Source organism: Podarcis pityusensis (assembly GCF_964106645.2).
Source record: "Podarcis pityusensis genome assembly, chromosome: 6".
NCBI lineage: Eukaryota > Metazoa > Chordata > Lepidosauria > Squamata > Lacertidae > Podarcis > Podarcis pityusensis.
The window spans coordinates 44,758,674-44,901,583 of record NC_138030.1 but is presented as its reverse complement, the minus strand read 5'-3'; the positions used below and the strand labels follow the sequence as shown (position 1 = coordinate 44,901,583).

General features: G+C 41.7%; 3 protein-coding genes across 5 annotated transcripts; 2 read left to right on the top strand and 1 right to left on the bottom strand.

Moving 5' to 3' along the window:
* Positions 1-43,435: 43,435 nt before the first annotated feature.
* On the bottom strand, positions 43,436-76,585 carry ILRUN (inflammation and lipid regulator with UBA-like and NBR1-like domains). Of its 2 annotated transcripts, XM_081010155.1 has the most exons (5): positions 76,281-76,579; positions 61,590-61,744; positions 55,036-55,233; positions 53,455-53,783; positions 43,436-47,578 (listed from the first exon to the last, which is right to left on the bottom strand). In XM_081010155.1, the coding sequence occupies exons 1-5, from the start codon at positions 76,436-76,438 to the stop codon at positions 47,543-47,545; spliced, it is 876 nt and encodes a 291-aa protein (XP_080866281.1). In that variant the 5' UTR covers positions 76,439-76,579; the 3' UTR covers positions 43,436-47,542. The 2 variants fall into 2 exon arrangements, with proteins under 2 accessions (XP_080866281.1, XP_080866280.1); XM_081010154.1 differs by lacking the exon at positions 43,436-47,578 and having other exon boundaries at positions 51,390-53,783; positions 76,281-76,585.
* A 3,523-nt stretch (positions 76,586-80,108) lies between these two features.
* On the top strand, positions 80,109-88,179 carry SNRPC (small nuclear ribonucleoprotein polypeptide C). Its single transcript, XM_081010177.1, has 6 exons — positions 80,109-80,223; positions 81,801-81,843; positions 82,882-82,990; positions 84,357-84,446; positions 85,439-85,543; positions 87,826-88,179. Exons 1-6 carry the CDS (start codon positions 80,216-80,218, stop codon positions 87,948-87,950), a joined length of 480 nt encoding a protein of 159 aa, XP_080866303.1. The 5' UTR covers positions 80,109-80,215; the 3' UTR covers positions 87,951-88,179.
* A 3,179-nt stretch (positions 88,180-91,358) lies between these two features.
* Positions 91,359-141,492, top strand: LOC308479363 (bridge-like lipid transfer protein family member 3A). Of its 2 annotated transcripts, XM_081009957.1 has the most exons (21): positions 91,361-91,575; positions 109,966-110,128; positions 112,336-112,374; positions 115,449-115,540; positions 117,360-117,549; positions 118,406-118,546; positions 119,705-119,875; positions 120,769-120,940; positions 123,475-123,561; positions 124,291-124,461; positions 125,916-126,070; positions 126,614-126,755; positions 129,468-129,661; positions 130,178-131,709; positions 132,754-132,950; positions 133,943-134,094; positions 134,204-134,354; positions 135,831-136,096; positions 137,898-138,006; positions 138,325-138,428; positions 141,000-141,492. In XM_081009957.1, the coding sequence occupies exons 1-21, from the start codon at positions 91,532-91,534 to the stop codon at positions 141,123-141,125; spliced, it is 4,398 nt and encodes a 1,465-aa protein (XP_080866083.1). In that variant the 5' UTR covers positions 91,361-91,531; the 3' UTR covers positions 141,126-141,492. The 2 variants fall into 2 exon arrangements, with proteins under 2 accessions (XP_080866084.1, XP_080866083.1); XM_081009958.1 differs by lacking the exons at positions 137,898-138,006; positions 138,325-138,428; positions 141,000-141,492 and adding an exon at positions 136,691-136,731 and having other exon boundaries at positions 91,359-91,575; positions 135,831-136,187.
* Positions 141,493-142,910: the final 1,418 nt, after the last annotated feature.

Genomic DNA, 142,910 nt, shown 5'->3' with positions numbered 1-142,910 from the left:
CTATGGCTATTGGGCAAGTTCAACTATAGTACAAAATCCCTCAAGCTGTAAAAGGGATGCAGTTGTTTGACCTGTGTGTGGATATATATGAACACTATCAAAACTAAAAGGAAACAAAGCAACAAATTTCTACATATAACTTTGTGCATGAAGGCTAGGGGCAAATATGGACATCAGTGTAAATAAGGGATGAACAACACTGTAATCCCCCTGTATATACATGCACACATAATCATATATTTTGCAATTATTATACATGCATAGTTCTACTCTCCTTAGATGAACTTTTTTGGGGGTATCAAGATTAATATCCTGTCTTCTTCCCAAAGCCTTAGGGTAGCTAACAACATCAGTAAAAGTGGGGAGGAGAAACAATAACTAAAAATAGCAGGGAACAAAACATCTGTTTTCAGAGGAACAGTGCAGACTCTGTCAAGCACCTGCCAGATAATGAAGAAACAAAAACAACAACAATGGGAGCGTCTGGTCAGCTTAACTGAGAAGGGAGTTCCCTTGTTGGGCACCACTACAGAAAAGGCCTTGTAGCCTCAGACAGAGGCAGCAGCTCTAGTATATATATATTTGTACACATTAGTTGGCTGGAGAACAGCATTGCAAAATTCAGAAACACAAACTGCCTGAGTATTCGTTCACATACTGTTTCGGATAGAGTGGATCTTGTAGGTTCAGTTATAAATGTGAACTAAATCAAATTTATTCCCCATTCCTAGTTGAGAATGGTTTTCTGGCAATTCTTCAGCTTCTCTAGAGTATCAGGGGTTCAACATCCATTTGAGCAGAAGCAAATGAATAGAGGTCAGGGAAATAGATAGCTTCTGATACCAAAAGGGGGAAAAAAGGATTAAATAGTTGGGTTTGTTTAGCCAGGAGGGGAAATGGCTGCAAGGGGATGAAGTGACAGAGGTTTATAAAACAATGAGTGACATGGAGAAAGTATGAAAATAAATGATTCATTCTCAAAATGGAACTCTCTGTGTCTCCAGCGCTGAGTTTTTAATCTGTGTTTAATCGGTGGAGGAGGTATAAAGGGAGCAAAGACGAGCCAGCCAGACAAACACAGGGAGAAAGAAGCTTCTTCTTCCCACCCCTCCACCCCCTCCAATGCCCAGGCAGTCCCAAGACAAATAAGAAGGCAAACAAGAAAAAGTGGAAAGGTGGGGGACAATAACTGTCCAGAAGTCCTCAGGTGGTTGTGGTCTCCTCTCAGCGTCTGAAAAAAGCTCATATTTGCCGCTTCCCAGCCTGCCCTCTCCTCAAGCGCTGTGCCTCATGGCAGCCGCCATCTTAGTGCAGCAGCTGTTTCATACATGGGCTGGAGCAGCGCCAACAGCACCACCTGCAGGAAGGCAGGTCTGCTGCACTTTTAATTTGAGCACTGCAGGAAGAAATCCAGCAGGTGAAGCTGTCGTGACTAGGACTTGCAAATAAAAATGTTTGTGAGGGTATTTGGTGGGGGAGTTTGAGGGGGAAGCCTGGAGTGCTGTCACAGTGTACATAGGACCAAGAGACATGGACAGTGAGCGAGCTGCTGCAGTGACGTGCAACATCTGTGCTATGTTTTTCTTCCTGCCTGAGATCATGCAAAACTACACCTGCACCAAGGGGAAGCTGGTTGCCTTCCTGAAAGAGAAGGTACAGCGACTTGAGGCCTGCCGATCCACACTTCGAGCTATTGGACAATATGAGGAAATTCTCACTAGAGTGGATTGTCCTGGAACGGAGACGCAGGCAGGGTGTCCCTAGGCAGAAGAAAGATCACTAAATGCAGGAAGTGAACACCTGAAGGAACGTGACACAAAAAAAGGAGGACTGTCAGGAGCCCTGCTGTATCTCTCGAGCTCAGAGGTTGGGTGGTCATCTGTCATGTATGCTTTAGGTGAGATTCCTGCATTGCAGGGAGTTGTACTAGATGACCCCCGGGGCCCTTCCATCTCTACAATTCTATTTATATGTTATGGTGTTGTTGTTTAGTCGTGTCCGACTCTTCATGACCCCATGGACCAGAGCACGCCAGGCACTCCTGTCTTCCACTGCCTCCCGCAATTTGGTCAAACTCATGCTGGTAGCTTCGAGAACACTGTCCAACCATCTCGTCCTCTGTTGTCCCCTTCTCCTTGTGCCCTCAGTCTTACCCAGCATGAGGGTCTTTTCCAGTGAGTCTTCTCTTCTCATGAGGTGGCCAAAGTATTGGAGCCTCAGCTTCACGATCTGTCCTTCCAGTGAGCACTCAGGGATGATTTCTATGTTATACATTAACATTAAGACAAAATGGAAAGCTAGACAGTAGGATCAACATGAAGAGTGATATGTGTTCCAACACTTAGCCCTGTGACTTAATCATTATAGGGTATTGAGGTGACTTCTAGCATAAAGGTTTTGTTTTAAAGAACTAGGTACAAAGACAGATGAGATGAACTTTATTGATGGCCAATACCTATGTTCTTTAGGACCACCCTTTCCACACTCAAAGACAGCAGACCTCTGATCATAAGATGCTGAGATCAAACAACAGAAACTGGATACAGTGGTACCTCGGGTTACATATGCTTCAGGTTACATACACTTCAGGTTACAGACTCCGCTAACTCAGAAATAGTGCTTCAGGTTAAGAACTTTGCTTCAGGGTGAGAACAGAAATCATGCAGTGGCGGCGCAGCGGCAGCAGGAGGCCCCATTAGCTAAAGTGGTGCTTCAGGTTAAGAACAGTTTCAGGTTAAGTACGAACCTCCGGAATGAATTAAGTACTTAACCTGAGATACCACTGTATCACCATCTGTGATAGACAGGCCCTGGATCTGCCTCCTGGTGACCCAACAACAAATGGTAGCTGGAAAGTTGGTCAGTCAGGAGAAAGAGGAATTTAAGTTAGATGCTGACATCTAAGTTTATGCACTTGGCTGGCCTCAGTTGAAAGGCAGAATGTGAAGCTGGGTGGACAATTGATTCAACTCAATATGAAAATCCTTATAAATTATAACCAATTCCATTCCATTCAAAATAGACCCTTTGAAGTTGATGGAAATAAGTTAGTTGTGTCCATTGGATATGACACTATGCTTTTGCTTTTATTTCCTCCGTTAACTGCATTCCTTGATTTCTCATTTTCTACAGCCCCTCTACACAGATGGTAGAGTCCAAGTGCAGACAGGTAAAACCAGATCCTGCTTTGTCACTAAGAAATGATTTCTTGAACTGTCAGGCAAGATCATCCTTTTTGTTTTCTGGTAACATGGCAGATCCTCTCTGTTCCTCAAGAAGAGTAGAATCTGCGGATTCCATTTTTTAAAAAAACAGTGTAGTACTAAGTAAATGCTGCTTTGTTATCAGAGAGGAAATGGCAATCTCTTGTTTGCTTTAGAATGTTAAAGTGCCACTTAGCAGTCCAAGACATTACAGAAAAACTCCTTTGCCATCAGTAGTTCAGGCTGTGGTTGATCCAGAGGGGAAAGGTCCCCATTTCCTTCACTAGTTTCTTTGCAATGGAAAGCCACAAGACAGATAAGCGCACAATCAAAACACTGTTTTGCTTCTAAAATTAAAGGATGCCTACACATTAAAGTTTCACAAGCACTGGCATAAGCACTCCATGTACATTCCCATGCTATCAATAACTTAGAGGGGTTTAAGTCTCTCTTTTGAAATACTGTATATCAAAGTTATCTTATCGTGGTGGAACAGTTTTCTCTAGATTGCCTCCTTTGTCACTGCGGGTGGCTTTTTTCTTTTCTCATTTTGAGGAGTACTTTATAATCCAAGTCAGGTTTTACACACGTGGCAGGAGGTAGGGATGGGACTCTGGTGTGCTAGAGCCAAGTAACTTTTCATTAACAAGCAATGTTCAGTGGAAAACAAGTGCCCCACATCCATTCCAACTGGCTTCCCCTCTTGTCCTTGTACGAACTGGCAGCACCTGATCCTTCATGGCAGACTCACAAACTGCAAGACAGAGTTGCACTTTCACTGGTCCCATTTGCCTGTGTAAGAACCTAAACAGCTTTCCTCGGCCCAGCAAGGAATCACATTGTGCAGCTCACCTTCCCACTAGGAAAGGTGAACAATGGGATATATTTCAGGATTAACTTAGTTCATAGAAATACTCATCCTCTAAACCAGGGATGGGGAACCTGTTGGCCTCCAGATATTGTTGGTCTACAACTCACATTATCCTTGGCAATTGGTCATGGTGACTGGAGCGGATGTGAGTTGGAGTCCAATAACCTCTGGAGGGGCACAGGTTCCCCATCCTTGCTCCAAACAAACCACACTGGGATCTTTTTGATGAAGGCTGGTATACAAATTACATAAACAAACAAAGAGTATACAGTGGTACCTCAGGTTAAGAACTTTAGCTAATGGGGCCTCCTGCTGCTGCCATGCCGCTGCTGTGCGATTTCTGTTCTCATCCTGAAGCAAAGTTCTTAATTTGAGGTACTATTTCTGGGTTAGCAGAGTCTGTAACCTGAAGTGTCTGTAATCTGAAGCGTTTGTAACCTGAGGTACCACTGTATCATATTTTGGTTTTCTCAGCATGTTACATATCTAGGTGTTATGTTTGAGACTTCTTTTTTGGCTTACATTTGTGCACTGCTTAAAGTTTGGGTCTCTCTATGTAATAAAAACTGGATTAAAAAAATAATAATCTACTGACTACTAAAAATCTTATTCTAGTGCTTATTCTATCATGTTCTGATTATTGCCTTGTTTTGCTCATTGGTCTTCAAGTCTCTCAGTGTAAATTATTATCTCGATTCTCAACTCTTCTTGCTCATCTTTTTCTTTCTAGCCATGATGACTATGTTCTATCACTGTATGCCTCTGAATAGCAAGTACTGGAAGTTACACATCACAGAGAATTTCTGTGGCACTCATGTCCTGCTTATGGACTTCTTATAGTCATCTAGTTGGCCACTGTGAGAATAGGTTGCTGCACTGGATGGGCATGGGCCAGTGACATGTTCAGCAGAGTCATGTTATATGTTTTTCGAGCTGTTTGAAGCAACTGGTGGTTGCTACTTCACATATGGCAGAGGGAAGCATACTTCTGTTCTTTGTGATGTTCCTGTTTTGCCATTCTCGGTGCTTCCTTTTTCCATCAAAGGCATGCCCTTATGTCCTCTCAACCCTACATAGTAGAAAGATGCTGACTTCCTTTTAAGAGGAGTCCCATGCCTTTCAGCCCTTAAAGACCAGCCACTCACATGTATCAAAGCGCTTTTTTTTCCAGCAAAAGAGAAAAAAGGACCATTAATCAAGTAAGTTGATTTCAACCCATCTAATTCAGCAAAATGGCAATGCTGCAAAGGTCCGTGCAAAGCTACCAGAAGAGATAGATCAAAAGCCACCTACATGCAGAGGTAATCAGCAGAAAGAAAATTGCTGGGAGGCTACTACCATCTCTAGTATTCTCAACTGGAGTTAATTTTATGTAAGAACTTGGAAGCAGCACTCTGAGCATGTCTCGGCTCCTCCACTTGTACCCTGTCTAAGCAAAGATAACTTTATCATAGTTTATGAATAGAAATGCAGGAGTGTCTTTAAATGTGGAAACTTAAGATATGGCACAATGGGAGAAATCTACCACATAAAATAAACAACCTGACAGCCTTCATTAATTGCTGTTCGAAGGTTTCCTGTAGTTGCTAACATAAAGCAGCTTGGAAACAAAGATGAGGTAGCAGGAGAAACGCCTGTGCTGGAGGAGGTTGCCTGGCATGAAAGCCACTGGGATCTACAGAGTTAGGGCCCCTGCAGACTGGTGGGTGTACTCTGCAACATAAGAAGAAGAGGAGGAGTTTGGATTTGATATCCCGCCTTTCACTCCCTTTAAGGAGTCTCAAAGCAGCTAACATTCTCCTTTCCCTTCCTCCCCCACAACAAACACTCTGTGAGGTGAGTGGGGCTGAGAGACTTCAGAGAAGTGTGACTGGCCCAAGGTCACCCAGCAGCTGCATGTGGAGGAGCGGAGACGCAAACCCGGTTCCCCAGATTACGAGACTACCGCTCTTAACCACTATACCACACTGGCTCTGTCACTGGCACAAAAATAGTGCACTAATCGTGGATCAATACTGCATCACCCACTCAGCATTTTGCTTTGTTAGGTGTTAGGTGCTATTAGGGGCTGGGGTATTGGTTGAGGTTTCTCGTTGGAGGAGTTGTTGCTGTTGTTATATTGTAGTTATGCATTTTTTCATTTTGAAGCCACCTTGAGCATGGTTGGAACAGTGGAATGCAAACAAAGTTATGTGTATATGTATGCATTTTATTATATTATTTATTGCACTTATTAGTGCACTTTTTATATACAGTGGTACCTCTGGTTGCGAACGGGATCCGTTCCAGAGGCCCAGTCGCAACCTGAAAAGAACGCAACCCGCGCCTGCGATTCGCCGCTTCTGCTCATGCGTGTGACGTCATTTTGCGCATTTGCACATGCGCGAGCGGCGAAACCCAGAAGTAACCCTTTCTGGTACCTCCGGGTTGCAGCGAGATGCAACCTGAAAATGCCCAACCTGAAGCAAACGTAACATGAGGTATGACTGTATATACAAAAAGTAACTCAAATCAACTTTCAAAAAAAGTAGCACAGAAATCAAAGCCAACATAAAACTAAAACAGAGTGAAACCTTAAAACGCAACATTGTTCAGCAATGTTTCCCATGGTTACTGCATTAGTGCAATCTGGAGAGTCACTCTTGTGCTATAGCACAACAAAAGTAGGAAAACACCCTTACCCTCACCCCCTGGAACATTTGTGGTATAAAAAGTTACAGAATTTTGGCAGGAAACTGCAGGACACACACCAATTTGAAACAAAGCAGAATGTCTGCCACTCCACCTGAAACCTTTGCTGAGGGAAAGTGGGATTGAAAGTGGGATATCATGTAATTGTCTCTACGCCATCATGAGCACAAATTATTATAAATGCACAATAAAAAGGACATCTAGAGGGGCCCTCAGTGTTTTCCTAAAAGTTATCTAGCAAAGGGAAACACATGCTGAGCTGCTTTTAGCCCTTGTATCAATGGAAGCAATTATACTATTCCTTTTCAGTAGTGTTTCAGTGTCTGCAAATTGTCAAACACATCTTCTCTACTATATTCTCTATCCAAAAGTGCCCAGCATCTTCAAAAACACCCTTTTACACTGAAGTAGAAGCCCATTTCTCAATCAAGTATCTTGAACACCTACACCCAATTCATGCAGCTGGGCTTTAAAAATGGATTTGTATTTATTTGTTGGATGTCTTCCTCTTCCAGCAAGGAGCACAGAAAGTAAAGGACAAAACAAGAACTGAAAGAATATAATAACAAGATTCTCAATTGAAACACAATATACTATAGCAGCAACATTCAGAAACTTAAAATATCAACATATCAAAACCAATAAAAGTCTTTAAAATTTGTTTTTTTGCACAATCCATCGAAAGTTAAAAACTTACATTGATTTCAGTTAATTAATTTCATTGACATTAATGGGATCCCAAAGTGCTTATCTTTGGATACAAACACCCTACAGCACTGCTAGTCTCCTAAAATTGTGCAGGAAGTAAAAAGAGATCAGCCACAATTTGGATTCCATTGCAAGCAAGAGAAGTGCTACTCTCCAGCTCTTGTTCATTTGGCGAAAACTGTGGACACCCTAACTAGAATGTGCTCAAGCTTAGAGCTCCAATGGAACACAGTAGCACTGGCAGAGACCATCTTAGGAAAGATGAATCTGACAGAGAGCATTCCAAACTGCCCTGTCTTCCCCATGAAAGCATTCCTTCTGCAAACACCCCTGACCTAATAGGAGACAGAGCAGAAGAATCTTTGTGTGTGAAAAGTACACAAAGCAAATGCTTATTACAATAAGGGTCCAGGGCCAGGTTGTGTTTCCAGGGTTTAAAAATATTCAGTTCCACTGCAATTTAATTAATCCCAGGAGACTGTTTACTTTCTCTTTGTGCCTGAAGGGGAACTGTAGCAAAAGGGTTTACAGCGCATCAATTCAAATGCTGCTTTGGGAGTCTGCCAACCTACTGTAGCCTCACAGTGAGACCAGAAAGGCCGAATTTGTGCTAACTCTGGGAGTAGAGTATAAGACACACTGCAGTTGGTTTCCCTCTAAGAATTATTTTTGGAATGCTACAGTTAATTGGGTGTGATGTAGCTAGGGCCCTTTGGAGAGCCCTTACCCAGCCACCTCTGGGGATCATACAATTCAATCTGGTTGTCTCAGCTTTACCACTAGGCCTAGATGCACCCTACAATTACACACTAATCAAAATCTGCCACACCTACTGAGTTAGACCAGTATGGTATTTTTGAGGGGGGAAATCTAACTGGGGTATCAAGTCGCCAGATTCCAACATCTGTGCACATAACTTCCGTAGAGGGTCATCATCACACACTTTCCCCATCACTCAATTAAGAGGTCCAAAGCAGTAGCACAGGCTGAGATTAGGTACGTTAGAATCTCACCCAGTCAGAACACACCAGTTGTCAATTACCAAAGAGCAAATACATATTGGTTCTAATAACACTGGTCAACAACAAATTTGTTGTCTGCGTTTTTTCAGCTGATTTAGGACGAATCTGATGCACTGAATCCAAAAATCACATTGGTTTTGCTCAATCAGGTCAAATTTTTGAGCTATGGCCACATGTCTTTTTTGCATTTTTGTTCACATGTACACTTGTGTGGGGCATTTTAGAAGAAGTTGGTGGGGGTAAAATGCCATGTCGAATAATTGTTTTGATTGGAAATGATTATTTTAATGACAAGAAGTATTCAGGTCCGATAGTTCTGGGTGATTATGTCGAAAAGGGATCGGTTTGAAGTCATAAAACCTCGAAATCTTCCATAAATTGGTGCGGCAAAACATAAAGTTATTTTGGTATTAAACTTGGTGACCAGGATAAAGCTTGGGCGCCACACATGGTGTGCAAGGCATGCACCGAGACTCTACGTGGGTGGACCAATGGCAAGAGGAGTCTGAACTTTGGAATTCCCATGGTTTGGAGGGAGCTGACAAACCATGTCACTGACTGCTACTTCTGCGCTGTTGATGTGACTGGGATCAACAGAAAGAACCGGAGCAGCCTCAAGTATCCTGATCTTCAATCAGCATGTCGTCCTGTAGCTCATTGTGATGAAATTCCAGTGCCTATCTTCAGAGAACTTCCTGACATTAGTGACGAAGATGCCTCCAGTGGTTCTTGAAGATGATGCTCCACATCCATTTTCCCAAAAGGAGTTGAATGATCTAGTTCGCGACCTCAGCTTGTCAAAGGACTCTGCCGAACTGTTGGCATCCAGATTGAAAGAAAAAAACCTCCTCTCTGACAGTGCTCGCATCAGCTTCTTCCGCAACAGGCATCAAGAGTACCTCCGTTTTTTCTCGGAAGAAAAGGACTTGGTGTACTGTGCAGATATTGTGCAGCTTCTGCTCAAGCTTGGAGTGCCACAGTACGAACCCAAAGATTGGAGACTGTTCATTGACAGCAGCAAGCGATCACTGAAATGTGTTCTGCTACACAACGGCAACCAGTTTGCCTCTATACCCCTGGCTCACTCAAGTACACTGAAGGAGAACTATGAAGCGGTGAAGTATGTGCTGGAGAAAATTGGTTATGATCAGCATAAGTGGTTTATTTGTGTTGACCTGAAGATGGTGAACTTTTTGTTGGGACAACAGTCTGGCTTCACCAAGTACCCATGTTTTCTGTGCATGTGGGATAGTAGGGACCGTGCACAGCATTACACAAAGAAGGACTGGCCTGTGCAGGAGGAATTGGTGCCTTGCAGAAAAAGGAACGTCATCAACGACCCTCTGGTGGACAGAGACAGAATACTCTTCCCACCGCTGCACATCAAGCTCGGCTTAATCAAGCAGTTCACCAAGGCTCTGGACAAGGATGGTGACTGCTTCACTTACTTGTGCCAGGCTTTTCCAGGATTGACCATGGAGAAGTTGAAAGCTGGCATCTTTGACGGTCCTCAGATCCATCAGCTCATCAGAGATCCAGAGTTCGGAAACTCAATGAACGAAGTGGAACTGGAAGCGTGGAAGGCATTTGTTCTGGTAGTGAAGAACTTTCTTGGCAACAATAAGGCCAGAAACTACACAGAACTTGTCAACAACATGCTGACTGCTTTCAGAAACCTAGGCTGCAACATGAGCGTCAAGATGCACTACCTATTTTCACATATGGACCGGTTTCCTGAGAACCTGGGTTCAATGAGTGACAAGCAGGGGGAGAGATTCAATCAGGACATGAAAGAGATGGAGACCAGGTATCAGGGTCGCTGGGACGCAGTCATGATGGCTGACTACTGTTGGACTCTGAAGAGAGACCTCCCTGCCGCTGAGCATTCCAGGAGTTCCAAGAAATGGAAGTTCAAGCCCTGAAGTTTGAAAAATAGTGAAGCAACATGCAATTTATGTGTACTTACCTTTATCAATGCCCACCATTCAGTTTACAGTAATCGATGTTTCTATCAGGTAATCAATATATGTTGTTGGAAAAACATTTTTTCTCTCTTAAAAACATATTTAGGATGATATGTGTTGACAAAAATCAGCTGATAATGCCACAAAAATATAATTGATTTTGTCACAAGATCTGATTTTTTTCAAATCAACATAACACAAAAACCTGACCTGATGGAGAGAAACGGCTGCCATTTCCTGATTCAGCAGTGCAAAAATACCCTAAATCAGGTGTAGAAATCTAGACAACATTCAAAAAGTAAAAAATTGTTGCCCAGTGTAATTCATAATACTTGCCTAGCATGTATAAGAGGCAGATAGATCATACCATGTGTGCTACAAAGGAGGCAACAGCTGAATCAGGAATGAAAAGTACCTATTGGCCTTCCTGACAGAGGATGTAGCCTGGAGCTCCAGCTGAAGACCAGAAGCAATCAGCAGATGATTAAACCTTCTTTTAGTCTTTCCCCACACATGAAGAACACAACTCAGAATGAATTAGGTTATGTCTTTCTAGAACCTTCCCTAATGTTTCTATATATTGGGTAGTGGGGAATCAAGTCAGCCCATGGCTACAACATCCACTTTTCCTCTCAAAAAAGGAAGGATGAAGAAAGGTTGCAATCTGGCTGCAAAACAAGATCATAACTGACCTAAAAAGTATATATCTTTCCTACAGTTTAACCCATTTTATCCAAACCCTTAGTGGCCACTTGGGTAACACCATAGTTCTATGGGTCAGTTTTATTTTGACCTGATAAATATCTGTTGATATAGTTCTAGGCCAGGGTTAGGGAACCTCAGCTCCAGGAGCCAAGTGAATCCCCTGAATTTTCTCTAATCCTCTCTGCTTCAGAGCTTTTGTTTCTGTTGCCAGGTGGAATACTGTCCGTGTGTGGTAGCCAACGACTGCTGGAACCTGTTAATGGAGTTCGTGCAAAGCTTCATGAGAAGACACGCTCTTGAAATCCCTTCTGTGTTTGGCAAGAAGCATGACAACATCTGCAGATCGGCTGGCACAATGGTCCAGTATGTGGAACTCTTCAACAAGATTCGCAAGTAGCAGCAGGTGCCTGTTGCAGGATTCAGATGAGGAAAGCCTTGTAAGGCCTTACTTAATGGGAGCAGTCACTTTGCTGAATAGTCAGTTAAAATTGCAGTTCCATCCCAGTAGTCCAGATTGCAATTGTTTCCCATTAGAGTGAACTGTGTGTCATGCACATCTCTGTCCCCAACAGCTTGCCATCACAATTATCCTGCATTGCAGGGAGTTGGACTAGATTACCCTCGGGGGTCACTTCTAACTCTACAATTCTATGATTCTATTATTCTACTGTACTCTGTGATACCCCAGCACCTGCCACCTGAGGCAGCTTTCCCACTAAAATGCTGTAAACATATAGATTTTACCAGGGTAAGGAGGGACAAGTTGAAAATTGCTTGTTGTTCTTTGTGCCAGGGAGAAAACCACCTAGTACAAACATGACTTAAAGGGATAATAGATGGATCACAAGAGTGTTAATGCATTACACCAGGGATGGCCAATCTGTGAACCTCCAGATATTGATGAACTGATGATCATCCCACACACTTGGCCATGCAGGCTAAGGCAGGATGAGAGTCGTAGTTCAGCCACAGGTTAGCAGCAACACATGGATTAAGTGAAATTGCCATGTTTGAGCCTCTTGGATTTCCTTTGCATTTTCAGGTTCTTCTGCTCCAAACAGCAGGTGACATAACAGGCTCTCTCACATACGCAACCTAATGAATGAGAAAGCCCAGCATTTCGCAACCACAGATATTCCACAACTGCCATTCAAACCAGATCTTGTTACATAGGCAAAACAGTGGAATTCAAAGAACAGGGCACAGCACCAGAAAAGAAAAGAAAAAAAACACTACAAGCAATAAAAGGGAAAATAAACAAAGGATTGTGTTTCTTTTTTCTTTTTCCCTCTTGTCCTTTCTGGAAACTGATTTGGTTGGGTTCACTGGCTCTTCCCACAAGATCATGGCAGCAGAGGGCAAGAAAATAAATGACTTGGTCTGAAGGAATCTCCCTGCCTTTCCAGCTCACCTCAGGTTCACCACAAGGACAATAGACATGTACCTTATGGTAGCCTGTAATAAAACCATTGAGGGTTATGGATATCATCAAATAAACCACAGGCACGTAATCCTTGACTGTCTTGTCTCTAACATCAGGTGGAATTTCCTGGACTTAATCATGCTTTGTGAGTCACAGAAAGGTAAAGTAATACTCTTCAGCAGAAATGACACTGAAGCCTAGAACTTCCGCAGCAAAGGCCACCTGTCTGGACTACATTTATATCCAAATTTTTCTACACATGTCAGATGTGTATGGAACTTTTATTTATGTGCGTCAAATGACCCCCTTACAATGTAAACAACAACACAACATGCTTCTTTGTTTTAATTCAGTTTACTCCTTATTCCCAGGATGGCTGTGGATAAACACTTGCCAGATCTGGGCCACCTTGTTTAAACACACTGTGCTCAGCACTGCATGTGCAAAGGTATACAGGTAAGGAGTGTTTCTGACAACAGTGCAAAAGATAAGATGCCCCTGTGGCTGCAGACTCCTCTTTCAGTGACACATTTCCCTTCATTGCATTGGAGCAAAACTTTTTCATGCTTTATTTAAAAGGTAAGAACTTTATTTAACAAGCTAAGCATTGGACATGCTCACTTATAGTTTGGACACACCCACTTTGTTCTCGGAGGGTTGGCCAGATAAGAGTCTGACCCTCAGACTGAGAAAGATTCCCCAACCCTGTTCATTACACAAGTGGAATCAAGATTTGCAACACTCATACTAATGCTGCTTGGATGTTACGTGCTCATCTAAAGCTTCCCAAGCAAGTGAAATCTCCATTAGCACAACTAGTAGCTTTAACTAACTTTAAGGCAACTTCATGAGGCATTTCCCCCACGCCATAGGAAAAACATGGGCATTCTTACTTCTGCAGTATGGCGTGCTTGTTTCTGTAAGTGTTTTTACAACTTGGATTCCATATGAAGCAGTCCTGAAGCAGCAAAGCCAATCACTGGCCAGTTCCACAAATGGCAGCCATTTAGAGAAACCTGAGCACAAAGCTGCACAGATCTGCTCTTGATCACATTGGTCAGTGTGCTCACTAAGCTCCATCTGCACAAGAACTTCCACACTCATAACAAACAACAGGGAAGTTCATATGCAGGTGGAACTCAGCACACTGGGTGCACACATATAAGAAACACAATGAGCATCTTGGAGAACTCTATGCATGCACTAAGCATGCAAGCACCATGGAAAAGAGATGAAGCCCCAACACGTTTGGATTGCAAAAGTGCCCCCACTTTCAGTACAACTTATTTCCATGCTGTATTGTTAGTATCAAGGCTTTAGTTCGAACAACCACTTCAAGCAGCAGGACTTTGAAACACTGAACAAATCCTTGTTTTCTAGGACTCCCCAGGAAATCTTGAAATAAATCTGTAACCAACAAAATTGCAATGGATAAATCCCACAAAGAAGGACTGGGAAAATGTGTTTACTACTCAGAGCTTGAAGAGTGATAGCCAGCCCAGCACCTTAACTATCACTCACTTTGTGAACCTAGACAGGTTATGTTTCGTTAGATGGGCTTGACTGACAATTGTGTATATTGATGGGTCTTGATAGCACTTTGTTGGAGACGGATGTTTTTCTTAGTGCACACAAAATGCACTGACTTGCATGAGAGAAAACTACTACTAGAGAAGGGCAAAGCTTTATAAACAGAGTTATACAAATCCAGTGCTCCATAGCTGCCAGAGATTAGAGTTCTATAGGTATCACTTCCGCACTGTTGCAATTTGTAAATGTCACATGGCCTGCTCTTTTTGTTTCCTTGGTTCTTTGGCAAGTCACTGAGCATTAGGGATGTAAAGTCATCAAGGTTTGCAATGCTTTTGCAATGGTCTAGCCACAAGAGCTGATTATGTTTCCAAACTGGCACAGGTAGCAGGAAAATCAGGTCCTGAGTTTCCTCTACCTGAGCACTTATTGCATGACATTCACTTGCCTCGGAATTATTAGAGCTTTTGTAACATCCAATAAGGGCAGTCTTCTCCAGGAGGTGGAAATAGTATTACAGCATCAACACATTATGACGCAGCAGTAAATGAGGAGCTGATCTCATTACCGCCTGGTTGCACTGCGTCAGCCTAGCTCCCTGTGGCCTAATGTCCAACTTTTAAGTAGCACCTAAAGCATCATCTGTATAACCCCCTACATTTGTTAATGAAAGATGCAAAGAAATAAGCATACCCAACAGTATATAATTTATTATGATCAGCTCTGGCCATGGCTGTCTAACAACAGGGAGAATGCTGCTCCAAGCAGGGCCTGAGAATAGGAACACAAGGATACAGGAAGCTGGCTTGTACCAAGTCAGGCCACTGGCCCATCTAGCTTGTGTGGTCTCGTATAGTTACTAGCAGCCACTCTCCAGTGTTTCAGACAGGGGACATTCCTAGTCCAACTGGGAGATGTTGGGGATTGAACCTGGGACCTTCTGCATGCAAAACTGTTGCTCTTCCACTAAGCTATGACCCTTCCCCAATTTTTAGGCCCCTTTGGTGGAACACATTAATGCAAACCAAAGGCTCATCCACACTTCGGCTTATCATGTACCTAGACAGCACAGGTCCAAGCAGTTCTGTGTTTGCCCCACAGCTTTCCCCTGAAAAGCACATTGTTTACCACTGAATTGGAACAAAAGGCAATTGTGAAAAACCTGATTGTCGTTTGGTCTGATTTAACAGTAAGCCATGAGTTTCCCCTGGGGAAAAGCAGGCAGGCAAATGGAGGTGTTGATGAGCCCCAAGTTGCTTGGGAAAGCTAGGGAGGGATGTCATTTTTTGTTTTATGGTTTTCTGAGAAATCTACCTTTGGGCCACACATAGACTTCAGGCAAAGTTGGGAACTAAACTTTGATCTTCTAAATTATGGTCCACAGATGTCTTCCTCCTTCTCCTCTTTCATCCCTTCCAGCTGTTCTTATCTACCAGGAGCAGTCCTTATCCATGTGTCTTGTCCATGTGTCCAATAAATCCCTATGTCTGCTTTGCTTTGTGTCATCTGCATGGTGCCATCCCTCAGACATGGTACATGAAAAGTAGATGCAACACTTCCAGTTTCAATACATATGCACGACTGCTAAGGCACCATGCAATGCACAGCCCTCCATGGCACATACTGTAGATACAGATTTATATTTTGAAGAGATTGCTAGTCAAATCTGTTTATAATAATCTTTAACCCAAAGAGCAAACCACCCTACTGGCTTTTAAACTGGTGGAAGACTGGCAATTGGAGAGTAAATGAATGTAGCAGACTGAAGGTGGAAGAGACTCTTCTGAAGTATGTAAAAGAATAGTGATCCTTGGTATGAGAAATAAGGTGTTACATGTATGTCTCTGTTTTTGCTTGTGAAATGTTGGGAGCTTATATGAAAGCCATTGATCTGTTTTAATCTGCTCCAACAGCAAATGCAGGACAATTTAGTGAGTCAATCTCCCATAAGCATATGTTATTAATAGATTCTACTTCTGCAGCTTCTCAGTCCAACAATCCACAGATTACTTTATAATTTAGTGCCCTTAAAGTCAGAGGTGCAATATCCAAGGAGACTGAAATGTTCTCCTAATTACTTGATGTTTACATTTTTATGTCTACTTTATGTTCATTCATTCCCTAATGCTCAAATCATCCTGTTTGGCTTATATAACATGAAGATAGGCACTGTTGGCAGCATATATATAGCAGGCGACTAATAGTGTTGCAGATGTTATTCGATCCAGTAATATTATTGCTAGAGTAGTTGAAGAGAGAGATCTGGCACTAGGGTTTGCTTTGCTAGCTCATGTGCATGTTGTGTAGTCTGTGTGGTCACTGCTAAACTATCCGGCCTAAATCTTCATTTGAAGGCTTTCATTATTTCCCAGAACTGGTTGCAAATCAGAACAGTTTACATTAAAAGAAAAAGGTTTCAATGACTGTGTCATATAAGATTTTGCCAAAGCAAAGTCTCAGAAAATGTTTTCTTCCTCTCAGATCCATGGTGGAAATTGCAATAGCTAGAGTAGGGTCCATTTCCATTTATTACCACTGGCTGCTCTCTCCCCCATAGATCTGTGGTGTTGATGCACCTGTGGCTTCTAAATGCTGTTGATCTCCAACTCCCAGCATGGCCAATGACCAGGGATTGTGATATAGTATCCTATATGTACAGCCTTCTCCAACTTAGAGCCCTCCAGATGTCTTGGACTACAACTCCCATCATCCCTGACCATTGACTATGTTAGCTGGGGCTGATGGGCATTAGGAGTCCAACAACACACGGAGGGCTCCAGGATGAGGAGGGCTGTGGTATAGCTTAGTATAGTATAGCATATTATGTAGTATAGTATGCTTGGTTGGAGCTGCAGCAAAAGTTCCCCATCTCTACATTATGGGAAATAATGTGACTGGATGCACAACAGAAAATGAAAAATTAAAGGAATCACAATTCAAGCATTGAAGAGACAATTGTCTCTCCATCTGAAGCATTATCACAATCTGCAGGCCTTGCTCAACATGCAGGTCAGTCCGATCCATGTTTACTTGTAAATAAGTCCCGCAGTTTTCAGTAGGGCTTACTCCTAGGTAAAGATGCCTTGGACTGCAACCTCTGCGATACAGAAGAGTTGGGGGAAATGTCCTAAGAATAGTTTGTTGATTTTAAAGACAAGTCCAACTATTACCATATCTAATTTGACTCACTTAATTACACAAACTTGAAATGTCACCCAATTCCACCTGGCTCTATAACCGATAATGACAGATCCATTTGGGATTTTGCCAGATTGAGGACAAGGCGAGTCCCAATAAATGCTTTCCTCATCTCAGCTTCCTGTTCGAAATGGAAAAAGATAGATTAGAAGCGCCTCCCATTTATTATCATCTGATGTTCCATCTGCCATATGCTGTCATAAAAGCTGTTTATAGGGGGGTTTATGTATGCCAGAAGTTGTGAGGGGCAACAGCCTAGTAGTAGGACCATGCTGATATGTTACTATGGGTTCTCCCTTGTATATACAAAGATGTGCCTTTCTTAGCTAAGAACTTTTAAACCAGCTTCAATATTTACGTGCCATAATGAAACTGCTTCCTAACTTTTGCCATGTGCTCTTACAAAGCTCATTCATTGTCTCTCCCTCTCTCTATCATAATGAAGGTTAAAGAGCAACATGGAATAGTCATGTTGAAGCCCTTGCAGATGCCTTCTGCAAGGTGAGTAACCTAAGCACATAGGAACTTGTCCAGCTGGGGGGGGGGGGGGGGCAGAACCTTAGTTAGTTAAGTATTTTATTGATTTTTTTAAATTTTGGGGGCAGCTGCCCACCTGTGTGTCCCCCCCCCCGGCTATGCCCATGGCTCACATGTTGACTTGCTGTGTCAAAAAGTCAGCCACTCACAAGACCAGCAACTCCTCTGTACAGTGGTACCTCGGGTTAAGTACTTAATTCATTCCGGAGGTCCGTTCTGAACGTGAAACTGTTCTTAACCTGAAGCACCACTTTAAGCTAATGGGGCCTCCTGCTGCCGCCGCGCCGCCGCTGCACGATTTCTGTTCTCATCCTGAAGCAAAGTTCTTAACCCAAGGTAATATTTCTGGGTTAGCAGAGTCTGTAACCTGAAGCGTATGTAACCTGAAGCATACATAACCCGAGGTACCACTGTAATGGAGATACATCTTGTTTTACTTCAGTACAATTCTCTTATTAAATCTCCACATTGTAGCAGTGGTCTAAGAAAAGCAAGACAGCTTGACTGTTGGAAAAATGACTAAGGTGACGCACATTAGAATTTATTCATGTTAGGGCTACGTATTTTCAATATCACAACTTTGAAAAAGCAGCCAAAAATTAATCTATGGAAATAAATCTGGATCTAGAAGCAGCCTCATGCTCCAAACCTGCCTTTTATGGGGTGGCATACAACCGCATCCAGAACAACTTGATCACCCTTATCTAGTAAAACATCTTTCCAAAGTATTTTTGTCTTGTCTAGTTTGACCTTCCATTTATCAGCCCTCATTTTGCCCATTATTGACCCTAGGCACTTGTTCAAGCATATTCATTCCTATTGATGAGGAAGAAATTCTATTCAGTTTGAATTTAAAGATGAACCTGCTTCAGTCATAATTTCCAAAACAAGACATGAACTGAAACATAATCATCCTTCAAAATTTGCAGTTTCTCTGAATCTTGTGATGTAGTTCTCCAGCTAAGTAATGTGTACAGAAATGTTGACACCAAGTGAAAGTCTGCATGAAAATGCATGTATTAGTGAAATTAACATACACAAATGCATTATTTTAGGCAAAATTGTTTCGTAATAGATGTATATATCAGACATGATTGCATACTAGGAGAAATTCAAACTTAAATGTTGAAGAATGTTCATGAGGGCTTTTTAAAAAATGCAACCTGATGCAGAGAACTGAGAGAAACCAAATCGGACTCATTTGCCCATCCCTATCCACTGCTCTTACCTGACTCTAGTGATGGAAGTTAAATTCATTTTGGGTAGCATTTTAATGTGAACCTACCTAATTTCACAACAATATGCAAACTGAAACAAGAAATTTGCACTTCTCTACATTTTGTGATTCGGTTCTCCAACAGAGAATGTGTATAGAAATGTATATATTATAAAAGTGTGCATAAAGTATCAGTGACAATAACATATAAAGTGCATTACATTAGAGAAAACTGCTTACAAGCAATGTGCATATAAGGAGAATTTTTTACTTAAAAGGTGGTAATTTTTTATGAGGACTTTAAAAAATAAAAATAAAAAACTGATGTAGAAATGTGGAGAATTAAAAGTTTGGGGAAATGAGAAATCAAAACAAAAATTGGTGGATTCATGCATCCCTGGCCCCAAACCGTTCAGGGCATAAAATACAGTTACAGATAGGTAGCCGTGTTGGTCTGCCATAGTCAAAATAAAAAAAATCCTTCCAGTAGCACCTTTAAGACCAACTAAGTTAGTTCTTGGTATGAGCTTTCGTGTGCAAGCACACTTCTTCAGATACACAGATCTGAAGAAGTGTGCTTGCACACGAAAGCTCATACCAAGAACTAACTTAGTTGGTCTTAAAGGTGCTACTGGAAGGATTTTTTTTTTTTTGACGAGGGCATAAAATGTTAGTACTCAAGCATTCCCTCATACACTCCTCACAGCAGTCTCTTAAAGACCAACACATGTGTTGTGGCACAAGCTTAGTCTCTGAGGTGCCAAAAGACTCTTCCTGCCCCATTATTCATTTTTATTCTTTTGCAAAAGGATACCACAGCTGCCCCTGTGGAATCTGTATAGGAAGCTGCCCAGGCTGAGGGTGCGGTTCGTTCAGGTAATCCCTTAATTCACAATCGAAGGGATAAACACCTTCCCCGCCCACAAGTTAAAGAGGGATATTCTTGAGAAGGCTTCCCACAGCAGGAAGGCAAAAAGAGAGAGAAGGTACTTGTGGAGAGAAGTCAGCTAAGTTCCCACGTGCTGCGATGCAACTGCAATATTTCATGTGGTTTTTCATAGCAGCTATCTAGTCATGGGGAACTAATTTCAATAAATGAGAAGAAAGGTTGTTCACACAGGTAAACAGGTGAGAAAAACGCAAGAAACCTACTCTTTCTGAGCACACCAGTTTCTCACATACGGTCAACACCCCTCCCCCAATTCCTTGTTTGGAGTCCTAGCTATAAAGGTGTCAGGGACTAGGCAGAGGAGGAGTGGTGGAGACCCCATCCAGTGGTGCCTCCCCATCCTGATGAAGAGGAAGACAGTATAGATTTACAACAGTGGTTTGCAGGTCACAGCTCAGAGGCAGATGAGGGGGAAAGTCGTGGCTGACACGGTGTCTTTAGAAAGCATTCCAGACCCATCTCCCAGAACCCAGCGAGCTGTAAAAGTAGGAGAGCAAAGTGCTCAAAGACAGAGGTCACGTAGCAGCACCCATAGAAGGGACGAATGAGGAAGTGGGAGAGACAGGGGGTGGAGATTCACTCGGGTTCTATAGCCTCTCTCTGTAATAATGAAATGAAAAAGGACAGTAAGAAACTTTTTCTTGTCTTTATACTTTCCTGGGCAACCAGCTGGGAGCCGCTGACAGCATCCTGACAAAAGGTAAACACATGATGTTGTAATGATCATCCACAGAGGATTTTTTAAATTGCAGGGTAGTCCTATGCAAAGGCTGACACATGTATAAGTGCTGGGGACATCAGCCCTACACCACCTCAACAGCGACAATCAAGCTGTTGTGTGATAATTGCACAATTATCAGGTGAGTAACTAGGACTCACTTACGGTCCAGGTGGAGACAATATAGCTCCTGCATTTTGAGTGGGTTTTCCTCGCCAAAGAAAAGGGCCACCAATTTCTACCGCACATGCACATTGCAAGAACCTGTCTGGGCACACATGCAGAGGAGAGTGGGCATGTAAATAATATTTATTCTTTGCCTGGGGAAGCCATTTTTAGTGCAGCATGAACTGTCAAAAGCTGCCATAGTTAATACTCATGTGTAAGTTAGACAACTTAAAAGGATTCCTACCCTAAATCAAGAAGAGGAACGATCTGTGGTAAGGTTAGGTAACCCTGGACTTCATGAAGTTAAATGGGAGGGAGGGAGCTTTAAATGGCAATGGATAGTTCTGCACTTCCGTCAAAATGTTGTATGTCAGCCTGCTGTGTTTGGGGACCCTCCTACTCATTCTGCTGCATGGGGCCCTGGATTTCCATCCCAGAGTCCTGCCACGATGGAAATGCTTCCTAACTTTTGCCATGTGTCAGGCTGTGCTGTGGTTCCTGTACAATCGTGTGAAATACGCACAGCAGTGAGAACTGCCACACTCAATCAAAACACATTGTTGTGGGACTTCAATCTCTCTGGCCTTGCCTTTCCAACTCCCATCAGAAGAGGGTCATATATGGGGCAGCCTGCCCTTGTCCATCCCACACCCCTCAGCCATAGGTTATTCTCCTCCAGTTGTTCCCAGGCATACACACCCAGCCAGGTGAAACCAACAGTGACACTTGCCAAAGGAGGGCATGTTGTCTTTTCACACAGCAGCCAGTGTGGAGTCCCACACCGCAGCAGAGCCTGACTCACTGCTCCTGCAGTTCCCACACTACTTGCCTTGGAGAAATGCAAATTTGGTTCTGCATGCAAATGATCCTCTGGCAAGACAATTTTTTTTTGTCAGTCTGTGTGTGTGAGAGAGGGAGGGGGGGTGAGTGCATGTGTGTCAGAGAATGGGGACAGGGAAGTGTTAGAGGGTTACCTAGGGGTCTTGAGCACCAGACCTTTTGCACTGAGCCCTGGATCTCCTGCCTGTTTTTCCATTAAAAATAAAATAAAATAAAATAAAATAAAATAAATGTATTACTTTGTGTGCAGGGCTGCTGGGCATGCTGCAAAGCACAGCATTGATAAGGTCCTATTCACACACCATCTTAATTTGCTCAGAGACCTCAAGTTGCATCTATAAATATAGATTAACACATGCAGTTTTTATGGAAATTTGCATCATGGTCCTGTTGCCTGAGTGATTTAATGTGATATCCATCCAGCAAAATGAGTTATTTGTTCTAATACCACTTTGAACTACTCTTGCTTTTCTGTACCAATATCATCATTAGCTTCTATTTACACTTTACCTCATTCACTGCCTAAAAATAATGTCCAGCCTTGCTAAAAACAAGTTTTTAGCAAGGCTGGACATTATTTTTAGGCAGTGAATTAGTGCTGGAGACAAAACTGAATAACTACTAGACACAACCTGAAAAGTGTTTGGAACAAGGTTCATCACAAGAATGACATGACCAGGTTTTTCTGCAAACCCCTCCCCACACTTTTGCTCAACATCTAGTTGATGAAGAGTTCTGAAGAACTCAAAAGATTTGGTGCCATATATTATGATTCCATGTGGGTATTTGCATTTTTCAGAACACCATAACTTTCTAGAAGGATGGGGTTAGTCCTCAGTTTTCAGTAACAGTTCTAGATAGTTTGCAGATATTGCCCAATGTCATCTGCAGCTGATGTGGGTAACCCATGAACCTCCAGATGACGTTCAACTACAACTCCCATCACACCTGACCATTGGGCAAATGTCAACTGGGGCTGGTGGGAACTGAGGTCCAGCAACATTCAAGAGGGCCACAGTTTTCCCATTCCTGCTCTGTAGGGAGCTGCTAGGTCACTGCTGCAATCATTTCCAAGGAAATAGAACATCCTCTTATTTACACACCGCTACACTCCTGAAGCATTTGACAACAGATACTACCAGCATGGCAAAATGGGGGGGGGGGGGGATAGAATACAAACCATGTAGCATTTGTCATATTAGGCCAGAAGGTAAATAAGGAAAATATGAGGGGCTGAATGTTACCACAGATGAGTGATGGATGAGTCAGACACCTATGTGTTCTCTCCCCAATTTGGCTCAGGGCCCTATTTGTTATCCAAGGTAGCAAAAATCCCTCCCCGCCTCTCTCTCACACACAGAATGTTTCCCTGCTGCTATTTCTTACCCTAAATTACATTGGGGAGTTTTTGCAATACATTGTTCTGAGCTACTCACAAGCAAGTTGGATAGGAGACCCTGCAACAAAAATAAATAGTAGCAGTTTTAAAAATGAAACCTGTTTTTAAAATAATGGAGAAATGTGTCACATGCCTATAGTTGTACGGTTAGCAGTGAGCTTTTGTTTTATTGTATTTCATTTTTACCTTGGCTCTTCTTCCAAGGAGCAGGGTACATGGTTCTTTGCTCCCTGCATCTTTGCTTTTATCCTCACAACAAGACTGTGAGGATTGTTAGGCGAGATAGTGGCCTTCTCAGGATGACCTGGAAAGTTTTGTGGTTGAGCAGAGAAGAGTTCAGCCCAGCTCTCTCTGATGTAAATTCAGGACTCTAGTTCCTATATCACATTGGCTCTCTCCCTTGCTTCCCAATAGGCTTCCCCCAACCAAACCGAGCCAGTTCCCACTGCGTCAGTTTATAAGTGCTAGAATTTAAGTAAGGTTTGGGGTGTCAAAAGCTAGTCTCCTATGTGAGGTGATAGCTAGACCCATGTGTGTATTTGACCTGTGTATTTCTGAGCCATCAGAAGTTAGCATGTGTTAATGGCTAATTAAGGCAAACTGGTGCTTCCTGTGATATGGTAAAAACTAATTAAGTCAGACTAATCCCTCTGGTAGGGACGCAGGTGGCACTGTGGGTTAAACCACAGAGCCTAGGACTTGCCAATCAGAAGGTCGGCAGTTCGAATCCCTGCGACAGGGTGAGCTCCCATTGCTCGGTCCCTGCTCCTGCCCACCTAGCAGTTCGAAAGCACGTCAAAGTGCAAGCAGATAAATAGGTACCACTCCGGCAGGAAGGTAAACGGTGTTTCCATGTGCTGCTCTGGTTCTCCAGAAGCGGCTTAGTCATGCTGGCCACATGACCCAGAAGCTGTACGCCAGCTCCCTCGGCCAATAAAGCAAGATGAGCGCTGCAACCCCAGAGTCGGCCACGACTGGACCTAGTGGTCAGGGGTCCCTTTACCTTTACCTTAATCCCTCTGGAAGTGGTAGCCTGGGGGTAATGGGCCATTAACACAGCACAGGATCAAAGGACGGGGGCCTCTCCCCAGGTTAGAAAAAGGGCAGCGTTTGGGTTAGCAAAGTTAGGGGCAAGCTGTGATCTAAGAAGACAAGCTGCAGAGCAAGGATGATGCTGTGCAGAAGAAGCAGGAAAAACCCCTTCATGGTAGGCTCAGGTTGTATATATGTGTAAATAAACCATATATCATAAAGACACCACAGTCTCTACTGTGTTTCATTGTCCAAAAGTAAACACAGACCTGGTGTAAAGTATGGCTGGAACTCCCTGGAATCTCAAACTGCTCAGAGATTGGGGATGCTGTGTAACAGTATATTGTCAGCATTATTTGTGCCAAGGTGCATTAAGGTTGTCTGCTTATTACAGCAAAATCTTATCTGCCACCCACTTTAGGAAAGGGGCGTGGTCATGTGTCCTACTTCACGGAGGACTACTTGAAGGCATAACTGGTCGAATCCAGTTGAAAGATTTTAAAAAATCATAGGAAGGGAGATGGAAGAGTAGGGGCCTTGGAGGTTACCCAGGAACAGGGAGCAGCGGCTAGCAGACTGAGCGGGCACCTGGTTACAGTCTTCCCCACGATGGAGAGATATTTTGTGTTTCTATTCAAATTATAGTAATTGCATCTAAATTTGCACTTGTGCATATAAATTAGCATATGTACATTTGTGCAAATGTTTGTGTGTGTGTTTGCATGTGGTGATGCACTTCCTTTTTTTCTGGTGATGCCTAAACAGCCACCCAACTGGGAAGATACTCCAAACTAACAACCTGGATCTGGTTTCCAGGGCCTTCTGTCTACATCTTCTGATGGCTCAGAACTGCACTCCACTTTAGCCTCTCTGGCTTCTACCATCTAATTCTGCCAGGTGTGTAGGTGAGGCCAAACGGAGATGTGCAGGTATCTTGCAAATTCCAGCTCCCACCCTACTTGCTGCAATACCAGCAAACACATTCGCTTCCTCTCCGACTCTTTGGCTTGTTCAGTTTTTCAGTTAACGTTGGAAGGGCAAAGGCTCCGTAAGGTTTTAAACTTTCATTTCTACTGGTGGATTCCAGGGCAGTAAAATGTTTGCTCTGTCAACACAAACCTAATCCCAAGACTACAAACTCTATTAAAATTGAATGAAAGATGGGATTGCCCTTTAAACACAGCTAAGAATCTTGTTATAAAGAGCTCCCTTCAGTACAACAGCTTGATCTTGTAAGTTTTGCGCAGTGCTTCAAAGTCATGTGAAATTGATACAGTTTATAGGCTCCTTGAGCACTACCTGGATAAAAGTATACGTTCAGAGTCTGGATTTTTAAAATCGCACAAAGAACATAAAGTAAAGAAATATATGTGGGTGGTAAGCAACAGCCACCAGAGGAAAGACTCAGAGGAATTAGAACAATCATTTTCCACATATATATAAGAAAATCTGGGACAACCTTTCTTCTTTTGAGAAATGCTAGTGAGCTCTCCATAGAAACGCAGAAATACTGGGGAATTAATATCAAAGCATTAAAGAATTCTCTTCTATGAAGTATGAAATATGCAGAAAAGCACTCCACAACAGCATTATTATTATTTACATTCCACCTTTCCTGTAATTTGGCAGTACGTAGTTTTCCTCCTTTCCATGTTATCCTCATAACAGCTCGATGAAGTAGGTTATGTCATTGAGGAAGCCTCTTTACAAGAAATGCTATGGGACCCTTTGTTCAAAAGCTGTTTGAGGAAACACATCAAACTAGCATTTCTTTAAGAGGATGGGGACAGTACTACTGATGTCACTAAGACGTCCCTGTGCAATTTGCTGCCTGCCATTTACTTATGCACTAGAATCGAGTGACTGGAAGCTGCCTTTCAAATGCAAATAGTATCAGCAAGCATGAACATTTGCGTTAATAGCAGAACATATGTTGCTTAGTTACATTTGCAGCAAATCCATTACAGTACCTAGAAACAGCATTATAAAAAAATAAATAAATAAAATCAGTGCCAGTTTGTAAAGACTCTAATCAGACTAAAAACACACACACACACACTGTCAGTATGAGCTAAAAATAGTGATTTTCAAAAAGAAGTGTTCAAGAGAAGCTCAACAAGCTATTCACTGGAGAGAGACCACACTTAGGGAGTCTTCCCTTCAAATTCAAGTATTCTCCATGGGGACAGAAACTAAGAAGTAAATTCAACAAATGAAGATGCAAGTGTTGCATTTACTAATGCTAAGGGTTGGTCAGCATTCTGGAATGGGTGTGTCATGGAACCTCTCCTGCCCTCTTGCAATCTGTATCTGATTTCTCCAGCATCTTTCAGGTTCCAAGTGCATTATGGTTTTTTGTAAACCACTTTGAAGCTTTTTTCTGCAATCAAGTGGTGTATAAATTTTATGAAACAAATAAAGAGACATTGCAGGGTGGGTGGAATCATGGTGACAAGCTCTGCTCCCTGCCATATGCGCATTATTCACCACACATCTCACTTTGCTTTTTACAGAGTTCTCAACTGCTTGCAGAGTTGGTGCATGTGTGCAAACAAAATACACATATGACATGGGGCAGGGTTTGCAACCATGATCCTGCTACCTTCCATGCATAACCATGGATAACCAGCCTCATATAAGCAACATGCACATAGGGGTTAATACCATAGAGTAAGCTCTCCTGCCAGGCTTAGCTAGGTCACCCCCTCACCTTGAGAGGAAAATAAACGTATTGTTGTGCCTTGCTCTACCTGAGAAGCTCAGTGTGCAAAGAGGTCTGAGCTGGTTGCTCCAAATTCAGATTGCATGGCTTTAATAAGCCTCTCTTGAGTTCCTATACCAATAATTTAGGAACTTTCACCACTGTAAACTAAGCAAAGTTTTACCGCTTGTTTTTTTCTGACTGTTGTATAGAAAAGCACATGAACCTGACCTTTGGAGTTTGTAAGCAAACCATTTTTAAGTTACCCAATGTGTGGTCTCTTTATCAAAAAGCTAGGTAATCTCCACATGCTCCCTTTTGTGGCTAGTGTAATTATTTTCTCTCTCTTAAATAAATGAAGAGATTTCATTATGCTATTTAACAAATTTTGGACAAATGTGGGGACTATCTACCATTTTAAAAAGCCTTCTACACCAAAAGCATTTTAGAAAGAGAGAAAGTGTTAAGCTGCTAATTGAGCACTCCTGTCTCCCGAAAGTCTTCTATATGCACTTCAAAACGAGTTGCTGTTGTAATGAACCCGCAAATTAATGAAGATGCCTGGAGAAGAAAACTGAGCTCTCCTAGAAATGGAGCACCAAGAGGGAAGGATGAGGAACAGATGAAAACTTAGCCAACTCCTCCATGAAAAATCTGACTCCTCTTCTCTGCCTCCTATTTGGCTCACGTCAGCCACCCCATTTAATAATCTGTGAAGCCTGAAGACTAGAAAGAAGTGAGTACTGAAACTTACATTATGTCTAGATTGAAACCATTGCAATTAGTAATTCTGTGGATTTCTTTTTAAAAGTAAATTGCACGTGCAATGAAAATACCCTATCGGGATTCCGATAACAGTGCGCTCGTGGAGTTAAAGATTCCAGGCCAGTGCCCCACACCCAATTGCGCATGCAATTTCCTTTCTAAAAAGCCATTCACACCACTGCTACTTTTGTGAATAGTGTCAGGTGTAGTTTGCCCATCATTTTACAGTAATTGCTAATCCAGGCCAGTCATTCCATTCAGTGCAGTCAATGAGATACCAAGCTCCCCATGCCCAGGACAACCCCTATTCACCCCTTCCTTGTGTAGTCTGTTTTTTACTGCTTTTCCTGCGGTTGTACAAACAAGGTTACTGAACTTGCCCTTTAGCAAGAAAAGAGTTAGTTCATAAACAAAGTTATAAAATGCCATCATCACATCAATTCACTCTGTCTCACAGGCAAACTCTGCTCTACATGCGTATTGTTGGGAGCAGCAATTGCTTGCTTCCGTGGTTGTGCTTCAAAATAAACTTCACACCTGCCTATTTGTTCAGCTCCGCATGTGAACTTTGTGGTGATGAAAGGTGCTGGATTGACAGCCCTGGGGAAGGGAAGCCATCTTGACACACAAAGAAAAACAGCTCAAGGAGGCTTTTCTCTACTACAGTGGTACCTCGGGTTACATACGCTTCAGGTTACATACGCTTCAGGTTACAGACTCTGCTAACCCAGAAATAGTGCTTCAGGTTAAGAACTTTGCTTCAGGATAAGAACAGAAATTGTGCTCTGGCGGCGCAGCGGCAGCAGGAGGCCCCATTAGTTAAAGTGGTGCTTCAGGTTAAGAACAGTTTCAGGTTAAGAACGGACCTCTGGAACGAATTAAGTACTTAACCCGAGGTACCACTGTATACAGCTTGTTAGAATTTGGCCTAAAGCAGAGGAGCAGGCCTGTTCTCTCGTTAGATCACCAATATGTTGACTACTAATCAAATCAGGATTCTTAAAATACAAAACAAGAGATATGGAGAAAAACGATGGAGCATATTAACAGCAGCAGTTCTACAATGCTCTAAATAGTGCGGTGAAATTCTAGAATATCAGTAATAAACAATTCCCATTCCGTATAGAAATCCCATTCCAATTATCTTCAGTGAAAGAGAAATGAGTAATATTCCTTCCAGCAATTCAGTTTTCACTCCTCAGGGCACAAGGATGAAGACTGATTATTTGAAGACTCATTTGTGAACTCCAGGGTATATACATGTTTCAAGTAGCTCATGGGTAAGGTGAACAAATGGAGGTGAACTGGATGTGAGGAATGAGAGTTTAAGATCACAAGGGCTAGGGTAATTTGCCTGTCAAGAGAATTATTCATTATTGCCACAGAGGCAGCTTACAAACACACCTGACAAGGATAACAACATTACTTTTGTTAGTTTCAATGCAATAGTGATACTTGGTTATACTGGGTTTATTTTAATTAAAGGTAAAGGTAAAGGACCCCTGACAGTTAAGTCCAGTCGCAAACAACTCTCGCTTTATTGGCCGAGGGAGCCGGCGTACAGCTTCCAGGTCATGTGGCCAGCATGACTAAGCCGCTTCTGGCGAACCAGAGCAGTGCACGGAAACACTGTTTACCTTCCTGCCGGAGCGGTACCTATTTATCTTCTTGCACTTTGACATGCTTTCGAACTGCTAGGTGATACTTGGTTATACTGGGTTTATTTTAATTACCATAGCCCAATTTCCTTTGATTTGACAATATTATTTCAGTAGCCCAACTTGATACAATACTAAGGGTGCAATCCAATGCACACTTATTTGGGAGTAAGGCCCATTAAACTCAATGGACCTTAATTCTGAGTAGACAGTTACAGAATTGTGCTGCAAATGCCAGGCTGGGGGTCTAAGTTTGTTGAGAGAGAGATTTCCGTAAATGAATAAATACAGCCAAGAGCGCTCATGTCTTGAGATGTCCATTCTGTGTCTAATCCAGAAATCATCAATTCACTGCAGATATATCAAGCTACTGAAATGCATGATTTTAGTTCAGGACGTACAATGCTCCCAGCCCCTATTGATCAAACAAGCGGTTACAGGTCACATTAACTATGAAAGATGCAAAAAACATGTTCAGTTAACTGTGGTGTGTAAACAAGGCTGCAACTGAAAGAAAAGTCAGTGTGACACATGCTTGGAGTCAATCAGTAGAACACTAATTACCTTGACAAACAGAAAGGAACTAATTGTGACAATGATTATGGGGCATTACCGTATATCTAATTTGGAACCAGGGATCTACCAAAAAAAAGTAATATTTGAGCACTTTTGTGTCTTCTTTTTCATAATTTTGCATGATCCATCTATCTTCTTAGCCAACATTAGTTTTTTACTTGTTCCCTTTCATCAGGTTTACTTAGTCATCTCACTTAGGGCCTATGGAGGAGAAACTCAGAACTGTGACGTCTAGGAGAAAGGGGTCCAATGCGTTCAACAGGGGAAAGTCAGCGGCGTATGAAGGGGGGCAGAGAGGGCGGACCGCCCCGGGCACCACTTGGGGGGGGGTGACAAGATGGTCCACTGACCCCCCTAGTTGTAGACCGGTTGAGGATGCACATGCAGTTAGTATGGGTGCCGCTTGCGTGGCATCTGTACAGGCTGCCTCTTGCACGGCGACCGTACAGGATGCCGCATGTGCACAGTCCGTACAGACATTGCACATGCACCGCCGGGCGGTTCGCCCCGCCCCTTGGCATCCCGCCCCGGGTGCCAGAGAGGGTTCCTCCGCCACTGGGTGAAGTTAACCAAAGTTGGGCCACATCCATACCATACATTTAAAGCATTATTATTCCACTTTAAGAGTCATGACTCCCTCCCCCAAAGAATCCTGGGAACTATAGTTTGTGAAGGGTCTTCTAACAACTCTCAGCTTCTTAACAAACCACAGTCCTCAGGGTTTTTTGGGGTAGGGTGGTGGTGGTGGAGAAGCCATGACAAAGTAGAATAAATGTGTGGTGTGCCTTGGACCTTGCGTATCTTGGTGACATAAATAAATACAGTGGTACCTTGGTTTAAGAACAGCTTAGTTTATGAACAAATTGGATTAAGAACGCTGCAAACCCGGAAGTAGGTGTTTTGGTTTGTGAACTTTGCCTTGGAAACAGAACATGTTTCGCTTCCTGTTGAGTGTGTTCCATTTGTAAATTGAGTCCCTTGCTGCTATGGGAAAGCACGCCTTGGTTTAAGAATGCTTTGGTTTAGAAACAGACTTCTGGAATGGATTAAGTTCGTAAACCAAGTACCACTGTACAAAGAATGGTTGATTGCAAGGAACTTATCTAAAAGTCCAGGTTTTCCCAAGCAGAGAAGGGGGATATATGGATGCTTTTGATGTGAACCCAAGAGTTCAACAAAGACCTGCTTCTGTCTAAAGACATTTTCTTGGTTTGTGGTTGGTTTGGTATCCAAAGTACCTCAGTTTCAGGAACACTATGCATGTGCTGTCTTAAGAACTATTTCCCCCCCCCCAAAAAAAAAATCTGAAACAGGTTATTTTACATATGGATTAAGTTTATAACAAACAAGCTGATTAATTTTCACTGGAAAACTTTTTGAACTTAATCATTTTAAGCTTGACGTCACAGCCCAGCCTGCAGCTGTCAGGATTATTGAGGAAACCAGGCCATGGTAAACAGAGTAAAGAAGGGAAATAAGGCAGATTAGATAACAAGGAAATGTTTTATTGTTGTGCTCGGAGACACACCACACCTGCAGGTCTTCCAGGCACTATAGGAAAAGTGTTGTGATACTTTTGAGAAAGATCTTGTTTTTCGTTGCAGCCATTTGGTGAAACTACTGGCGGCAAATTTTCATGCTTTATTCCAACCAGGCAAATGGCTTTTGTGACAGGCTCAGGGCTGGAGAAGCTCCATCTCTCTTCACTCAAATCTAGAACCCAGGAGTCACTGGCTGCTTACAAGAGAGTACAAACAGGTATAGCAAGACTGCAGTGATCCTAGTATGGGATATTTTGCCTTAGCAGCAACTTCTAAGAAAACTTGGAATGAGTGGATTGATGCATCCATTCCAAGGATGTCAACCTAGGTTTTAAGATCTTCGGGAAAGACTCTTTCCTATGTCCTGCTAGCATCTATATCCTGCTCGTGGGAGAGATGAGAGAGGGCCTTCTTGGTGATTGTACCTTTGCAACTCTCCCCAGAGCAGTGCCGACTTAACTTTCTCTCTGAGCCTCCTTCCATCAGCACATGAAAACCTTCCTGTTTAGACAAGCTTTTTGCCCATGGCAGTAATTTGTTGGTGCTGCTAACTTTTAGCCTTTTAGCTGGCTGATATTTTAATGTGTTACCATAGGTTTTATCAGCTCATGTTTTCAATGAGTAGTTGTGACCCATGTTTCTTTTACATTTTGTTTTTTATATATACAGTTTTTCGCTTCTAATTGCATGTTAGTCACCTTGGGTGATTAGTTGTAGAAAGGCAGTAAGCAAATTTAATAAAGATATGAACAGCTTGTTCTTCTCTTTTGAACTGGGTAGACTTGCTGCACACAAGGCAATCTTATTTCTTTAGAGACACGTAGCTGCACTCCTCCACAACGCTTCTGTTTTGCAGATCTTCTCCTCCAGCCAACACACTCAGCATGTGGTTTTCTATCATGCTGATATTTTTCACGCCATAAGTCGCACCTAGTTTTTAGAGGAGGAAAACAAGAAAAAAAATATTCTGAACGAAACAGTGGATGTATGCTTTTAGTGGTTCATGCTGTGGCCACAGACATGATATATGATTTGACGGTGAGTTTGGGGTAGCCCAATGCAAAAATCCTGAGAATCCATGTGGATCTGTGTTTTGTAACTATGTTTTTGCACCATTGCAGCCCCACGAAACAGTGGGTGCGTGGGTTTTTTGGTGTAAGCTGTAGCCATGGACATGCTATGTGATCTGATGGTGAATTTGGAGTGACCCAATGCAAAAATTCTGAGGATCCATGTGCTTTTACCTCCCCCTCCCAGGCAGCCTCCTTTATCTCTAGAGTCCCTTATCTCCCTCCCATCGCTTGCCAATCAGCTGCTCAGCGGCTTTGTTTCAACACCCCTTTCCCTCTTTATAAAAAAGAAAAAGCACAATCTGCCTTTTACCCCTGGGCAATTCGGCTCCAGGGACCACGCATTCGCTCCATAAGACGCACAGACATTTCCCCTTACTTTTTAGGAGGAAAAAAGTGTGTCTTATGGAGCGAAAAATATGGTAGGTATGCTGCACCAATTCCAAATTTATTAGAGTTTCATGTCTTTTGCTTTAGTGAGTTTTAGTGGCTTCTGTATGAGAGCCCTGTTTTGTTTAAACAGTCAAGTGGACCCTGGCAGCTCTTAGTTCTTCCAGTGCCTGTAATAGATAACATGAATGGGAAATGGGATTGCTGGCAACTGCTGCTAACTGGCAATTAACAGTCTTGGTTGCTTAACTGGCTGATCAACAGAAAACCTGGCTTGGCAAGTTGATGGGAAACATAGGGTAATGTGGGACTTACTCTTTTTAGTGAGCCATCCTCTGTTCACAAATTTTTAGAGATTCGTGCAGCTTAAAAGGAGGAAAGGGTGGACCTAAGCAAAGGTATCCCAGAAGCAAAGTAATCTGGATAGAGACATGTCCTGGCCAATGCCACAACATCTAATTCTACAAACAGATGAAGCCATAGACCAGGGATCAGCACTTTTTCAGCAGGGGGCCGATCCACTGTCCCTCAGACCTTGTGGTGGGCCCGACTATATTTTGAAAAAGAAAAAAAATTAACGAATTCCTATGCCCCACAAATAACCCAGAGATGCATTTTAAATAAAAGGACACATTCTACTCATGTAAAAACACGCTGATTCCCAGACCTTCTGTGGGCCAGATTTAGAAGGCAATTGGGCCGGATCAGGCCCCCGGGCCCTAGGTTGCCTACCAATGCCATAGACCCACAGTGTTTCCATGCTATTCAACAAAAAAAAGGGGGGGAGGAGTAGCTGGATTTAATAGAATATATAATGGTTTGATATTTTTCTGTAACTTTCCAAACCTACAATGTTCGTAAATTTCTTCCATTGCTTCTCTGAGTAGGAAATATCCTGCAGTTCTTTCTTTTCATATGCAGTATACCACCCTAAGAACCAATATAACATTTCAGTGTTTACCAATACAGAAATCCATTGCTTTTTTCTGGGGGTATGCAAACCCCTAAACATTTTGTGAATCTAAGTTTGGCCTCAGTGAGGGGCAGTATTTCAATATGAGTAGGAAAATGAGAGTACCTCTAAACATTTTTTTAAGGAAAAAAAGCATTGCAGAAATCCTACTATACGTCCCAGTAAAGCTCTTTCATACTAACAGCATTCAGCTTCCAAAAGACAATCTGCAAATGTATCCAACTCCCTCTGGTGGTTCTTTAAATACCTGCCGATATATAAATTCTTTCGTACACTGTTCAGTGGTTAAAAAAATCTTTCTCTTGCTTCGCATCAGGAAACACAAACTGCTTTGTCCACCAGCCACATTAAAAATGGCATACCAGATTAGAGCTACAGTACATATTTTTTTGGAGGGGCAGATGTCATCACCATGTTGATTTGTCTCAGGAGACAATGGAGGAGTGAATTCAAACTAGTGAATTCAAACTTTGGGGGTGAAGTCGAACTGTTGGAAGTTTACAGCGCCTGCTGAGGCTGTAGAGACCAGTACAAGAGAGCCATGTTTTGTTGCAGCTGAAGTAAATGAAGCTTGTGCTGCTGCAAATGCACCATGGCATTTCTTCTCTCTGCGCTCTTCTCCTGCTTCTCTTCTGGTCACTGCTTTGGATACATGACCTGATTGTCTGTCTCCAGGCCCTGTGGTCATCTGCAAGGGATTCCCATGCAATGGGGTTGATGTTGCCAGCTTTCATGTCACATTTGCAGACATACAGTGATACAACGGTTTTCAAACATCTCCGTTGATGAACATTTCGGTTTTTGAATGCCGTAAACCCGGAAGTAAATGCTTCGGTTTTCAAACTCGCCTTGGAAGTCGAACATGTCACGCGGCTTGCATACTGAGTTTTCTGTATTGAGCCTTCCATACTGAGTTTTCGGTTTTCAAATGTTTCAGAACTTGAATGGTCTTTGGGAACAGATTACGTTTGAAAACCGAGGTACCACTATATTTGTAATGCAGAGTTGGTCTGCCAGTGGGCCTGCTGCCTGAAGCCTGTAGAGCACATTCTTGGAGATCCTACCAGCTTCCTTCTGTGGACATGACCAATGCAATGTAGATGTCGCTGAGACAGGAGTATCAGCATGCTGGGAATGTGAACTTGGGAGAACACATCTTTGTTTGAGACTCTGTATTGCCATGTGAGGCCCAAAATCATCACCAGCAAGAAGATGCCACACAACACTTAAGAACAATCGGATAATTAGATGACCATTAAGTCACAATGAATACATCATTTGTGGGTGAGGGGGAACCTAACTGGAGTCAACATTCTGCAAAAATACAAACTGGTAATAAAGCTACATACTCAACATAGTATATTTTTCCAATTCAGATGTTATCTCTTTATGCATTTTCTTGCTATTTTTCATTTGGTTAATGCAAATAGGTGTAATACAAACTTTGTTTTCAGCTAACATCAAAATATTCTGTTCAACATATTGTAAGATGTAATGTCTTGCTTGCTGTTTAAGAAGCTTTATCAAACACATTGTAGTTCAAAAACAGAGATGCTGTCTTCCCAGCTACAAACTTTACATGTTGCTGTTTTTAAGTATAGCCTCAATTCCACTGCAGTTTTCATGAACTTTAAAATTAACAGTGGGATTTGAGACAACAGCTTGAATTTGCATGCCTTTATGTCTGATGGAGTCAAGGCCACACAATCTACTTCTGGAGCGGCAGTGATTAAAGGTATCAGATCTGTCTGTGTGCCATTTGCCCCTCCAAGATGACATTTTTAAAAAGCATAAACAAATTAATGCAATGTTTCAATCCAAGCATAACAAATTTATTGTGGTCCTCAAGTAAAGAATTATGCTGGCCACTGCAGTGACAGGACAGGGACTAGGGCTGTTTGCTCAGGTTGACCTTGCAAATAAAGACCATGCTAAAGTTAACAGTTTTTTAAAAAATGAAATAGGGTGTTGAGCAGAGAGAGAGAGAGAGATGGGGAAAAGGCATTACAGAGAGCAGGAAGACCTACAGTGGTGCCCTGCAAGACGAATGCCTCGCAAGACGAAAAAATCGCTAGATGAAAGAGTTTTCCGTTTTTTGAGTCGTTCCGCAAGACGAATTTCCCTATGGGCTTGCTTCGCAAGACGAAACGTCTTGCGAGTTCTTGCGAGTTTGTTTCCTTTTTATTAAAGCCGCTAAGCCGTTAATAGCCGCTAAGCCGCTAAGCCGTTAATAGCCGCTAAGCCGCTAATAGCCGTGCTTCGCAAGACGAAAAAACCGCAAGACGAAGAGACTCGCGGAATGGATTAATTTCGTCTTGCGAGGCACCACTGTACACATAAAGAAACAGATAGCACAGAGGGGCAGATAAACTGCTCATCTGAGGTTACTTGCAATATGTTGTTCCAATTGGAAGCAATAATATTCTGTGAATAAACAGTGTCTTAGAGCCATATGTATGCCATTGGACTTGTGGGCACTTCTGGATGGGCAAGTTTCAGGCATAACACATCATTAGGAAGTATAGGAACTGAAGATGGTGCAGTGACCACAGGACCTCATGAAGTACATTTCTCACTGTGCGTCAATGGGTGGAGTGACTTGGTCTTTCATAAATAAAACAAACTGGGATCCCAGCAATGTAAATATTTATTGTTGCCTGGAGCACGTAAATGACCTACAGCGCAATCCTCCTAGCCAGGTCTATTCAGAAGCAAGGCCTATTGAATTCAATGGGGCTTCCTCCCAGGTAAGTGGAGCTAGGGTTGCAGCCTTAGCACAGCAATGGTTTTGTTTTTTTGTAGGCAAGCCAAGCTTACTTTCAGAGTCATAAATAAACACAGTAATAGATATTTATGGATGAGGCAATTGTCTTTCCCTTGGGCCCAGTTCCCTTCATCTCTTGGAATGCTCCTTTTTCTATCTTAATTCACTGTATCATTCATCTTACAATCTTACAAATGCAATAAGGGTATGTTTAGAGTTTAATAAGTAAATTATTTAACTGGATTCCTTTCAGCGCCTTGCTTCATTCATGAAGTATGCATGAATCAGATCAGACACAGTAAGCAGCCATGGAGGAAAAAGCATATATAATAACCGTCAACTTTCAGTGCATGGCCCAGAAACAGCTACATCACTGGATTTTATCAGTGATTTGAATTTGTTTTGTTCCCTCTCTGTGGCACTTCACATACTTAAAGGGCAATGGTCTGAGTTAATTTTTTCAGGGATGAATTTCAAAAGAACCTTCATCAGAGTATTGGATCTCATTAACATACATAATTCCTCCATTTGGGAGAAGGGCACAAGCAGCTGCTTCTTACCTTGCTTGCAGTCTTACCACAGGAGGATGAATGCAGTCACATAGGAATCTGCCCTATCAAGCCATGCCACCACTATCTTACATTTCTTAGTAGTTTCAGATGCATAGTAAAAACCACTTCACTACGTGGCAAAACACTGTATACCATATACCTGATTGTACCTCCAGTAAGATTATAAACAGCTCCCAGGTGGTAAGCTGTCACCTGAATGTGGGAATGTTCAGGGAGGCAGGAGAGGATATATTGTTTAATAGTATCCTTCCCAACTTGCATTAGCAAGTCCCTTTACTTAGCAGAGTGCATTCCCCTTTTAAATACACAGCGGTTTGCTTTTTGCAAGCTTGTCTGAGCCTCTCAATGTAAGATTCCTGGTAAGATCCCTTCTAGTCCCTCTTAAAAAAGAATAGAAACAACAGATTTTAAAGTCAATATAGAAGTAGTTTACTCACAATCATTCAGTTCACAGGTGGATCCCTGAAGGCAGACTTAGGTTACAAAACTATATACACATGTGGAACTATCCCAGAAGGGAGTTAGTTCCTAAGTGACTGTGAATAGGCAGTCACTTCTCCTCATACACAGAAAAACAAAATGGAGAACAGCCAAAGGAAGGAGCTGTGCTAACTTGCCCAGTTTGTCACAGCTCAAGAGGAAACAGGAAGTTAGACTCCTGGCTGGTACAAAGCATCCACTAGCATGTCCACTCTAGGAATGTTGTAGTTGACTGCTATGTGTTTCACATCCCACACTGAAGCTACCCAAAATTACTCTAGAACATGAACAGGGAATCCTCCCAAGTGTTGGATTACAACTCCCACCTTCCCTTAGTGTTGTTGGTTACAGCTGACAAAAGTTTGATGCACAAAATTTCTGGACTCACAGGTTCCACATCCCCTACCTTAGAATATACGCCATTAGATTACTATCTTTGTGGAGAAAGACGGCAAAATTGCTAAGTCTTGGTGTAAGATAATTATTTGTTTATTGTAATATAATAAGCTGTACTATTGTGGGACATCACTATAGCCAATATGAATGTAAAATAAAAGGTTGTCCAAGTTACACTGAGCCTGCAAAATCAGAGATTATTAAACTGGTGGTATTTAACCCTCATGTATAGAGGAGGGGTGTTGATGTAGAATGGAACAGAACTTCAACCATGGAATCTGGGCTTTGGAACTGACCCAGCCTTGACCGTGCTGGTTGACGACCTTTGTCAGTCAGGAAAGAGACAGATGGAGTGCAACCCTGCTCATTTTCCTTGACCTCTCACCAGATTTCGATACTTTTCGGACTGACTCCAAGGCTTGGGGATTAGAAGCACAATTTGGTAATGGTACCACTCATACTTATGGAAAGTGAGTCTAGGGAGAGACCATGAGGTGCCAACTGCTTAATGGCATGGAAACTGACCTGTGGCATCCTGCAGGGTTTGGGGTGTTTTTTTGTCACCCACGTTGTTCAACGTATATATATGTACAAAGCTTCTGGACAGGTGCATGATGCGGTTTATCATATTGATGAGAGCCAGTCAACAGAAACTGAATCTAGGCAAGACCAAGGTGTTGTGTGCATTAGGTGACTGAGTACAAGAAGTGGCAAGATGTGTGTCCTGAATAAGGTTGCAGCCCCTGTAAAGAGCAGGTCCATAGTTTGAGGGTGCTACTTGATCCAATACTCTCATTTAAGGTCCAGGTGTCCTCAGTGGCTAGGGGTACTTAACTTCCAGCTTTGACTGGTGTACCAGCTACAGCCCTTCCTGAGATGAGGTGCCCTAGGAACAGTGAGTCATGCTCTGGTAACCTCCAGATTGAATTATTGCAAGGTACTCTCCATGGGACTTGAAGACATCTTGGATGCTGGAACTAGTGCAAAATGTAGTAGCTAGACTAACCACCACAACTGGTGGGTCTCATATTACACCAGTTCTGCTAGAATTGCTCTGGTTGCCTATTTGCTTCTGAGTCAGTCCAAGACAAACGTTTGTTTTTGACACATAAAGCTCTAAACAGCTTAGGTCCCAGTTACCTGAAAGATTCTCTCCTTTATGAAGAGATTCAGGACTAAAAACCACAAGGAAAAGACTTCTTTGGTGATTCCACCACCCTCAGACATCCAGTGGCACATGAGACAGCCTTTTCTGTGGTGCCCCCTGCCCTGAAATTCCCCATTGCCTGGTGATTTTCAGAAAACATGCAGATTCATCTTTTTACCCAGGCTTTTGGGATATGCAGTTATTGTCTACTCTCTACTTATGATTTTATCAGTTGGTTATCTTCATCACTTATTATCTGTTGTATTCTATTCTTTTATCATTTTGTAACCTGCCCCGAGACCTTTGTTGAAGGGCAGGTAGTAAAGCAAACAAACATAGGCTTTTCTATCAACTCTTGACAAGACTGACCAAAATAGCTTTTCAATTTACTTAGGTTGGAGAAAGCACACTTAAATTGTGCCTAGCTTGTTGATTTAGTGGCAGAATTAGTGCCTTGGGTGCAGAGGGATCCTGAGTTCAACTCCCAGATGAGCCCCTGAGGTGGAAGAAAGGAAGGTCATACCTTTAGAAATTTGAGAAATGCTAAAAGCTCTGTGGTAAGGCAAGTGTTTTTTTATGCAAAGGGTCCCAGATTCAATCCTTGGCATTTTTGGAAGGGCTGCAAAAGGCTTCTGTCTTGAAACCCTGATGAGCTGCTACCAGACAGTGAGCAGAGACAATAGTGAGCAAGACACACCACTGGTGTGCAACCTGCAGACCCAGAGGCACGATTGGGTGGGGAACAAGGGTACTACCAACATTTTCAAGGATGGGGCCAGCCCCCACTCAATATTCTGCTGTGACATGCAATATATTGCAGTGCTTTCACGCAGCCCCATGCTGCACTTCTAAGCCCTAAGTTTCAAGGTATGGTGTCACCTTACATCACTATGATGTCATGTGACTGGCAGATTGGTGACCTCACCTCCCTGTCAAATTCTTCTGTCTAGAGGTGGGAAAAGGAGGATCTGGTCTGCCAAAAAGAAAAGACTGCCTGCCCCAGATGCAGATGAGGTTAAAAACCTTCCTTGGTCATGAAGTTTAGTGAGTGACCTTAGTGCCTTGCCTATTATCTCAGTCTAGTCTACTTGTCAGAGTAGAAAGGGCACACATAGTAAACCATGTTGCCTGTAGAGAAGTTCCCTAAAGTGTACTACTACTTGCAGTAGCCACTATGATGCACTTCTTGTGGGTCAGCTAGAGGAGGATCAAAGGACCCTGTGGGCTTGTTTGTTGTGGAAATCTGTTCCATTCCGACATTTCAGGGAGTATATGGAGTTTAAATATGCTAACCCTTGCTCTACTCAACAATGTTCCTAACAATGATTCTTGTAGAACTCACCTTTACCCAGAAGACTTTTGAGTCTAGGAAAAGCATCCTGATTACTTAAGAACAGCAGGGACCACAGCAATTCAACCAGCACCATTCTACCTAGACTGGGCCAGGTCATTTGATCCTCCTCTAGCTAACCCACAAGAAGGGGTGAAGTTGCTTTTGAATGCTCTTCTATAAGGCTTTTGAATGCTCTTCTATAAGGTTTCATTCACATGAAGAACCAGGACATTAGGACAAGAGGCACTAGCCTGATTTCCACTCTGACTCAACAAATTTCCATATGCATTTTCCATATGTTTTATATTCCATATGTATTATGTATGTGTTCCATATGTCCAAGTGGTACAATCCTGGGAACAATGTACCACATGCTCTCTGAATACTTAAAAGTGGTTTTTGAAAATAAGCAACAAATGCACAAGATACTTCAATATTTAAAACGCCTTCTATCTCGACCCGCAGAAATAGGGCTCCTCTACAATAGCTACTGGGAGTGTATTCTGTTCAGTTATCCAAGCTGCACAGTCCAGTTTGGGTGGAAAAAGGAACGTTGCTTTTGAACGGTTCTTATCTGTAATTACCATCTAAAGCAAGCCTCAATTTTATAGATCAGTGTTTTTTAAAAAATCTTATTGAAGTTGTAGGATGCATAAGCTTTGCTTATTGATCAATGTTCTGGATTTTGGCACAGGTAACTCTAGGAACAGATATACAGGCCAGCTACATTAAATTTCTTCCTCTCCATGGGTGGCATCAATCATTAAGTTGCTTGAAGCGGAAAACTGAATGAACCATATTTTGATATTTAAATTTTCTCAGGTGTTTGCAAAAGTTCTTACATTGTTCAGCTCTACAACTATTTGACTTGGCTTCTGACTGCTGCACCACACCCATGGCATATACCACGTAAAAAGTCATGGCACATTGCTTCATTTATAATGAGTGCATCATAATGATGGCACAATTTATTTGCTTGCTTCAAAGATAGCATTATAATGAAGGTGTGAGCAGATTGCCTTGCCTTGATGAGCTCCTGACAGGTCTCAGCCCCAATGGCAAACAACCTCAAAAGTAAACAACAAGTAGATGTGAAGGGAGGAAGAGAAAGCAGAAATCTCAAATAATCCAACCACCACACATTTAAAATACATTTGGGAGGGATATCAATTCCCTGATAAAATAGCCAAATTTAGGCAACTGTAAAAAAATTACTTTTTATAATAGGAAAGTAGGCTGACTGATGTTGCTGAGTTATCCATCTCAGTACTGTCTACATCATGTTCCCAGGCTTCTCTCTCAGCAGACCACTTGAAAATGGCTAAGGGTCTTGGCAGACCTCTTAAAGATATTTCTGTATGTTGTAGTAATTCTAATTCCATAGAATTCACATTGCAATACAATAAAATACAATATATGAAATGAAAGCAATAAAACACAATTAAAAATCAGTATGAATACTCAGTCTGAGGAGTACAAATCCACACACCACGTGAAGAAAGCTCATGGACCACTGGTAGTTCATTGGCAACAGTTTGGGAAACCTATTCTGCAGTGATTGCCATTGTCTCTCTGGGGCTTCAGGCAAGGGTCTATCTCTCACCTCTACCTGGAGATGCTGGGGATCAGGCATTAGATCTGAAAGGTTACAGCCCTTCCCCAATGATCACATTATGTATACTAGTATCACACGCTCTAAGGGAGCAGCTATTTTGAAAAGTTAAGTACAGTAGCTGTGCAAGGGAGTCATGCCTGGCCCAAGTCTCCTGTAAATTACATGTGGAAATGTGTGACACAGTCATTGAACAAGGACGTGCCTCATTCCATTCAAGGTGGTTCTTGAAGGATTCGCTAAAAATTCAACACCTTCTCCAGAAACTTAATTTCTAATCCAAAAGGTTAATTTATGCTGAAATCAGTTTCAACACAGATTTTTTAAATACAAGTGCTTCATGGCACTTGTATGTATTGCAATCTTTTTTGGGGGGTGGAGAGAAAGGCTGTATGTATGTATACAAAGAAATGGTGAGAACCATGTGCTATGTTGGCAGTGGGGAACCTCCAGCACATGGGCCAAATTAATCCTGTGAAGATGTTTTCCCCAAATCATACCCCATCCCTGACATCATATGCAGTGTCAAATGTTGAGCAGGTAAAGAACGTGGCTACAAAGGAACAATTTGAGCACTAAGTATGCCCTTTGCTGTCAGTGCCAACTTGACAAGCCCGACTTGGATCTTCAAGTCAGAACAAGCTGGAATGTGTGCAGAAGAAGGGGACCAAGATGTTAAAGGGTCTGGAAACCAAGCCTTATGAGGAACGGTTGTCACAGTTGGGTATGTTAAGCCTAGATGACAGAAGCCTGAGAGGTGATATGCTAGATATCTACAAATATCTCAAGGGCTGTCATATGGAGGACGGGGCAAACTTATTTGATGCTGCTCCAGAGCATAGGACCTGAAAAAATAGTTTCAATTTAAAAAAAAAGAAGATTCTGACTAAACATTAGGAAGAACTTTATGAAGGTAAGAGCTGTTCGACAGTGGAATGGACTACCTTGGAAGGTGGCAGATGCATCTTCATTGGAGGTTTTTAAGCATATTGGATGGCAATCTGTCAGTGATTCTTTAGCTGTGATTCCTGCACTGTAGGGGATGGGCTAGATGTCCTTGGGATCCCTTCCAACTCCAGTTCTATGATTCTATGAAGGCACAAGACAGCACCCTAACCACAATTCATTTTATTTCATTTATTAAGCACAGAGTTTTCAGCTCAGTCCTGGCTTGCATGATACTCCCCAACAAATGGGAAAGAAGGAAAGTAAAGTGGGAACCATTTAAACCACGAAAAGGCACTGTAGGTCCAAGCTTTGGTCATTCAATAAAAACTCAAGTATAAGATTGTTTTGTGTTAATTTAATCATACAAATATTCATTTATACATTAAGGAAAAAGCATCTTTGTTTTCCCCCACAATGTGCTATTACAGGATTCTTCCCAGACTCAATGAAGCAACACACATCCTGCTCTACACATGCACTCCCCCCAGAGAGAATAAAGACAGGCTGCAGAATCAACCACTCACTCACACAAGAGAAAAAACAATGGAAACCCAGACATGGGACAGCGTGCATTTCTTAGCCCCAGGCTTCTCCGGCTACACTGTACCTATAGAGATTCAAGACGCACTCATCTGCAGCTGGGGGGTGGGATGAATACACATTCCCAAATCCCTGAGGCCTTAGGATACACCTTTCACCTGCCCCAAATAGGAGCAACAACATAGGCCCAACCTGACAGTGCAGGCTTAGCACCCATCCCCAAACAGAGACAGAGCTTACTTGCACCCACTAAGGCTCAAAGCCAGCTCAATTTCCTAGTGAGAAGACTGGGTGCTCTTGCCTCCCAGGCACAGTCACATTTTCAGATGCAGAGGTTGCCAGCACATTTTCAAACCCAACAGCTTGGGTTACAGTTTAATCTGCATTAAAATAAAAATAAAAAAAGAACGCTGCAAACAAATGAGAAATCCAAACTTCCCTTTGTTAAATTAAAATTACTTCTTCCTCCTCGGGAATCCATCATTTCTTCCAGAATGAGAACCACTAGGGAAATGGCCAGAGCCAACCACACTTGTTACATGAAGCAAGCTAAATTTGGGGGAGCAAGAATCAGTCACATTTCAGGAACAGGGATATGGGTCAAGCAATGCTTAGCTTCCTCCATGTCCAAGCAGTATCACTTTGGTAAAAAGGGTTATTTTATTCACAACGTATTTTTACAGATCATGCAAGAGGGAACGAGAGGCATATACACGATAATATTTGAAGTGGGTAAGTGTGTTTGCCAATATGTGCATTTTAAAGCTATGAGTGGCTCTCTGATTCCTGTAATTGCAACAAAGCAATCTAAATACCCATGCCACTTCCAAACTCAGCAGTCTACACTGTTTCCCCTACATGTGATTATATCTGTACAGAAGTGCTGTGTGTTAAACCTAGGCACTGGTTAGCATTGCCACCTTTTTCTCACAAAGGGGTTGTGCCTTTATGACATTCAGCTATTCTGCAGGTACAGCCACCCCCCATTACTACACCTCCATGTTATGTAAAGCTACATCTACTGTGTTTCTGCTTCCCATGCTGTTGAAGCCATAGGTCATCTGTTGAGGAGGGGGGAAAAGGTGGCAGCTTCCCCTGATAATTATGAAGCTAGTATTATGCATTTGTGAAAATCAAACCTTTATGCTTAGGCACAAAAATGTCTTGCCCTCCTTAGCTGTCTGAAAGTGCTGCTCCCAAGCAAACATGATTTTGGCTTCAGCCATTTCAATGGCTCCAAAATCATCAAAAACGCCTTAAAAACTAATGAATTTAAAATCAGAGTTCCAAGAAGCTCCATGAATAATAAAGGAGGTATTGTATAAAGAGAAGAATATTTGAGAAAAGAAACGAGACACAAAACAGTGAGCATTTTAAACATCATCCCATTGTCATCACTGAAGGGATTATCACTCAAATCAAAATACCTGCAAACAGGTATGAGCCCTTTGTAACTATTTATATAGAGATCATCCCCCGAGAGAGGAATGTTTATCCCCAGAAAGATCTCAGAAACTAGCGACAATAAAGAGGACTACTTTTACTGCAACCAAGCTGGGCCCTGGCTGTGATTTCTGCTTTCTTCAGTGGAACGACTGTTTCATTCATAAAAGTCACCAGCACTCAAAAGAGGAGATAGTATTTGAGATGACTTGCAGGAAATGGTCATCCCTACTTGCTGTAAAAGAACAGTAGTGGGCAGTAAATATCAGTTTTTGCTCCGCACTATGAAAAAACTAAAGTCTCCACAATGTTTGACAGTTTGGATGGTGAGGTTTCTGAATACCTAACTTGGTCTAAAGAGAAAACTGAATCTGTTTTAACTTAGCTTACCGTAGTAGCTGCCAGTTGTTGCCACTGACTTCCAATGTTGCCACCAGAGGTTACTCTCTCTCTCACACACACTCATCTCAAAAACCATACAGTGTACTCAGTCTTTTCTTTGCGTATCAAAAAAGTTGCTTGCCCAGGGCAGGAAAAATAAATAAAAACCAATTATCATGACTAATGCTATACATAATCAGTTTCTACACCTTATTTTGCATCTGAATAATATGCTGCTTATGATGATTAAGATAAGAATTTGGGGAGCCAAGCTGGGGGAAAGTTAAAGGAAGGTATTCCATAGTTTCTACACTCTTCAAATTAGTTGGGATGCAAAAAAATTATACAATTCTTCAAAAGTGAAAACATCAAATTAGATGCTGAGCTGGCCTAGAAGACTGAATACCTACACATCTGCCTACTAGGATCCTAGCCAGATCCATTTAGACTTTGGGTGCTATATATATATGTTCTGATGGGAAACAGGGTTGTGGTCAGCTATACAAAAGAATAAAGGCCTCGTATGCAAATCAACCCAACAAGGTAGCTCAATGCATGTTACTTCAGGCCTTACATCACCCCCATCAGTGCATACTCATACTTCCACTATCTCAGACCAGGGAGTTTGATCTTCTAAGCGAGATGAAAGGAAGGAGGCATTGCATATTATTCTATCTTTGGCAGATGGCTGCTGTGGCCTAGTTCAAGTTTTTGAATTAGACAAAACCCCCCTCCTCCTTAAACCGATGCAAAACCCAAGAGTTTCAAGAGACCATGCTCTGCTAATTCTCTATGGAATTGGACAGATTGGCCTCAATTATATGGCTATCATTCTTCATGGGCTATACGCAGTTAGATCTTAAACAGTTCCACACCCTTGATACACACACACACACACACACACACACACACACACCAGTCTATAAATCGAAGTGTTCAGAGATCAAACAAGCTGATAAGCAGAAGGAATTGCTGTGAATGGCTGCTGATGGTTCTTCTTTCTCCCATATGCTCAAAGCAATTTGGTCTCTGCCAACAAGCTAGTTATTTTTTTATCACTGAAGACTCAAAGTAATCATTCCAATATAAAACAGAAGATGTGAAATTTACATCTTAGAAGTGTCATGGAAATTTAATAATTGGTGCTCTACCACTCCGAAAAATAATTTTTCTTCTTGGCACAAAAGTGACATATACATGCATAGCTGTCTCAAAGACAGTTACCGTACATTAATGAACATGGGAATATTTCAATATGCTAACTGTCCAGGGCAAACTTTGGAATTTAAATAAGAGCATGTGCCACAATCAAAGCACAAGACACCCCTCTTGCATCAGCTCAGTGTTTTTACCCTCTTGACATTCTTGCCCTGCACAACAAATGGCAAAAATGGGTCTGAGCAACCAAACAGAAAAGAACTAGCAGATGACTAATGCACACCATGCCCAGAAGAATGATACCAAAAGCAGAATAAAGGCAAATAACCAAAAGAAAGAAAGGGGGAAAAAGACATCATTAAAATTTATGGATCTGGATATTGATCAAGCTAGAAATTAATACCATCTGACAAACAAATAGCTGCACTAACCAAGAAAATGCTAAGCAAGCTTCCATTTCATAGCAAGCACATCTCCATGAAAATGCACGCTGTCCCTTTTTAAAAAAGTTATGAACAAGGAACGAAAAATTAACATTTGCTCAGACTACAACCTCTCTGTAGGCAAAATAATTTCTTTTAAAAAGAGATGGCTTTTCCATTTTAATCTTTTTTAAAAAAATTCTTTTAGGCTACCTAATTAACTGTGACAATGACTTCTAAACAAAACATTGGTGTATTTTTCTCTCTCATAGCACTGAACAGCACTCCTGAAATTCAGCATTCACACATGCATACTTTAGTTTTGTTTTTTTTCTGGAAACAACTAGTCTTAAGTTATTGTTTGTTTTCTTCTTATCTCAGGATATGGAGACCAAGAAGGGGGTTCATGTTGTATCTTCTATAAGCCATAAGAACTCCCCCTCCCTCCCAAGTCCATTCTTTGTCAAATTCTCTTCTCGACGATACCCGTTTTTGTTTTTAAGACTGTCCAAAGGGATAAGGACCGTGAAAACCCTGGAAAAGAATTAGAGACAAAAATTAATTTCAGAAAGGGGAATAAACTAAGCAATGTCTGTTCCAATGTGACCACAACATCCCAAGTGTATGAAATCCTCTACAACCTATGTTCTAAAGCCATTTATCACTTTTTACAAAGGGTCATACAATTCATTTCATTTTATTCTATTCTCTTCTGCATTTCAATGCTACATTTCAATGTCTACACAGTCAAAACATATTCCCTTGCCACCTGTCATACTAAGCCCAAAGAAAAATCTAGAACACTGACAAAATCATTGAAGTGAAGTTCCAGTTTGGGATATTAAATACTTTCAAGAGGTTTGGTATAATGAACTCCTGGAATGCTATAACAATGCAATTAAGTTCCCTACATGGCTCTTTAAATCTTTAAAGCTCATGTTCACGAACCAAAAACAGTCCTAGCCCCAACGGTTTATGCACAAACAAAACTGCTCACTAGGCTTAAAGATTGATTCTGTCTCCCCAGTCAAAAATGCCATATTGAGTTGCAGACCTCATGCATGTTTTGTGGCAAGCCAGAATTGGCAGTATTAGCAGAGTTGACCTTCTTCAAATTCCAAAACATGCATACAATAAACTTTCAAAAGCCTATTTGCAATGAGCCAACTTCACATGACTTAAACCAAGGTAGGCAGCACTAATATAAGCCACACTTCTACAGGTTTTCAATTATGGCTATTCATTAGCTGGCCACCATTGGTAAAACAGGCACAAATTAATTTCTAAATTATGACCATATATAATAAGAGGCATATAAACCTATCATTTCCAATCCACAATGTTTCAGCCACTCTTTACTCTACCAAAGCATCATTCTAAAACAGTGCATTCTTCAAATAAATCTCCTCTAAAATACAAATGGCATCATCATATTTGTTTTCTACCTTAACTCACCTCTGGCATACATTTCAAATGCTAGGACAACATTCAGTTTTTAGGCTCTGAAAGACCAAGCGCCCAATAGCAATTTATAGATATTTTTTACCAGAACCCCTGAAGTACTAATATGAAGCTACTGCATTTTTTTCTTAAGAGGTCACCAGGGATGGTGGGGAAGTGAAGTCCACGAGTGATATATTTTAGTTGGCCTTATAAACTTTCCAGAAATATAGGAACATAAGAAGCTGACTTATATCAAGTCAGACCATTGATCCACCTAGCCCCAGTATTGGCAACACTGACTGGCAGTGGTCCTCCAGCGTTTCAGGCAGGGAGTCCTTCCCAGCCCAAGCTGGAGATGCCAGGGATTGAACTTGGGACCTTCTGCATGCAAAGTATCTGCTCTACTACCATATTCTTTTCTCTTATATGCAATATACATACACATTATTTGTCAGTCACTATTGCACTGTCTTATTATCTGCGGGTGGTGCTGTGGTCTAAACCACAGAGCCTAGGGCTTGCCGATCAGAAGGTCGGCGGTTCGAATCCCCGTGACGCGGTGAGCTCCCGTTGCTCGGTCCCTGCTCCTGCCAACCTAGCAGTTCGACAGCACATCAAAGTGCAAGTAGATAAATAGGTACCGCTCTGGCGGGAAAGTAAATGGCGTTTCCGTATGCTGCTGTGGTTCGCCAGAAGCAGCTTAGTCATGCTGGCCACATGACCCGGAAGCTGTCTGCGGACAAATGCCAGCTCCCTTGGCCAGTAAAGTGAGATGAGCGCCGCAACCCCAGAGTCGTCCGTGACTGGGCTTAATGGTCAGGGGTTCCTTTACCTTTCTTGCACAGTCTTATTATCTGGAAATCAGTTGTGTTGCATTGCATTCTGCAAATAAGATCTCTCTTAGATATACCCAGGAAATATTAATAGCAGAGACAATAACAAGTGGATAGCCAGTTACACACTTGACTCTTGTAGCTATAAGCAGCTTCATTTGCTATAGGATACATCCTTTAGGCAAGGGATTGCCAACTTTTTTAGACCAGTGGGCACATTTTGATTTTTGAGAGAGTGCTGTGGCTGCTAGTCACAACATGGCTGCCATGGGGGACATGGCATAAATTAGAGGGGTGAACAAAAGGCAAACTATGGAGATTTTAAGGACTGGAAAATAAGACAGAAGCTGGAAAAGCAAACTAAAGGAGGAGAAAAGAGCAACTCTTTAGGACTCAAGGGATTCCTAATGCTTGGTGTCCAAATAGCTTACCAATCAGCCACAGCTCTGACTTTGCCCTTTGGTTAAAAACAATGACAGATGGGAGCTCATTTCACATACCTAAATTGCTTAGAATGGTACCTGCACATTTGCTTCACAACTTTCTTTCTAGGAGGACTAGAGATTTACCATTTTTTCTTTTTTTAAAAAAATAAAAGCTTAGAGTCTGGGGACCCTGCCCAGCAATGCCAATGAAGGACTTTGTGAGCACCAGGGCACTGATATGGACCACACTGGTGGCCCTCACTTTAGGTGGTCTGTGCTTTGATGGTAACAAGTTCTGAAGTAATCAGTAATCTGGAAAATACTGCTCCTTTTTCTACTGTGGAATGCTTACTCTAGTAGTGCAAAAGTTTCTTCATAAAAATAATTATCCCATTAGTTTTCTTTTTGACTTCCTGATGTGCCTCCCAATTAGTAAAAAATGATAACACTACCCAATTAAACTTTTGGGTAAGAACCAGCTCTTAACTCAACATTACTGTTGGGAATGATGTTAACTGGGAAACGTAATTCCAACATAACTTAAGTTTCTCTCCAAGTTTAGGTATCTAATATAGAAAAGATTGGAGTTGAACATCATTGGCTTTATTTTTATTTAGTTTGTGGTGTAATTTGAATAAATAGAAGTACAGTTTATTTATTTTTTAAGGCATCAGCTTTTGATGCATGGCTGCAAAACAAAACAGAAGTCTTCCAGTTTACACTGATGGCAGCCTCAGATAGAACTACTCAATCGTCCTCTATTTCTCATCACTTCCTGGCCCGTTCCTGGTCAGTGCTTCTCCAAACTACCCAAAGCTCTTTTGAATCACTTATGTAAACTCAACACAAACAGAGTTTTTTCCCCCTTCAAAGCATGCTGCACAAATATAATGCAGTAGCTCAAAGCTCTTTCCCACTATTCATCTGTTCTTCTATTTAAACAAGGAGCTGATCCACATGTTCAGAAAAAGCACATACTTCCCTCTTTGTACTGTACCACTTCAGAATGTTAGGAGGTAGGCAGAGAAAAATCACATTTTAAAGTTGTCCCCTTAAGTTGCATACAGACACTTATCAATGTAGGAACTTTATACTTAGCACACAGTATGAGTGGGGACTAGCCAGTGAATTCAGCCAGTTGATTCTAGCAGGAATTCTTCAGAAAGAAAATTTTAGAATAAAGATTGAAATGAATACACAGAGCAAATATAATTCCTGCTCAAGGGCTAGATTTTAGTTTCTATATATCATGTTCACTTTCTTTAAAAACATGCTTTATTACCCATAAGTTCTTGCTGAGCAATTTCGCAGCTACAGGCATAAAAATGGCAGCTTAAAAAAGATTATATAAACTTAAGCCATTCCATTTTGGGCTTATTGGGAGAAAGAGTGAATGTGACAAATATTTACTATGTAAAGGAGATGTTACATGCAATATTGATCAGATTCAGAAATTTTCCCTTATGTGGTAAATATTTGTACAAATTTAACTTTCATCTTATACTTAAGCATACATAAATTTTATGAAATTGATTTGATTGTGGAGTTCTTTTGGTGAAAATGTGGGTTTTAATGAAGTATTTCTCTCACACACAAGGCTTCAAGTAGTCTCCCATTCAGATTACTAATAAAATCGAAATCTGGTTATCTTCAATAATGCTTTATTTGCTGGACCCAGACCAGTCACTAAGCTTTGACAGAAAAAATATTAAGCACTACAGAGTAAGAGAGGTCACAGAAACAAATGCTTATCTAGTCCCTCTGCATGAAATGATAGGGTGCCTTTGAGTTCAAAGAAGGGTGTTTTATTCAGTGGATATATCATTTAAAAGAGGATAGGCCGGAAGGGATTTTTGCCCACTCACTCTTCAAAATGTTAGCATTCAATAACAAACTCCTGCATTGCAAAGCAGAATTTATTGTCAAGCAATTTTGTTGCTACTTTTTGCCTCTAAGGAATACAAAATACCAAAAATTTCATTTTTCTGTACTGAATAAACTTGATAATGCCTCCAATCACTGTATTCAACATAAGGAACTGATATTCAGAGTCTGTGCTTCTGATATTGGATATAGTATAAGCCAGTGATAGTTTTCCATGCCCCTCATTTTCCCCAGGCACCTATCTGTCTGCTGGCCTCTAGAGGCTTACCCCATTTGCCATTTTGCTTGAGTTTGGTTTGTGAGTAAGCTGAGTCTTCAATGTCCTATTAGTAAATGTTTCAGGTGTCTCCTACAGGAAGTGCACACAGTGACAGAATAAAGAACAACTGTGGGGCTGGTGTGACTGTTGATAAATGCAGGCAGCACATGCAACTGTGAGAAATACTGAATGGGTGAATGGAGTGTATGCATGTCTGAATGAATGGGTGGTGTGTGAGTGAGTGCAAAGCTCTAATCCTTGCCACTAGTGACACGCTGCTCCTGACAGATTATCTCAAAAGGAATGTGGACTTTGGGGGGAAGGTGGGGTGTTGCACCCTGGTAAAAAGATGTGATCCTTCCACCGCTTAACTTCCTTTTAACCAACTGAGCAATTCCACCTTGTGAAAGTAAATGTGACTGTACTGGAGCTTGGGAGCAACTTTTCACTGAGTTTGAAAGAAAGTGTGACCACAGCCTACGTATTTCAACAATACTTATATCTTCCATAGAAACCTGGACATGGTTTAGGATTAAATTGCTGGCTCTCCTCTTGTTGATTCTATGACTAACTACTCCAAGATACAATCATCACTTGCATCAAGAAATGTTCTCTCTTCGTCATAACTTGAATTCACCCTTATCCAATCCATTTGAGAGTAGCTTTAGTCACACACTACCAGTACACTATCTGCTTCAACTGTCTTCCTTCTACCTTAGCTGCTCAATACATTTTATTCATCCTATTTTAAACCTTACACCAACTGGCAATTGCCTCAGGGCCCTGAATAACATGTTGAATGGACCTGTCCATGTGGAAAATGGAAAAACAAACACCATCTACACCACACTGGATTATGTAAACTATGATTCCACAAGCTTCTGTATATTTTTATGCAAAAGGCAGCAAAATGTTTTCAATGAAATCAGAACAAAATGCAACAAGTGAATCTAACCATTTTAAGCAATGATTTGAAGTAAAGTAGAAACAAAAAGGGAAATGAAAAGTGAACACATCAGGTCTATGCAGAGCTTGTCTGAGGCCCAGGGTGGGAGTCTTTTTAGAATAAAGTTATAAACTCAAACAAAAAAGCCCCGCCCCCTGCCAAGGTAGCCCTCCAAGGCTTGGGGCAAGTGTACCTGGCTACCCCACACTCTGCACAGACCTGGAACATATTCTGATCAATATTCTCTTATCCATACATTTTAGCTTCCAAATCTGGTTGACTACATTTTTAGCACTTACCACCTAATATACTTCCAATTTTAAGTGCACTTTAAAAAAGCAGCTTTGTAAATTGTTGCCTTCTCAAATCCGGCAAGCAGCATTTGAAGAATATTATTTTAACAGAATGTTAAAATAGTTTTAGCATTTGAAAATAGTCTTGTTTAAGCTTGCTTTTAATTCAGTGAAAGGACTCGTAAGATGAACAGCCAAATGCAGGCCCTTTTAAGCGGAGTGTACAGAGGCACAAGGGGGACTCATGCAATTTGCAAGGAAGGACCATCACAATACAGGTCATGGACTCATGACCTCCCCATTCTCCTGTACCCCCAGGGCACCTACCTTACTGTATGTCACTACTGATAAGTTGTTCGAGTGACTGCTGGGGGAGAGATTTACAGAGTTTTGTGACAGTTCAGTCTGATCTTGTTCAATTTGGTCAGGAGCAGGCCCCCACGTGTTTTTGCTGATTGTGTCTAGCTCAGAACCCCCAGGGTCTTTTAGGTTGTTTTCATCTGGTTGCCTGTTCTTCTGCGGAGAGGCGAACGGGTTAAAGTTTCCTTCTACCTTGCGATGTGGTTGTGTGTTGAACTCAGTTTCAAATGATGACAGTTGCTGCGTTACTCCTAAAAGTCCTCCAACTTCCACACTGAGGATCACCCAGATGATGTCTGTGAAAGAGAATCCTGGGTCAGCACAAAATACAATTTGCGATTTTACTTAATTTCAATACCTCTCAAACAACATGATGCTTATATTATCAAACATTAAGAAACGAAAATGCCAAATCCTTGTAATATCAATATGGACCACATTTCAGATACATGGGAGGTATTACAACAGGGCTCGTTGTTTGCTCAAAGCCAGCCTGAATGTTTTAGTATCCGGCATTCTGAAAGTTTGAAGATAGTGAAATACTGCCACCTTCTGTTAATCTTGGTATTTATTCTAGTCATTCTCAAGCATGAAAATAATTATACAAAAAGACTCCAAAAAAGAAAATTCAGTGGAAGTCACATCTTTCACTTGAAAGAAATACCATCATTTGGGGGTGAAAGTTGTTAAACATGCCAATCATCAACAGGAAATAAAAATTAACAGAAAAATTGGCAATCAAATCTCACAAGTGGGATCTACAACTAATGTTGCAGTTTAAAGTGCTTCTGTTCAGTGTTATTTCAATACATTTCGTTCCATCTCTCCTATGTTAGTTACACAGTAAAAGAGACAAGTGAATCAACCTAACAATTAATACCTGAAGTTGTAACATGCCACTTTTCAAACACTTGAAATGATTTGTGTCCTGGATTATAAAAGAGTATTGGAATTACATGGAATTTTTGTTGGGTTCAGGGTTTGTTTGCGGTTGTTGCTGCTTTGCCATGAAAGGTAACTTTTTAAGATGTGCAAAGTTTCCCATAACTTAGAAGTTATTCTATATTTTGAAATAGTTTGTTAATGATATTGAGTTCCTCAGTAGGTTGGTAGGATCTGAGTTTTGAAAAATAAAAATAAAACATTCATGTTGTGCATTGCCCCCCTAAAAGGAGCTGCAGTGGCCTCTTTAAGGGAAGCAATCTTCAGCAACACACTGACAGTGATCTTTGTCTCACACCTGCCAAAAGGTGGGGAGGATCATACAGCAGACAGCACTTCAAAAGGCCAGTGGCCATTGCCACCTTTAAAGGAAACATTTACATTCATTTGTCTGTTTCGTGAAAGATAGCTACAATGTGAAGGGGTTTTTGTGGGGTCCAAAATGTTATATGGAAAGGAACACTTGTTTGAACTCGGTTCTGGAATTCTCTTAACAAGTAGAGTTGCAATAGTTAGCAGATATTATTCTCACAGCAGTCCCAGCAGCACAGAAGGCTGCTCAAATGTCGCAAGTAAGAAAAAGTCTTATGAGAAGGTGGCACTTACCTCCATAATAAAGTCCTGTGGCTGTGCACATTCGCCACTGTCCTTGATACATTCCTGCAGTACTAGGGCTGCACATCTGTACGCTGACATCTGCAATCTCCTGGGGCTCCAATGATCGGACCATCACCATGTTCACATGGCCAAACTGGTCTCCGCCGACATATTTAAGACAAACACCTGGAGGCCATGCTTCTGTCCCTGAGATTCAGTGAAGATTACATTAAAGCATTTGTCAATGGAGAAGCTACTTAAATAACATGGTCATTAATAGATAGTACATTTATCATTAAAATGTGTGTCGTCCCATCAAACAAGTGTAAACATCTGTAAACACTTAGTAAAAGGAAGTTGTATTGCACATCTTCATTGCTAAGTGTAATGACTGACTCGGATGCATACAATCATGAACTGATTGATACACATGTCCATGAACACAACATGTCACCAATGCAACAGATGAAAGTTCCTTCTGTGCAGCAGTCAAAGGCATGTTTCTGTTATGCACATTAACTACTGGTACATACACATTAATATATGGTAGGGACATGAATTACATATTCATGAATTCAGAAAAAGCTGCTTTGTTGAGAAATACATGTGTCTAAATTCACCCTTACTTTCAGGAGCAGAAAGAAAATTCTGCTCAAATTCTAACATAAATTGTCACACAAACCCCAAGGCTCTCTGAAGAATTTAAATCAGCATACCAACAGCTATAATTTAAGAGCATGCAAGTCTATGTGGTGTATTGACTGTTTCCATTAACCATTGAACGAAGCTTTTGTTGCTGTTGCTCTCAAAGTCTCCGTTTTAAGAATAGTAGTCCAACAATAAAAAATACTGATTCTAAATAGTAAGCACTATGGCTCAAACATCACTTTCTGACACTGCACAAAGTGATTTGGAAAACCAGGAAAATACCATGAACTTAATTTTGTGATTAGCATGAACAATAACATGTTTTGAAAGCATGGCTTGAAATGAATTTCCAAAAACTAGTTTGGGGGCAATTTTGGTTGGCAGTAATGCTCACTCTGGTTAGCACGAACAATAATCTGACACTTCAGATACTGTGGCAAAGTATGATTGGAGAACATCAGACAAGGAAATACTGGGAACATACAAGTGGGAAGGAAGGGAACCTGTAGCATATTCACATGAATTGAACTTACATACAGAGACCTGTAGCTCTAAAATAATGTATTAATTCTCAGTTTTAACTTTAAGACTATGTTGTCTCGTTTTCCTTTTACCATTGTTTTCTGCAACTCGTAACAGATTGCTCAAGACTCAAATTTAAAAGACAACAACTAAAGAAAGGAATGTAGCAATAAAGTAGAAATTACAAGCTGAAAAAGTGGCATTTATCCCACCCAGTGTTAGAAACTCAGATACATAATCCAATTGCTAAATGGCACCTTAAACCTGGCTTATGGTTGCCACCATGGAATGTCTAGGTGCCATTTTCCCTCCAGTGATGCTTGCTGTTGTTCATTTCATTTCTATACTGCATTATATTTTAAAGAACAAATCTCAGTGAGGTTCATAATACATTAAAACATCAAATAAAACAATGCAGAATCAAACAAATTCAAGCTTCAACTAAAATATTTCTGATTCTTCTATAGGTGACATTTTGCTTTCCCAAGTTGCCAACCTGGCATCCAGAGACCTCCACGTGGTCACAACTGGACCTGCACCTGACCCATCACAGTGGAACTGAAAACAAATGCTTCAGCTTATCTTGAGAATGACTTTGAAAAAGTTAAGGAAGAGATCCTAACAACTAATAGAATAATGGCATGGGCAGACTATTTAAATTCCAGCCATTTCACCACACTGATGGTACAACATAGACTGGATAGACTTTATGTATTACATAGAAACAACTAGATGACTGAAAGCCCAAGTTCTTAATTCCACTAGTTTACTGAATAAAAAATATATTTTCGAAATTTATTGATGTGCTCCGAGTTTAACTCCATTAAGGATAATTCCCAGCTCTAAGTAATTATGGAACAAAACAGTACAATGCATCAACAATGTACGTTAAGATTAGATCCTAGAAAAGACACACAGTAGCTCTTGATTCATCTGAAGGCAGCTCTGTTTAGGGAAGTTTTAATGTCTGAAGTTTTATTGTTTTTAGTGCTCTTCCGAGTGGCTGGGTATAAATATAAAAATTGTTATTATTATTATCATTAGTATTAAAATATATTTGAGTAACGCGCGTATACAATGTGCTTCATGAGCTACAATGTATAAGGATAATCATTTGATATCCTTTAATCAGTAATCATGCTACTTTAATCAGTAAGTAGCATGGCATAGTTTAAATTATGTCTGTATACTAATATACAGTGGTGCCTCAGGTTACAGACGCTTCAGGTTATAGGTGCTTCAGGTTACAGACTCTGCTAACCCAGAAAAAGTACCTCGAGTTAAGAACTTTGCTTCAGGATGAGAACAGAAATCGCGCAGCGGGAGGCCCCATTAGCTAAAGTGGTATCTCAGGTTAAGAACGGACCTCCAGAACGAATTAAGTTCTTAACCCGAGGTACCACTGTATTCCCAGAGAAACAAAGTAACAAAAAAATTCACCATTTAAAAATCTATTTGATTTTCTTTAACACCAGAGGGAATTTTAGTGTGCAAATGGCTTTAAACTGGATGTTAATGGAAGGATGTGGGTAAAGAAGATAGAAAGCAATTCTGTATTGGCATACTGATCTCCAGGAGGGTAACAAAAAAAAGTAAAAGCACTGTAGAGAAGCATAGATATTTTCCCCCATCTACTGCTTTTTAGAGGAGAATGTTATTATACAAACCAGGCACAAAACTAGTATTTTAAAGAGGGAAAGAAAAAACTTGTCAGAATTTTTTTCGATATTATGAATTTCTGTTCATCAACTGGATGAAGTATCCAACAGTTTGCTATTTAAGGCAACAAAAATCTTCAAGTAAACTCTTGAATGAATTCATTCATAACCAGAAATAACTCATTGAAAACAAGGATTATTCAAGTGTCATTAAGATTCATTGCTTCACCTGGCAAGAAGACATAATCTTGAACCATTTCAGTCCTTTGACATGCTGAATTAATTCATACATTGAAACAATGATATCTTCTCCAGAAACCTAAGCATCAAAACTGAATAAACTGGGTTGCCACTAAGCAAGATTAACAAGTGGGAAGACATTTGGAAAAAGAACAACTATTTCAGAAAAAGAGTAATGTTTAGTCCACACAGAAATCAGAAATTACCCTCCTTAAGGCCCCATCTCCGTATACAGTGCCCAAAAATAGACATCAACTGATTTAAGCTGTGAGTTTATTATTTTGTTTCCCCTATCAAAATCCCCGATCCCAATGTCAAAGGGGGAAACATTTCAACACTCATTTTTTTCTGGTAAATCAGACACTAACACGCATAAAATACTTCATGAGAATCTGATTGGGGATGTGTTGTTTTGGGTTTTTTTAAAAGAAGGAAAATTATCAAACGAGTTGTTAGAAAAAGAGCCATTAATGTCTTTGTCCATTTATTCTGAATGTTAATTCTGGAACATTTTGTTGCTCTGGGAATCTGTGAAATACCTGAATAGTTTGAGATTTTTTTCCTACTATGCCAAATCTAATCCCCATAGCAGACACCATAAAGATAAAACTGCATTTTGTGTGAAAATATAATGACAAGACTTTTTCTATTGGAATTATTTTGAACAAAAGTTGTGTGTATAATCAAAGCACTGATACATAGGTCAACAATACAGATTATATCCTGTCATTGCAATATTTGTTCGCAGAACTATTTCCTTGCATCAGATCTCATTTCCCTCTCATAATTATATCCCAGTAGATTAGTGCCAAGGGTTGTTCATCTCACCTCATTTCATCCCTTCTCAAAGTTTCATCATAGTATTATTATTTAAACTCATGAGATAGGGCTATTTCTGAATGGCTATTGCAACTAAAATATTTTAAGAGTCCCCTTGCCATTGCTTTCAGTGTTTACCTCCCCCACCATAAACTGCTTTCCAAACAGACAAGGGAAATAAAATCAAGCATATCCCACACTTCTTTTTATTCTTCCTTTCTAATCCTTAAAAAATGGTTATTGAACAAGATAGCCTATGCCATTGCCCAACAGTTTCACCAATCTGTTTCTAATTGCAGCTAAAGAGTCAACTATATCAACTTCCAGGGTTCATCTGAACTCTAGAACAGCAGCCAAAATCTGTTGTGCTGGTGACTTGGACATGTAATAAAATATTTACATCACTTAAAATTTTACAAGTAATTCACACTGAAGTACGAACGTGTCAGGAAGCTTAAAACACTGAAGTGCTAAAATTCTGCAGAAGTTTTATTACTTTCCAGCTCTGGATGTTGTTGTTTAGTTGTTTAGTCGTGTCCAACTCTTCGTGACCCCATGGACCAGAGCACGTCAGGCACTCCTGTCTTCCACTGCCTCCCGCAGTTTGGTCAAACTCATGCTGGTAGCTTCGAGAACACTGTCCAACCATCTCGTCCTCTGTCATCCCCTTCTCCTTGTGCCCTCAATCTTTCCCAACGTCAGGGTCTTTTCCAGGGAGTCTTCTCTTCTCATGACGTGGCCAAAGTATTGGAGCCTCAGCTTCAAGATCTGTCCTTCCAGTGAGCATTTAGGGCTGATTTCCTTAAGAGTGCATAGGTTTGATCTTCTTGCAGGTGTCTTTTAATTTCGTGACTGCTGTCACCATCTGCAGTGATCATGGAGCCCAAGAAAGTAAAATCTCTCACTGCCTCCATTTCTTCCCCTTCTATTTGCCAGGAGGTGATGGGCCCAGTGGCCATGATCTCCGTTTTTTTGATGTTGAGCTTCAGACCATATTTTGCGCTTTCCTCTTTCACCCTCATTAAAAGGTTCTCTAATTCCTCCTCACTTTCTGCCATCAAAGATGTGTCATCTGCATATCTGAGGTTGTTGATATTTCTTCCAGCAATCTTAATTCCAGTTTGGAATTCATCCAGCCCAGCCTTTCGCATGATGAATTCTGCATATAAGTTAAATAAGCAGGGAGACAATATACAGCCTTGTCGTACTCCTTTCCCAATTTTGAACCAATCAGTTGTTCCATATCCAGTTCTAACTGTAGCTTCTTGTCCCACATAGAGATTTCTCAGGAGACAGATGAGGTGATCAGGCACTCCCATTTCTTTAAGAACTTGCCATAGTTTGCTGTGGTCGGCACAGTCAAAGGCTTTTGCATAGTCAATGAAGCAGAAGTAGATGTCTTTCTGGAACTCTCTAGCTTTCTCCATAATCCAGCGCATGTTTGCAATTTGGTCTCTGGTTCCTCTGCCCCTTCAAAATCCAGCTTGCACTCCTGGGAGTTCTCGGTCCACATACTGCTTAAGCCTGCCTTGTAGAATTTTAAGTATAACCTTCCTAGCGTGTGAAATGAGTGCAATTGTGCGGTAGTTGGAGCATTCTTTGGCACTGCCCTTCTTTGGGATTGGGATGTAGACTAATCTTCTCTAATCCTCTGGCCACTGCTGAGTTTTCCAAACTTGCTGGCATATTGAGTGTAGCACCTTAACAGCATCATCTTTTAAAATTTTAAATAGTTCAGCTGGAATATCATCACTTCCACTGGCCTTGTTATTTGCAGTGCTTTCTAAGGCCCATTTGACTTCACTCTCCAGGATGTCCGGCTCAAGGTCAGCAACCACACTACCTGGGGTGTACGAGCCATCCATATCTCTCTGGATACATAGCATTTAAGACATGCAACAAAAATAGCACATTTCCAGCATTTGGGACATAAAAATAAAGACCTGGGAAAACCCATTGTTCAGCCACATATGTTAGAACTACCAGACTTGGATTGTCAATGACTGTATTTAACAGTCATGCCTCTCACACATTTGGCTGAATGTCTGAATAGGGCTCCAAGGAACAGGAATCCATAAATTTGGCTGGCCTTGTTAGCCAACAAAAAATTGTGGTCACCATTACCCTGTATTTCTGATTCAGTAAAACAGTGGGGCTTCAAGCATCTCCAAAGGAACATCATAAGATTAAAGACAGCCCCCACTCAATCTAACGCAGAGCTCCACTGCACCATGTTTGCTAAAGTACTTGGAAAAACTCTGTAATGCAGCCCAATGGCAAAGATGATCTCCTGCACTCCAAGCTTGAGGGCAGAGGATCATTATGTTTGCTAGAGGAAAAGGATACTTGCCATGGCAAGCTGATTTGCAGACACTGGTATTCACATGCAAATCAAAGAAACATTTTCAACTCCTACAGAACAATTCTTACCTTGTTACTGTCTGCTATGAAAAATATTGTTAAGGAAAATACAATAAAACATTCTTGCATATTTGCTTTTAAAAATTCTCATGAATAACCTTACAGAAAACAGTGATTATATTATATTATATTATATTATATTATATTATATTATATTATATTATATATTATATTATATTATATTATATTATAATAATTAGGAGGGGAATCATCAACCAGTAGCAAGACAGAAGAAGCCAGGAAGAGTTGTTTTACCTGTGTTTTGTATCCTCCATGTTTTTGTAAACTGAGTGTCAGGAGGGATGGATTCTCCTTCTCCTATGGTCACATCTTCAACAAATGACATGGAGGGCACATTGATGTTCGGACTCTCAAAATCATAGTAGGCTCCAATGGCTGCTTGTAAGTTCCTGGAAAGAGAATAAAAGGTTTGTTTAACCATACTGCAATAGGGATAACCCCTTAATGAAATAACAATGTATCCCATTTAAAACATGAGAGCATTACTTTCTCAGATTTGTGACTAAAGCCCTTCTCAAAGATAGCGTTCTTGTGCAGACTATACATCTGGAGGAAGAATGGGATTGTTCCTATAGGTCCCATCCCCAATGTCCACCATGGAGATGGGATATCTGCAAAAAGCTGCATATGCATAAGCACCCCGTTGCAGATGTGCAAACATCATGTCCATCATCAGAATGTCAAAGGTAGGGCCAGCCAATATAATACTACTGTTACTTCTCTGCACATATAGCACAAATGTGAAAAGCTCCTGTGAATGGGACTTGTGAGTCTTGTGGGTATGAAGTGAGCAGTGTGCTGGCACAAAATGGATAAAGAGACATTAGTGAATGTTTTGGACAAAGAAATTTGAGTCTCTAAAAGTTTAAACACAAACTGAAGGGGGAAGTAATTTATTAAGTGATAGCATTGTTAAGTTTGTTGCAGCAAAATAAGACTATGAGACTTTAAAGTAACACATTTATTATGGCGTAAACTTTTGTGGGCTTAAGTCCATAAGATACATGAAATATATTCAATAGATACACAAAGTATAATGCTCAGTTGGCAGATATAGTTGGAGCTAACTGACAATGGAATGCAAAAAGTACAGTGTGATATTCGTACTTTTTGTATATTTCGTTGCCATTCAACTTCAACTTCTACATTTTTTCCTTTCCAGTCATCTGTATATATATACCTGCCAACTGGGGATTATACTTCACGCATCTGAGGATTACACTTCATGTATCTGATGAAGTGGATTTCAAGCCAGAAAAGTTTATCCCATAATAAATTTAGAAATCTAAGATTTTGGGGTTTTTTGGAGACAGGGTTTCACAATTTACATTTACACTCTGACAAAAAGCAAAAAGCTTCTCATCAAATAATTGCTGTCAGCAAAATTATGCTAAAAAAGCAGTAGACATTACATACTTATCCTTACTTGTGGAATAAATTAAGATATAGTATATTGAAGAAAAACCTGAATACGAATCATATTACAATTGGCTTGTTTGTGACATTAGAATTAGCAATGTTTAAGTACAAAACTGAAAACTGTACCAAACCATAGAAACTCACTTACAGATAGTACGTAACACCAAGACTAGCGCTAATATGCCCAAGGAACCTCACCAAAATGCTGGAGAGGATGCACATCCACAGGCACATACCTCCACATGTGTTGGGAATGCCCCAAAATCCAACTATTCTGGACAACAATCATACAAGAAATATGCAAAATAACTAAGCAATTATTAGAAGTCACCCCAGAACTGGCCCTACTAAACATCTTCCAAGATAATAATGCCCAGTCACATCATAAAGAGCTCATAACCCACCTACTCTCAGCAGCCAGAAACATCATAGCCAGACACTGGAGAGACCTGTCAGCAGTAAGCATGGATCAATGGTATCAAATAGTATGGGAAACAGCCTTATTAAAAAAACTAACCAATAAACTGAAACTGATACGGCAACAAATAGAAAAAGATACCTTCACCCCGGTATGGCTCCCCTATATCACATACACAGCCCAACGCAACAACGCCAAGAATCTGCCAGCAGCATACGAATCAATATGGCTAACCTGATACAAAAACACCCACCCACCCCACGCACAGATGAAAACAAAGTTCACCACAGCCAATCACAAACAAACAGCCACACCCTAGGCCAACCCCAACCTCTCTCACCACCAAAGGAACACAAGCAAATAGTAAAGAGAACCTGCACAGACGAAGCTGACACAAAACCCCACACATACATTAAGCAGAACAGAAGCATTGCCACCCGACCCCAACCCCACTCACCATGCCCCCCTCTTTCCCCCTTTTCTTCCAAATGTAACACTAATGTTTGAACAAATGAAACTGATATGTAGAAAATGTAACATACTTTTGTAAACCAAGAAATCTTTAATAAAAAATATGTTTAAACAAAACAAACAAAACAGAAAACTGTAACAAGCCATAGACTTAATCAAATCCAGCCGCAGCAATTATGCAGAAACCCTGTTTGCCACACCTCTGCAGTGTAAGCATGTATACAGACATTATACCATGCTGTTACATGGAACAGTCAGCCTGTGTGATCTCCCATCTCCTCATTCAGCTGCCAAACAAATAACATGAAAGCTGGTTTCTTGACCAAGCTGAGAGGGACAGTTGGATGGGGATTTAAGGGCACACACAGACCTCCCTTTCCTGAATCAGCCTAGCATGCTGAATGACCACTTGGAGAAGAATACACAGTGCTCTGCTATACCTTATGGACATTATTCCATATGGGCACTGTACACAGGGTGGACTGGACTGAACACATTGAATTCTTTGTTTGCTGAACAAAAGTTTAAAGAACGGATAAAAGGCAGAAGGACCACGCCAGTACTACCCTGATTTTTCCAGATAATACGATTTCCTAGAATGCAGACTGTTATGTGAAGGAAGCACACAAGGAGGAGGTGTGGCTCTGTTGTCGTTACTATTGGCAGCTATGTGAAAACAAAAGGACGCAGGTGGCGCTGTGGGTTAAACCACAGAGCCTAGGGCTTGCCAAACAGAAAGTCAGCGGTTCGAATCCCCGCAATGGGGTGAGCTCCCATTGCTTGGTCCCTGCTCCTACCAACCTAGCAGTTCAAAAGCACAAAGTGCAACTAGATAAATAGGTACTGCTCCAGCGGGAAGGTAAACAGTGTTTCCGTGCGCTGCTTTGCTTCGCCAGAAGCAGCTTAGTCATGCTGGCCACGTGACCCGGAAGCCGTAGGCCAAGTCCCTTGGCCAGTAAAGCGAGATGAGCGCTGCAACCCCAGAATCGACCACGACTGGACCTAATGGTCAGGGGTCCCTTTATCTTTACCTTTATGTGAAAACAGGGGCTAGTGAGCAATGGATTTCTATGCATGCTTTATAAACATGATATGCATGGGTTGCAGAAATTTCCCACTCGACAAATATCCTAAAAGCTCATCCACACAGTTCCATTCAGCTCACAGAGAGCGTGTATATTGCACACAATCAATAATGTCATTATACATTATTGAAAAAAAATGTTTCCAAGCTGTAAGTTACAACATCATATTTCAGGTGCTTGGGCAATCAGAGATCTAGGCTTTGACTAATCCAGCACCACAGGGCTATATTTAAAACTGCCAGCTCAGTCAAATGGTATGGGATAGGTGCATGTCACATTAACCACTAAGTGGAAACAAATGCTTTATGTCACCAGCTGCTAGCTGCTTCTATACAAAATGAGCTTTATGTAACTCATAATGGGGATATGTCAAGAAACTCCTGTTCAAATCAGTCAGTAAATATGCTAATTTGTTTCACTGAAATATCTTCCCTTCTGTTCTGACCAGAGATGGAACTCACTAGAGGTGAAAAAGAAGAAAGTAATTCATGCTGCATAGTGCCCCCCACCAGCCAACCCCCCACCACCTTCCTGCAGCCTATTAAAAATGCAGATGCTTTCAGATGCCCCATGCTGTACATGTAAAGTGCATAAATGCTAACAAAATTATTCCATGTTGATATAGGGATGACAGCCACACAATACATATTGCGGAACATTTCTCAAAATATTTCTCTCAACAAAAAAACAGAAAACCCCACAGCTGGCAATGTTTTTATTTTCCATCTTGTAAATATGCTTCAAAGGGGAAAGGGCTATTTGTGCATCAGGGCTCATTGCCAATTCTCCTCCCCTCCATGTGTCATATTTCATCACCCAGCTTTGCCACTTGGAATGGTTTCAATGTCTGTTCCAGTTAAAATCTAACTGAAGGCAATGCAAACTGAAAAGCAGACTTGCTATCTCATTCTCTTAATGTATTTTAAGCATATTTGTCTATACATTGCTATATCAAAAACAAAATGAGTGCACTAGTTAGTTTCAGTCTTTGACTTTTTCAATAAGAAGAGGTTGGTGAATTCTAGAGTTCATTTTTAAAAATGGAAATATTAGAAAAGAGCAAGGGTGGGGAAGAAACACCAGCAGAGTCAGGATGACAAAGCAAATGTCTGACTGAAGTTCAACTGAACAAGTGCTCATTGCCACAGAGCTATTCTAGGATACGCCCACAGAGTCTGTACAGAAACCTGAGAGAGAAGACAATAATGGTGAATACCTTCAAAGTCATATGATTAAAGAACCAGTAACAATTCAAACAGCATTTTTTCTTAGTTCATTCGATTTTAAGCAAAGACAATCAGTGTAAACATCCACTTTGGAACTGCACCCTATTTCAGGAAACTGACTAGATGACCCTCGGGGGCCCTTCCAACTCTACAATTCTCTGTTTCTATTATTCTATGACTAGATACACTTTCAAACCTTTTCAATGAAACCCTTGGGAATGGCAAGATAATCTTTCACCTCCCACCAGCAGTAGCAGTACAAAAGGTATGTTCACAGTCAAGCATGAACTTTGAAGAGCAAAATTTCCACAGGGCTGCCTATCAGAGTTTGTAGCAGAAATGAAACTGATATACTATAAAATGAGCTTTTGTGCTTCAGGGCTATTTAAAGCATCTGGGAATTCTGTCACCTAACCCCTGCCTGCCCGCACGCCTTCCCAAGTTTATTTGTATCCATGTAAAAAAATCTTACTGAAAACATCTCTTTACAAATTCTACGTACACATATTCATTTCAAATAACCCATTTATTGTGCATCGTAGTCTTGTCCAAGGGACCAGAAACAGTCCTTTGATTAGTATGGTTAGTTGCCTCAAGCGTCTTCTCCTTACCTGCCCTCTTCAGCCTAGGTTAGTTACTCTAGCGTCTTTTCTTATAATTTAGTTATATTACAGAAGTTAGGTTTATTTGTACAACACTAACTATGATTCACCACATGGTCTGTAGAAAAAGTCTCTGTTGATACTCCTTTTAAATGAAGCTACTTAGCTCTTCAGAAGAGTGTCAGAGAGAGGCATTATACAAAATAATTGAAAATACTAAACTGGAAAAAAACCTCAGAAGCCCTATTAAATACCCTATAGTCAGCCACCAACACTGCTCACCTTCTTTCTGTCTGGGGACAAAACATATTCTGTTTGCCGTTATCCCCCCTGCTCCGCCTCAACTAAAAAAAGCAGGATACAGCTACCTGTGATATATCAGTGTTTCCAAGCTTGGAAAGGCTGGGTGGTGGGTGGGAGGAAACAGATACTACCGCTGTAGTATTGCATAAAATGCAATGCCATCATTGCAACAGATGCCTCCTGGATGCAGGGGAGCATGCACACAGAGAACACTGGATGCACTCTCTCACTGATCACCTGCCACTTTTCTCTAGACACCAAATCCGGATTGCGGGGCAAAAAAATATGCTAGCGCTTACAACATATCAATATTTTTGACTCCTGCCTGTTAGGAATCTAGCAAAAATATTTAGAAATAAAATGTATTTGAATTTTGTTGTTTGAATATCTGCATAGAAAATGCTTGCAATAGATATGGGTGCATTTTTCATGTATAAGCACTGTAGCATGATGTGTCTAGTTTCCCAAGAACCCCAGTTTTTATTCCAGAAGAGATAAATTTTTAGTTCTCACATTAGCAGAGAAAAATCTGAAAATGGTGCAAGGTCAGGACCTGAGTCAACCTGTATAGCACTTCAAAGCACCAAGACTACACTTTACCTTCACTGCTGCTCAAATTCTAAAATCCTGCAAAAATCTCTTAACTATTTTAACAAATAACTGCTTCAGTGTATCACCCACCTTGAAATTTCCAGACCCAACCAGGTTCATAATGTCTAGATCTGGGATAGGGAACCTGTGCCTCTCCACATGCTGGACTGGAGATATTAAGTGGAGTGGGAGATGTCACTTCCACGCTACCAGCACCAAACATTTTTAAGGAAATATTTTTGTGGGGTTACAATTTTAATCTGGAACTGTGATCCCGCCCGCAACTCTTCTCTGTCTGCGTTGACATGTCTAGAGGAATCTGACCTAGCTTTGCCCCCCACCTTCCCTCTTCTAGGATGATCTGATAAAAGTTTGGCACTTTTTAAAAACACATACCCTGTCTCTCTTCCCCTTTCACCTGGCAGGTTTGGCTGATGACAACATCCCCCAATGTGGGTGCAAGCAGAGAATTTGCATCTTTGAATGAGGATGCTGGTTTTTTGTCCAGGAAAGGGAACACAAGCAGCTTCATGTTTACAGTGTCTGTGGTGGTTTCCCCCCACCACTACCTCAATTAAAGACAGGATACTTACCCCCTAGCAAAGGAGCAAGTCAGAAGGACAAACAGGCAGAATAAACATTTTGTACAACATTCCAGCCAGCCACCCAAAAGCCATGTTTTTCCATGCTACCTCCCTTATTCTCCTCTATCCAAGCAAGCAAGAGACTAGCTGCTATTGTTGTTGCTTATATTTCAAATTATGTTTATTTTATGTGAAAAAACAATAAAATACTTGAATGGCAAAAATGCCCCTATTTTTTAAAGGACATTCTAGCCAGGCAAAGCACTTATGGTGGGTCCAGAGCAGATCCTATAGTGAAAGTGAAATGAAAGGATCAACAGCAGCAAGCCTAGACATTAGGTTCATTGGACTGGATCCAGACTAAGTTAGTTGCACTTATGCCCCACTGAATCAACAGGACTCAAGTCACCACTAACTTGTCACAGTGATTTCAGTGAGAAATAGGTTTAGCTAGTAGCCTGGATCTAATCAATACCATATATGTCAAACAATCAATGTGTTGTATTCAATAGCTGCTCAGGGCCAGCAGAAGTGCTTCATATTTTTACCAATCGCTCTTACCCAATACCCCCCAAAAGTATATTTATTTACTTTATGTTCTGCCTTTCTTACCATAGGAGCACAGGGCTGCAAGTAGTATGTGATAAACCAATACAAACATAATTAAAACAATCTCAGTACAGATGCAGACTGGGAAAGATCTCTGTTTAAAAGGCTTGCTGAAAGAGGAAGGTCTTTAGTAGGTGCCAAAAAAAATAAAGACAGCACATTTAAGGGGAGAATTCCAAAGGATAGGTACCACCACATGAACAGCACAATTACTACATTATATGGAACAGACTTCCTGATAAGATGGTATCTGCAGGAAGCCCTGACTTTCAAACTACAGTGATTTATTGGATATATAACAAGTGATATGCTCTTTCAGGTATCATGATCCCTAGCTGTATAGGACTTTATAAACCAGCCTGATAAACATAGCCTGGTAGTTAACTGGCAGCCAGTCTGATTCTTTCAACAGAGAGGCAACTTGTTGGCGATATGCTGCCCCAGCAAGCAGTTGAGCAGTCACATTTTGCATCAGCTGTAGCTTGCAGACCAACCTCAAGGGAAGCCCTACATAGAGAACCGTGCAGTAATCTAGCCTGTGAGTTACCAGCACATGGATGACAGCGGTCAGGCTATCCTGGTCCAGAAATAGACACAGTTGTCATATCAGCTGTAGCTCTTAGAAGATACTCCAATAGTGGCAGATGGATCCAGAAGAACACCCAGACCATGAATCTGATCTTTCAGGGGGAGTATGACCCTGTCCAAAGCAGGCAACTGACCAATTATCCAGATTCAGGAACCACCCACCCACAGTGCTTCCATCTTGCCAAATTCAGTTAATTGTCCCTCATCTAGCACACTACTGAGTCTAGGCACCAGTTCAGGACTTACACAGAATCTGAGAATTGCAGAGTTCAAAGGGATCCTGAGGGGCATCTAGTCCAATCCCTGCAATGCAGGAATCTCAACTAGATCAAAGAATCATAGAGTTGTAGAGTTGGAAGGGACACCACCTCCTGTGGGAGCAAGTTCCACAGTTATGCACTGCGTGAAGAAATACTGTCTTTATCTTAATTTTCCAACATGCAGGCTCATTGGATGTTCATGAGTTCCCCTGATTCAGATGTTACAGAGAAATAGAGCTGGGTATCAGTGTAATAATGACACCTCACTCCAAATCTCCAATGGCTTCATATAAATATTAAACAGCCTTGGAGACAAGATAGTATCCTATGCCACCTTACAGCACCATTGCCAGGTGACTGAAAGACAATCATCCAACGCTATTCTTTTAATCCAACCCTGCCTCCAATACTTCTCCAATACTTACCACACTAAGTGGGCTCAGAAGGTTGCCATGCTTAATAACATCTAAAACCACTGAGAAATCAAACAAGAATAACAGGGTCATATTCCTTGCGCTTCTCAAGATAAAGGTCATCTATCACGGTGAGCAAGAGTGATTCAGTCCCATAACCAGGTCTGAATCCAGATTGAAATGTGTCAGGATAGACTGTTTCATCCCAGAGTCATGCCCCAACTCTATCACAGTCTCTAAAAAGCAGGTATTTGCTTAGAATATACACTTTTTCAAAACCACTGCAGTCCAGTATCTTTAAATTACAGTAAACTTTACTGCAGGGAGGTTGTTCAACTTCAAAACAGAAGAGCCCACTCATGTGTGTATGTATACAATTCATTTAAAGAAATGCAAATTTTACTGGCCACTGAGAATGAGCTAAAAATAAAACAATCACTACCCAAGGAAAAAGAGAGGTGAAACCTACAATTAGGCCAGTTTAAAACCAGACAGATGGCAACTCTACACCATTAAAGAACTAGAACATGTTCAAACAAGTTGAAGCATAATGTTAAAGGAGTTAGAAAATGTTAAATGCTAAATTGGCTCAAGACAGCTCACTAATTGCAGTATCTAAACTTAAGGTGCTAGATGTGTTTTCAAAGTCAGCAGGCTTTCTAGATTATGTACCACCTGGTGGAGGAGAGAAGAATGGAATGCATGCTCAGCATTATAAGCATATCATTTAATAAACAGCAGAACTTCTCATAGATGAACTGGCAGTAAAATATCTTCGCTATACACCCAAATATCAAATATTCAGACTGAGTAACCTTTAAAAAAACCAACAACAACCAGGCTAGTAAAGTACTATCCAATATCAAATAATAACATTTTTGTTGCAAGGCAATGGAATACTGTTCCTATGGACATATTAGTGACCACAAGTTATTATTATTATTTATTAAATTTCAATACCACCCTTCATCCGAGAATCACAGGGTAGTTTACAGTAAAGGGGGGGGGGGAGTTATCCTACAAAGTGCAATGTCATATATTTTCAGACCAAGTGAAATTATGTAACTCAAAGGACAAAACACTATAGTACTTTAAAAAAATATTTTTAATCTAAACACAATCCTATCATATATTGTACTGTTCAGAGTCTATAAACATTACAGCAATTAAGGTATTTTGCAGGTAAGATCGTCAACAGGACATTCTGGTGCAGCTAAGAGGAATGAAAGTGAAGTCAGAACGAGAGAAGATCTCTTTCACTATTACTTTTAGTGGTTTCTCAAAAGAAGCCTACCCCATGATTCCTTGCCACATCAGATCTGCTCTCCTGGGTAATATAGCCACAGTGGTGCAATAAGATTTGCAGCATGACTCCTTTGAACATTATTCAATAGCCAAAGTTCAGGGTCATGTGGAAGGAATCTATACTACAGCTCTTTCCCCTTCCATCATTATTTCAAGTGTATGGAGGAATGATAGTGGTGAGGCAAGAAGCCATGGCAAGCAGCTCTCATGTAAACTTGGCTTCTTCTTCTTTTTCTTTTTCTTCTTCTTCTTCTTTTTTTTGTAGTACTGAGCAATGGTGAAAGGTGCCATTCTTTAGCAGCTCCCAAGCTACTAAAAACACAGGAAGAGGACCGAAGTTACACAGGTACATCAACTCAACTATGCTGGCACTACCAGAGGGCCAAAAGTAAGGGGGAGAACAATTTCATGAGTGCCAATTTAATGTTTACCTGCAGAGTGTCTATCCTTCTTGCATCAGTGTTACAATCGTCAGCAGCAGAAAATAGCATATACTGATGTATCCCACTGACTAACCAGGCTAGAGAATAAGATCGTGACTAGTTCCATGCATGGCCATATTTACCTAGTAACACATCATAACATTAGATACGTATGATACAGCAAGACATGTCAGCTCATGCATCAAATAGTATTCCTGAGGAAAATTCAGCTACAAACCTATGGAACTCTTCAGTACATAAATAAGATTGAAAAAGATGGGAAATTGCATTTGAAGCTCAAAAAAGGCCATTTGGGTAAACTACACACGTTCTCAAGATTAACAGACTCAAACAGAAAAGGATGAATGGCACCTGTACAATACCAATTTTTTCAGCCTCCTCACAGGAGTCTTACTACAGGCCTCTGAACACAAGACATCTACCAGGAATTCTACTCCACAAGTTTTAACAGGGATGCAAGGACAGGAATGCAAGGACAGAATACTCCACAGATAATGTAGGGACCCAAAATGGGGCGGGGGGAGCAAATTAGAAGGAGCAGAGCAGAATATACCCTTCAACCCTTACAAGACTACCCCTTCATCTCCTTTACCAGGACAGAGATGGGAATCTGGACACTGATATGCCAATGGCTATAGATACTGAACTAGTGAGAGGAGCACCTAACTCAGCAGTGAGAAACTTTTCAGCCCCAGGGTCACAATCCCTTTGAGGAACCTTCAGTGGGCCACAAGGAATGACAGAGCCAGAGGCAAAAGTGTTATGCAGCAACAGTTATGACTCTTAGGTAGGCTACATGCCAGCCATACAAAGGTCAGAGGTTTCTATACACACACATACAATAACACATATACATATATATACATACATAAACACACACACCCCACACCCCCTCCATCCAGGAAAACAAGAGACATTATTGTTCACGAACACATTCCAGGCAGGCAAAAAAAACCTGAGGAGAGTATGGAACAGTGCTGGAGAGAGGCATAGCCTGAGTAGGGGGAATAATCTAAGATGGGCCCCAACTGTCAGACAGAGAGTACTAGAAGGCCACATTTGCCCCCACCCCACCCCCTATCCAAGGTTTTCCACTTCTGACCTAATCTTTTCCTCAACCAACAGGCAGGCGGCAGATATGGGCAGTCAAAAACATGTTTGTTTGTTTTATTTGATACTATTACAACACACACCAACATTGTTCAACAGAAGTCCTACATAATTCAGCTACATATCTGGTTTGATAAGTAGTTCTTGGTGTAGGCAGTTCCCCCACCTCACCCTTCAGGTTGTATCCAGGACTATCCAAATGTGATCAGAGAAAACACATTTCATTCAATTAGATTTCATCTCCCTCCCCTTCACAGCTCTCCATTCATCCTCAAGATCTGCTCCCAAAGGTTGGGGAACCCTCTGCTCATACAACATTAGAATCTGCTCTCAGACTTAACACTAGATAACTATGAGAACTATGCTCAAGTCTGGCCACTTCACTTATTACTAGAGGAAGCGTTCAACATCTCCCCAAACAGCCACTCTTGATAGTGCTTTCAGCAATTGTTGGCATGAAAATACTACAGTTGTACCTCTGGATGCGAACGGGATCCGTTCCAGAGCCCCGCTCGCATCCTGAAGCAAACGGAACACGCGACTGTGCGGGTCGCGTTTCGCTGCTTCCGTGCATGCACGTTATGTCATTTTGAGCGTCTGCGCATGCGGCGAAACCCCGAAGTAACATGTTCCATTACTTCCGGGTCGCCACAGAGCGCAATCCGAAAATGCTTAACCTGAAGCGTATTCATCCTGAGGTATGACTGTACTTACCTACTAGTAAACAGACAAAAGACGGGAACATGGCCGGGGGGGGGGGGTGGGGAGAGACTGAAAGTTGTAGCAAGCTGGATAATGTAACAATAAAGGTCAGTTTGGACAGAACAACATGTCCTAAACCAGGGGTTAGCAAGGTTTATCTTGCCTGGGCCGGATTGTGCACCAGCGTGAGCGCCCGTGCCCATGATTTTCAGCCTCTGCGCATGTACAGACGCGATTTCCCCTGGCGCGCTGTGCTGGTTTAGCGCAGCGCGTGTGAGAGAAACTCAGTTCGGGGGCGGCTCATGGGCCAGTCAAATGACCTCTGCAGGCCACTTCCGGCCCATGGGCCTTAGGTTGCTAACCCCTGTCCTAAACCATAATTTAGCATTATGTGCACAAGCTACAATAAATGTCAGTCTTGCATACTTTCCTGCATACTCTCCTATGTTGTGTTTAAACTCTGGGAACTCTAGTTAGTTTAGATTATGGTTAGTTCCAACAGGACTGATGATCCTAAATTGTTCACAAATCATTGCATAAATATTAAACTAGCCAAAGTTCAGACATAACATGGAACTTTGGTTATTTTAAAATTTAAAAAGAAGCATTTGATCTCCTCCTATAGTATGGCTTTACATGCCCTAAGTAGAAGACTAGTTAATTTAACCTACTATCTGTGACACAAATTAGATGCAGATCTCCAGTATCTCAAAGAGAGGATCTTTATGAATATTGATACCAGGGATCTTTTAACTGGAAGTGTAATGAAATAAACCAATTATTTTTAGCACCTCTGCACTCTACATCTGGGCCACACCCTTTTTCAAGGGTCACAACATCAGACAGCAAGTGGGGGCTCCCAAAAAATGTTGCTGCACACCAAAATAAAACCCTTCACACAGTTAACCTCGATGTAAAGGTAGAGAGTGCCATCATAGGTTTCTTCTTCTTGACTTACTTGCTTTCTGTAGGAATCATTCTCCGCCCACAATGAAGCATGCAATTATGCAAGTCCCTACCTACATTTTGAAATTGTATATTCCAGACACTAGCTTCTCTCATCTACAGAGACCAGGTTCTAGTCTAGGCATAACCATACCTACCTCTTATTTTTCTTGGGATAAAATGAAACACTTACGCACACCAAGTTGAGATCCTTGGAAAAAGTGTAAAATACATACCTGACAAATAAAATAAAGAAATGATACACCAGACAGAAAACCAGTTACTGGTGTCTTATTTATCAGTCCAATCCTAATCATGTTTACTTCATTAATTTCAACTGGATTTCCATGTATGGTTGAAATGTGGCAAGAATATATTTTTCATGTTCCCTTGTTCAGCTGTTTGAGCTTCAATTTGCTATCAAGGTGTTGGATACCCCATGCTCAAAGTAACTTTATATGTGTACACACATTTTTGCATTTATTTCCAATTATAATATTTTTAATAGAGTGGCATTTTTGTAAAGCAAAATTGGTGGGTGATGGGATTGAGGAAAGTTATGCATGTAGTAGAGGGATAGCGGGAAAAAGTATGAGAAAGACACAGGAAGAGCTAGCCACTGCAAACATGCTCCAACACCACACCTCTCCACCACATTCAAACACGCTGCAGGCATGGCTTTTTAGAACCTTTAGTTTACAAACCTGAGAATTCGACACTCTTTAGGAAGTAATTAAAGTTGTGATTGGGTATGATTCCAGCCTTTTCAACTGTGGCCCATACAGATGTGATTGGCCCAACCCATGGTCTACAGTTGCCCATAAATTATTTGACCTCCAATGTTTACAGTGTGATCCTACTGATAGAGAACTGGGATTGGATCTAGAAATCCAAGCCTTGCTTCTGTCATGGACTCACTGCACAGCCCCTGAGCTTGAAATCCCCAACAGAGAAAAAAAAAATAACATGACTAGCCAACCTCACAGGGTAGCTGTGAAGTAAAACACTCAAAAAGAGAACAAATCAATATCTGATTGTACATAAATCCATGACAGCTGACCACAGATTTCAGACACTGTCAACTTTTAATTATAAGCCTGGCGGATGAAACTAGTAAACAATCCCAAGAGAAGATGTTTTCCCAAACTCTGAACCTGTAAGAGCTAATATTCCACATTCCCACTATGCAATCCAGCCACTGAGATTATATGAACTGTATTCCAGCTAAGAAGAAAACATCTGGCCTGTGAACTTGCACTCTGGCTTTCACTCTAACGAACAGACACCCTTTTTGCATTGCTGAATATATAGAGACACAATTAGAAACGAAACCATAACATGACGGAACCTGTCACGAAGCACGAAGCCTTTAAGGAGAACAAGAAGACCCACGGATTTGGACCCAAGATGACGCCTACTGCTGTCGAAAGAGGGCCTCATCCAAATACCTTTACAGACGAGAGGGGGGGGGTAGAAGCGACTACTGCTCCTTTATATTTTGGCGGCACTTGTATGACATGCTCCGCGAGTGAAGACGCGTCACACTGAGGTTGTTTACATTGGACGGAGCTGGTCCACCATAGAAAGGAGGAGAGACGCGACGCTGCTCCCCCGCCGCCAGCGCGTTCGGGATCCAGCCCTCGCCCGGACTTCCTTGGCGGGGCAACTTCCCCAGGACCGGGAGAGCGAGCTGGGCCTGGCGAAGTCAGCCCCGCCAGGGCCTCCTCCGCTCAGCCCTCCCGAGAAGACACGGCCAAGACCCACACGGTCAACCCACGCGCCGCTCCCCCCCCCCGCAGCCGCGGCCCACCTTGCCCACCCGCCTCCCCTGCTTCCCCTCAGGGCTTGTACCAGTTCGTCATGTCCAGGAAGAAGGCGCAGCCGGCGGGGCTGAGCTGAAAGCCGAGAAGCCGCTGGAACTCGCCAATGAGCACGTCCTTGTCGGTGGTTCCCAGGCAGCTGAACTTCTGCATCAACTCGGCGTCCAGGTCCACTTCCATCCCCTCCATGGCGACGGGAGCCCCTCTGCCCGCGCCAGCCCGGCCCCTTCCACTAGGCCCCGGGCTGCCCGTGAGCCGCCACTACCGCCTCCTCAGAGCTGCATGGGGGGGAGGGGGGAGCGAGCGAGAAAAGCAAGCGGGCGAGTAGCACGCAGGGCACGCCGACGTTGCCAGCGTCACCGCGCACCGTGACCTCACAGACGTGATGACATCATAGCAGAGGGTACCAAAACACAAACAGCCCAATGCAGTAGAGGGGAGGGGGCGGTTTCTGGATGCAAATAAACTGCGCTTAAAGTAGATTGAGCGCCTTTGGGTTATTATTCTTTTTAATTTGGGCAGTGAGGCTTGTATAACCCGATCCTACGCGTATTTACTCGGAAGTAAGTGCCATTGAGCCCAGCGGGGCTCCTTGCTTCCAAATAAGTGTGCATCAGATTGCATCCTTTGTAGAAGCGACATTTCTGTTCGTTTTGTTCGGCTGCTGTCCTTTTCTTTCTCTTGTCGTAATACGGAGGGGATTTAACCCTCTATACTGTTAACGATGTTGTATACCCTAAAATACTCTTAATAAACACCGGGTGTTTTGGGTGTTGTTTTTTAAATGAGATTTCTGACACTGATATCCAGCTTGGGCATTGAAAGCAAAAATAAAATTTAAAAGTGACGAGAAAATAAAAACAAGTGAAAGCTGATCGGGATGCTTTTAAGAAACACGTGCAATTGCTAGGCATGTATATTCGTAAATAAATCCCGCTGAGTTCAGTAAGCCTTCACACATCCAATACCGTGTAACACAGAAGCACATGTCTACACAGAAGTAAGCCACACTAAATTCAATGGGGTTTACTCCTTGGTAAGTGTGTGTAGGCTCATAGCTTAAGGCTACAATCCTAACCATGTCTACTCAGAAGTCACACTGAATTCAATGGAGCTTGCTTGCCCCTAGGTAAGACTGCAATCCTAAACCCACTGACTTGGTAGAAAGCCCCCATTGACTCCAATAGGATTTACTTCTGAGTAGATCTGGTTAGGATTACAGTCTAAATATGCCTAAAACTGCAGCCCTGGTTGTTTAAAGTAGGCAAGCCAGAACGTTCTCACCACAGTTTATGTAAATTTGCTAATCTGGTTTTGCCAGAAGGGCCGGTTTTTACAGATCTGATAGAGACAAAGCATTTTCAGTTTCAAAAAGAAACACTGATGCAAATACAGTTCACTGCATTTCACAACATAGTTGTAGGTATTTTCAAAGGCAAAAAAACAACAACATAAAAACAAAAGAGGTATGCAGCTATGAAAACATTAAATATACACAACATATCTGTGCATTTCATTGTGCTGGGTAACTGCGGAAGTTCTCAATTTAAATACAAGTAATCATTTGACAAAATCTTTGTCATGCAATTATAGAAAATTAATTAACCTGACTCATATATCTAAATTGTTATATAGCCAATGATAAAAATAAGTTAAATGGCCACTAATAAATGGTAATTCATTTAACTAATTCTTTAGATCTAAAAAGTAGGTGTATTGTTTTTAATAATGTGCATTCATTCTATTACTATTTAAAGCCAACTGTCCTTTGGATTGTGCCCCAAGTGTTTAGAATGACAGTGCCAATCATATGCCATCCAGCATAAAAAGGAAGCATTTGATAACCAAGTCAATTGTAGTAGTCCATCTCTTTGGAGAAGGTTTTATCTATTATGTGGGGAAAAGAACCTTAGGCAGGATTAGAATCAGATCATGTCTAGTTTTAATATTTTCACTACTTGAAGATGAGGAAGACGAGATGTTTCAGGGGCCTGGGCACAATATGTATGCCTGGTTACATTTTGGAGCCGCTTTCCCAACTACTGCTGCTGGAAGCCTGAGAACTACAGATCACATATTTTGTCCAAAATTCTGCTTGAATCCGCCACCCAATATGAAGCCTCCAACCTGCCCTACAATCAGGTTAGCCTTGACTTAAAGTAGGTAGCAAGCTGGAAGAACTGTACTGTTTGAAACACAAGATTGTTCAAAAGCTGATATGTAATATTGACACCAGTGTTTTGTTTTTCAATATTTTTACAGAGAGTATTGAAACACAAATTTAGGGTGAAATCAGGGCAGTATGTTAAAGGAAGAACAGACCAATTGTGCTATACATCAACATGGAGAAAGAAAGGATGACACTGGTCCCGAGTAATGGATGGAATATTCTAAGAATCTGACGGTTTTTCTTTCTGGCTCATGGATTTTGAATTCTGTCATATATACTTTATACTAAGTAAGTTGCACGAATGGGAATTGCTTCAATTTAAGGTCTCTAAAGACTGCTGAATGCCTTTCCCAAGACAATTGGAACTTTGTTGGACCTATATCTCTTATCATGTGTTAGGGATGAATGTTAGAGTAAGTCTACCCATTTTGCTGCCTTGCTCAATGACCCCACTGTCCCCATGGTGAATAAAAAAACTACTTGAACTTGAAGGTCTCTAGTATTACCAGACACATTGTCAGCAGAATCACATGATACCATCCTTTATGAACTGTACCATTTCAATCTGCAGGTGCCAGCAATTTCCTCCCCATTAGTCATGTTATTCTAATTTTCTGCATGCAATGAGAATATTCTATATGAAGGAGAATTTTAAAATACAGGCAACTCTCAATTTGTGCATGTTTGATGCACGTGCAACTGCGCGCACGCACGCACTGTGTTTGGCACCGGAAGAGGGCAGGGTTGGAATGGGGACAGGCTTACGTGTGCTCCACTGGCACGTGTGACGACCCAGAACATAACCCCCATGTAAATTGGGGGGAGGGTTGCCTGTATGACTCCCTCACCTAAAGTCTAAAACGATACTGAACAGGAAGTACTATCAAACAATGTTGCTGAATCCAGAGTCATCAACCCCAAGCTTTCCTATAAACTATTTACAGTGATTTCTGGCTTTAAAAAGAAAAGCTCTGGGTGTTGTGCGGGTATCCGGTTGCACCAAGGTTTACTGGGAAGCAGCAAGCCTAACCATGGCTAATTCTCCATCTCTGAAAATACAAAAGCTTCTTGTTAGCCAGGTCTGTCTCCATCCATATACACAGGTTCATTGATAGGTCAAAAACAGGAATATAAAAAAGATGCAGTCTTAATATTATCAAAGGTGTAAGTTAGATGTTCTAATTTGTCATTAATTTCTAATTAACACAGATGAGGGGAGGAGAATAAGTCATCATATAGATGTAAAATCTGAAAGTTATGGACTTTTCCAGTTGTTAAAAAGAAATAACAACAACCTTTTCGATGAATCCGTTTGACACAACCCCACCTCATACAACAACTAACCTAAATGCGCAACCGACAGAAGATCTAGCTCTCTTTACCCTACTTCCATTTTCCTTTCCTTCCTCTCTGTTGATTTGCAGATTGTAAGCCCCTCAGGCAGGAATCTATCTCCCGTGTTTTGTACGGCGCCATTCATAAAGGTAACGATGATCACAGTAATAACCGGTTATTATCACTTCCGGCCTGAAATGTATATGGTTTTGCTCTCTTAATTTCCAAGGCGAGGAATATAGAGTGGGGGGTTACCATAGAAATGCCTAAGGCTTAGGAGCGCCTCTGTTCTGCATTGACCATAGAGACGCAATACAAGGGCGCTTTTTATTTTTTGCCGGAAGTCCGATTTTTTAAATCTCTATGGTAAAACAACAACAACCGGGAACGGTTGTCGCATAATAATTGCGCCATTTCCTTTAGACATTTGCGCGGCCGGTAGCGCATCGCTAGCGAGCAACATGCCCAAGTGAGTAAACTGGAGAGCCTTCGTATAAAAAGCTCTGGTGGGAACTGGGAAGGGTGAAAAGTGCGTACAGACTGAGTAGAACAATGTTCTGTGGAAGGGGGTGGGGACAGGTGGCTTGTCCCATATATTTACGTATATTGTTTGTGTACGTTCTCTGTGCTGGTTCCGGTTTGTACACATGTCCGTAATTCTTTTAAGTGGGCTTCCTAATAGCTTCACCAAAGAGAATTGTGGCTCTTAATGCTTGGTCGGGCTTACTCACAAATATTCGTGAATTCAAATAACACACCCACACCCACACACCATTTTTGTGTGCATGCGTGCAGAGGCCTTAAGGCTGAGGTCTTCGCAAGAACATAGAGAAAGTGCCTTATATCCGCTCAGATCATTGGTCCATCTAGCTCATTACTGCTGCCAGTGTACTGAGTGGTAGCCACTCTCCATATTTCAGAGGCTTTCCCAGCCCTACCAGGAGATTATGGGGATCAAAACAGTAGATACTACGCCTGAGCTGTGACCCTTCTTCTTACTTCCAACTATGTCCCACTGATCATGAGATTTGACTGCATATTTTGCTGACAACTTGTGCTGCCTCCGGGTAAACTGCCCTCTGGGAAGAACCCATTTAGACTTCACACCATGCCAGGGAATATTTGAGGCATTGTGAATAATTAAAATATTTGGTGGCTCACAGACTTAGCTGCCCTGTATGCGGGGACAAGCTATTCATAGGATCATAGAATTGTAGAGTTGGAAGGGACCCATAGGGTTGTATAGTCCTACCCCCTGCAATAAAGGAATATTCAGCTGTCCCATAAGGGGATCAGACCTGTAACCTTGCATTGTCAGCACCACACTCTAACCAACTGAACCATCTAGGCTGATACAGTTCTAACATATTCTGATGTTAGCTGTGATTGACACAGTCACTGTTAACCAGTGCATTTTGTTCTTCTGTCACTTAAGAAAGAAAAGAATGAGCTGAATACAGTATTGCATCAGTGGACTTTTGCTTTTACAAGAGGACAGCCTCTGCTACCCTAGCACACATCCAAAATCTGGTCCTCCAAGCCTCTGGAGCAGATTTTGAGGATGCTGTAGGGGGGAAGAATTATTATAGTGGGACCTCGGGTTACAGACGCTTCAGGTTATAGACTCCGCTAACCCAGAAATAGTACCTCAGGTTAAGAACTTTGCTTCAGGATGAGAACAGAAATCGCGCAGCGCAGCGGCAGTGGGAGGCCCCATTAGCTAAAGTGGTACCTCAGTTTCAGGTTGAAAACAGACCTCCAGAACGAATTAAGTTCTTAACCTGAGGTACCACTGTATCAATGAGAGTGACTAGATAGAATCTATCTTTGCACATAGATAAAGATAAGTAAATCTGAAGGATGCCATTGCATAAAACAGGTGAATGTTTTTTTGAGGAAAATATAGTGAAATAGCTTCTTGTAAAAGCAACAAAACTAAATTACTAGTCTTAACTAAAAAGCATATTAAACTTTTGAAAACACTAATATTTTAAGAAGCAAACAATCGTTACCCTACTTCCAGTGCATATTTGTCTCTCGTTCCAGGTTTTATTGTGATTACTGTGATACTTACCTCACCCATGACTCTGTAAGTAGGACATTTCACAATGTTACAGTATGAAAGTTAAAACAGTTCTTCAGAGGATTACTTCTGAATACATTTCCTAAGTAAAATCTAATACGCAAGCCTATCACTTTCATCTAGATAGATAGAATGTCATTCTAAAAGCACCTTCAGTGTGAAATTGTGTGGTGAACTTCAATAGTTTTCTATCCCATGCTGCAAATATTTATAGTCATGATTAATTTCATTATAATTTATATACATGATTAATTATTAAATGAATGAGACAGATCAGGGTAGAAGTTAAATATGCCTGAGCTCAATATGAATGTGAGTTGAAGACTATTGGTTGGCTGCAGGATCGTTGCTTGGGTAAATATTTAGTGACCAACCATGACCTTAATAAAATCACTATGCTGACTGTTCATTGTTATCCTGAGGTAGGTAAAAGCGGGTGGTGCTGCTTAAAGTTGGCGGTTCAAATCAGTGCGATGGGGTGAGCTCCCGTTGCTCTGTCCCAGCTTTTGCCAACATAGCAGTTCGAAAGCACGCCAGTGCAAGTAAATAAATAGGTACCACTGCAGCAGGAAGGTAAATGGCATTTCAGTGAGCTCTGGTTTCCATCACAGTGTTCTGTTGCACCAGAAGCAGTTTAGTAATGTTCATCACATGACCTGGAAAGTTGTCTGCGGACAAGCACTGACTCCCTTGGCCTGAAAGCAAGATGAGCACTGCAACCCCATAGTCACCTTTGACTGGACTTAACCATCCAGGGGTCCTTTACCTTTACTTGTTGTCCTGACAATTTTCTTTCTAAAGAGAAATGTCAATTTTACTTTATGTCATCACAAATACTGAAAGATGATGACTCAGTGAGCAAACTCACTAGATTCTCAGGTCTACTCAGTAGTTTACTAGTTTGAGATAAAATCACGATTACTGTATTGGAGACTACATGCAAAGGTTCTCTTCCTATATTGGTACAGGAAGGTGAAATTTATCAATATTTTAGACACATGGGGATGTTTGGTGCTTGGAGAGCAAAAGTTTTATGTCTTGCAGCCATCTGTGAGGAAAACCCATTGCAGTGGTAGGAAACATAAAGAAAATGTGAAAGACTACTATCAAAAATGGATGGAAGAACAAGCACAGAGCCTGATTGACAAAACAAGTAAGTCATATCAATGCAATGGCTGTTTCACATATTTGTTTATTTGATTGAAGTTTACACTTACCTAGAGAATTAGTTCAATCCTTTTTCCACAACATGTTTCCAGTTGAAGCTCTGCCTCCTTCAGCTCCTTTATTGGAAAGTTGCAGAACTGCTGGACTTAAAGGCTGTGTCATATAATAATGAATGCAGACGTTTATAAGAACTCCCTGTTGAAGAATTGTGGAATTTGTGTCCTATGTTACCACATTCAAGCCCTTAACAACAACAAAAAATTATAACCTATTATTCAGTTGTTTTCTTGTTGAGCTGAGGGGACCATATTTGGTGGTGTTTCTCTTAAAATATTGGGGAAATGGTTCCTTTAAGTATCTTTGTCCAGCACATTGACATACATTTCTAAGGGAGACTCTTAGGAGTGCCATATGCTCTTGTTTTTAATCTTGTGTCCACTAAGGGCCTTTGCCCTTTGGAATGTGCTTCCAACAAACACCAGGCAGGCTTTCAGTATTGATATTTTGGTGCTTGCTTAAAACTCATCTGTTTGTCCAGGCTTTCCCTGAGGGAAGATCAAGCTTGCTTGATGTATTGAGCAGATCTATTGTTTTGTGGTATCCTTTTTCTTTGTAAACTTAGTTTTATTGTTAGTTTCATGCTCTTCACCACTGATACTTTTTTTAAATCTTGGTTTGGTGGTTTGGAAATGTTTTCAACTTTAAATAAATAAATGTGGATGTTTTATGGAGCAATCCTATGCACATTTACTCAGATGTAAGTCATATTGAGTTCTGTAGGTCTTACCCTAAGGTAAATTGTGATAGGAATATAGCCCCAGTTTAGAACCTAGTTTTGAAACTTTTGAAAGCACTTCAGTTTCATCTGCACATCTTAATGGCCTTACTGTAGGATCCTATGCATGCTTACTTTAATGTCCCAATGTGCTCACTGAGGTTTACTTGGATCAGTGTGTTTAAAATAGCAAATTTACCTGGAATTAAGTTCAGTTGAACTCAGTGGGTTTTACTTCTGAGGAGACATGCGTGGTAATTTACTGTAAATGTTTCCAAGTTCCTTACATTAGTCACGTTTTAACAGTAAATGTGTTTGTCAATGTTCTCTCGCTCTTATAATTATTTGAAAATATGGTTTATTGAAATGGATGAAGCTTTCCTGCTTGTGGGATTAGATAAATTGGCTGGAAGGAATAAATCCAGGCAGCTGCAGAAATGAAGAGATTGCATGACTAGAGAACTTGAGGCAGTTCCACATGGAAAGTATGCATTTGGTCACTAAAAAGAATCAGAAATGTATAGGAAAACGTCAGTAACTAATTATGTTCGGCTTTTATTTATTTGCATTAATGTAGCGGCTGCATTTCAGCAAGGCAAAATTCCACCTACTCCATTCTCTGCGCCACCTCCAGGAGGAGCTATGATACCACCACCACCTAATATCCGTAAGTATGAATATTGATGTTTTATCTCTGGCTAGCATGGCAAAACTTTGGTATGTGTTACAGGGAAAACTTTAGGTGGTTATTTGGCTAGTACAGTTGTACCTCCGCTTATATATCCCTCCGCTTACACAAACTTCGGGATACGTAAGTGGCAAACCCGGAAGTATATTTCTGGGGTTTTGCCACACGACAGTGCGCAGAAGCAGTCCCTCTGGTTGCAGAAACCTCGGGATCCAACTGGAGCTCTGGAATGGATCCAGTCCACAACAAGAGGTACCACTGTACTTTAAAAAGAATACAGTGGTACCTCGGGTTACAGACGCTTCAGGTTACAGAAGCTTCAGGTTACAGACTCCACTAACCCAGAAATAGTACCTCAGGTTAAGAACTTTGCTTCAGAATGAGAACAGAAATTGCACGGGCACGGCGGCAGCAGGAGTCCCCATTAGCTAAAGTCGTACCTCAGGTTAAGAACATTTCAGTATAATTAATAATAATAATAATAATAATAATAATAATAATAATTTATTATTTATACCCCGCCCATCTGGCTGGGTTTCCCCAGACACTCTGGGCAGCTTCCAACAAAACACTAAAATACAATAACCTATTAAGCATAGTTTAATAGTTAAGAACGGACCTCCAGAACGAATTATGTTCTTAACCTGATGTACTAATGTAGTAGCCATTTATTAATTATGAATAACATTGCAATCTTACCCTGCTAGGAGTGATCGCCGAAGAAGAAGAAGAGCTATGGATGATGAACAGCTGATGTTCATTACAATATTACCTATTCACCATTACAACAACTGGTTGTAATGGTGAATAGATAAGATATTTCACCAACTCCTAACTTCTTACGGTGAAGAACTAACAGACAGTTGGGATGCAAAAAGATTGTTGGCAATCTTCAAAAACATCGTGTTTCTGAGATGTTAGGTTGGTGTGCAAACTTATTTTGACATTTGTCCATTGTTTTCATACTTGAGCGGGTCCTCCACGGCCTGGTATGATGCCAGCACCCCACATGGGTGGCCCTCCAATGATGCCAATGATGGGCCCACCACCCCCAGGAATGATGCCAGTCGGCCCTGGTAAGTTCTGGATGACATAAATATTTGCCCTTTTGCTTTAATTCCTTATATTCTGAAGATACATTTGTATGTGCATGTGCATAGGTCCTTAACTAGAGCTTGAGCTCCTATATGTTGTAAGTTTCCCTAAAACCTTCATTGTCTAGGAAGTTCTCCCATCTCTCTAGTGTCTGGGTTAACCCAGTTTTCTCCCCTTGGGATAAACCTCTTGCTGGATTATAATCAACATTCATTTAAAATTTGGTCTTGCCTGTTTCATAGGAATCTTGGGAGCTGCCATCCTTAAGATCTCATGTTTCTATGTATAGATAAAGATCTGAAAAATATATATTAATATTTACTGATTAAAGTGGTAGCTGAGATGTTTCTCTGTATAATTCTTAAACTTATTTCTGTCACTTTTTTTATTTTTCTTTACTTTTAAAATACATTTATACTTTAGCATATTTAACCTTGTTACGATTTATTAAAATATTTTATATTATTTTCATTGGCTTTTTATATAATTTTACAAAACTAAAAATGAAAACAATAAGTAAAGCATAATAACAGAGAAGAGACATCCCATATTCTTCTTCCTCCCACCTCCCTAACCCTCAATGGTACAGTTAGACTACAAGTTTGTTAAGAATTCTAACGCTTGTTGGTTTTGTTTCATTGTGCAATTTGGAGTGATCAAAAGGTGCCAGGAATTATTCTGTAGTGCTGTTGCATAGACTGTTATGCATTTAAAAGATCATACTATACATCTGGAGTGAATAAAACCTTATCTTAAAAAGCATTTCACTGATTCCAAAAGAAAGCTTTTTTCAGTGTCACCAAAATTCCCAACCTTTCCTCTAGGATAATTATGGTTTAGCCATGATGAATACACTTCGGGCTCAGTCTCTTCTCCAGTCTCTTGCAAGATTCCATTTTCCTTTCCTGATTTTCTTATGCCATAGCCTGCTGTGAAGTCCACATTTAGCCAACTAAAAATTGCCTTCAATCCATGGCTTGAAGTGGGTTTCCAAACTGTGATTCAGAAGTTGTCCTAGTTAGCATTAACCATTCTTTGCCTGATTCAGATGTCACATCATCCCATGGTTAAGCAAACAAGGGACGGAGGTGCTCTCAATCCCCAAATCATGGTTTGACCACAACACCTAAAACAGGCAATTGTTCATCAAGCAGTGCTGGAACAATATTACTAATACCCTTTGCCACCATTAAAAGTGTGTAAAACAGGAAGCACTCTTAGCAGTAAACAAAGTGTTGGGCATGCTCTTTACCGTGTGACCATTAGGTAAAGGTAAAGGGACCCCTGACCATTAGGTCCAGTCGTGGCCGACTCTGGGGTTGTGGCGCTCATCTCGCTTTATTGGCCAAGGGAGCCGGCGTACAGCTTCCGGGTCATGTGGCCAGCATGACTAAGCCGCTTCTGGCGAGCCAGAGCAGCGCACGGAAACGCCGTTTAACTTCCTGCTGGAGCGGTACCTATTTATCTACTTGCACTTTGACGTGCTTTCGAACTGCTGTGTTGGCAGGAGCAGGGACCGAGCAATGGGAGCTCACCCCGTCATGGGGATTCGAACTGTCGACCTTCTGATCGGCAAGTCCTAGGCTCTGTGGTTTAACCCACAGCGCCACCCGCGTCCCCTGTGTGACCATTAAGTACGCCCAAATAATTTAGTCTGTGTTAAGTGAGTCTCCTAAATGTCTTCCATATGAAATACCAAATATATAATGCAGTACAAAACAGCAATGTATGATACCTTGAAAGACCTGGTTGTGTAAGTATGCTGTAAAAGTTCTTGCCCAATTCTGGAACTTTGAAGGCATTATCAGTGTTTGTGGGCACTATCGGCATTTGGAAGCTATCTAATCTAGCATTTGTTTTTGAAGTATATACTATCATAGCACTATCATAGACAGGTAAAACAATGGAACTGGATATCCTGGAACAGGACTTTCCTGTACCACTTGAAATATGCTCCTGGAAGATGGGAGGCCTTTGGGAATGGTATGGGGGATTGGCATACAGAATGGAAGCAAGTCATCCTCCTGTGTAAATGGAAGAACAATTTAGGATCTAAACCAATGTGATATGCAGTGAAGAAATGACAAAACATTTCCAAAGAACCACTAGTCTAGGAAAGTTTTCTCTTTCCATACTGAAAACGTGGAAGCTTCTTCCTAGAAATCTAGGTGGTCTTTTCAGGACACTTTTAATAGACATTGTGGTGCCTTTGACTAGAAATTGGTTAGTACATTTCTTATGCTTTAAATTTACTTTGCTGTAGCTCCAGGAATGAGGCCGCCCATGGGAGGACATATGCCAATGATGCCAGGGCCACCTATGATGAGACCTCCATCCAGACCCATGATGGTGCCAACCAGACCAGGAATGGCTCGTCCAGACAGATAAAGTGGAAGTGGACTGACCATTCTGCCTGTGTTTTATGTACACCTATCTGTGAACAAAAGCCCTGGGAGTTCCATTGTCCCAAGCAGCAACAAACCACCTAGTTTTTCAGTTTCCAAACTTAAATGGGTGAAGGAGGGAGGGGAGAAGCAGAAGACTGGACTAGAGGTTTGTAACATTTATCAGACACATGTCCTTGTTCATTATTGGAATAAATCTTTGATACTTGTTAGACACATTGTCTTTGTGTTGTTCATCCCACGTACATGGTTCAGTAGGACAAATAAGTCATAAACCAGATTGCTCATATGGTTGAGGCACAATTCATGATGCTGCCACTACTGCCATTCTCCCACCTTCCCTGCCTCTGGTGAAGGTAGTGTTGTTCTCCCTCTCTCCCCAAGAGCTGCACATGGTATCCTCTCACCCTCCCTGCTCTTGGATCTCCCCCCCCCCCCTCTTCACATACACACACACTGTTGCTCTCTCCACCTCAGTGTTCCTAGCTACCCTTCCCCATGCTTCCTGGTGATCTGCCTTAGATGTTTCTTTCGGCATGCGTTCCTACCATCACCTTTGTTTTTGGTTGGGATGGTATGAAGCAGCAAGTCTTCTAGCAGCAGAAACCCTTGAGACAGCGCTGCTGGGGAGTTGTGCTTCTGAACAGTTTGAGTCTGAGAGATGCAAATAATTCCTGAGCACAGTGACCACTCACGCTGTATAGAATGGAAAAACAGTCAAAGTTTTATATTCCTTAAATGCGTAATGCAAATATGAGATTTTAGTTTAATAAAAAAAGCTTTCTGCATATGGCACACTCAAAAAAAGTTTGATGCTGCAGAAGAATACATGCTATTTGTAAATAAATGTGTTATTTAACCTTTTGGTAAAACATAGTATAACAGCACTCTGAAACCATTTGGTTTCAATAAAATCAAATTTCCCAACAAGTAGAAACTTACTATTATTTATTTATTTTTCTGTAATGTATTCACACACATCCACATCCACATACTGCCTTTCAGGGGAAAAGCCTTGCAAGGTGGCTGACAAGTAGATAATACAATTAAAATAAACTATGAAATGGAAAACTATTTAAAAACAGCATTCTGTAAAATATTAAGCCTGATTCTTCTTGTTATCAGCAATTTGCTTCTGTAACCTAAAGGGAACCTTCATGGAAAATTTGTCTGCAATCCTAACACTACTTGAAACGTGAAAGACCAGTGATCTCTGGTTTGGGGTTGGGTATTTATGACTTCATTAACAGCTTCTGGTTGTGCAAGAAGCAGATTGCTATGATACAACCTATGCTTTTTTATGTGGACATATGGAGTCACCAGGACTGCTGAGCTAGCAATTGTGGGCAACTATACACCCTTTTGTTGTGGATAATTGCTTCATGAAAATAGCATGTGACCTGCCTTAAAATGAGTCATGTTTGCTTTTTGTAAGTGTTGAGGTGTGTTTTCAGCAGTGTAGCCTTCACTTTTTCCTAGAGAATTCCTGCCATACTTGCAGAATTTGAAATCCAATTGGGAGTTGGCATCTTGCACCATTAAAAGCTTGGTGAGCAAAACTGTGTATGCAAGTTGACATTGCTCTGTTAATTGGTTAAGGCAGTACAGTTGCTTAGGGCAGCATGAGCGGATTTGTGGGATCTGCTTTGCTTTTTGTTCACTAAAATTTGAGATTCACCAACCAGAGCAAAATTGTGGAGAAGGGGGTGGAGCATCCCACAAGCACTGCCATATCAGCTGCACCCCATGAGCCATTTACCAAAATGATCTGCGTATTCAATTACAAAACTACATCCGACATACTCCAAACCAGGAGACGACAGCTGTATGATTTTCAAAACAAGCTGCTATAAAATCAGCAGCTTCAAAGTAAACCTAAATATTACACTGAGCTAGCTGGGTAGGCTTGCCTAAACCAAAAGGGTTTTAGGGGGTGCTGGCTCTATCCTTAGGCGGAGTGAGGCAGCTGCATTGGGCTGCAAACACTGGAGATCTGAGAGCAGCAGCAGGATGGTGACAGGATAAAGTGCAGGAATGTGTGCCTGCTCTTAAGCCAGCCTACTGCCCTGCCAACAAAGGTCCGTATAGTTAAAGCTATGGTTTTCCCAGTAGTGAAGTATGGAAGTGAGAGCTGGACCATAAAGAAGGCTGATCGCCGAAGAATTGATGCTTTTGAATTATGGTGCTGGAGGAGACTCCTGAGAGTCCCATGGACTGCAAGAAGATCAAACCTATCCATTCTGAAGGAAATCAGCCCTGAGTGCTCACTGGAAGAACAGATCCTGAAGCTGAGGCTCCAATACTTTGGCCACTTCATGAGAAGAGAAGACTCCCTGGAAAAGACCCTGATGTTGGGAAAGATGGAGGGCACAAGGAGAAGGGGACGACAGAGGACGAGGTGGTTGGACAGTGTTATTGAAGCTACCAGCATGAGTTTGACCAAACTGTGGGAGGCAGTGGAAGACAGGAGTGCCTGACATGCTCTGGTCCATGGGGTCACGAAGAGTTGGACACGACTAAACAACTGCCCTCCTTTGCAGTGGAAAGCAGTAGCGTTGAAGTAGAAGGCATTTGACAGCCTGGTTGGCATTTGTAAATGGCACGGGAGGTGGTGCCACCTTGACTTTTGATTCAGGCAGCAAGATGTCTTGGGCCAGCCTTGCATGAGCGCCCCACTATGATGTTTATTATCTATTTATTTATACTCCGCCTGGCAAGCAGCCGAAGTGGCCCTTGGAACCTCGAGCATTTTAGAAATCCATCTTCCCCGTCAGACAAAGGCCAATTTAAAACAATAACAAGAATTATTTTTTTCCCCCAAAATTTTTTATTAATGTTCCAAAAAGTTTTTTAGACAAACAAACAAAAATCTCAGCCTTATTTAAACCAGTCTTAGTAACATTGTTAAGTGACTTCCTCGTACCCCCCTGGTTGAATTTCAATGTATATCATTTTAACAGTTTTCCAAAACCAATATTCTTATATAATTAACTTAATCACTTAACATCTGTCTTTCTTTCAAATTTGGCATTAAACATTCATCACATTACATACTTAAAGCCTAAGCCTATCTGATATTTGCAAGCTTTTCCAATTAAGTTAACTTAACATAGTTAACTAAATAGTCTTTAAATTGCATCCATTCCTCCTGGTAGTCCTCCTCCAACAATAACAAGAATTAAACAACAAGACACCATATTGCCCACAACGACAGAAACCGCGGGGATGTTGTGCTTTGGCTGCGGCTTCGGTACCATGCAGGGAGAGGAGGAGGTTGCTGGGGCTGCGTCTGCTGCGGCTCTCCCTGTGAGCCAACAGAGGGCGCTGCCACGCCGCCGTGTTCGTCCCGCCTCTCTCCGGCGGGCGGGGGCTGAAGGCGGCTCTGCCGGACTTGGCCGCGGTGGTGGCCGGGATTCCGTCGGCGTCTGAGGCCGGGAGGGAAGGAGGGAGGGCACTGGCGATGGCAGGAGGCGGCCGGAGCGGCGGAGGCGCCGGGCGGCGAGGGAGGCTGTGATGGAGCACCTGGGGCGCTAAGAGGAGCCTCGTCCTGTCCAGGGCCCCGGCATGGCTGGCCTCTTCAAGAAGCAGATCCTGAAGCACCTGTCCAGGTGAGCGTCGGCAGGGGACGCCCTGCAGGTCTCCCTCTTCGAGTTGCGCGGAGGCAAAAAGGGGGGAAAGGAGCCCTTGAGGGGGGCAGAGGCGAATGGGGGTGCGGGTCCCCGAGAAACCTTCCTCTGTGGCAAGGGTCTTTGCGACAGCAGAAGCCACGAGGGGAAGGGGAAAAGGTTCACCAGACGGACCCCCCCCCCCAATTATCTGCCTCCCACAAAATGCTTGTTTTCTTGTGCACTTCTTTCCCCTCCCCAGCCCCCAATTCCATTTGTTGCCGTCTGTTCTTCCCTTGGGTCTGCCCCCTTCTTCTGCCTTGCCCGTTTTCTGTCTCTTCTGCCCTCTGCCCTGCCCCTTCCTTGGCAACAGAAGAAATCCTGCTTTTGAATGTTGCCATTTAATCCTTCAGCTCTGGCCGTAATGATGTTGGAGATGATCCCCCCCCCCCACGACTGTTTTATATTGTGTGTGCGCTAAAAATCTGTTCCTTTGGCTTCCTCCTCTTCCAGATTAGTTTAAATTTTGCACAGTGAAGGCTGAACATCTTCTCTTAAGGGCTGCTTATAGTTCCGAAGCTTGCATCTTTCTGGCTTGCTTGTTTGAAATAAGTAAAAAAATGAAAATAATTCTCCCGCTGGCGACCGGAGTCTTAAACAATTGAAGGACCGTTGCATGAGTTAGTTTTTTCCCTTTGCGTTTGGGATTAGTAACATGAGAGAGGGAGACATCTGTGTCAAGGTAGTTAGTGTTTTAGAGTGTGGGGAGGGCAAGGACAGCACAAGTAATATAGCAAATCTGAGGAGAAGCATATGCTAGGATGAGCAGTCCATATATTTTCCCTCAATATATTGAGGGAAGAGCAGTAACAAATTACTGGTGCATACAGTTGAAACTCTGGAAATCTGGGCTCATGCCCAACACTAAATTCACCATCTGTGTTGTTTGTACACAGTACATATTCATGCCACATTTCACTTGTGTCATCATTATTTGTTAGCAAGCTGATGATATTTCTGGCTGTCACTAACATAGAAAACGCCTAAGTTGGAAAACATAGGACAAACTGTGCTAATTCAAAATATGGTGTGCTAGTTTTCATTTGAGAATCCTACCCATTTGGGGCTTTAAGAAGGTGCCTTTTGTTTATAATACTGACCAAAAACTGAGACGTGAAACAACTTGCAAGAGCCTGTCCGTTAAATTAAAGCTTTTCCACATGATCAGTTAACACGTGCCCCGGTCACATTATTTCCCCTTACTCCAGTAGTCTCTCCGCTCCTCATTATCCAGCCTGCACATTGTGGGGGAAAGGATAGCATTGCTGTAACCATGTTGCTGTCCCTTCGCTCCTTCCCTTCTTAACTATGGCTATGCATTCTGGGGCAGGTAAAAGAGAATGTACAAATACTGGGGGAAGCTGGAGGGAAGACTGCTTGCTATGGCTTCTTGCCTCAGGTTCCAAAGAGCAAGGGGGCCATCAGTGTGAAACAAGGCAGCTTAGAGCTGAGACTACCTGCAGGATGCTATATGCATTTCCCCCACCCCAATCCACTTCTTCCTTTTAAGTATTTTTGGAGAAAGGGCATGTGGTGGTGCTATGAGACATGGTAGCCCTTGTCTGATAAAGAACTGTAACAACATTAAACTGAAAAATTCACAGAGTAGCATAGGTGGATGGGTATAGTTGTACCGTGGGTGCAAATGAGAACTCCTGGCTGTCATTGATAGTAGGTGCATGTTTGTTTTTAAAGTAAATTCCCATGCCTCTCCCTGCCCAAGAGCCCAAAAGGTAACTTGCATAAAGTTATTTCTAAAATGAAGTAAAACTTCCAAACAGCGAAAGAGCCAAGAAGAACAAATTACAGAAATATGACAACTGTACAGCCATAAGCCATATAATATCTATTGTAATTCTGCTAGCTAAAATGTTAATTTTCCTTTCCCAGGTAAAAAATATTTCAGTTCAAGCACTGTGAAAATGTGATATTCTTGTTAAAGAAGTGTGTAGAGACCTTACAACAAATGAATAATGATGGCAACTGCATAAATGTGTGGAAAAATCATTCGGACACTTTTATTATGTAGGGGGGAAAAGTAGTCTATGAAAATCCAGCATAAAGCTCAGTGAATATCTTGAGCCATGGTTTGCAGCACTGGCCCTCAGCTGCTAATCCTGATATTTTGAAGCTTTTTATATGACTGAACTGAAAGTAATATAGATTTGACATCTAGCAGAATAACACATAAAGACTTGAACTAAAGCTCCTGGTCTGTAGCAAGCCTGTAAATATATTCAGTGACTCACCAATTACTAATAGGGCTGCTTTTAAAGGAATGGTACCAAAACAGAAGTACACTCTTGTTAAGTTAGGAATTCTCGTTTCTCCATCTGCTCTTATTTTGGTAGTGAATGAAGGAAAATGCATCAAAACTGTCATAATATATTAAAATAGCTGGTAGGCTTGCAAAACACATTCCCTGCCATAAGGCAAACTGTGTATCTATTTTTTTCTGTGACTGCAGTTATCTTAGGTAAAATACAAAACCTAAAGCTGAAGTTGCCAATGTCTGCAGTTTAGAAACTATTTAATGGTGAAAGAATGGGATAGGAGAAGGTTTATCATGAAGGAGTAACACTGATGACAGCAAACAGAGGGTTTAGTTGGTTGCAGGCAGCATATAACTAGATATAAGATGATTTAAGAAGTCTTCCCGGTGTCTGCCATGCTTTTCACAGGCCAGTGTTTCGCCGCAGGATGAGGGCCTCTTGTGATCAAGCAGAAAGACAGAAAACACCCTTTGACTGGATCTTCCTAAGTGGAAGGAGCCTGGTCAATTTAGGGATAAGACAGATGTGCACTGAGAAGGCAGAGCCAGCCAAGCATTTATTTTTTGCTCTGGCAGAATCAAAATTACTTCCTACCCAACATAAGCTGATCACCATAACAATATTTTACTAAAGATTAAGACTTGATCAAACTATTGTTTTCAGATTCCTAGTTGTACTGGCCATTCTTCCTCCCCTTTACAACTCTGCATCCTGGACAGCTGGTAGAGATCAGAAGGCTCTCAATCACCTGCCCTGCATTCCAAGGGACCTCATCCATCCAATGAGTTGATAAGCTGCTTCTGTGTAGCACTTTCTTCTAGGCAGGGGCTGCCATGGTTAGTATGGAGAGAACTTAACTGTGAGTCTGGGTTTGGACCACACACAAGCCAAACCTTGGTTTAGTTCAGTGTGGCACAGAAATAAAATGGACCAGGAAGGAGCAACGCAGCTGTGAGCTTTTTTCGGGGGGGGGGGGCTGTGCATTTGCTTGGCCTACTGTGTTGCACAAACCAGGATTGGAGAGTTGCTATAGAAACACAGGCCGTTACAGTGATTTACTTTGTTTTTAGTATTCAGGCTCCCAGGTTGTTTCCTTCTGGGTCAGTCTTTTCTGCTGTTGAATCACTTAACTCCCGAGGGTGGTGGTGGTTGGTTGGGGTTTTTTTGGCATGGGGGTTGCACAATGTGCATGTGAAGGAATTGCTGCTTTGTCACTTACTGACTCTCACCAATAGTTTGCTTGCAGGCTTTGGAGTATCAGATGATACATGATCTCATGATCAGTGGCATACAGTATTTAGCCTAAGGATGAGAAATAGTCTGGTTAGAATAATTTCCTCTTTTTTCAGTTCATGTAATACCTCAGTGTTTGAGTGGCTTACTGTGCTAAGACCATTTCCCCCTCTAAAGATTTTCTTAAAGAATGAACTTCTCTGCCCTGGCTTGAAAAATATTTGAATTGTGATCTCTTGAATAGAATGACTTAATTTTAGTCTGTGTTTAAAATTTCAAGCATTTCTATTGAATAGTGACCACATTTCTTTTAGGATTCTGCTTGTACTGAAGTTTTATTGTGGGTCTTAGGAATGTAAACTTCCTTAAAATAAGTGACTATTGTTGGATAGCTCAGTTGGTTAGAGTGTGGTGCTGGTAATGCCAAGGTTGCAGGTTCGATCCCCGTATGAGATAGCTGCATATTCCTATATTGCAGGGGGTTGGAGGGATTCACTTATAACTTTACAACTCTATGATTCTGTGGCTTGATTTTCATATTCCGTTGCTGCAGAAGAGGACCAGGAAGAAAGATGATGGAATTGCTAGTTCTGCTTCTCCTGACTTTCCTTTGATCCCATATACAAACTGCATTTCACAGATGAAGAAAAAACTCAATGAATTAAACAGGGCTAATTTGTCATTTCCAGAGAATTACATTTCACAGGATGAATGAAGTGTGATTGATTTTCCCCCCATCAGAAATGCTTGGCTCGTTCCAGTAAGCAAAGCAAGAAATGTTTTTCAAAGAAATACCTGTAAAGGTATCAGTCATTCGCTATATTGTCTTGGTAAAAGTGAAAATGAAATTGTAACAAGAAGAACCCCAACTTGTTGATTCGGTCAGCCCAATCAATAATCCCATAGCGTCAGCTTCTGAACTTGACAAAGTAGGAGTGGAACCACTGCAATGAATTCATATTGAGCCTAGGAAAGAATTCTATTAAATTCTTCCCTATTTAGGACATTGTTGGGATTTTAAGTTGGCTGTTTCATTGGCCTAGTGTGGAGTACCCAGTGCTACTGGGGAAATCAGGTACTGTGTTTAGAGACTGTGTGTGCACACACACTAACTCAATACTTTAATCTGACCTAGGGAGAATCTGAGTTGGTTCCAAATCAATTTGGAGGGGAGCTAGTGTTGAATTGGGGTTAATTTGGCATGCTATCTTGTATCAAAATGGTGCCCAGCGTCCAAATATAGATGAAGACTCCTGCCTCTTGCTCGGGAATCCTCATGCTGAGTTTGGTAACAATATCTTGAGTGGCATCCAAATTCATGTAGGTTGAAACTGTCCCATCAAATGGGGCAACAATATCTTCAGAGTTTTCCAAATCTGCGTAGTTTGGATCCATTACACCAAAAAAATCAAAGTGACAGTATTGTCCACCATCTGGATAAAGAATGGTGTCCTGCGAGCCACTGGCGGAGGAATGGGGGGGCAGGGGGAGCACACCGCCCCAGGCACCATCAGGGAGTGGGGTACATGTGCCAGCCATGCTCCCCCGCCTGCTCTCCGCCCCCAGTGCCAGAGCATGCAGCTTCACCTCTGCTGCAAGCTCCAACTTCAGGAACCCTCATGCAGAGTTTGGCAACGATATCTCAAGAGTCATCTGAACCTATGGGAAACAAATGGACAAACAAACCACTTTCCAGAATAGATAGTAGATTATGAGAATGTCCTATTTAGATTTTATGCAATATTTTGTAATAGGCTAAAACTGTACCTTGGTTCTTGTCGTCTATAATATAATGTGTAGTTAATAAACATCCTGGTTACTCATGAGACCTCAGTGATTTCTGAAGACGATCTTTCCAAAACCCAGAAGGCTCATAGGAAATATTTGGAGTGAGTGAAATAGAAAAAGGAAGTGTTTAGTCTGCTTTGGTGGGTTGATGGAAACAAAACTGAAGAGGGAAGGGGAAGTACAAGTGAAGGTCACAGGCTGAAGTTCAAAAAGTGAAAGCAAATTTTCTGGAGTTTCCATACCTAGGTCCTTGGTGTGATACCTGTCATGAAGTAGTGATTCTGCGAGCAAGTATCGCTGAGTGGGGCCCCTCAGGTAGGTGGTAACAATTAGTCCCCAAAGTGGGAGCAGGTGATGGGGCTGGCTGGCTGCCAGCATTCCCCAGTCCCTATAAATCTTCAAGTTAACCTAACGAGGGTTGAGCAGATGAGACCAATAGTGGGGCTAGTGGTCAAGAAGGCAGTTTCTGCACATGCTGTAGAGGAAAATGAGGGGCAGAAGGGGCTCGCTAATCTGGGAAGGTAGCCCATCCAGAAGAAGGAAAACTCCCAAACCTCTGCTGCCTTGCAGGGTATCTTGGGGAGAAGAAAAGGCTAGGGAGTAAACTCTACACAAATCTGGAGTGGAGTCCTTAAAACAGTTGGATGGTGCCTTGTACACCTCCTTCCAGCAACTCCTGCAGTTAAGCTGGTGCCAAACGTATTGCAATCTAAACCACTGCGCCTCTTGGGCTTGCTGATCAGAAGGTCAGTGGTTCGAATCTGCGCAACGGTGGTGAGCTGCTGTTGCTCTGTCCCAGCTTCTGCCAATTCTTCCCAGTTCAAAAGCACACCAGTGAAAGTAGATAAAAAGGTACCACTGTGGCGGGAAGGCACTCATCATGGTGTCCTGCTGTGCCAGAAGCGGTTTAGTCATGCTGGCCACATGACCTGGAAACCTGTTTTGGACAAACCCCGGCTCCCTCGACCTGAAAAGCGAGATGAGCGCCGCACCCCATAGTTACCTTCGACTGGACTTAACCGTTCTGGGGTCCTTTACCTTTTATCTTTACTTTGTTATCTGGGCAACCCAGGACATACTGCCCAGGCTTGCACCCTGGGGAGGTCACTTCAGTGCTGCTTACGCTGCAGTTTGACTTCACCCCACAGGCATACTCCGTTGTCTCTCAAGACAGACGACTGCCAACAACACCACAAGTTGGAAAAGACAGCACAGCACTTGTACGTGCAGCAAATACACTGACGCACATGAAGCCCCCAGAGAGGGATCCTGAGGTCCCTTTTGCCTTCCAGAGGTGGAAGGTCATTCTCTCCCTCCTCTGTCAGCCTCAACAGCAGGTTTTTTTTATTCTTTAGTGTTGCAAAACTGGCTTCTACTGTTCTCTTTCAAACGGACCTAGATTACATCATCCTTGGGGGGAGGGAAGATGCATCATGGTCTCATATCTCTTCCATTGAGGATAGCATCAACTTATTGAGCAATTAGTCAGCAGTTGTATTCTCTCAAAGAAATGGAGGGTATGGGTGTGTTTAGCTAGTTAAAAGTATACTATTTAAATGGAATAGGAGGAGAACATAGATAGTCTTTAGGTATCTTCTAGATAAGCTAGAAATTAGGAAAAATTATTTATTCCCCGTCTGCGAATTGCCTTGGTTTGGACAAATTTGTATTTCTTATTAATTCTTTGACTATCACTGGCTCTCCAATGCCCATACATCCACACAATATTATTGAAGATTGCAATAGCTCAATGGCACAAAGCCCGGGCAGTGTGTGTGGAGGTCCTGGGCTGCCCAGATGACAAAACACTCCCTCCTCTGAGCCGCGCTGATGGGAAGCAAAGCAATGGCAGAGCATCCGGTTTGCATGCATAAGGTCCCTGCAATCAGTGGTTTTCCTACACCTGTGGTTTTCAATCAGTGTGCCGTGGCACCCTGGGATGCCACGAATGATGGTCAGGGATGCCGCAGGCAACACTGGCCTCTGTCCCTCTTTCCTTCGCTCCCTCCTCTGATGCCCTCTCAGGTCTCTGCCTCCCAAAGGCTTGCACAGCTGTTTGTTGCAGCAGTCCTGGCTACAAGCTCCCTAGGTGAATGGTGCTTCTGGGGCTGGCCAAGGGGTGCTTCCCAGGTCCCTGTGGGGCAGTGTGAGGAGGCACCTCTCTTTGGGGCGGGGGCAGCTCAGAAACCAGGGGCAGCAGCTGCTCAGAGGATTCCTAAGGAGAGCAGAGAAGAAAGGAGGCTGAGGGAACACTCCACAAGGGAGGGTGTTTGAAAGGGGTGAGGGACTGCCTGCTCTGCAGGCAAGGGGTGATATAACTGGGCTCCTGATCCCCACAGGGGTGCTGCAGAAAGAATGTAGTTGGTCGAGGGAGCTGTGGACCCAAAAAGGTTGAAAACCTCTGCCCCACTTCTACAATTTGGACTGGGAAAGATGCATTTTTGAAGCCCTAGCACTGCTGCCTGTCAGTGTAGACAGTACTGTGCTAGATGAACCAACAGTATTAGGAAGCTTCCTTTGTTCCTAAAAAGAGCAGCTTTGCATTCATGACTGTTTTATACCAAGTGGGGTCCTTTCATGCAGTTGGCAAGGGGCAGGCAGAAGGTTCCAGAACGAAAGATTCACTTTGTTCTTTAACCTTGTACAGTGATACCTCAGGTTACATACGCTTCAGGTTACATACGCTTCAGGTTACACACTCCGCTAACCTAGAAATAGTGCTTCAGGTTAAGAACTTTGCTTCAGGATAAGAACAGAAATCGGGCTCCGGCGGCGCGGCAGCAGCAGGAGGCCCCATTAGCTAAAGTGGTGCTTCAGGTTAAGAACAGTTTCAGGTTAAGTACGGACCTCTGGAACAAATTAAGTACTTAACCCGAGGTACCACTGTATACTGCTTTCAGATGAAGGTTGGTATACAAATTTAATAAATAGATTTAATTTTTTTAAAAAAAAACTTTGTATATTCCTGGCATGCACTCCCTGAGATATTACTCCCCAGGGAATGTGTCTCTTGAAAGTAAAAAAGTTTCCCCACCCTTGGTTTAGATCATAACCTCCTACATGTAGCTGGATAATTTGCAAGACTTCGTTAAACTAGTGACTGTGGTTGCCTAAAATATCTGTTGCAGCTGAAAGGAAGTGTGAAACCACAAAACTTCAAACTGTTAAAAATGGATGATCTTTTAGTGGAATGGAACTTTTAGCATAAAGATGCACCCCCTAAAAGTGCTGTGTGTTTGAAAGTAAACCAGCCAGCAGTACACTCCTGGTGCTTGAATTTAACCATGTAATGCCTAAAATCAAGTGCACTTTGTCTCGAGCCTGAAGATTAAACCATAGAGACAAAGGTGAAACCTTGCTTTAGCCTCCTCAGCTAAAGGTATGACAGGAAACATACTCGTAAGGCATATAGAATCATAGAGTTGGAAGTCATCTAGTCCAACCCTCTGCCATGCAGGAATCTCAACCAAAGCATCCATGACAGATGGCCATCCAACCTCTGCTTTAAAACCTCTGAGGAAGGAGAGTCCACCACCTCCGTTTCACTGTTGAACAGTTCTTATTGTCAGAAAGTTCTTCCTGATGTTTAAGTCGGAATCTCCTCTCTTGTAACTTGAAGCCATTGGTTTGAGTCCTCCAGAGCAGGAGAAAACAAACCTCCTCTATCTTCCATGGGACCACCCTCCTCTTTCTTTAGAAATAAAATGGGGATAAGGCTCAAATATCTTGGTATTGCCAAGACTTAATGCTTGTATGATTAACATAGACAAAAAACATATAGTCACAAGTGTAGAGATGGAAATGGTTTAGGTTGTAGCTATCAGTTCTACTTGGTAAGGTCAGAACTCTTGGTGATCCTGTTAGGGAATAATCTGTGTGTACTCATTATTTTACGTACTTATGCACACTTTTTGCTTGGTTTGTATGCTTTAATCATTGTTTTCTTACGTTTTATTAGATCAGCTAATGGGAGGGGGCACATAAATGCTCAATATAGAGTACTTTTTATTCAGCAAAAATTGAGAGTTTTATCTGTTTGTCATGCAGTATCTCCCCTGAACCTATATTTGAATGGAACTTGCATGTATAAGCAATAACATTACATTATTGATTCAAAGTGGGACCCAATCCATTAGTTTGAGTGTGGAGGAAAGGAACCGACCAAAATCATTGTCGTTGGTCAAGAACTTCTGCATGCAAGAAAATAGACCAAGATAGATTTTAACTACATTGTTCTGAAGTGAGATACCATGAACTCTCACAATCTAGTACACTAAGCCCACAACTTATGCGTTTTTAAACTTGTGCGTATTCAGCTTTACACATGTGGCCGAGAAAGGAAGGAAGGAGGGAAGGAAGAAGAGTGGGCAGGGTTCTGGGAAAAGGACTTTGGCAATCCCACCTGCCATTGAACCCAGTGTGTTTTGACTACATGCGATTTTGGCTTTAGGTGTGATCAAGTTTCAGGCTTACTGTATTAATAAGAGCATCCTGGTGGTAGTTGGCAATACTTCTCTGTTCTTCAGTGCTGTTTCCTAATTGAACTGTTTGCTGCACAAGTACACTAGCAGCCCGAGTTCTTAACATGTGGTTTCCCTCCTTAAACTGTGCCTTTTTATTCTCTCTCTCTCTCTCTCTCTCTCTGTACTAGAGTGTCATCCAAGCTGCTACTTTTTTTTTTTTTTTTGTAGAATACATGTTTGGTACTCGCTCGGTTCTATTTCTTTTCCAAACAGAGCTATTTTTAGTTCTCTACTCTGATGCCTTCCCAAGATCATCTTATTACTGAATCTGAAGCTACTCTGCAATACTCCTTAAATGTTTGTCAGTGTTCAGAAATCATTGATCTTTTCTTCAACCCCTGATTGATTTTTAGCTAAACCAAAGGAACTCTTAGCTTTTAAGGCTATGGATTTGCCTAAGCGTCATTCATAATTTTGCGGTGTATATTCCAAGGCTCTTATTAAATAGCTAAATGTGTCTGGTAGTAAATCTGCTTCATTGGATATATAAACACTTCCAAAAAGTAAATTCAAAGAATTACAGCTCTACCTGCCACACACGTATTAAAATTCCCACCATGGTCTGCATTTAATTCATAAAAATGAAGACTTTTTGATGTCTTAGTATTATTAATCATCTCATTTGGGTACTATCCTTCTTTTAAGGAGGTCAACATAGCTGTCATGAGGTTCCTTCATTTATCTTTACAGCAACCCCTTGAGACTCACTTAGCTGAGTACAAGTGGAAAATGTATCTTTTTTTACATACTATGAAAATCTAGTTGGATTAATCTTAGCTAAATGGCACATGGGATATTTCCAAATGGGAGTTTAATTTGCAAATGTGTTGCTTTGGCAACAGTTTTGTGTTTTTTTTAAATTATTGAATTTGTCCCTGAAAGCGTAAATCCATACAAGATTGGGGGAAATGTGAGTTGGCTTTTTGATGCCAAAAGTATCACGTGGGTGCTGAAGGAAACTGGTATGCCTGAGGAGCACTGACTCCACAATAAACACTGCTATGGAAGTACTGAAGGTCACAAAATAAAGCAAATATCCAATATCTGGCAACCAAAATGATTTATGTCTGTTAAGTAAGGTAACCAGGAAATATTATAAAGTGTCCAGATTTTTTAAAACTTTGTATGTATTTATAGAAGTGTTTATACACCTCCCTCTTGCAAAACACCAGAGTGCTATACAACAACATAAAAGCAATGCAAAGCAGTCATTTAAATGACTGGCTACTCAAGGAACATTTTATTATTTATTTTATTTCATAAAAATTTTACACCACTTGATTGTAAAAACAACAACAAACAAACCTCCAAGTGATGTACAAAAAAGGTCAAATAAAATTATCACTAAGAATTAAGAGCAGTAATTTAAGACCTTTGAATAGTTAAAATAACAATAAACGAAGCAGATTAAAACTCACATCAACTTCTAAATATCTCTGTAGGCTTGTCTAAACAAAAATGTTTTAGGCGCCAAACAGGCAGGGAGTTCCGAAGTGTAGATGCTGCCACACTAAAAGATCAAGGAAGATGGAGCAAAGAGAAATTTTCTCAAAAGAGGCCTCTACCTCTCCCCCAGTGCCATTTCATAAAAACAGTTATGCTGCCACTGCTGAATCACAATAGTACCACAGTAGGAGCATGGGGAAGCCACTGCAATTAATATCTATGCAGGCTGTGTGTAGCAAACAACTCTTCTTTACCCTCAATTTTTTCGATAGCTGACCTAAAGGAGATTATAGAACGCTAGAATGTTGTTTGATATTTATCATAAATGTTTGGCTAACTAGGAAATTTTTTTTGGAATGGATATTGAATTTGAAATTCAGGGTGTTCAGACATGAACTTAGATTCAATTTTAAAGTGTACCTAAAAATGTAGACTCCTTACATCAGTAAGGATTTTTAAGAAAACACAGAAATAGGTTTGGCATTTCAAAAGTCCACTGTGTAAATGGCTTCAATTCCAATAGCAGATCCCACATATATACGGAAGCCACCACTCAAGTTACTTCTAAATAGTGTGGCTGATGTTACAATGAGGTCCAGTAATAGAATTGTCAAAAAAGATGAATTTATAGAGAACACACTGGGCTGTTTGCCAGGTTCTGTTTCTTGATCTGTTTCTGGCTTGAATAGGTTGTTGCTGATGACAAGTAGCAATTTCAGATTGCGATGCCTGTAAATAAGGGCAGTTCTTTACCTGAAGTTTCATTAATAGGGTAACCATCTTCCATAATCGGATGTTACAGTGAACAAGTCCTGTATCATTCTCATAGGTCAAGAAAATCTAATCCATTAGAATTAGCAGTCTCACTTAGTTATTTATAAGAGTTAAGCCATCCATCTGAAGTTAATTGAGTCAAGGTGGATCGAGTAGAAGCAGAAGCCTTAGAGTGCCACTCAAACCAAGACCCATTGGAGCAACACTGCCACTGCTGAGTCTACAGCTCCACCAGGCCATGTGTCTAGATTTTCTCAACAAATTTGCAATTTATCTAAAAAAAAAGCTCACCAACTTTTGGGTTTTCCTAAAAAAAAGGTGTAACAATTTTGGGGTGTCATGGTTTTTAATTTTTGAAATATGGCATCCCTACACTGTTTATACTAAGCTGGGAGAAAGAAACACGTCTGCCTCATCCAGCCCCTTTCTAGCATGACAAATCAAGGGTTTGGATTGTTTTATATATCACTAGAGAAGTTTTGAAGGTTTAGGATTTACAAACCTAAAACAATCCTCAGAACTTTAAAACTCAATGAAGGACTGTATTTGATTTAGTTGTAGAAAGGCTTGTTAGCAATGCCTTTTTGTGGAAATTCTGGTAGAGTTGCTAACCAATAGGTTATTTACTGCTTTTATAAAATATTCGGTCCTCAATTTTTTTCATTTATTTATTTATTACATGCTTTTCAGGACACATTGTCCTTACAAGGTGAGGCCCTCCAAATGAATGATGCTGGACTGCAACGGCCTCCTTCCTTGACCATTGGCCATGATATCAATGGTATCTCTTGACCATGATATCTCTGGGCTAATGAAAATTGAGTTCAATGATTTCTGGAGGCCCAGAGGTTCCACACACATGCTTCAGTTAACTCTGGAATTTGTAGTTTTGTTAAGGGGTTGAGTGACTATTACAGGAAATTCTAATCACCTTCAGACCTAATTGTGTGGATAACAGGTCCCAGTGTGGTCTGATTAATATCCCACCTCTGCCCCGTCTTATAAAGTATTGCTAGTGCAACTGAGCCAGGATTAGCTAAAATGAGTTAGCCAAGTTAGAATCTACTGGTGTATTGCTCCTTTGGTCATGTACATACAGGCAACAACCGATTAATGCACACCCCAAAGATGCACAATTGTGCATGGCACCGAACCAGGATGTGACCCAATAATATAATATAACATGACACAAAAAGGGTGGAACGGGGATGGAGCAGAATGAAATGGTGCCATAAAAGGGCAGAGCATGCTTATATGCGTTCTGCCAACATGTGCAGGGGTCGGGAATAGAACCCTCACGTGAAGTGCTCATCAGCTGTATATCCCCGTGGTAACCACAATGCAATTATGAAAGTTGCCTACCTTTATTGATATATGGAAAAGAGAAACTTCTTTTCTGCCTCTTCATTCTAAGGCTCAGTGTACACATAATGCCAAGCCAAACTATGGCTTAATGTGATCCCAGATAGGAGATTGTGGTGGCTAAACTCTTCCCCTGGTACTCCTGCTGCTGCTTCTGCAGATATACTATCCAGGGCTAAGAACTCAGGCTGTGGTTTGTCGCCTCCAGACAAATCATGAGCCTGTGTTTGGTTGACATGATAAACCCAAACCATGGTTTAGCACCAGGTAGTGCAGCTGCAGTCAGACTAGGAAATAAGTGCAGTGGTTACAGTCTTCTCTCTGGGAACCCATGTCTTCATGCTAAGCCATGGCATGGCTTCATGTTACATGCAAACTGGGTTTAATTAATGAAGGTATGCGATATACTCCATATTCTCCAGTGTTTCCTGTTCTAGTTTCCTACTGGTAATCTTCCTGCAGTTCCACACTAATAATCTAAAAGGAAAATCTATTTTGGACAGGCTACAGGGAACTATTTGCTTCCTGTCTACTTCGTGAGCCTGAGAAACTAACAGACAGCCAAGTCGCCCTCCTTCCTCTCAATTGTTAAATTAACATTTCTGTCTGTTGCCTGCAGAAACAGATGATGTGAGCTGGAACAAGTTACTTTTCTCACTTCTCATTTTGTATATACTGTGATAACATTAGAAAATGTTGCTTAGCCTGGCTGCCCTTGGCTGTTTGAGGCAGGGTGATCTCTTGTTTGCCACAGGAGCAGCCACACATTAATGCAAATATGACTATCTCTTTTTGTGAACTCAAGATATTTTTAGGTATGTTGTAGAGTTCATTGTTACTGACTGTTGCACTGCAGAATGGCATGAAAGTCATGGCTCTGGGAATATAACATGGTTTCACTGTTCACTGATATTACTGTTGGATCAATCCATCAACCTCTGATGGATGATTTAGAAGGATTGGGTCCAGCATCACTTTCGCTGTGCTTGTGTGCCAGTATCCATACTCAGCAGAGTTACATCTCAACGCAGCTCCTTCCTTGGTAGCGTCTTTGGGGTTGGAGGTACACACAGTAGGCAATAAACACTTATGGATGCCATAAAGATTCAGTCAAGTGTAGAACTTTACTTGACAGGCATAAAAGCGTATTGGTAGCAAATATATACAGACATTCACCACTGCCATGGTCAAGGCATGCTTAGAGTCCAGCAAGAGTCCAAGACTCTCTGTTTCTCTTACCACAAGACACAAGCAAGAGACTCACAAGTTATACAGAACCATTGGTATCAATACTTCCTGTCACACTGTGCACGTCCAAAGAACAGTTCCCACAGAAAATGTCCTTGCATAGACAAAACAATCTCAGCCTTCTGCTGCTTCTTGAGACTTCTTCTCTGTTCTTCTCTGTTTCTGGAACAAATGATTCTCTCACACACAGAGAGAATATCCAACAATAATTTCATGCGCTGAATAATAGCTTAGAAGAGAATCAGAAGGCAGAGGATTGTCCAGGTGATACCTTTTCCTACAGCTGGTAGCACCTGCCTGAAAGTGCAAGAAAAGGTATTGCAAGAAAAAGTTATTAACTAGTACAAGGAATTTGAGTAGCTACTGTTGTGGACTGTGCTTCCTGCGGTTCTCCTGTTAGACTTTAGCCTGGGATTTGCATTAGCAGAGATAGATGGAGGCTTCACAGTGTCTATGTGTAGCATGCAAGCATCAGGCACTCTGAATCAGCATGCCTAACAAAAATAAAATCCTAGCCACCTAGAAGCCAACTTGTATATTAGTTATACATTAGGAGATCAGGAAAGTAGCCAATTCCTATGAGCAATGTAATGTGTGAAGATGGCAACTCTTGCAGTACTGTGGCAGCCACTTTTGTGGACAAGGAAATACATATTCGGCCACCCCTTTCATGGAAGTTCCTTCTGTAGTACTGAAGAGTATCTGCCTAATTATACTGCTCATATGATTAGATCATTGTCTATGCTACTAAATGCACATAGAGAGGCCAGTGGAATGTATGAATTAGCCATAAATTGGGTTCACCAGGCTCTCAGCTGTCTGTTCAGCATCTGTTTCTTGCAGAGTCACAGCCAAACCTGGAACTGATTCTACTTGTGACCAGAATAGCCCTTGTTCACTCTTCTTTTCCCCGCTGAGTTTCTGGCAGAGTTTTGCTGAAGTCTTTGTGAAAGGCACAATGAAGTAGTGCTTTTTCAGGCAAAAGGAAATGAGAGAACCACAGGGTGTGATTAACACTGGAATCTAATCTTACTCTTGCCAACAATGGGGTCTTTTCTTCTCCACCTGCTGGGCTGCTGTGAAGAATTAGAATTAGTAAAGAGGAATGTGTGTGAAATGCTTTTGGGTTTTCAATAATTAGCAAATTATCAGGCGGATAATCTCAATGAACTGGGATCCAGAAAGGATGAAGATACATTATCACACAGTTTCAGTTCAGATTGTTTCTTGTTGAGAACATTTTTCTATGGAGCTAGGTCCTTTGGAGAGAGGAATGGGCAGGATAACTTGATCTGTTTTTCCCTTGACAGTCCCTGTGGCCTGTGACCACACTGAGAGACCTGGTTACAGCCTTATTGCACCAACCCAGAGTGATGTTGAATCATGTTAATGTTATGTGCTTTAAATAGAACTAATTTTTTGCAGAGTGATATAGTACTCTACTAGTTGCAGATTAGATACAGCCTAGGGATTCGTGTGTCTAGAGAGAAATAAAGGCTTAAATTGTTCTCTCATGGCCCTATTCACATCTTCATTGTATACATCAGGGAGAAAACAACCCCAGCCACTGCTACCTCATTGAATATAACTAATTAAATCAGGCACTCTGAATCAGTAAAAGCTTGACCACCTCAGGAGTGTATGCTAATTTCTCTTCCTTGAATTTCCAGTTTTAGCAAAAAGACACAACTCATGTGCATGGTAGTATCCTCTTCCTTGTGTTGGGGAGGACCGCTCAGTGGTAAAGCACATCTTTTGCATGCAAAAGTTCCCAGGTTCAATTCCTGGTATCTCCTGATATGACTGGAAAAGACTTCTGTCTGAAACATTGGAGAGTTACTGCCAAATAGTCCAGTCCAGAGGTAGGCAGAATCAGGGTCCACTGGTAGATCTCTAGGTGATTTTCAGTAGATCAGCAAGTGCTTCTGATTTCCAGTTGTCTGAAAATAGCAACAACTAAAAGGTTTTCACTTTCTAAATTAGGCTGATGTGGGGGGGCCCTTGGCCTAGCTTTGCTAAAGCAATGCCTACATATATCTGCCCAACTGAGCCACCATTTTGCACCTGGCTCCAGTTGGTAGATCTCAGGGTTTTTGCTGTTAAAAAAAAATTACATCCCACAAGTCAGAGGTCTGCTCGTCCCTAGTGTAGACATTGTTGGGGTAGATGACAAATGGTTTGACGCTGTATAAAGAAACTTCCTGGGGGTGGTGGTTAAGAGACTAAGAGCAAGATAAAGTTAACTTTTGTATTCCTTCGTACTCCCTCCCAAGGTTTGCTTTAACCTGGGTATAATTTTTCCTGTGCATCAGTACTAACCAGAATTGTGGCTAATCAGGATTGCCCTTGTACTCAGAGTTGAATAACCACTTCAAGTCCTGGTTCTAGATCTGATTACAGCAGCAATCCTGGCTACTGTTAATTTGCAGATGTAATGTTACACTGCCGAGAGTGGGAGAATGTGAGCTTGCAGAACATTCATGATATCCCTGTCATTTTAAGCAAATCAGGAATGTTACATCTATATCAGGCCAGAGGAAGAAAGTGAAAACATACACTAGCAAATTTCTGTCATTGTGTATCTGAACTTGGTATTTTCACCCCTCCTCATAATGTTCCCAGTATCAACAAGAGCTGGGAGTTTTCTGGGATTGGGCAATTCTAAGAGATAGTTTTGGTATGAGTGATTCACAAGGGAGAGGGTATCAGGCAACCCTGCACAATCCCACAGCAAGCTTGCTGTTAACCTCAGATTGTGATAAACTCCTTTCTTTTTGCTGCTTAAGTCCTGCCTCATGCTAAATGGTTGCTTACAGAAAGCTTGTGGTAACTTCACATTATGGTGACGATATAGGGAAAATATCTGAACAAACATTAATTATGCAGTGTAATATTTCTGAATAGGGAACACACAATTAACTGGGTTTGAAAAAGTACAGCAATTCTCTTTTGCAGTGGATAACAAGGAGATGGCTGGTGTAAGTTACTTGAAAGGACAGGACAAGATTTTCCAGCATAGAGGAAAACAGGTTCACAGCTGAGCCTAAGTATATTAACTCATAAATGGGCAGAGAATTGCAGCCAGGGATTAAAAGGGCTGAGTGTCAAAAGAGAAGTCCCAAGTATAAATTTAAAAGAAATGCACTTCATAGTTTCACTGCCATCTTTGCTTTCCCACTGCTTGATGTATTCATACCAAAGTCTATTCTACTTTCCATTCCACTCCATTCTTCTACCTGTCATTTTACCCTGAAAGCCTTTGCAGTTTTTATTCAGCATTAGAACTATCCTCAGTCATCATATTGACTCTAATATCTGAGACCTACTCGGCAGGCAAGTGTACTGAAAGATATATGTGTTTTCTAAGAGGAGGAATTAACAGCTAATAATTATAGTTACTAGCAACAAGAGAACTTAATATGCTCCAGCTGAATTTTATCCAGATAAATGTTGCTGTCTGTATTATTTTTTGCAGCATTTTAAATGTAAGACGGATCTTAAAATGTTCATATTTCTCACTATATAATCTTGCAAAGGAGGACACTGCAAGTAGTAGACAATTTCATGACATAATTCTTACTTTACAACAAGAATTATGGTGAATGAGCTGAAACTGAGATGAAAGGTTGCTCTGTCCACTGATCCATGCAAGCTTTAGCTTTTTCTCTTTTTTCCCTTGGCAACAGGTTTACAAAGAATCTCTCTCCTGATAAGATCAACCTGAGCACACTCAAAGGACAGGGGCAGCTGACTAACCTTGAACTAGATGAAGAGGTCCTGCAGAATGTATTGGAATTGCCCACCTGGCTTGCCATTACTCGGGTCTTTTGTAACAAGGCTTCCATCAGGGTGAGTTAAATTATCAGCAAAAGCTTTTGCAGTACTGAAAGTATTTCCTGTCCTGATTACATGCCATTCTTCCTACTTTCGTACTAAACAAGTGCAATCCTCACTCCAAGCTGCTCTGGCTTTGTACCCAAATCGCTAATCTTCCCATACGTGTGCTATGAAATCTGCTCCAATAACTGGCACAAGAGGATCAAGTTCTGAACCAAGAGACGCTGCAGAAATTACAAGCAGACTGGTTAAATTCAGTTTTAAATTGATTGTTCTGTTTCATCTGAATTTGTTCTGTTTAAATGCATAATTGCAAGGATTGTATTTAGTAGTTGCAATTGAACATTTACACACAGAGCGCAATGTTCTCCTCTTGAAAATGTTGCCCCAAGCTCTTTTTGAAGCAGGAAATTGATTTTTCAGTTGATGTAAGCGAGTAATCGTTTAAGCTCCATTAGGATTACCCATAGTGACACAAACCCCGTGCAAAATGGTTTAGGAGATTGTTAATAAAAAGTGCAGCTTTGATTTGAACTGTTCCCAGAGTAATGACCCCATCGGCTCCTTTGCCTTCTTTGTTTAATACTCAGAGCTGCTTTTCATGTTACTGCTTTTTGATAGGGATGTTAATACTTGCAACATTTTAGGAACATTTTATCGGCTGAAACACCAGAAATGTCTGTTCCTTCTCAGTACATGTATGGAGAAACCACTGGAGAGTTGAAATTACTGATCCTCCTTTTGCCAATACATTTTAATTTTTTTCTGACATATGTATTAATATGCTTGTTGATAAATTAACATGAGAAGCAGCCCTTGCAAGAAATGCAAAGCAAACACAATAAGGGAGTGGACTGTTTGTTATACTCCCAAATATGAGACTGTATAACTAATGCAAACAGCAAGATTTCTCATGTGTAACATGACTCAGGATTTGATCTGCATGCGCATTGGCAAGCTTGGTTATGAAAAATGTAACAGGCCCAATCTTTTTCAGGTTAATGGAAGGTTACATAAAAAACAGAAATTACAGAAACCAGCGAGGTGAAGGTTTCGTTTCATTGTCTCTAGAAAGACCATCTCATACTTCAGGGTCTTGGTACTGGATAAGTGTTTTAAAAGATAGCTGGAAAAGGGGCTTTGTAGCAATTCACTAACATTTAACAGCATTTCAGATTTTGAATAAGGGTTATGAGGACCTCGGGTTGAATGTGCTTCGGGTTGAGCATGTTTGAGTTGCGCTCCGCGGCAACCCGGAAGTAACGGAGCGGGTTACTTCCGGGTTTTGCCGCATGCGCAGACGCTCAAAATGACGTCACGCACATGCGCAGAAGCAGCAAAACGCAACCTACGCAGGCGCACCATCGCATCTTACGTTGCTTTCAGGATGCGAACGGGGCTCCGGAATGGATCCCGTTCGCATCCTGAGGTACCATTGTACATTGATTGGGATACAAAGATGAAGTTAACATAACAATTATGCAAGGGGGATAACTGATTGGGGAATCCTCGGGTGCTCTGGAGTAGGGGTAGGCAACCTAAGGCCCATGAGCCAGATGCTGCCCAATCGCCTTCTCAATCCAGCCCACGGACGGTCCAGGAATCAGCATGTTTTTACATGAATAGAATGTGTCGTTTTATTTAAAATGCATCTCTGGGTTATTTGTGGGGCATAGGAATTCGTTCATTTCCCCCCCCCCCCCGCAAAAAAAAATATAATTCGGCTCACCACATGGTCTGAGGGGCAGTGGACTGGCCCACGGCTGAAAAAGGTTGCTGACCCCTGCAGTCTGGAGGGTCTTCCAATTCCCTGGAGCCTCCTGTCATGGGTATGGGAGATTACAGAGAGGTGGAACTGGTAACTTTCCTAAATGGGTGGAAATGCCTTTGGCTGGTGCAGCGGGATCTTTGGATCCAAGCCATTGTTTCCTGTTTGGCTGTATATTGTACTTGGGCATCTGATAAAGTAGGCATGAAGGTTCATGACACAATAAATCTAAAGACCCAAAGCACTCTTTGTTCTTTATCAAATGTCTTCTGCATGCAAGGGTACAAGAAATAGTATTGTCCTCAAACAGCTTGTATTTCCATAGAGCTGCTTTTACAGTGTCACTTTTCAGAGCAGCAGTTTGCTGGAACTGATCTTATTACTGTCACCCTGAATCTATTTAGCCCTTGTGACAGTTCGTGTTTATTTTACATCTGCTTTCTTGTTACAGATCCAGTGGACAAAGCTGAAGACTCACCCAATCTGTCTGGTAATGGCCTTGCTTACCTGTTAGTGAGAACTTGTAACTCTAGATTGTTTCAGAAAAAGAGAGAGCATGTGTTTTCAATGCTGGAACTTAAGGCTATATACTTCTACTGTTGATCAAACTGGTGGCAGCATAGGGCTATTTCCAATATTGCAACTTTCATTGAGAGGTATAGTCCTGTATAATTCCAATGATTAAAATTAAAATGTGGGAAGGAAAGAACTGATACCTAACTAGTGAAATACACTGACTTTTCCATACAGTGGTGCCTCGCAAGACGAAATTAATTCGTTCCACAAGTCTCTTCGTCTTGCGGGTTTTTCGTCTTGCGATGCACGGTTTCCCATAGGAATGCATTGAAAATCAATTAATGCGTTCCTAGGGAAACCGCCTTCAGACCAGGTCCGGGGACAGTCTGTCCCCGGACCTCTTCTGAAGGCTGGGGGGGGGGGATAAGGGCTTTTCTTCCCACCCCCAGCATTTTAAAAAACCCCGGGACAGCGGAGGACTTCTCCGCTGTCCGGGCAATCTTAAAATGCTGGCGGGCGGCATTTTAAAATCGCCCCGGGACAGCGGAGGACTTCTCCGCTATCCGGGGCGATTTAAAAGCCCCTGGGAAGGCAGGCAGGGGGGACAAAGACTTTTGCCCCCCCGCCAGCCTTCAGAAGGTGTTCCCGCCCCCCCGCCCCGCTTCGGAGCACCGTTCCGAAGCGGGGCGGTGGGGGAAGGTGTTCCCGCCCCCCCGCCCCGCTTCGGAGCACCGGGAGAAGCGATCTCCCCGCAGCCCCTTGCTTCAAAAGAGGTCCGGGGGCAGCGGGGAAGAAGCGCTGCGCTTCGCGCTGCCCCCGGACCTCTTTTGAAGCAAGGGGCTGCAGGGAGAAGTGATCTCCCCGCAAACCCTTGCTTCAAAAGAGGTCCGGGGGCAGCGCGAAGCGCTTCCCGCTGCCCCCGGACCTCTTTTGAAGCAAGGGGCGCTTCTCCCTGCAGCCCCTTGCTTCAAAAGAGGTCCGGGGGCAGCGGGAAGCGCAGCGCTTCTTCCCCGCTGCCCCCGGACCTCTTTTGAAGCAAGGGGCTGCAGGGAGAAGCGATCTCCCCGCAAACCCTTGCTTCAAAAGAGGTCTGGGGGCAGCGCGAAGCGCTTCCCGCTGCCCCCGGACCTCTTTTGAAGCAAGGGGCGCTTCTCCCTGCAGCCCCTTGCTTCAAAAGAGGTCCGGGGGCAGCAGGAAGTGCAGCGCTTCTTCCCCGCTGCCCCCGGACCTCTTTTGAAGCAAGGGGCTGCAGGGAGAAGCGATCTCCCCGCAAACCCTTGCTTCAAAAGAGGTCCGGGGGCAGCGCGAAGTGCTTCCCGCTGCCCCCGGACCTCTTTTGAAGCAAGGGGCGCTTCTCCCTGCAGCCCCTTGCTTCAAAAGAGGTCCGGGGGCAGCGGGAAGCGCAGCACTTCTTCCCCGCTGCCCCCGGACCTCTTTTGAGGCAAGGGGCTGCGGGGAGATCGCGATCTCCCCACAGCCCCTTGCTTCAAAAGAGGTCCGGGGGCAGCGGGAAGCGCTTCCCGCTGCCCCCGGACCTGGGGCTGCGGGGAGAAGATCGCTTCTCCCCGCCGCCCCTTGCTTCAAAAGAGAAGACCCGCTGTCCCCGGGGCAAGCTTCGTTTTGCGAAGCAAGCCCATAGGGAAATTCGTCTTGCGAGGCAACTCGAAAACGAAAAAACCTTTCGTTTTGCGAGTTTTTCGTCTCGCGAGGCGTTCGTCTTGCGGGGTACCACTGTATATGCATTTCTGTGTCTATTAGCCATGTTTTATATTATAATGTTCCTTCTTGCATTTTACTAGTTGCTTCCAAGGCAAACATCTAGTTTTGATTCAGTTGTGATTCTGTTGTGTTAAATCACTTCTGAGATTATTGCCTTACCTGTGTATACTCAAAAATTATACACAAATGCACATCTTTGTGTTTTTTAGAGTAGTGACTTGTGAGAATGAAATATTTTTTTTAATATGGTTGTAATAGGCTAAGTAAAGGTCTTTTCTTTTCAGATCTAACAGAAAAATGTCTTTTGTATTGCAATTTTTCTTTTTCTTTTTCTTTTAGTAGCTTATTGTTCCTTTTGAGGGGATGAGAATACTGTTGGGATTTTGAGGGGCATTTGACACACATGGACAATATGTCAATTCCTTACCTAGAAATGTCTGTCATATAGAAATGTTGCAATATGTAACGTAAACATAAATTTGCCCTGAATCTAGGCATACATTTTAATATGTTTCAGTATTTAATTTTTGTGTGCTTTATAGTACAGTTGTGATTCTCCCCCCCGCCTTGATTTTACTATTTTAGATTTTGTAAATCTCTTTAAGGGTTTTTTAAATAATCCAGCAGTGTATAAATGTTATGAAATAAAATAAATAAAATAAATTATTGTGGAACTATATGTTTTTTTGCAGACAAGTGTTCCCTAATTTGCCTTTTCTGGAATAAAGTAATGGTGGGAGTTGCCAACCGTTACAAGGGTAAATAATTTAGTAGGATGAAAAGGTATTTAATCCCACTTGTTTGCCAGTACTTAACTGGAGATTCCCCCAATCTCAAGGTTGTTTTCCCCCTAGCTGAATTTACTTACAGTTTCAAAGCTTGAGTAGGCAGGATATAAAATAATAATAGTAATAATAATTATATTAAAGGGTGGTAGCCAACTAAGGTTTACTCAAAAGTCTATTTCAGTGGGTCTCATGATAATTTACCAGTATTAATACAATTTTATAAAGGACGATATAGATTTGGGAAGCATATGAAAGAAAGAAGAAAAATGAGGAACAACATTCAAAACAGAGAACAGCCAAGTAGATCATACAGAAAACATTGCTGTGTAAATAATAAGGAGATTTGCCCCAGGAAGGTTTTGATACTTGAAACCTATTGGGCTTACCAGACTTGTTTGCCTAGCCTCTCACTTGTGCTAGTAATTAATCCTGCAGTTTCAGAAGGAGCCTGAATATCTTAAACCCAAACCTTTAGGATAGCTAATGAACACTTTTTTCTTAGGTAACTTTTCCATGTCTTGTTTCCTTGCTATGTTCACAGTTGTTGGATAAAGTTGAAGTGGAGATGCGGACATGTGAAGAGCCCCGGCCACCCAATGGACAGTCTCCTATTGCCCTTGCTTCAGGACAAAGGTTAATATTGCTTGTAACCAACATTTGTCATTGCAGTGTTTTATATTACTTCTGCTTTCCCTGTTCCCAAATGATGTGTTGGGTCTGACTTTGTAATCCAAGTTTTCTACTTTTCAATTCCTGCTGCTTGAGATTTTACTGAAAATCTGGACACTTATGTTGAGCCTGTACTACAGAATACAGAGCCTGACTTCTGTATTGACAAATAAAGTATTATACGTTTAGACTCAAAACCACAACAAATTCTGCTTTTATATGGCTTTGGTGTAAAAGCAACCCTCCTGTGAGTCTTGTGTAGTTTTTCCTTGATCCTTTTCTTTCTTTTACAAAATGCAACCAGGGAGGCTACATTCTTTTGCAGAAACCTGGGGAAATGATTCTTAACCTTTTCCCTGCTTAATAATCCCACTAAGAAAAGTTACAGGTTTTTCTTTTCTTTTTCTTCTTTGCACTGTAGGATCTAGATGGGGGACCTTTTTAATTTTTATTTTTTATTTGCAGCCTGGAGGTTCCTTACCCCCTGCTACAACATTTCTGGCTTCTCTGCTGGATGGGACTCTGTAAATGAGTATTTTTGTTAATGTGGAAAGAATTGTTATGTGGCACTATACATATTGTACACAGGTCCCACTTACTGAAAACAATGGAAATTGTTTGTCAGGCAAGCATTCACATAATGAGTCCACAATTTCCATTGATTCTTATGGGAACATTTCTAATTGGGGATGTGTCTCTTTCCCCTCTCTCCATGGTTTCTTCTTGAAATGGTTGCAGCTAACCAGCAAAAGTAAGACAAAGAAAATACTGACTTCTCTGATCTCTCCTGTTCCCTAGTTTGTCTGATCTCTCCTGCTCTTTGATTTTTCTGATCTCACTACCTCCATACCTCCCTGCATGGTTTTCATCTGAAAATGGCTGTTACCAACCAGAAAAGCACAAACAAGCAAGGAAATAAGGAAGCAGGCAAACTCCAGATGTTTGGATATCTGAATATGCAGAGTATATAGTAAAATTTAGGAATAATTTTTTATGTTTGGATAAGTGAATTTTCAGAGTGGGCAGATAGTGGACCCTGCATGTATACTCTGTTTAATTAGTTGCAGCCACCAGAGTAGTACAGGCAGGGTGGCATTGCTTACCTAGATTCCGAATGCCATATGTTGCTGCCAATAACTGAGAAGTAGTGTGGTGCAGTGGCAAGAGCCCATGCTGCCCCAGCAACTGCTACTGTGTTTCTTGTTGTTAATGATAAATAGTAAGGGGTGCAGGTGGCGCTGTGGTCTAACCCACTGAGCCTCTTGGGCTTGCCAGTCAGAAGCTTGGCGGTTCGAATCCCCACAATGGGGTGAGCTCCTGTTGCTCTGTCCCAACTCCTGCCTATCTAGCAGTTTGAAAGCACACCAGTGCAAGTAGATAAATAGGTACCATTGTGGCGGGAAGGTAAACAGTGTTTCCATGCGCTCTGGTTTCCATTACGGTGTTCCATTGCACCAAATATAACTTGCTCCTCTTTGTTTATTACTGTAGGATCATAATTGCTCATGAGTGTTTCAGTTTATAAATTGAATTCAATTACTGAATACATTATAATATCCTGAAACATCAGAATTTCACATTCATGAGCAGAGGGACATTTCATTACTACAGTGCTCCTTGATACTGAAGAAGGGTTGGAGAGTATAAGCATGGAGGTCACATCTAGCTTGTGAATCTGCTGTGTTTAATACCAGCCTAGCAGAAACTTGCCTTGTAACAATGTTATGTCATGCTGCAATGATCAGATTTCCTGCCCTTTTAAAAGCCCTTTCCCTCCTTACAGTGAATATGGCTTTGCTGAGAAGGTAGTAGAGGGTATGTTTATTGCTGTCAATTCCATCACCATCAAGATCCACTCCAAGGCCTTCCATGCTTCTTTTGAACTGTGGCAGCTTCAAGGATACAGTGTCAACCCCAACTGGCAGCAAAGTGACCTCCGCTTCACCCGCATCACTGATCCAAACAGGGGAGAGGTAAATAGTCTCTTATTTGAAATCTCTTCTGCTGACTCACAAGGATTTGCAATACAGTGGTACTTCAGGTTAAGTACTTAATTCGTTCTGGAGGTCTGTTCTTAACCTGAAACTGTTCTTAACCTGAAGCACCACTTTAGCTAATGGGGCCTCCTGCTGCTGCCGCACCGCCGGAGCACAATTTCTGTTCTCATCCTGAAGCAAAGTTCTTAACCTGAAGAACTATTTCTGGGTTAGCGGAGTCTGTAACCTGAGGCGTATGTAACCTGAGGTACCAATGTATAGACATTCAATGACACCCCCACACCCCCCTTTAATAATCTGCTACCTCTCCAGCTGGTTACAGCAACCTCCTTTGAAGCTATACTTTCAAGGGGTTTGAATCTAAACCAGCTTCCCACACACTGAGAAAGCGAACCTTCACACACTAAGAAAGCAGGGAACTACCTAGTGCTGCCAATCTTGTTGGGGTTCCCTGTCTGTGCTTATTTCTGCTGGCAGGGAGCCCTGTTTGCAAAGGAGTAATTGGGAGCTCATCTTAACCTTCTGGTTGTCATGTATGGGGCAGGTGGCCATGGTTTGTGGGAAACAGCCTTATGGCTCAAATTGCAACCTGTGCCAGGCCTAATTAGACCCAAAGGATAGAGGATGCTCTAAGGCTGCTGTTGGCCACATCTCATTCTGAAACAAGGTGGGATGCTGAAGAGTTCTATTGTTTCCCCTAGAGTGCAATCACACATTTTCTTCCTGTTTCAGTAAAGTATGTTTCCTAATTTGCTACAATACATTGTATCCATCTGTAAAAGTTAAGCATTCTTCCCTTTTTGTCTTTGTGTTCTCTCTCCCCTCTGCATAGGTTCTAACATTTAAAGAACTCACCTGGCAAACGCTTCGCATAGAGGCAGATGCTACAGAAAATGGAGATCAAGATCCTGTCACCACCCCGCTAAGACTTATTACGAACCAGGGCAGAATCCAAATATCTCTTAAGAGAAAGGCAAGTATGGAAAGCGCAGTTGGATGAAATACTTAGTAGGCCCCACAAGTGTGTTCAGATAACATCCTTTGGTCTTCTACTGAATATTGGAGATCTGATATTCTTTGCTTACGCAGTCATTCTGCATTCAATTAGAAAGTCTGTGTTCTGTAGCTGTAATGAATTATTAAAATTTGCATTTTATTTTATTTTTATTTCGTAAGGTTTTTATGAGGGACATTGTATGGCATTGCAGTGTGGTGTAGTGGTTAAGAGCGGTAGACCGGTAATCTGGTGAACCGGGTTCACGTCTCTGCTCCTCCACATGCAGCTGCTGGGTGACCTTGGGCTAGTCACGCTTCTTTGAAGTCTCTCAGCCCCACTCACCTCAGAGTGTTTGTTGTGGGGGAGGAAGGGAAAGGCGAATGGTGGCCACTTTGAGACTCCTCCGGGTAGTGATAAAGCAGGATATCAAATCCAAACCCTTCTTCTTCTTCTTCTTGCAGTATGTTTTGTCTCAAACAGTAATAGAGAGGAGTGGGAATTCATAGTTAACATTAGGGTGTGTAATAGGTGTATAAAAGCAGAGGTCAAGGTACTGGAAACTATGCTCGAAAAAGAAATCAAACTCCCGATTTAGGGCCATCTCAAGTTTCCTCCCCCCCCCCCCAAAGAAAATATTATTTTTTTTAAAAAAAAACTTCAGCTTGTCCAATTTCTGTCATGTTCTCCAGATTGCATGCCCTCCTTTAGACACTGTGGTAAAGCCCATGGCTGTGCAGATACCAAGCACCCTACAGAAGTACATCAATCTTCACATATGATAACTTGATTATTATATACAAATTCCCACAGTGAGATGAGTGCTTGAAACACCCACACAGCATAATCTGTTCGTTTTCATGCTCTAGCAAGTTTAACAACGCAGCCTGTTCCTTTCTTCTTCAGATAAAAGTGATAAATGCTGAGCTATGAGCATGCCGGCAAATGTAACTTCCATCAGATACCCGAACTAGATATCTGCAATCAGCCAGAGGCGTTGCCTACTTCTCACTTTGCTGAGGTTGCACATGTCCACTGAAACTCAGTTAATTAGTTCTGTGAAGTCCCATCAGCAAAGGGAGTAAATGTTTTTGGACCAGATGTTTATGCTAAACTTTTTTTCTGTTTGTGAGACAGACAAAGGATTGTAATGTGGTGGCATCCAAGCTCATGTTCCTTCTTGATGACTTGCTGTGGGTGCTGACTGATTCTCAGCTGAAGGCAATGATGAAGTATGCAGAGTCCTTGAGTGAAGCCATGGAGAAGTCAGCTCAGCAAAGGAAAAGTTTGGCTCCTGAACCTGTCCATGTAAGCAGCTCTTCCTTACATGCTATGATGGTGTTCGGTAGAATAAATAGAATTTATTATTTATACCCCGCCCATCTGGCTGGGTTTCCCCAGCCGCTCTGGGCGGCTTCCAACAAAGTATTAAAATACAGTAATCAGTTAAACATTAAAAGTAAATAGCAAAGACATTAGTGAAGAAGCTTTTACTGGGTATAGAATTTTCTGTCACTGTCAGATGGCTGCCCTTTTGTCTTTCACATAGTGGCCACTGCAGAGATTTTGCTTGCTGAGGAACAAAACATATTAAATAGAAATGGACAGTTCTACCATCTCTTTTCTGCCACTGTTTTTTGTAAAACCCTCTTGAGACCTCTTCTTCAAATGTTTCATGCATTGGTATCCCTCTTATGCCCCTTCCCTCATGTTCTCTCTTTAAACCACCCATTAAATTACACTAATTGCCTTTTAAAATCTTTATTAACTTGGTGTTGAGATTGCATAAGCAGTCGGTGCTTAAGATGATCCAATTTTATTTTCCATAGTAACTTTCAAACTGACTTCCCTAAAGAACATCTGATCTTAGATCAGACATGAGAGAAATACTGCCTGATCTTTAAATAGTAAGGCTAAAAGGCAACATTTCTACCCATCCTGAAGATTCGTCATTGGTATCCCTCACTTGAATTCATGCTGCAGGTGAAAAGGAAGAGCCAAGGCTGCAAAAGAACAATCTTCATTTAATTAGACATTTTCAAAGCCTCACTCACCCCATATTAAATTTCTGTTTCAGTAGAGCACCCTCTAGGGTTTTTCTTTTAGTATAACCTGTGTTGTCTCCTTCCTCGTAAAATATAAATCCATTGTTTCACCTTGGTTCTATATGTATATGCCTAGGCTTAATTTCTCTGTTATAGATCACACCTCCAGCTCCGAGTGCTCAACAGTCCTGGCCTCAGTCATTTGGGAACAGCCACAAAGTGATCAGCCAGTACTTCGAGAAACATGATATGAAAGAGTCTTCCTACCACCTTCTCATCTCCCGTCTAGACCTTCACATCTGTGATGACAGTCACACCCGAGAGACAGGTACCCAAACATAAAATGTGATTAGGAGAACCTAAAATTCTCTTTCCTTATTCCCTTCCTCCCCACCCTATCTTTTCTCATGTGTCTATCCATTGCATGGTCTTAATTTTTGAGTTGTAAAGTTTTGCTATTGAAAAGCTGTATTTTATAAATGTTGTAAGCTGTTATAAGGAGTCTAGTAAAAAAAAAAAGCAGGTTACAAGTCTATATAAAAACTATATGATGAGAGACTTCTTACAGGCATCAGTGAGGCAGTAATCATGGTTCAGAAGTGCCTAAGAGGAAAACTGCATATTTTGAGGAGAAACATGAGGTTCCCAGCCCTTTTATTTTTCTCTTAAGGCAAATTATGCAAGAGGCACTTCCAGAGAAAATTGGTGGGTGGGAGAAAGTGCTTTACTCTTACTCCAGTTATTATCATTCTCTGCCAGTGATCTTCCTCACATATTTTTAATCATTTCTCATCCACTCCCAAACCTGGCTTTGAAACCATAAGTATGTTTGGGCTAAAGGAAGAATAACCAAGGTGGAGATAACATCTAAGCACCCCCTCTCCTGCCCTATTATGCTTCCTGACAAATTACCCTTCTTCTACGTTAGTAAACATGAGCTTGGGGATCTGTTTTTGCTGAGGTAATATGTAGTTCTATCCTGAGATTTTCATTTTCATTTTGAGCTGAAGTTTGGATGGTTTTCTGAGGACACTGGTGGAAGTTGAAAAGCAATTTACATAAGCAAATAGAACAGACACTTGATCTTATTGAAAACAACTTGATTGCTTTCAAATTCATCTGGTCTCTTATGACTTTTGAATCCTGGCTGGGAAAATCTGGAGTAATTCAACTAAATTAATCTGGTGAATTTTCTCTTGAGTTTTCTGGTGATCTTTCTCTACTTGAAAAAAAATTTACCTCCTTGAGGAACCATCTTGCTATTTTGGTTTGTCCTAGTTTTAATCCTATTCCCGGGTGGCTGTTCTTCATCTGCAGTGGTTGCTATTGTTAGTATACAGTGGTACCTTGGTTTATGAAGTTAATTCGTTCCATAAGTCTGTTCTTAAACCAAAGTGTTCTTAAACCAAGGCGTGTTTCCCCATAGCAGCAGGGGACTCAGTTTACAAATGGAACACACTCAACAGGAACATGTTCTGCTTTTCAAGGCAAAGTTCACAAACCAAAACACCTACCGTATTTTTCGCTCTATAAGACGCACTTTTCCCCTCCTAAAAAATAAGGGGAAGTGTGTGCGTCTTATGGAGCGAATGCAGGCGGGAGGCTCTGCTCAGCACTACCTTTAAAGAGCCATGTGGAGCATGTGTGCGGCTCTTTGGGGCTTTTCCCTTGCCCAGGAGAGGCTGTGTGCGGCTATCCCATAAGCTAGGACAACCAGCGGGATCGCTGCGCTGCGATCCCGCTGGCTGTCCTGGCTTCTTGCTTAGCCGCCCCTTGCCCGGGAGAGGCCGTGCGCAACTATCCCATATGCCAGGACAGCCAGCAGGAACACTGCGTAGCGATCCTGCTGGCTGTCCTGGCTTCTGGGATTCAGAATATTTTCTTTCTTGTTTTCCTCTTCCAAAAACTAGGTGCATCTTATGGTCTGGTGCGTCTTATAGAGCGAAAAATACGGTACTTCTGGGTTTGCCGCGTTCTTAATCCAAGTTGTTCATAAACTAAGCTGTTCTTAAACCAAGGTACCACTGTATATCCCTTTCCCCCACATCACTGACAGACTCTTTATTATTAGAATAACATGTCTCAAAAATATGTAGTTAGTTCTTTTACCTGAGTGCTATTTCTTCAGCATTATTCCAATTTGTTTTCTTTGTTTTATTTCCCACAGTTAGTGCATATTTTCCAGCAATTTCATTAGCTACAGCCGTGTAGATGTTTGAGAAACTAGTATCTCTATCCAGTGGCACTAGAGGCCCGGTATATATGTTTAATACATCATAGTGTCTGCATATTGGAGGAATTTTGTTGTCGGGGCCAGTGATAATAGGTTATATTATCTGTAAGACAGATTTTTTAAAAAGATGTTTGAACTGTATTCTTTAGAAAGCTTACCTAAGGTGGCTTACAATAAAATATATAAATGTGTATTGGACCACACATCTTTAGGGCTCAGCAAGCCTTTCAGTTACAGCTGGTGAAAGCTGGTCCACACAGGCCACTGATTCACATAGATTTCCAATTAACAATCCCAGAGGATGTGAGGGGCCACTGAACTGCTCTGGAACTTGTCCAGAATTGCTGTATTGGCTGTTAATCCACTCCTCTGGAAGCAGTCGGAATATAGGCAGAAGCGCAAGGAGTGACAATTTTGTAGTGTAAATAGGACAGAATCCCTGCTGGTGAAGAACTTGTCTTCTCCAAAGCAGTGCAGTGACTACAGCACTGTGATCTGGCATCCTCTTCAGCCTATATGAGAATGCTGGACTCAAAGAAGTATCACTCAAAGAAGAATGCTCACCTACACAGTTGGTTTCTGATGCTCCTGATGTAAGACTGAAATTGGTTTTTTTCATTTTCCCATAGGTGCTTCCAAACATGGAATAATGGGAGGTGCAATGCAACTAACATTTAGGAGGTTGGCCTTTGACTATTATCCTTTCCACTGGGCAGGTAAGAACATTCTGTGAGTCTCATTTGTAATTTAAACAGTTTTAATGACTAAGAACTGGAATTTTAGTCAGTCTACCTCAATTTAGTTTTGTCAGTGCGCTGCTGCAATAAACTTCTCTGGTACCAACATTATCCTATCACCACCATGGAATGGATAGGGAGAGGAGGGAAGGTGCACAAAAGATATGTGGAAAGGCATACATGGTCTTTCTGATTGAGGTTTATAGGTTGTTTTTAGCAGGGCTCAATGTGCAGAACATTGCGAAGGTTGCACTAATTGCAACAACATTCTTCATAGCAGTCATAATACCAAGGAGCAGAATATAGTGAATCCAATATTCAACAAATATGATTTCTATGGTACAGGAATTCACTGTCAAGGGAAGATTTGAAAGACCTGAGTGCAACAAGTTAGTAATGGTTGTACTTTCATTGTGCTAAAAATTGTGCAGAAATTCCCTGACATAAAACAATGAGCAGAGATACAGCTTTGAAAAGCTTTTGAATTTGAAACCCAAATGGCAAAATTTGTTCACCTGTGCGATGAGTGGTACTAAAAGCAGACAAACTCTCCCATCTGAAAACTGAACTATGCCACTAACAAGGAAAAACGAATGCTTTGGCTGTTTGAGGAAGGTTGTGCAGAGTACAGTAGAGCATTTGCAGAATGGATCATTGTGCAGTTGAGAGACAGTGGTCCTTTCAATATTAACCTACTGTATTATTCAGGAGACAGCTGCAAACACTGGGTGCAGTATTGTGAGGCCATGGAAACCCGGGAACAGTGGGCAGAAAAGCTGGTGAATGAATTCCAAAGCAAGATGGCAAAACATGGTGAAAAAATAAGCTCTGCCTTCTCCAAAACCACTGGAAAAGATTCTCCCTTCAAAAAGAGACCGGGTAACACAAAATACATATCCTTCATACTTGCTTAATCATGAATTCACCAACCTCTGGAGGCTTTTGAGAAGACATGTGACCCTCAAAATATGGGTAACCCTGTGTTCTGTAAACTGCTGTTGAATCCTCCACCTGCCACAGTTCTACAGTTACTAATGTGCCATGTTGAACATTGTAAAAATTAGGTCTGAGACCAGAATAAAACAAAGGTGACGCCTAAAATAATGTCCTTACCGGTTTAATTCTGGAAAGATTTCTGAATAGAGTTCCCCAAACCAACTTGCCAGGTCAGCTGTGTCAACAGCCTCCTCCCTCCTTTCCCAAGTAACCATCTAAGATAAGACATGGGGCCAGCAGTTGTTCCAAGCTGCACCACCTCTTCTTGCCCCCAAGCCGTTGGCCATTTCATTTCGGGAAGGGGAGAAGGAAAATTTACTTCCCTCCACCAACATTGTAGCATATTGGAGTGTTAGAGATTTGGCACGGAGTCTTTCTCATCCACCGCCTTAGGGTAAGGAAGAGTTAGCCACCTTGTGGCAAAAGAGAACAAACCAAGTTTCATGACCCACCATGTATTTTGTTTGAGGTTTACTAGGAAAAGAGTGGTTTCAATTTCTACCTACTTTCCCCCCTCTTGGGTCTGGGATCTGAGGGAGATTGTGGGCAGAGGGTATACTGCTGCTGCTGCCTCCCTACCTGAATATAATTAGGGTGAATGAGCATTCTTTTGTGGATGTGGGAATCTGTTGCTGCAATTTATGGTGTGATCATTGAGCGCCTGCTCTAGACCACTTGAGGAGAAAATTAGGGCTTCCCCAGCACCTGTGCAGGCATTGGGAAAGGGGGAAGTGGTGCAAGGAACTCCATTGTTTTTCTTTCTACAAATTGTAGTGCAAAGTGAGAGCAAAGTTTCTGCCCTTTCTCTGAAACCTCTGGCATGTACTGAAAATGAGAGGGGTGACTGCGCTGGTCCAAGATGCTTTGCTGCCTGAAGTAGGATGCAAATGGTCCTCCCTGGCTAGGGCCAACACTTAAAAAAGTTTTGTTGCATCACTCAGACACCAATTCCTGCCTCTCTGTTTTTCTCCCTCCCCAAATGCTACATAGCAGGGCTTTCCTTAATGGGAGTAGTCAGTGGCCATGATAAATAATAGCTGGGAAGTCAAGCCACAATCTGTGGCTCCCTGCTTTTGAGTTTTCACCAAAGTCCCTGAATCTAGAGTAGTGGGCAGGGTTTCCAAGAACCATGATTGGTTTCCTTTTTAAGTACAAATTATTGATTGGAAGAGCCTACTATGTTTTCTCAAAGTATTACATTTTTTCCATGCTGTGTTATCTGCTTTGAGTCCAATGTTCCATATCAATACAGAATTGGTGGGAGGAGGACTACCTTGTTAAATTTTGTGTTTGAAATATAATTTTGCCTGTTCTGATGACTAAAAAATGTCTTTAAGATGGTCTTTCTAGTTCTCAAACAAGCTCACCAGAGAAAGGGATACCTCAAGCAAGCATGCCATCACCTATCCTATTTGGACTCCAGCGGCCTGCATGGAATAGACTCCGATCTAGCTGTGTGGTTGTCCGAGTTGATGATTTGGATATTCATCAGGTACAGTTGTTGATAGAGTATCTGCTGCCACATTGTTACTTGCTCATTCTTCCTGACTTGTGAACCAAACCATAGGTTCAGACACTTGCTCACTTCTTTATGCCTTTTAAAGTACAAATGCCCAATACATGTTCATTTTTTTATTTGATCTTAAACAATGTCAGCACAAAGGTTGTTCTGTGGCTGAAAGTAGGCCTCTTAGTAAATATTTTTCAATCTAAGCTGCTGCCTTTGTTGCCACATGTTCTGGTGTTTGTTTTTCAAAGAAGCAAATAGATGATTACTCTGCCTCAAAGGGAGAAAATATACTACTGTAATATGGTCATATAGTATATCATTTTTTGCTATCAGCTTGTTTGTGCTCACATGTTTTTCAGCTTCAGGGCTCTTAATTTTTGAGATTCTAGATTGAAATAGTGCTTCAGAGAAACAGTTCTTCTGTCTTTTAGACCTTGGGCACCACAAGGCCAAATCACTGTCTTCTATTGTCTTCAGACATTATTTTTACTCTTGAATGAGAATCTACAACTCCTTGTTTTTCAGGTTTCCACAGCTGGACAACATAGTAAGAAACCCTCAACCCTGCTCTCATGTAGAAGGAAACTGCTGAATCTTCCTGATCATACCTCAGCCATTCATATTGAGTTCACTGAGTACTACTTCCCAGACAATCCAGATTTTCCAGGTAACTATTCTACATCTCCTCAGGAATCTATAGGCCAAACTAGATGATAAATTACCTCCATATCTGTGCACTTGAATGCAACATTTTTAAAATACAAATTGCCAGCATGAAAATCCTTTGCCACTGCTATTGTCTCAATTCAAATTGGTGCAAAGAAATAGAAGCTCCACAATGTGGGAAAGCCCCATGTTAACCCAGCATAAAATACACCTATGAGCCTACTGGACACCAAAACATCTGAAGCACATGGACATTACAGCCACAGATGACTTCTGGAAGTGTAAGCTGCCACAAGCAGGCCTAGCTCAACTCTTTTGGAACGGCCCAGTATCAAACACTTCTGGGAATGAGAATAATTTGGTGCTGGACAAAACCATGTCAAAAGGAGACACCATGTGGTGACATACCTGTCAGGTGAATCTTATCAAAAGGTCAAGATGGATGGTTCCACACTAGCAGCAAAACGAATAATCATCCAACACTGGAAAGTCTGGGCCACACCAAGCACAGAAAACTGGATATGAGACCTCCTGCAACTAGCAACCCTTCAGAAAATTCTGATCCATAAACTGCTTAAAGAGTTCAGCTTCCAAGAGATTTGGAGTACATTTTTGGAACTATTCACTGAGTAATACCCACAAGCAGAAGAAGTGGGGGACACAACTTCTCCAACCTAACAGGTGTTTACAGAGAACCCCAACACAGCATTTACATTCATTAATCCTAACCCCTCTCTGAGTGTGTGATTCTGAACAGTGTATAACACACGAAACAACTGGACATTGGAAATTAAAATGCTATAACTATAAAACATGGGGTGCAGGGAGGGAGGAGAACTAGTGTGTGTGTGTGGAATAAGGAACTGTACTGTGAAAACCCTAAGAAACCATAGATTTTTTTAATGGTGGCATATGAAAAGCTTCTGTTAACTTCAGTGGGAGCTTTTTTCCTATGCAAATGCTTGGAGTGGGGAAATCAATCTGAACTGAGACCATTGTTGGGAGACAAAGGGTTAAAACCTCCCACACCAGAGTCCTGATCCACACTGGGGTGTTTGTGTATGTGCCAGCACTGGCATTTTGTATAAATTATAAAACAAAAAAAACATGGTTTGCATACAAAAGGTGTCCAGGTAGGACTGGGAAAGGACTCCTGTGTTCCCTAGCAAATAACTGCACTTGGTGGCACAGATATGGAGCTAACTTATCGTATAATTTGGCTCTATTTCTCTAATTTACAATATTATTTCTCTTTATTTGCTTTTGCATTCTGAGGAAGCTGATCCTGTATCTTTCTGCAGGTTTGGAAATTTGCCTTAAGAAAGCCTATGAGGAGATTGAGGAATCCCAACGTTAGTTTGGTCATCAGAGATGAGAGAAATCTTCCTAGCTCAGTTCCCCTTTTTTAAAAAATGTGTGAAGAAAATGTGAAACCACTTCTTGTTTCTTCAAAGCGTTCCAACCCTTTGGAAGAAACTGTTTCAGTAAATAAGAAATGATAACACATTTTCACCCAGCCAGCAGAGAGGGAGAAATGAAGTGCCAGAAGACTTTTGTTCCAATGCAGATTAGATTAGAAACTGTTTGGGGGGGAGGCTTCCTCCTCCCCTCATGCTTGCCCTGAGTATTAATCCCTTCAGCAACCCATGCCTCATTTCTTCTTTCCCTCACACTTAATTAGATTTTGCCAGTTTCTTTTCTTAAATATCTGCCACTAATCTCTGATAACATTGTATATAATATGTGTGCCCTTGTGTGGCCTTTATTTCACAGTGGGTGTTGTGGAGATTTAATTCCTGCAAAATATTTGAGCTAATTGGATGCAAAGTGACACTGGTAATGGAGAGTGTTGTAAATGGGAGGGAGAGGAGGTGAAAAGTCTCTTCTGCATCCTGTTATGTACTCACACTTACTGCTTCTGTCAACACCCTTCTACTTCTTGAATCTCTATTCCCTGTCCTGTGTATTATTGGAGGCATACCATTGTTTGAGCAAGGCAGGGAGGACTTGGGGAGCTTGGCTCTACCCTGCTTATCTGAACCAAAGACAGCTTCAAGGCCCTGTGGAGGAGGAGAATAATTACCCCCCTCCCTTCCAACCGAGAAGTTGTATTCATTCTGGAGGGAAAAGGATGAATCATCGCTGCTGCATTATCTCTTTCCCTTTGCACCATTCTTCAATCCAGCAGCTTCTGCTTGGGGTGGTGGAAGCACAAGAATACCTTTCTCAGCCAGAATGGTATGGAAGAAAGTAAAGGCATGCACCCGAGGACATAAACTGGGGTGTGGGCAAAACCTGTTTCCTACTCCTTGTGCCTTCAGTGAGAAGCAGGTTTTGCTTCCTCTCAGCTGGGTCCAAGATTACATCCCATTTACTTTGCCCAGGATGTTGTTGAAAACCAGCAATACAGCTGACTTCAGAAAAGGAATTGTCAAATTAACTACATGGAGTAATCAAAACGATAGACATTGCCAGAGAGGTTCAGAATGTATCTGATGGATTTAAACTGGAAAAAGAATGGCAGGGTCATAGTACCGTAATAGGCCCTTACAGAACTGTAAGGTATTTCAAAATGGATTGTTGTAAGAGGCCAGATACTGAATTAGATGTTGTGTTGTAACACACATGCAGCTCTTGACCCACTCACCCCTTCTTTATCTAGTGCTGCCAAAACTCCTGGAAAGCTAACTTGTCCTTTTTTCATTCTCTCTAGTCCCATGCCCAAATTTGTACCTGCAGCTGAATGGTTTGATATTCACTTTGGACACAGTAAGCGTGCTCTGGGTGAACTTGTTTTGCCTTGATCTCTATCGCAGTTTACAGCATTTCAAAGCTATATACAAACTAGAGAATTCTGGCAAGCAGGATGAGCACATTGATGTCAGACTGGATGGCTTCATGCTCAAGGTATTTTTTCTGCTCTGACTTGAATGATGTAAAAGGGAACTCATGAGACAAGGAGGGCGGGTGGCTGAGGGGAACAACTTCTGGCTTTTTGAAATTATAGTCTTGCTATTTATCCTTCTCTATGCAACTTGTGGAAGGTTGGCAGCTTTCACTGGTGCTATTACTGAGGCAAATCATGAAAGTCCCTAGTTAAGAGGAAAGTACTAGTGCTTCAGTAATCAGAATATGTAGCACAGTATAGAATATTTGGAGGACATCAGGTTGGGGAAGGCTGGCTCAGAGCCTTCTCACCAGTTGCAGTAAAAATATTTTACCAAACGTTGCTATAGTTCCTTCAGTGTGCTAAACCAGATCAATTTCTGACTCAGCCATGAAATTATTAAAAAGCTTTTTTTTTATTAACATCTGCCAAAGAAGGGATAACTGTTATGTTTTCAAGTTGAGGATATAGGATAGTTTGCATGTCTATGTTAATCATTTTTCGTCTTTCCCCCTCCCCCCCCCCAAATGTTGTAGCTAAACATCCCAGTGGAGAAGAAAGTGGTCGATCACCGGGACCGTCCCCAATGCCTATCCATTCGCGCATCAGAAATAACAGCTACCAACACAAGGCATGCTCCACACTGCAGTTGTTTAGCCCTCCAGAACCTGTTCCGTAAATTTGCTGCTTCAGAATTCTTCCACTCCAGCTACACCCAGTTCCCTAAATTTCAGGATAACTTCAGCCTCCTGCACACCCTCTTTTTACGTCATGCGTACCAAGTGGACACTAAATCCCAGAAACATGCAGACTTTCCCCTTTCCCCCGGCAAGTCATCCGCTTCTGAAGACCTTTGGTCTTTCAATTTCGCTGAGCTCTCATTGGACTTTGAGGGAGCAAAGAGCTCAAAAGGCAAAGCCCTTAACTTTATCAACCCATTTCCACTCTGTGTCTGGGCCTGCCTCCCAAAGAGATGGGAGGTCGCTCAAGCATCAGTGCCGCATGTCTCTTCTGCCTCACCAGCTAAAATCAAACCTTCCGCTAGCTTTAGTAATCATGCCAAACATCAGCACCTTTCCAGAGAAGAGCAGTTCTGCCAAAGATCAAAGACTGAGCAGGATTTGAAAAGCATCTACCTCGCCCCAGAGACAAAGGAAGTCTTGGAAGAAGAAAACCACATTGTTAATGGTGAAGGAAATGTTGATGATGTGGAAGTATCTGCAGATGTCCATGTTCTTCTGTATTCAAGTGCACACATGAAGGTGCGACTTAACCACTACCAGTATTTGATGCTACTTAGGATGAAAGAAGTTCTATTGACATTTCAAGAGCAGTTGACCCAAGACACTCAGGAAATAATTGGGTCCCCTCTAGATTCCATAAGCACTTGTATGGGTGTCATGTTCGGCAGTGCTGAGCTGGCCTTGCTAATGCATCCCACTCCAGATTCTGCATTGGAACCTAGGTCTGTTGACTCAGATACTACAAGCCTTATAGAATCTGAACTCTCCCCTTCAGAGAGCAGGGAGGGACTGGTTGCTGAAGGCGGAGAGCTGAGATCGGACGCTAGCTCAGAGAAGGAAGATGGCAGCCCCATGAAAGTACTAGAAGATAGTGGAATTGAGAGCACAGATGGTGTGGTGGCATTGCAAGATGGAATGCTAAAATCCCAGAGTGATGGAGCCCTAGTAGGAGAAACCGCAGTAGAACGAGGTCCTATAGAAGAAGCACATGAAGCTGAAGAAGTCCTTGGTGCAGAAAGACCAAGTGAGCTTGAAAATTTTTCTCCAACTCCTCAAGGTCTTCCTTCTAGCCCATCTTCCTTTGTAGATCCTTTAGGTGGCATACAAGTCTCTCTAAATGGACAAGAGGAGCTAATCCCTCTGAAAAGCATGGAGCTGGAGTTATCTAGTGCACTGCATATAACGAAGGGTGCCACCAAGGAAGCCTTGCATGTGACCATGGACCTCACCAAAGAGGCTATGTCAATGACAAAAGATGCTTTCAGCTTAAGTAGGGAAAAGATGGCTTCCACAATGCAGAAGATGTTTGTCCACCCCCAAATTAAGTGAGTGGTTTTCTAATCACCTAAATAGCCATTCTATAAGTGCTATGATAGTGGATTTTCACACTTGAGTTTGCTTTATAGTGTTGGGAATAGTTTTATGGAAAGTAGAATAAATGCCAGATAAACCAGTCTTATTTTGCCGATTACAGAAATCAAAGGTCTCCACATCTCTTGTAATTTTTTTCATTCAAAGTACACTCAATTCCAAGGTAGATCATCACCTGGGCAGGGAAATGCAGATGATAGAGCTAGCCTACGAAGATGGGGAAATGGCTCAGTTCTCAATGGCTGCCATTGACTTTTGTGAGATAAACATGTAACAATTTGGGATTCACCAGAGAGTGGACGAAGCCTGACCTTCATCCCAGATACTTGGGTCACTGGAATAGGAGGTAGAATCAGCCACTAGCCAGAGGTGGGGAACCTATAGCCCTCCCGATATTGTTGTACTAGCACTCAAATGATACCCAACCATGGGCATTGCTGTCTGGCCCTGAAGGGACTTGTATTCTGTAGGACTCCCTGGGATAGCTCAGCCTGTAGAGCACAAGACACTTAATCTCAGGGTTGTGGGTTCGAGCCCCAAGTTGGTCAAAACATTCCTGCATTGCAGGGGGTTGGACTGGATGACCCTTGTTCAGTCTTCCAACACTACAGTTCTATTATTCTAATATCTGGAGAGCCACAGGTTCCCTCGCCAGCTCTATCCCACTAGTGTCCTCAAACACACCTTCTTTATTTTGCTCTTATGTAAGCAAGTGGTTCCCAATAGAGCACTGCATATAGGAATAATGTCAAGATGGCCACGAGAGAAAAATGTGTTCATCCAGTTCTGACAGAAGATGGCTTAGCTTGCAATAACAGGGAAGGCTGTGGGCAGGGAGTTCAATTTATTTCTTTGTACAAAGCACCTTGTGCCACACTCCCTCCAATATATAGCTCCTCTTACTATGTACCAGCTGTCATAATGATGGGCATCTTTCAATTATAATTTTGCATCTAATCCAGTAATACCAAACAGCTTTGATCTGTCCTTGTTGTTAGGGATCCCACACCGAAGACTGAAGAGGGGCCGTTGACTCCAGTGGGAGGCAGTAGTGGGCGAATGCGTTTCTTCTCCATGAAAAGGACTGCCTCCCAACATTCCTTTGATACCAGCTCTCTAGATGGCAGTGGTCCTGAAGATAGGTTGTCGGTGGATAGCGATGGCAGTGATGGTTTTGTGATGCTTATAGAACCTGGTAATGAGAATTAACTTGCACCCCCCCTTATAAGTTATAAAATACTTGGGTTTTTTACTTGAGGGTATAATTTGTACAAAAACAGCATTTGTGTAATTAAAAGACACTTTTTAATAACTAGGTGGGATGGATTGTGGGAAATTCATCGTAGAATTGGTGCGGTGATGGTTGGAGAAGGGGGTTCTAATCCAAACTGCAGGCTGGATCCAAGCTTAGCTTTCGGTGAATGGAAGGGCTTCTTCTACCCACTGAAGTCTTTTGATCCTGTGGAGATATCCCCTGCTCAGCGCCTGAGGGCCCCAGTCCTGCCACTCACCACCTGGCCTAGGGCGGGGCCTGACAGGCCTATAAGAACTGCTGCCGCTGCCGCTGCCGCTGCCGGGCAGAGAGGGCTCCATTTTGTTTTGTTTTTGTTTTTTGTTTAAATTGCTTTTTTTTTAACCTATGTCATTTTAAACTGTGATATTAATGTTGTATTCTTAGTTTTAGATTTTGATTTATGTGGAAATTGTTTCCCATTTGGTTGTGTATTTTTTTATGTGGTTTATTTATTGTTTATGACTTTTGTAATTATGTAAATCTTGTCATGCTGTAAGCCGCCTTGAGCATTGTTTTTTTAACTGTGGAAAGGCGGCATACAAATAAAAAAATGATGATGATGATGATGATGCTGGTGGAGGAGGCAATTTTCATCTATTTCCCCTTCTCCTTGCAACCCCCCCCCCCGTCTCCCAGAAATATTCTCCAAAGGATTGGAAATGCTGTGGAACAGCATGGGGAGTGGTGCTGAGCACTTCAGAGGGAAATAAGCAAAAATTGTCTCCCCTGCCTTCCACTAAAATGTTTAGTAAATTGCCTGGCATATAAGCTCTTACTTAGAAATGCAATTTTCCTTATGGGGCATTTACGTTTTTAAAATTAATCCAGTCCAAGTGTGTAGTCTTTTTAGATGTTTCAGGATTCTGTTACTGAACTTCTTGATTTTTCTTCAGAGTCTAGCCTGGATCCTCTTACCCCTGGGCACATTCCCCAAGTCCTTGATGATGCAGGCCACAGGTCAAGCCCAATGGCAGATGAGGAAAGAGAATCAACATATATCAACAGCTCAGCTTCTCCCAGCGGACCAGACTCCAGCCCCCAGATGGTCAGATGTCATCCCTTTCTTGTTCTTTTAAATATTATTTCCCTGAGGTGTTAGAGAGAGAGAACAACTAGGTTGCAGCACTCATTTGTTCTATGGCTTGCTGTTTTAGGTATCTGTCTCAGTGTTGAAAATGAAAGAAGTAAACTGTGTGATAGAGACGAAAGGAGATGATATGGGACTTGCCCTTCAGGTTATGGAGCTAACTCCTGCTTACCTAGGAAATCTAAGTATGTGGCAGTTTCTGCAAGGTGACTTCACAGGTATGTTACTGACCAAGGTAAAGTTCAGTAGCTTTGATGCATGTGCAGAGATCTGTTTTTGCCTGTACAATACAATCAGGAGTCTTGGTGCCTATGTGGGGTGTTTGCCTTCCAGTCTTACATAGAAGGAAAGAACCCACTATTTTTTCTGTACAAACTTCTCTGGGATATAGATCTACAACTCTGACTTCTAGGTTTTGTGATAGGTTTACACAAGTGTCCCATCTTTCTCAAGTTTGTCAGCACTGACTGGCAGGTGTGTCCAGGGTTTCAGGCATGAGTCTTTTCCCAGCCCTATCTGAAACTACCAGATATTCAACCTGACACATTCTGTATGCAAACCACATGCTCTACCACTGAGCTATGTCTCTTTCCCCAAGCTGAAGTATTATTCACTACTTCCTGTCTTTTCTACCAATAGGAGGCACATGATTCTGCTGAACAGTTAAAAATGTAAAAAGGTGGAATATGTGTGGTGAAGAAGGCAGAAAAAGGCTGGGGAAAGGCCAGGGACAATTTTTAATTTTTTTAAAGAGATGCTGTGTCCTCATCTCTAATATTGAGTGTGTCAGGATGTGGTTAATGAGAGGTAAGGGACAATGCTAGATTTCAGAAGGCGGTGTAGATGTAAGACAGCAGTGTGATGTCTCTGGCAAAATTACGTGGCTTCAGACTCTTAAAATGGTTTATTTTAGTAGCACAAGTTTCCATTTTAAAAATGGAATTGAACTTAATGTGGGCCCCTTGTTGTATCTCTTTTGGCCACTAGAGAGCACAAGATATAATAGGATGGAATTAAGCTGGTAATATACTTGGGAGGACGGGGTATTCAAAAGAATAATAGTTAGAGAGGGAACCTTAGTTTGAGAAGCCAGTTTTACAAAGCTCAGGGCTCGTTATCAAAGAGAACTTTCATTTTGTATAAATAAAGCTGAATGCTTTAGATAATCAAATACACATAAATTTTCCATTAATATGACTGCTGAAAGCAAGTAAATATATCCAGTTAGATGAGAGCAAGCCCCACGGAACTCACTGGGGTTTACTTCTGTGTTTATGTTACAAGATTGCACTGTAAACTGTTTGGGGTCATATTAAATTATTCCATCTTCCATGTCTGTAGTTGTGATTTCTATTGGGGAGGCTAATGATCCAAGGCAAAATTGATTTAATCTGGCCGCTTGGAGCCTCTGAACAGTAATAGTGCCTTCCACTAGCTAAGGTGTGGCTAACCTTTGGCCCTTTCAGATCTCGCTGAACTACAGCTGTCTTCATCCCTGACCATTCCCTATGCTGACTGGGCTTGATAAGAATCACAATCTAACAGCTTTTGTAGGGCCACAGGTTTCCCATCCCTGCGCTAGCTGATAGAATTAATGGCATTAGTTAAACAGTTTTAGTAGGGGGAGAGGATGGGAGAATTATCAACATTGTAAGCTATAGAATACTGCTGCTATAACCACCTTATACTTTTAGGAGAGCTAAACTCGGAGAGACCTCAAACCAGTGAAACTAACCTGACCCAGCCTGAAGTGTCTTTACAATATGAAATAGGACCAAGTGCTGCAGTGCATTCACCTCTGGCTGTTCAGAATGGTTTTTTCCACATGCTGATTCATAGCTATCATGCAGAGCTGCTGACATCCTTTGTTTCCAGCCTTGGACCCTTCCTTGAGGATGAGGTGATCCCTGAAGTTATTCCCATGAAGATTGAAATTGTGGACACCAAGATTACACTGAAGGTGGGAGAGAGAGTGTGTACATTAGCTTTAGAATGTATTGGGAGGAAGTGTAGATATTACTATGTATGTTTACATTTTCAAGTATCCAGTGGTAAAGGTAAAAGGTAAAGGTACCCCTGCCCGTACGGGCCAGTCTTGCCAGACTCTAGGGTTGTGCGCTCATCTCACTCTATAGGCCGGGAGCCAGCGCTGTCCGCAGACACTTTCGGGTCACGTGGCCAGCGTGACAAGCTGCATTTGGCGAGCCAGCGCAGCACACAGAACGCCGTTTACCTTCCCGCTGGTAAGCGGTCCCTATTTATCTACTTGCACCTGGGGGTGCTTTCGAACTGCTAGGTTGGCAGGCAGTGGTACCTCAGGTTAAATACGCTTCAGGTTACATACGCATCTGGTTACACACTCCGCCTACCCAGAAATAGTGCTTCAGGTTAAGAACTTTGCTTCAGGATAAGAACAGAAATCGGGCTCCGGCGGCGCGGCGGCAGCAGGAGGCCCCATTAGCTAAAGTAGTGCTTCAGGTTAAGAACAGTTTCAGGTTAAGAACGGACCTCCGGAACGAATTAAGTACTTAACCCGAGGTACCACTGTACGGAGGAACAAGTATTGCTGAAAAAGAATGAACATTCCTTCTGCAAAGGTACATCCTGCGTCACTGTCCTTTTAGTGTTCTTCAGGAATGTCAGTAAACATGTGAACAGGGATTACTGGTAGACATTGTATTTTTAGTCTTCCACCCCCACCCCACCCCCACACTCTAACCCTATTAAGATAGAAACTTGGATCATGTGGTAGAGCCCTCAGAATCTACCTCTTTGATGTTTTGTCATGAGTTATGTAACTAGCACTGTGAGTTGTTAAAAATTTAACAGGTGACCTCAGAAGACTGCTAATTGCTCTTCATTCTGGGAACTGATAACAAGGGCATACTTAACTCATGACATCAGTCTTGTTCAGGTTTCTTGATGGCCTCTTTCAGCCTTGGAAAGGCAAGATACTGAAAATAAACAAATCTTGTGTGCTTTGCTTTCCTCAGTTATAATATAGGCTTTAAAATATTCCACCACCCTTTGTAAAATTCTGTATCATACAAAAGGAACCATTATTACCTGATTAGAGTGCAGTGGTATCTGAAGCAAAGGAAACTTTGGAGTACATCTTCTAAATCACTTCGGATGTGTAATAAATGAAATTTTATAGGCCGAAATCCTCAGGACCATGCACAATCTAGCATACGTACACAGAGTCTTTCCACTTTCCAATTTCAATTAGTCCCTTCAAAAGCTGAATTCATATCTGTATTTCTGGGTCCTTTACCTTTACCTTTTAGCTTTTACAGCGGTACCTCGGGTTACAGACTCCACTAACCCAGAAAAAGTACCTCGGGTTAAGAACTTTGCTTCAGGATGAGAACAGAAATCGGGCTCTGGCGGTGTGGCAGCAGCAGGAGGCCCCATTAACTAAAGTGGTGCTTCAGGTTAAGAACAGTTTCAGGTTAAGAACGGACCTCTGGAACGAATTAAATATGTAACCAGAGGTACCACTGTACATATCTATAGTGGCATTGCACTACAGATGGCAGCAAAGAGCTGCCGCCAAAAGTTAACTGCATCTTCCCTGCTCCCAGCCCACATATATGGAAGCATGGGCATCATTATATTCTGACCTCGGACTGGGTTTGATCTTCCATTGTATTATAATAATGCTTTATTGGGATAGGGTATGGAAATGCTTGCATTGAAAATATGGTTTCTGCAAAAATTGGAGAGAATAATTTTTATAGCTAATATTCTTTGTTTTGCAGGATGACACTCCTCGAATATACCCTACTTCTCCTGGTCCTGTGCCTTTAATCCTTGCAGTGGACCACGTTGTTGTTTGTTGTGATGATGATGGAGTATTCTGTATAAAAGGTCAGTGCCATGAATGGCAGTAGCAGTGGCTGGAAGATGCTGCAGCTAAAACAGCTAAGCCTGCTAGAACCTTTGACCCACCCCCAGCTTCCTTTTTGTTGCTACCAGTACATTGAGATGATTAATATGGCATTTAAGTGATGTGTAAAATATTTATTGGGAGAGTAAAATTGCAATGTGCTGTTGGATATTGCTGCTCAGTTATTTCCCTCCCTTATCTTCAGTTTCTCATTCTGAAAAAACATTGGAGCCTTTATCTTAACATCCACATCCTGCAGGTTATTTCATCATACTTGTGTTTTCTGCATGACTTTTCAGTTGCACAGGAGGGAGGATCTTCTATGCAGAAGAGGCTTCAGAAAGATCTTAAGAAACAGCGGAGAATTTCTGCAGTTTCAGCAGGAACCAGTGATGAACTTCAGGTATGCCATATCTTAACAGCTTGCAGTCACTAAAGGAAAAGGGAGGGAAATACAAGCCCCTACCTGCATGTTTATTTCCTTGCTAATGTACTTACAAATATCAGCTCTTGTGTACTCATTTCTGGATATCTCAGTTTCCGTTCCCTTCCCTCTTTTCACATTTCTTTGCAGAAGCAAAGGCAAGCATGTCATTTGCTGATTTTCAGAGACAGCACTGTAGCATTTCTTGCAAAGAATGCTATCTGAAGCAGGATTTTGAATAGATACAATATTTATATTCACCAGTTATAATGGAATAATGGAATAAATATTAATACATATATCAAAGTGATTAAGAGTGTAACAGATAACACTGATGGCAACAAAAAAAGAGGAAAGAACGTTCTATTATAACCATCTTGCATTATGACTTCAAACACTCTTCATCAACACAGTTGGTTCATGTTAATGTATGAATAATAGAATCATTCAGTCTCTGGTACCCAAGACTGAGGAGTTTTTTTGAAAATGGCTCTGGCAATAGTAGGAAGCAAGCTAGCATACTGGGCCACTTCATTAGTAATAAATGCATTCTTATCCTGATTAATGGCCTTTCCCTCCTATAAGGGAAATTACAATTAACTTACTTGCATCATGGTTGTAAGAAATGACCAAAATAAAGAAATCTGAATTGTGAACTACATCAGAAAGTGCTGTGTCAATAGTAATAAAATATTTGCTTTTTAGAGGAGAACATCCAATATAATGCTAGCTTATAATGTTTCCCTCTAAAAGACAATTACTTTAGCATTTTATTATTACTTTTTAGTGTTTCTGAGGCTGCAGATTTATTTCAAAAACAATCAATAATTCAGGAAAAGCACTATTAATATTGTAGTTTCCGCTGTGAGCTGTATTGTTGTAAACCTTCTCTGCTTATAGTAAAAATCAACAAAATCTGGCAGTTCAATGTACTGTTAAAGTTAATAGATAAGCAGTAAAGCGAACTAGGAACCTGTGTACATATCTCCATGTATAAATCAGAGTCCCAGATAATTTTCTGCCAGTTTTAGCCTTGTAAAACCTGCTGCATTTTCTTTTGCAATGTCTACTTTGCATTCTTTTAAGTGTGTTCTTTTAAGGTTCTTTTCCTGTGCTTGCTCCACTCCATATTTGAGGACTCCTTTTTGCAGGCATCCCCAAACCTGGCCCTCCAGCTGTTTTGGGACTACAATTCCCATCATCCCTGGCCACTGGTCCTGTTAGCTAGGGATGATGGGAGTTGTAGTCCCAAAACAGGTGGAGGGCTGAGTTTGGGGATGCCTGCCTTTTTGTCACACATGAGGCAACTGAATAATGCAAGAGGAACAGATTTGAGTAGAGCAGTGATGGAGAAACACTGAGTGGGAAAATGTGGTAGTTTTAAACAACAAAGGTTTGAATGGAACAGGAGAAAGGAAAGGAGAAAAGTGGGGGTTTAAAACAAGATTTGAGTACAGTGAGAAGGGAATTGAGAGAGGCTTTGTTGCGTTAGCTTTTTGGTGTTTGCCTCTGTATTGTACCCATCTGCACTATTTCTTCTTGTTAAAACTTTTTTTTAAAGCAATTCCTCCATGTTCTTCTTTCTGATCTATTCAAACCTCTTCCATTATTTTAAGCCACCACGTTTCCCGTCTTCTTTGTCTCTCCTTTCTTGCTTCTGTATCACAGCCACTGATGTTATGCAATCTGCCTTCTCTTCCCACCATCCCCCATCTTGCTGTGTCTTCAGCAAATCCAGGATTGTGATTTGGTGCTACAATTCCTGCATTGGGTGCTGCATAATGACAAGACTAGTGCAAATATAGTATGGGGGGGGCGGTGTATAGACACAAACAGGCACATCCCAAACAAATAGGTATTGGTACAAAATATGATGCTGTTTTGCATTAAATTTTATTTTAAAGATGAAAGATACTGTGGCCTTTGCATTGTGCATTAAAAATCTTAGCTGCACATGGACATCTGGTTGGCCTCTGTTGGAAACAGGATATTGGACAAGATAAGCTCATGGTTCTTCTTATATGCTGATGCTGCTATTGATGGGCTAATATTCAGTCTTGGTGAATCTAATGATGATGATTATTATTTTGCACATAATTTGATTTATATGCTTACATTACAGTTTGAATAGTAATAGAAAACCTAAAACCAAAAGCTGGGCAGAAAAATCAGAGATTACTCTACAGAGAACTGTGCTCAGATTTTCAGGAACTTGAATAATGGTCCTTGATTGCAATCTGCTTTTCCTTTCTTGAGACCAACCCGCAAAGTGTGTGTGTGTGTGTGTGTGTGTGTGTAATGTGAACCACTTTTTAATTTGATGAAGCACTTAATAATTTCTGAAATAAGAATAACTGCATTAAAAACAAAGTCACTGAAAGCTAATAGCCATTAGACTAGACTATCGGCAAGTACTCCTGCTGGGGAAGTCATCTCTTTGAATAATATAGGTAAATGTCTCACTATCCAAATTGTGTCTTGCAGTTCACAGCTTGAAAAATACTTTATCTCTCTTCACCCCCACCCCCGCTCCTTATTTTGTCTTTGTAGCTAAAAGAAGTTCCAGCTTTGGAGAGAGAGCTACAGGTCACAAAAAAAGCCCTTGCAGAAGCCAATCTGGACAAAATACGCCTACTACAGGAAATAAGGAAATATGATCCTCTCTTCCAGCTTTGACAGCAGAGGACTGAGCTACCGATGCTCAGGGCAACCAGAGATCACCAGCAGCATAAAAAAGCTTGCTTGTTACATTACAGCTACCTAGGCCATCTTCAATGCAGAGTAACTGCCTTGAGGAGCAGAAACAGTGTGCCATTACAGAAGATGGAACATGGAAATGGACAGGCAGTGAGGAAACGTGGGAATATGATGATCTGGAGTGTTTGTTTTGCAGCCCATGTCCAGATAGCATGAAACTACACTTCAGCTGAAACATGGCAGCATTGAATCTAAAAGCTGCAAAGCCAAACAAGGAAGAACTAGGTTTCTGTCCCAGTCAAGTTGTCTAAAAGTGGTGCTGAAAAATGAATAATCTTTCTCATCATCTGCTTCATTCCTGCTTGAGGTGATGGGTAGCATTGGGGACATATATATTATACACCAAAACAGTAAGGGTCAGTCTTCTTTGCTGAAGCATTGTCAACCATTGAAAATAAATTTCATGGAGCTTTGGTGCAGCACCATGAGCCTGAGGCATAGAAGAACGAGGGGTGGGGTACAGGCTGAGCACAGGAACGGGTGCTAGGAACAGAAAGTATAAAATTAATCAGGCCTGATATGGGTTTTGGTGGCCGCAGTTTCCCATTAAACTGTTCCCCCACCCCTTGTCTTTTCCAGTAAGACACTTTGAGTGGAGCATTTCATTAGCCTTCCTCCCACTTCTTCATAAGCTCAGTTGACCTTCACCATTGCCTTCTTGCAGTATCACAACCCTTACTGGGTTTAATTTAGTGAAAAGCTGCAAATGTCCTGTCCTTGACAGCTGAGACATGTTGGAAGCACTTTTCCTTTGCATTACACTACACAGATAAGCCTGGACAGCACAGAGGAAGTGGGTTCTGCCAATTCCCTCTAGGTCATGCACTGCCCTTAGCAGTTCATTTGGTAAATGATGAACCGCAAACTATGCTGCAACTTTCTGTAATCCAGATTAATGCTGGTTGAAATTGTTCTAGTGTGCGATTATGTAGAGTGGCTAAATGCTCAACCCTTTCTTCTTTCTGCTGTCACTCGTTGTTTGCTATTTGGAATGAATGAAACAGCAATTAAGCTCTGGAAGAGGCTTGGCCAATGCTAGTTTTCTTGGATGTTTCCATAAAGAAGTTGTGTCCAAAACAATTTTAGAGGGGATTTTGCTCTGAAGCAGTTTTAACAAGGCATGATGAAGCCTACATAGAGGGAAATGGTAATAGCAAGGAGGAAAGAATGTCTCCAGGGATTCCAGCCTTAGATGCAGCCTGTAAATTAGCACAATATGACTCTCCAAGCAGTTAAAGCCAGTCTCAGGCAAGTAAACACAGTCTATCAATTTACAACAGAAGGCCTATGCTTGCTCACTATACATAAACTACCATATTGAAGATTACAGAAATTAGATGTTAGTTAAGCCTCTAATGAATGACAAGCTTATAATGAGTTCTGTGCCTAGTTGAATTATTATTCTATTATTTATTGAATTTATATACCGCCCTATACTGGGGGGGGGGGGCGTGTCTCAGGGCAGTTCACAGAATAAAATCAAGATATAAAACCACAAAATACCTAACAAAAATTTAAAAAACAACCCAATAGCCTCCCCCTTCAAAAAAAAACCCCCACATTTTAAAAGGGCATAGGGTGTAAATCGTGAAGGTATATTGTACAACACTCCTGGAACTGGGGAATGAGCAAATGTGTGAATGCTAACTCACACTTCTCACCCTCCACCACCAGCCATTTTGTTCTACTTTTTAAAATTTTGTG

Bases quoted from the DNA above. Each gene is read 5' to 3' on its own strand.
- ILRUN (XM_081010154.1), bottom strand. From the start codon at position 76,438: ATGGAGGGGATGGAAGTGGACCTGGACGCCGAGTTGATGCAGAAGTTC. The intron at 55,234-61,589 runs GTAAAACAACTC...ACTGAATCTCAG, and splicing joins ATGGAGGATACAAAACACAG to GGACAGAAGCATGGCCTCCA. The intron at 53,784-55,035 runs GTAAGTGCCACC...TCTCTTTCACAG, and splicing joins CACAGGACTTTATTATGGAG to ACATCATCTGGGTGATCCTC.
- SNRPC (XM_081010177.1), top strand. The intron at 81,844-82,881 runs GTAAGTAGGACA...TATGTCTTGCAG, and splicing joins CTTACCTCACCCATGACTCT to CCATCTGTGAGGAAAACCCA. The intron at 82,991-84,356 runs GTAAGTCATATC...GCATTAATGTAG, and splicing joins GAGCCTGATTGACAAAACAA to CGGCTGCATTTCAGCAAGGC.
- LOC308479363 (XM_081009957.1), top strand. From the start codon at position 91,532: ATGGCTGGCCTCTTCAAGAAGCAGATCCTGAAGCACCTGTCCAG. The intron at 119,876-120,768 runs GTAAGCAGCTCT...TCTCTGTTATAG, and splicing joins TGGCTCCTGAACCTGTCCAT to ATCACACCTCCAGCTCCGAG. The intron at 126,071-126,613 runs GTACAGTTGTTG...CTTGTTTTTCAG, and splicing joins ATGATTTGGATATTCATCAG to GTTTCCACAGCTGGACAACA.